The sequence below is a fragment of the Magnolia sinica genome, chromosome 13, assembly GCF_029962835.1.
Source record: "Magnolia sinica isolate HGM2019 chromosome 13, MsV1, whole genome shotgun sequence".
NCBI lineage: Eukaryota > Viridiplantae > Streptophyta > Magnoliopsida > Magnoliales > Magnoliaceae > Magnolia > Magnolia sinica.
The window spans coordinates 52626902-52771080 of record NC_080585.1 but is presented as its reverse complement, the minus strand read 5'-3'; positions in this window follow the sequence as shown (position 1 = coordinate 52771080).

The following is a 144179-nucleotide window of genomic DNA, read 5'->3' as shown; positions in this document are numbered from 1 at the left end:
TTCCAACGTGCTTTTGGGATATCGAACGGTCTCAGAATTAGCCAATTCTGGTCCCATTAGGATGGTTGTCGAGTTACCATTTCAATGAGCTCAAAATAGTCTAAATTCGACCACTGAAGGGAGAGTTATGAAGGTTACTATGGGATAAGGAGGTAAAGGAAATATTCAGGACCGAAAACTGCGATCCTACTTACGTATACAGAAATGTTCTCGGAATACGGCTATTCAAGTCAAGAGTGAAAGAGCACTAAAGTATCTTTCAGATGACTGTAAATTAACCCAATCCGACATCAAATGAGGGAGTTATGAGCATCTCCTTTGGATCGCACTATTTGGAAAGATTAACAATCCAAATTGCAAAATGACGATCGAAGAGTTCCAACGTGCTTTTGAGATATCGAACGGTCTCAGAATTAGACAATTCTAGCCTCATCAGGAAGCCACCAAGTTATCATTCCAATAAGCTCTTAATAGTATAAATTTAACCACAAAAGAGAGAGTTAAGAAGGTTACTACTGGAGAAGGAGATGAAGGAAAAATTCAGGTGCGACGACTGCAATCCCACTTACGGATGCGCAAATGGACTCAGAATATGACGATTGAAGTCAAGAATCAAAGCGCACTAAAGTACCTTTCAGATGACTAAAATTGTCCCAATCCGACATCAAACGAGGGTGTTATGTGCATCTCCATTAGAGTACACGATTTGGAAAGATTAACAATCCAAATTGCAAAATGACAATCGAAGAGTTCCAACATGCTTTTAGGATATCGAACGGTGTCAGAATTTGCCAATTCTGGACACATTAGGAAGGAGTTACCATTCCAATGTGCTTAAAATAGTCTAAATTCGACCACTGAAGAGAGAGTTATGAAGGTTACTATTGGACAAGGAGATGAATGAAAAATTCAGGACGATGACTGCGATCCCACTTATGGATGCGCAAATGGTCTTGGAATACGATGATTCAAGTCAGGAATGAAAGAGCACTAAAGTAGCATTCAGATGAGTGAAAATCGATCCAATCCGACATCAAATGAGAGAGTTATGTGCATCTTCGTTGGATTACGCAATTTGGAAAGATTAACAATCCAAATTGCAAAATGACGATCAAAGTGTTCCAACACACTTTCGGGATGTCGAACGGTCTCAGAATTAGACAATTCTGGTGTAATTAGGAACTTGTCGAGTTACCAGTCCAATGAGCTAAAAATAGTCTAAATTCGACCACTGAAAAGGGAGTTGTGACAGGTTACTAATGGACAAGGAGATGAAGGAAAAATTCAGGATTGACGACGGCGATCCCACTTACGAATGCTCAAATGGTCTCGGAAGTCGACTATTCAAGTCAGGAATGAAAAACCACTAAAAATTGACCCAATTCGACATTAAAGATGGGAGTTATGAGCATCTCCGTTGGATCACACGATTTAGAAAGATTAACAATCCAAATTGCAACATGACGATCAAAGAGTTCCAACGGGCTTTATGGATATCGAACGGTCTCATATTTAGCCAATTCTGGTCCCTTTAGGAAGCTTGTCGAGTTACCATTCCAATGAGCTCAAATAGTCTAAATTCGACCACTGAAGAGAGAGTGTGATGGTTACTATTGGACAAGGAGATGAAGGAAAAATTTAGGACCGACGACTACGATCCCACTTACGGATGCGGAAATGGTCATCGAATATGACGATTCAAGTTAGGATGAAAGAGCACTGAAGTACCTTTTAGATGACCAAAAATCGACCCAATTCGACGTCAAATGCGGGAGTTATGAGCTTCTCAATTGGATCGCGCAATTTCGAAAGATTAACAATTCAAATTGCAACATGACGATGGAAGAGTTCCAAAGTGCTTTCGGGATATCGAACGGTCTCAGAATTAGTGAATTCTGGTCCCATTAGGAAGCTTGTCGAGTTACCATACCAATGAACTCAAAATAGTCTCAATTTGACCACTAAAGAGAGAGTTATGAAGGTTACTATTGGATGAGAAGATGTAGTAAAAATTCAGGACAGACGACTGTGATCCCACTTACGGATGAGCAAATGGTCAGGGAATAGGATGATGAAAATCAAGAATGAGAGAACCCTAAAGTACCTTTCAGATGACCAAAAATCTACCCAATCCGACATCAAACGAGGGAGTTATGAGCATCTCCATTAGATCCCACAATTTGGAAAGATTAACAATCCAAATTGCAAAATGACGATCGAAGAGTTCCGACGTGCTTTTGGGATATCGAACGGTCTCTAAATTAGACAATTCTGATCTCATTAGGTAGTTGTCGAGTTACCATGCCAACGAGCTCAAAATTGTCTAAATTTAACCATTGAAGAGAGAGTTATGAAGGTTTCTATTGGACAAGGAGATGAAGGGAAAATTCAGGGCCGATGACTGCGATCCCACTTACAGATGCACAAATGGTCTCGGAAGATGACGATTCAAGACAGGAATGAAAGAGCACTAAATTACCTTTCAGATGACCAAAAATCAACCCAATCCGACATCAAATGAGGGAGTTTTGAGCATCTCCATTGGATCACATGATTTGGAAAGATTAACAATCCAAATTGCAAAATGACGATGGAAGAGTTCCTACGTGCTTTTGGGATATCGAATGGTCTCAGAATTAGCCAATACTGGTCCCATTTGGACGGTTGTCGAGTTACCATTTCGATGAGCTCAAAATAGTCTAAATTCGACCACTGAAGGGAGAGTGATGAAGGTTACTATGGGAAAAGGAGATAAAGGAAAAATTCAGGACTAAAAACTACAATCCCACTTACGTATACGCAAATGTTCTCAAAATACGTTGATTCAAGTCAAGAGTGAAAGAGTACTAAAGTACCTTTCAGATGACCGTAAATTGACCCAATCCGACATCAAATGAGGGAGTTATGAGCACCTCTATTGGATTGCACGATTTGGAAAGAATAACAATCCAAATTGCAAAATGATGATCGAAGAGTTCCAATGTGCTTTTGGGATATCGAACGGTCTCAGAAATAGACAATTCTGGTCTCCTCAGGAAGCCTATCAAGTTATCATTCCAATGAGCTCTTAATAGTATAAATTCGACCACTGAGGAGAGAGTTTTGAAGATTACTATTGGACAAGGAGATGAAGGAAAAATTCAGGAGCGACGACTGCGATCCCACATACGGATGCGCAAATGGTCTCGGAATACAACGATTGAAATCAAGAATCTAAGCACACTATAGTACCTTTCAGATGACCAAAAATTGACCCAATCCGACATCAAATGAGGATGTTATGTGCATCTCCCTTAGATTACATGATTTGGAAAGATTAACAATCCAAATTGCAAAATGATGATCGAAGAGTTCCAAAGGGCTTTTGGGATGTCGAATGGTCTCGAAATTAAACAATTCCAGTCTCATTATGAAGCTAATCGAGTTACCATTCCAATGAGCTCAAAATAGTCTGAATTCAACTACTGAAGAGAGAGTTATTAAGGTTACTATTGGACAAGGAGATGAAGGAAAAATTCAGGACCGACCACTACGATCCCACTTACGGATGCGCAAATGGTCTCGGAATACGATGATTCAAGTCAGAAATGAAAGGGCATTAAAGTACCTCTCAGATGACCATAAATCGACTGAATCCAACATCAAATGAGGGAGTTATGAGCATCTCCATTGGATCGCGCGATTTGGAAAGATTAATAATCCAAATTGCAAAATGACGATCGAAGAGTTCCAACGTGCTTTTAGGATATCGAACAGTGTCAGAATTTTAAAATTCTGGTTGCATTAGGAAGGAGTTACCATTCCAATGAGCTCAAAATAGTCTAAATTCGACCACTGAAGAGAGAGTTATGAAGGTTACTACTAGACAAGGAGATGAATGACAAATTCAGGACGTTGACTTTGAACCCACTTATGGATACGCAAATGGTCTGAGAATATGATGATTCAAGTCAGGAATGAAAGAACCCTAAAGTACCATTCATATGAGTGAAAATTGCCCCAATCCGACATCAAACGAGGGAGTTATGTGCATCTCCATTGGATTGCGCAATTTTGAAACCTTAACAATCCAAATTGCAAAATGACGATCGAAGAGTTCCAACGGGCTTTTGGGATGTCGAACCATCTCATAATTAGACAATTCTGCTCTAATTAGGAAGCTTGTCGAGTTACCATTCCAATGAGCTCAAAATAGTCTAAATTCGACCATTGATGTGTGAGTAATGAAGGTTACTATTGGAGAATGAAATGAAGGAAAAATTCAGGACCGACGACTACGATCCCACTTACGGATGTGGAAATGGTCTCGGAATACAACAATTCAAGTCAGGAATGAAAGAGCACTAAAATAACTTTCAGATGACCAAAAATTGACCGAATCCGACGTCAAATGAGGGAGTTATGAGGTTCTCTGTTGGATTGTGCGATTTTGAAAGCTTGACAATTCAAATTGCAAAATGACCATGGAAGAGTTCCAAAGTGCTTTTGGGATATCGAACGGTCTCAGAATTAGTGAATTCTAGTCCCATTAGGAAGCTTGTCGAGTTACCATTCCAATGAACTCAAAATAGTATCAATTCGACCCCAGAAGAGAGTGTTAAGAAGGTTACTATTGGACGAGGAGATGAAGGAAAAATTCAGGACACGCGACTGCGATCCCACTTATGGATGAGCAAATGGTCACGGAATAGGTTGATTCAAGTTAGGAGTGAAAGAGCCCTAAAGTACCTTTCAGATGACCAAAAATCTAAATGTGACATAAAACGAGGGAGTTATGAGCATCTCCATTGGATTGCGCAATTGGGAAACATTAACAATCCAAATAGCAAAATGACAATCGAAGAGTTCCAACGTGCTTTTGGAAAATCGAACGGTCTCAGAATTAGACAATTCTGGTCTCATTTGGAAGTTGTCGAGTTACCATTCCAATGAGCTCAAAATTGTCTAAATTTGACCAATGAAGAGAGAGTTATGAAGGTTACTATTGGACAAGGAGATGAAGGCAAAATTCAGGGCCGACGACTGCGATCCCACTTACGGTTGCGTAAATGGTCTTGGAATAAGACAATTCAAGTTCGGAATGAAAGAACACTAAATTACCTTTCAGATGACCAAAAATTGACCCAATCTGACATCAAATGAGGAAGTTATGAGCATCTCCATTGGATCACGCTATTTGGAAAGATTAACAATCCAAATTGCAAAATGACGATGGAAGAGTTCCAACGTGCTTTCGGGATATCAAACGGTCTCAGAATTAGACAATTCTGGTCTCATCAGGAAACCTACCAAGTTATCATTCCAATGAGCTCTTAATAGTATAAATTCGACCACTTAAGAGAGAGTTAAGAAGGTTACTAAGGGAGAAGGAGATGAAGGAAAAATTCAGGTGTGACGACTGCGATCCCACTTACGGATGCGCAAATGGTCTCGGAATACGACGATTGAAGTCAAGAATCAAAGCGCACTAAAGTACCTTTCAGATGACCAAAAATCGACCCAATCCAACATCAAACGAGGTTGTTATGTGCTTCGCCATTAGATTACACGATTTGGAAAGATTAACAATTGAAATTTCAAAATGACGATCGAAGAGTTCCAACATGCTTTTGGGATATCGAACGGTATTAAAATTTGCCAATTCTGGACCCATTAGGATGTAGTTACCATTCCAATGAGCTCAAAATAGTCTAAATTCGACCACTGAAGAGAGAGTTATGAAGGTTACTATTGGACAAGGAGATGAATGAAAAATTCAGGACGATGACTGTGATCCCACTTACGGATGCGCAAATGGTCTTGGAATATGATGATTCAAGTCAGGAATGAAAGAGCACTAAAGTAGCATTCAGATGAGTGAAAATCGATCCAATCCGACATCAAAAGAGGGAGTTATGTGCATCTCCATTGGATTGCGCAAGTTGGAAAGATTAACAATCCAAATTGCAAAATGACGATTGAAGAGTTCCAACGGGCATTTGGGATGTCGAACGGTCTCAGAATTAGATAATTCTGGTCTAATCAGGAAGCTTGTCGAGTTGTCATTCCAATGAGCTCAAAATAGTCTAAATTCGACCACTGATGTGTGAGTTATGAAGGTAACTATTGGACAAGGAGATGAAGGAAAAATTCACGACCGACGACTACGATCCCACTTACGGATGTGGAAATGGTCTCGGAATACGACGATTCAAGTCAAGAATGAAAGAGCACTAAAATAACTTTCAGATGACCAAAAATTGACCCAATCCAACGTCAATTGAGGGAGTTATGAGCTTCTCCATTGGATTGCGTGATTTGGAAAGCTTAACAATTCAAATTGTGAAATGACTATGGAAGAGTTCCAAAGTGCTTTTGGGATATCGAATGGTCTTAGAATTAGCGAATTCTGGTCCCATTAGGATGCTTGTCGAGTTACCATTCCAATGAACTCAAAATAGTATCAATTCGACCCCAGAAGAGAGAGTTATGAAGGTTACTATTAAACGAGGAGATGAAGGAAAAATTCAGGACAGACGACTGCGATCCCACTTACTCAAATGGTCACGAAATAGGTTGATTCAAGTTAGGAATGAAAGAGCCCTAAAGTACCTTTTTGATGACCAAAAATCTACCCAATCTGACATCAAACGAGGGAGTTATGAGCATCTCCATTGGATCGAGCAATTTGGAAACATTAACAATCCAAATTGCAAAATGACGATTGAAGAGTTCCGACGTGCTTTTGGGATATCGAACGGTCTCAAAATTAGACAATTCTGGTCTCATTAGGAAGTTGTCGAGTTACCATTCCAATGAGCTCAAAATTATCTAAATTCGACCAATGAAGAGAGGGTTATGAAGGTTACTATTGGACAAGGAGATGAAGGCAAAATTCAGGGTCGATGACTGCGATCCCACTTACGGATGCGCAAATGGTCTCGGAATATGATTATTCAAGTCAGGAATGAAAGAACACTAAATTACCTTTCAGATGACCAAAATTTGACCCAATCCGACCTCAAATGAGGGAGTTATGAGCATATCCATTGGATCACGTGATTTGGAAAGATTAACAATCCAAATTGCAAAATGACGATGAAAGAGTTCCTACGTGCTTTTGGGATATCGAACGGTTGCAGAATTTGCCAACTCTGATCCCATTAGGATGGTTGTCGAGTTACCATTACAATGAGCTCAAAATAGTCTAAATTCGACCACTAAAGGGAGAGTTATGAAGGTTACTATGGGACAAGGAGATGAAAGAAAAATTCAGGACCGAAAACTGCAATCCCACCTACGTATACGCAAATGTTCTCGGAATATGTCAATTCACGTCAAGAGTAGAAGAGCACTAAAGTATCTTTCAGAGGACCATAAATTAACCCAATCCAACATCAAATGAGGGAGTTATGAGCATCTCCGCTGGATCGCACGATTTGGAAAGATTAACAATCCAAATTGCAAAATGACGATCAAAGAGTTCCAACGTGCTTTTGGGAAATCGAACGGTCTCAGAATTAGACAATTCTGGTCTCATCAGGAAGCCTACCAAGTTATCATTCCAATGAGCTCTTAATGGTATAAATTCGACCACTTAAGAGAGAGTTAAGAAGGTTACTATTGGAGAAGGAGACGAAGGAAAAATTCAGGTGCAACGACTGCGATCCCACTTACGGATGTGTAAATGGTCTCGGAATACGACGATTGAAGTCAAGAATCAAAACACACTAAAGTACCTTTCAGATGACCAAAAATTGACCGAATTTGACATCAAACGGGGGTGTTATGTGCATCTCCATTAGAGTACATGATTTGGAAAGATTAACAATCCAAATTGCATAATGACAATCGAAGAGTTCCAATGTGCTTTTGGGATAACGAACGGTGTCAGAATTTGCCAATTCTGGACCAATTAGGAAGGAGTTCCCATTCCAATGAGCTCAAAATAGTCTAAATTCCACCACTGAAGAGAGAGTTATGAAGGTTACTATTGGACAAGGAGATGAATGAAAAATTCAGGACGATGACTGCGATCCCACTTACGGATGCGCAAATGGTCTTGGAATACGATGATTCAAGTCAGGAATGAAAGAGCACCACAGTACTATTCAGATGAGTGAAAATCGATATAATCCGACATCAAACGAGGGAGTTATGTGCATCTCCGTTGGATTGCACAATTTGGAAAGATTAACAATCTAAATTGTAAAATGAAGATCAAAGTGTTCCAACGGGCTTTTGGGATGTTGACCGGTCTTAGAATTAGACAATCTGGTGTAATTAGGAAGCTTGTCGAGTTGTCATTCCAATGAGCTCAAAATAGTCTAAATTCGACCACTAAGAAGGGAGTTATGACAGGTTACTATTGGACAAGGAGATGAAGGAAAAATTTAGGACCGACGACGGTGATCCCACTTATGGATGCTCAAATCGTCTCGGAATTCGACTATTCAAGTCAGGAATGAATGACCACTAAAGTACCCTTCAAATAACCAAAAATTGACCCAATCTGACGTGAAACATGGGAGTTATGAGCATCTACGTTGGATCACGCGATTTAGAAAGATTAACAATCCAAATTGCAAAATGACGATCAAAGAGTTCTAACAGGCTTTTGGGATATCGAACGGTCTCATAATTAGCCAATTCTGGCCCCATTAGGAAGCTTGTCGAGTTACTATTCCAATGACCTCAAAGTAGTCTGAATTCGACTACTGAAGAGAGAGTTATTAAGGTTACTATTAGACAAGGAGATGCAGGAAAAATTCAGGACCGATGACTACGATACCACTTACGGATGCGCAAATGATCTCAGAATACGATGATTCAAGTCAGAAATGAAAGGGCACTAAAGTCCCTTTCAGATGACCATAAATTGACCGAATCCGACATCAAATGAGGGAGTTATGAGCATCTCCATTGGATTGCGTGATTTGGAAAGATTAACAATCCAAATTGCAAAATGACGATCGAAGAGTTCCAATGTGCTTTTCGGATATCGAACGGTGTCAGAATTTGCCAATTCTGGTCCCATTAGGAAGGAGTTACCATTCCAATGAGCTCAAAATAGTCTAAATTGGATCACTGAAGAGAGAGTTATGAAGGTTACTATTGGACAAGGAGATGAATGAAAAATTTAGGACGATGACTACAATCCCACTTACGGATGCGCAAATGGTCTCGGAATATGTGATTCAAGTCCGGAATGAAAGAGCACTAAAGTACCATTCAGTTGAGTGAAAATCGACCCAATCCAGCATCAAACGAGGGAGTTATGTGCATCTTCATTGGATTGCGCAATTTAGAAAGATTAACAATCCAAATTGTAAAATGACGATCGAAGAGTTCCAACAGGCTTTTGGGATGTCGAACGGTCTTAGAATTAGACAATTCTGGTCTAATTAGGATGCTTGTCAAGTTACCATTCCAATGAGCTCAAAATAGTCTAAATTCGACCACACTAATGTGTGAGTTATGAAGGTTACTATTGGACAAGGAGATGAAGAAAAAATTCACGATCGACGACTACAATCCCACTTACGAATGTGGAAATGGTCTTAGAATACGACGATTCAAGTCAGGAATGAAAGAGCACTAAAATAACTTTCAGATGACTAAACATTGACCCAATCCGATGTCAAATGAGGGAGTTATGAGCTTCTCCATTGGATTGCACGATTTCGAAAGCTTAACAATTCAAATTGCAAAATGACCATGGAAGAGTTCCAAAGTGCTTTTGGGATATCGAACGGTCTCAGAATTAGCTAATTCTGGTCCCATTAGGAAGCTTGTCGAGTTACCATTCCAATGAACTCAAAATAGTCACAATTCGACCCCTGAAGAGAGAGTTATGAAGGTTACTATTAGAAGAGGAGATGATGGAAAAATTTAGGACAGATGACTATGATCCCACTTACAAATGAGCATATGGTCGCAGAATAGGTCGATTCAAGTTAGGAATAAAAGAGCCCTAAAGTACCTTTCAGATGACCAAAAATCCACCCAATCCGACATCAAACGAGGGAGTTATGAGCATCTCCATTGGTTCGCGCAATTTGGAAAGATTAACAATCCAAATTGCAAAATGACGATCGAAGAGTTCCAACGTGCTTTTGGGATATCGAACGGTGTCAGAATTTGCCAATTCTGGTCCCATGAGGAAGGAGTTACCATTCCAATGAGCCCAAAGTACTCTAAATTCGACCACTGAATCGAGAGTTATGAAGGTTACTATTGGACAAGGAGATGAAAGAAAAATTCAGGATGATGACTGCGATCCCACTTACGGATGCACAAATGATCTCGGAATACGATGATTCAAGTCAGGAATGAAAGAGCAGTAAAGTACCATTCAGATGAGTGAAAATTGACCCAATCCAACATCAAATGAGGGAACTATGTGCATCTCCGTTGGATTGCGCAATTTGGAAAGATTAACGATCCAAATTGTAAAATAACAATTGAAGAGTTCCAACGGGCTTTTGGGATGTCGAACGGTCTCAGAAATAGACAATTCTGGTTTAATCAGGAAGCTTGTCGAGTTACCATTCTAATGATCTCAAAATAGACTGACGACTGCAATCCTAGTTACAAATGCGCAATTGGTCTCGGAATACGATGATTCAAGTCAAGAATGAAAGAGCACTAAAGTACCTTTTAGATGACCAAAAATTGACCCAATCTGACATGAAAGGAGGGAGTTATGAATGCCTCCTTTGGATCGCGCTATTTGGAAAGATTAACAAACCAAATTGCAAAATGACTATCGAGGAGTTCCAACATGCTTTTGGTATATCAAACTGTCTCAGAATTAGCAAATTCTGGTCCCATTAGGAAGCTTGTCGAGTTACCAATCCAATTGGCTCAAAATAGTCTAAATTTGACCACTGATGTGAGAGTTATGAAAGTTACTATTGGACAAGTAGATGAAGGAAAAATTCAGGACCGACAACTGCGTCCCACTTATGAATGCGCAAATGGTCTTGGAATATGAAGATTCAAGTTAGGAATGAAACAACATTAAAGTACCTTTCTGTTGACCAAAAATTGACCCAATCCGACATCAAATGAGGTAATTATGAGCTTCTCTTTTGGATCGCACGATTTGGAAAGATTAACAATCTAAATTGCAAAATGAAGATTAAAGAGTTCCAACGGGCTTTTGTGATGTCGAACGGTCTCAGAATTAGACAATTCTGGTCTTATTACGAAGCTAGTCGAGTTACCATTCCAATGAGCTCAAAATAGTCTAAATTTGACCACGGAAGAGAGAGTTATGAAGGTTACAATTGGACAAGGAGATGAAGGAAAAATTCTAGACTTACGACTGCGATTCCACTTACGGAGGAGCAAATGGTCATGGAATATGAAGATTTAAGTCAGGAATGAAAGAGCACTAAAGTACCTTTCAGATGGCCAAAAATCAACCCAATCCAACATTCAACAAGGGAGTTATGAGCATCTCCGTTGGATCGCGCAATTTCGAAAGATTAACAATCCAAATTGAAAAATGACTATAGAAGAGCTCCAACGTGCTTTTGGGATATCGAGCGGTCTAAGAATTAGCCAATTCTAGTCCCATTAGGAAGCTTGTCGACCTACCAATTCAACGAGCTCAAAATAGTCTAAATTCGACCACTGATGTGAGAGTAATGAAGGTTCCGATTAGACAAGAGGATGAAGGAAAAATTCAGGACCAACGATTGTGATCCCACTTATGGATGTGCAAATGGTCTCAGAATACAATGATTCAAGTCTGGAATGAAAGAGCACTAAAGTACCTTTCAGATGATCAAAAATTGACCCAATCCGACATGAAATGAGGGAGTTATGTGCATCTCCATTGGATTGTACGATTTGGAAAGATTAACAATCCAAATTGCAAAATGACGATCAAAGAGTTCCAACGAGCTTTTGGGATGTCGAACGGTCTCAGAATTAGACAATTCTGGTCTCATTATGAAGCTAGTCGAGTTACCATTCCAATGAGCTCAAAATAGTCTAAATTCCACCATTGAAGATAGAGATATGAAAGTTAGTATTGGGCAAGGAGATGACGGAAAAATTCAGGACTGATGACTGCGATCCCACTTACGAATGCGCAAATGGTCTCGGAATACGAATATTCAATTCAGGAATGAAATAGCATGAAAGTACCTTTCAGATGACCAAAAATTGACCCAATTCGACGTCAGATGAGGGAGTTATGAGCATCTCTATTGGATCGCGTGATTTGGAAAGATTAACAATCCAAATTGCAAAATGAAGAACGAAGAGTTCCAACGGGATTTTGTGATGTCGAACGGTCACAGAATTAGACAATTCTAGTCTCATTACGAAGCTAGTCAAGTTACCATTCCAAGAGCTCAAAATAGTCTAAATTCCAGCACTAAAGAGAGAGTTATGAATGTTACAATTGGAGAAGGAGATGAATGAAAAATTTAGGACCGACGACTCTGATCTCACTTACGGATGCGCAAATGGTCTGGGAATACGACGATTCAAGTTAAGAATGAAAGGTCACTAAATTACCTTTCAGATGACCAAAAATTGACCCAATCCAACATCAAAGGGAGTTATGAGGTTCTCCTTTGGATCCCAGGATTTGAAAAGATAGATAATCCAAATAGCAAAATGACGATTGAGGAGTTCCAACATGCTTTTGAGATATCGAACAGTCTCAGAATTCACAATTTTGGTCCCATTAGGAAGCTTGTCAAGTTACCATTCCAATGAGCTTAAAATAGTCTAAATTAGACCATTGATGTGAGAGTTATGAAGGTTAATATTGGACAAGGGGATGAAGGAAAAATTCAGGACCAATGACTGCGATCCCAGTTACAGATGCACAAATGGTCTCGGAATATGATGATTCAAGTCAGGAATGAAAGAGCACTAAAGTACCTTTCAGATGACCAAAAATCAACCCAATCTGACATGAACGGTCTCAGATTAGCCAATTATGGTCCCATTAGGGAGCTTGTCGAGTTACCATTCCAATGAGCTCAAAATAGTCTAAATTTGACCACTGAAGATAGAGTTATGAAGGTTACTATTGGACAAGGAGATGAAGGAAAAATTCCAGGCTTACGACTGTGATTCCACTTACGGATCTGCAAATGGTCTCAGAATATGAAGATTTAAGTCAGGAATGAAAGAGCACTAAAGTACCTTTCAGATGGCCAAAAATTGACCCAATCCAAGATTCAAAAAGGGAGTTCTGAGCATCTCCGTTGGATCACACGATTTCTAAAGATTAACAATCCAGATTGAAAAATGATGATAGAAGAGTTCCAACGTGCTTTTAGGATATCGAACTGTCTTAGAATTAGACAATTCTGGTCTAATTAGGAAGCTTGTCGAGTTACCATTCCAATGAGCACCAAATTGTCTAAATTCGACCACAGAAGAGAGTGTTATGAAGGTTACTATTGGACAAGGAGATGAAGGAAAAATTCAGGACCGAAGACTGTGATCCCACTTACGGATGCGCAATTGGTCTCGGAATACGACGATCCAAGTCTGGAATGAAAGAGCATGAAAGTACATTTTAGATATCTAAAAATTGACCCAATCCAACATCAAAGGAGGGAGTTATGAGGGTCTCCTAAGGATCCCGGGATTTGGAAAGATTAACAATCGAAATTGTAAAATGACTATCGAGGAGTTCCAACGTGCTTTTGGGATATCGAATGGTCTAAGAATTAGCCAACTCTGGTCCCATTAGGAAGCTTGTGGAGTTACCATTCCAATGAGCTCAAAATATTCTAAATTAGACCACTGATGTGAGAGTTATGAAGGTTACTATTGGACAAGGGGATGAAGGAAAAATTCAGGACCAACGACTGAGATCATAGTTACAGATGCGTAAATGGTCTCAGAATATGATGATTCAAGTCAGGAATGAAAGAGTACTAAAATACCCTTCAAATGACCAAAAATCAACCAAATCTGACATCAAATGTGTGAGTTATATGCATCTCCATTGGATTGCATGATTTGGAAAGATTAACAATCCAAATTGTAAAATGACGATCGACGAGTTCCAACGAGCTTTTGGGATGTCGATCGGTATCAGAATTAGACAATTCTGGTCTCATTATGAAGCTAGTCGAGTTACCATTCCAATGAGCTCAAAATAGTCTAAATTCGGCCACTAAAGAGAGAGTTATGAAAGTTAGTATTTGACAAAGAGATGATGGAAAAATTCAGGACCGACGACTGCGATACCACTTATGAATGCGCAAATGGTCTCAGAATACGAATATTCAAGTCAGGAATGAAATAGTATGAAAGTACCTTTTAAATGACCAAAAATTGACCCAATTCGACATCAAATGAGGGAGTTATGAGCATCACTTTTGGATCGCATGATTTGGAAAGATTAACAATCCAAATTGCAAAATGAAGATTGAAGAGTTCCAACGGGATTTTGTGATGTCGAATGGTCACAGAATTAGACAATTCTAGTCTCATTATGCAGCTAGTCGAGTTACCATTCTAAGAGCTCAAAATAGTCTAAATTCAAGCACTGAAGAGAGAGTTATGAATGTTATAATTGGATAAGGAGATGAAGGAAAAATTCAGGACCGACGACTCCGATCTCACTTACGGATACGCAAATGGTCTGGGAATACGACGATTCAAGTCAAGAATGAAAGGTCACTAAATTACCTTTCAGATGACCAAAAATTGACTCAATCCGACATCAAATGAGGGAGTTATGAGGGTCACTTTTGGATCCTGCGATTTGAAAAGATAGACAATCCAAATAGCAAAATAACAATTGCGGAGTTCCAACATGCTTTTGAGATATCGAACAGTCTAAGAATTGGCAATTCTGGTCCCATTAGGAAGCTTGTTGAGTTACCATTCCAATGACCTCAAAATAGTCTAAATTAGACCACTGATGTGAGAGTTATGAAGGTTACGATTGGACAAGGGGATGAAGGAAAAATTCAGGACCAATGACTGCGATCCCAGTTACAGATGCACAAATGGTCTCGGAATATGATGATTCAAGTCAGGAATGAAAGAGTACTAAAATACTTTTCAGATGACTAAAAATCAACCCAATCTGATATCAAACGTGGGAATTATGTGTATCTCCATTGGATTGCATGATTTAGAACGATTAACAATCCAAATTGTAAAATGACGATTGAAGAGTTCCAACAAGCTTTTGGGATGTCAAACGGTTTCAGAATTAGACAATTCTGGTATCATTATGAAGCTAGTCGAGTTACCATTCCAATGAGCTCAAAATAGTCTAAATTCGGCCACTAAAGAGAGAGTTGTGAAAGTTTGTATTGGACAAGGAGATGATGGAAAAATTCAGGACCGACGACTGCGATCCCACTTACGAATGCGCAAATGGTCTCGGAATATGAATATTCAAGTCAGGAATGAAATAGTATGAAAGTACCTTTCAAATGACCAAAAATTGACCCAATTCGACATCAAATGAGGGAGTGATGAGCATCTCTGTTGGATCACGCGATTTGGAAAGATTAACAATCCAAATTGCAAAATGAAGAATGAAGAGTTCCAACGGGATTTTGTGATGTCGAACGGTCACAAAATTAGACAATACTAGTCTCATTATGAAGCTAGTCGAGTTACCATTCCAAGATCTCAAAATAGTCTAAATTCGAGCACTGAAGAGAGATTTATGAATGTTACAATTGGACAAGGAGATGAAGGAAAAATTCAGGACCAACGACTCCGATCTCACTTACGGATGCGCAAATGGTCTGGGAATATGATGATTCAAATCAAGAATGAAAGGTCACTAAATTACCTTTCAGATGACCAAAAATTGACCCAATCCGACATCAAATGAGGGAGTTATGAGGGTCTCCTTTGGATCCCGCGATTTGAAAAGATAGACAATCCAAATAGCAAAATGAGGATTGAGGAGTTCCAACATGCTTTTGAGATATTGAACAGTCTCAGAATTGGCAATTCTGGTCCCATTAGGAAGCTTGTCGAGTTACCATTCCAATGAGCTCAAAATAGTCTAAATTAGACCACTGATGTGAGAGTTATGAAGGTTACTATTGGACAAGGGGATGAAGGAAAAATTCACAACCAATGACTATGATCACAGTTACAGATGCGCAAATGGTCTCGGATATGATGATTCAAGTTAGGAATGAAAGAGTACTAAAATACCTTTCAGATGATCAAAAATCAACTCAATCTGACATCAAACGTGGGAGTTATGTGCATCTCCATTGGATTGAACGAATTGGAAAGATTAACAATCCAAATTGTAAAATGACGATCGAAGAGTTCCAACGAGCTTTTGGGATGTCGAACGGTCTCAGAATTAGACAATTCTGGTCTCATTATGAAGCTAGTTGAGTTACCATTCCAATGAGCTCAAAATAGTCTAAATTTGGCCATTGAAGAGATAGTTATGAAAGTTAGTATTGGACAAGGAGATGATGGAAAAATTCAGGACCGACGACTGCGATCCCACTTACGAATGTGCAAATGGTCTCGGAATACGAATATTCAAGTCGGGAATGAAATAGTATGAAAGTACCTTTCAAATGACCAAAAATCGACCCAATTCGACATCAAATGAGGGAGTTATGAGCCTGTTGGATCGCACGATTTGGAAAGATTAACAATCCAAATTGCAAAATAAAGATTGAAGAGTTCCAACAGGATTTTGTGACGTCGAACGGTCACAAAATTAGACAATTCTAGTCTCATTATGAAGCTAGTCAAGTTACCATTCCAAGAGCTCAAAATAGTCTAAATTCGAGCACTGAAGAGAGAGTTGTGAATGTTACAATTGGACAAGGAGATGAAGGAAAAATTCAGGACCGACGACTCCGATCTCACTTACGAATGCGCAAATGGTCTGGGAATACGTCGATTCAAGTTAAGAATGAAAGGTCACTAAATTACCTTTCAAATGACCAAAAATTAACCCAATCCGACATCGAATGAGGGATTTATGAGGGTCTCCTTTAGATCCCACGATTTGGAAAGATAGACAATCCAAATAGCTAAATGATGATTGAGGAGTTCTAACATGCTTTTGAGATATCGAATAGTCTCAGAATTGGCAATTTTGGTCCCATTAGGAAGCTTGTCGAGTAACCATTCCAATGAGCTCAAAATAGTCTAAATTAGACCACTGATGTGAGAGTTATGAAAGTTACTATTGGACAAGGGGATGAAGGAAAAATTTAGGACCAAGGACTGCAATACCAGTTACAGATGCGCATATGGTCTCGGAATATGATGATTCAAGTCAGGAATGAAAGAGTACCAAAATACCTTTTAGATGACCAAAAATCAACCCAATCTGACATCAAACATGGGAGTTATGTGCATCTCCATTGGATTGCACGATTTGGAAAGATTAACAATCCAAATTGCAAAATGACGATCGAAGAGTTCCAACGAGCTTTTGGGATGTCGAACAGTCTCAGAATTGGACAATTCTGGTCTCATTATGAAGCTAGTCGAGTTACCATTCCAATGAGCTCAAAATAGTCTAAATTCGGCCGCTGAAGAGAGAGTTATGAAAGTTAGTATTGGGCAAGGAGATGTTGAAAAAATTTAGGATCGACGACTGCGATCCCACTTACGAATGCGCAAATGGTCTCGGAATATGAATATTCAAGTCAGGAATGAAATAGTATGAAAGTACCTTTCAGATGACCAAAAATCGACCCAATTCGACAACAAATGAGGGAGTTATGAGCATCTCTGTTGGATCACACGATTTGGAAAGGTTAACAATCCAAATTGCAAAATGAGGATTGAAGAGTTCCAACGGGATTTTGTGATGTCGAACGGTCATAGAATTAGACAATTCTAGTCTCATTATGAAGCTAGTCAAGTTACCATTCCAATGAGCTCAAAATAGTCTAAATTCGGCCACTGAAGAGAGAGTTATGAAAGTTAGCATTGGACAAGGAGATGATGGGAAAATTCAGGACTGACGACTGCGATCCCACTTACGAATGCGCAAATGGTCTCGCAATACGACGATTCAAGTCAGGAATGAAAGAGCACTAAAGTACTTTTCAGTTGACCGAAAATCGACCCAATCCGACATCAAACGAGGGAGTTATGTGCATCTCTATTGGATCGGGCGATTTGGAAAGATTAACAATCCAAATTACAAAATGACGATCGAAGAGTTCCAACATGCATTTGGGATATCGAATGGTGCCAGAATTTGCCAATTCTGGTCCCATTAGGAAGCTTGTCGAGTTACCATTCCAATGAGCTCAAAATAATCTAAATTCGACCATTGAAGAGAGTGTTATAAAGGTTACTATTGGACAAGGAGATGAAAGGAAAATTCAATACCGATGACTGCGATCCCACTTAGGGATGCGCAAATGGTCCCGGAATACGACCATTCAAGTCAGGAATGAAAGAGAACTAAAGTACCTTTCAGAGGACCAAAAATTGACCCAATCCGACATCGAACGAGGGAGTTATGAGCATCTCCGTTGGATGGCACGATTTGGAAAGATTAATAATCCAAAATGCAAAATGACGATCAAGGAGTTCCATCGTGCTTTTGGGATATCAAACGGTTTCAGAAATAGACAATTCTGGTCTAATTAGGAAGCTTGTCGAGTTACCATTCAGATGAGCTCAAAAAAGTCTAAATTCGATCACTGATGTGAGAGTTATGAATGTTACTATTGGACAAGGAAATGAAGGAAAAATTTAGGACCAACGACTGCGAACCCACTTACGGATGAGCAAATGGTCTCGGAATATGAAGATTCAAGTTAGGAATGAAACGGCATTAAAGAACCTTTCAGATGACCAAAAATTGACCCAATCTAACATCAAATGAGGGAGTTATGAGCATCTCCATTGGATCGCGCGATTTTGAAAGATTAACAATCCAAATTGCAAAATGACGATCAAAGAGTTCCAATGTACTTTTGGGATATCGAACGGTCTCACACTTAGCCGATTCTGGTCCCATTAGGAAGCTTTATGAGTTACCATTCCAATGAGCTCAAAATAGTCTAAATTCGACCACTTAAGAGAGAGTTGTGAAGGATACAATTGGACAAGGAGATGAAGGAAAAAATCAGGACCGACGACTGCGATCCCACTTACGGATGTGCAAATGGTCTGGGAATACGATGATTCAAGTCAAGAATGAAAGAGCACTAAATTACCTTTCAGATGATCAGAAATCGACCCAATCCGACATCAAATGAGGGAGTTATGAGGGTCTCCTTTGGATCCCACGATTTGGAAAGATTGACATCCAAATTGCAAAAAGACGATTGAGGAGTTCCAACGTGCTTTTAGGAAATCGAACACTCTCAGAATTAACAATTCTGGTCCCATTAAGAAGCTTGTCATGTTACCATTTCAATGAGCTCAAAATAATCTAAATTCGACCACTGAAGAGAGAGTTATGAAGGTTACTATTGGACATGGACATGAATGAAAAATTCAGGACCGACGACTGCAATCCCACTTATGGATGCAAAAATGGTCTTGGAATACGATGATTCAAGTCATTAATGAAAGAGCACTAAAGTACCTTTCAGATGACCAAAAATTGACCCAATCCGACATCAAACAAGGCTGTTAAGAGCATCTCAGTTGGATCAAGTGATTTGGAAAGATTAACAATCCAAATTACAAAATGACGATCGAGTAGTTGCAACGTTCTTTTGGGAAATCGAACGGTCTTAGAATTAGACAATTCTAATCTAATTAGGAAGCTTGTCAAGTTAGCATTCCAATCAGCTCAAAATAGTCCAAATTCGACAACTGAAGAGAGAGTTATGAAGTTTACTATTAGACAAGGAGATGAAGGAAAAATTCAGGACCGACGACTGCGATCCCTCTGAAGGATGCATAAATGGTCTCGGAATACGACAATTGACGTCAGGAATGAAAGAGCACTAAAGTACCTTTCAGATGACAAAAAATTGACCCAATCCGACATTAAAGGAGGGAGTTACGAGAGTCTCCTTTGGATTGCGTGATTTAGAAAGATTAACTATCCAAATTTTAAAATGACGATCGAGGAGGGCCAACATGCTTTTGAGAGATCGAACAGTCTCAGAATTTGCAATTCAGGTCCCATTAGGAAGCTTGTCAAGTTACCATTCGAATGAGCTCAAAATAATCTAAATTCAACCACTGAAGAGAGAGTTATGAATGTTATAATTGAACAAGGAGATGAAGGAAAAATTCGTGACTGACGACTACGATCCCACTTACAGATGCAAAAATGGTCTTGGAATACGACGATTCAAGTAATTAATGAAAGAGCACTAAAGTACCTTTCAGATGACCAAAAATTAACCTAACCTGACTTCAAAAGAGGCTGTTAAGAGGATCTTCGTTGGATCACGCGATTTGGAAAGATTAACAATCCTAATTACAAAATGACGATCGAAGAGTTCCTACAATTCTAGTTTAATTAGGAAGCTTGTCGAGTTACCATTCCAATCAGGTCAAAATAATCTAAATTCGACAACTGAAGAGAGAGTTATGAAGGTTACTATTGGACATGGACATGAATGAAAAATTTAGGACCGACGACTGAAATCCCACTTATGGATGCAAAAATGGTCTTGGGATACGATGATTTGAGTCATTAATGAAAGAGGACTAAAGTACCTTTCATAGGACCAAAAATTGACCCAATCCTACATCAAACAAGGCTGTTAAGAGCATCTCCGTTGGATCAAGCGATTTGGAAAGATTAACAATCCAAATTACAAAATGACGATCGAATAGTTCCAACGTTCTTTTGGGAAATCGAACGTTCTTAGAATTAGACATTTCTAATCTAATTAGGAAGCTTGGCGAGTTAACATTCCAATCAACTCAAAATAGTCCAAATTCGAGAACTAAAGAGAGAGTTATGAAGGTTACTATTAGACAAGGAGATGAAGGAAAAATTCAGGACCGACGACTACGATCCCTCTGAAGGATGCATAAAAGGTCTCGGAATATGACAATTGAAGTCAGATATGAAAGAGCACTATAGTACCTTTCAGATGATAAAAAATTGACCCAATCCAACATCAAAGGAGGGAGTTACGAGAGTCTCCTTTGGATCGCGCGATTTGGAAAGATTAACTATCCAAATTTTAAAATGACGATCGAGGAGGTCCAACATGCTTTTGAGAGATCGAACAGTCTCAGAATTTACAATTCAGGTCCCATTAGGAAGCTTGTCGAGTTACCATTCGAATGAGCTCAAAATAATCTAAATTCGACCACTGAAGAGAGAGTTATGAATGTTACAATTGGACAAGGAGATGAAGGAAAAATTCAGGACTGACGACTACGATCCCACTTACGGATGCAAAAATGGTCTTGGAATACGACGATTCAAGTAATTAATGAAAGAGCACTGAAGTACCTTTCAGATGACCAAAAATCAACCCAATCTGACTTCAAATGAGGCTGTTAAGAGCATCTTCGTTGGATCGCGCGATTTGGAAAGATTAACAATCCTAATTACAAAATGACGATCGAAGAGTTCCTACAATTCTAGTCTAATTAGGAAGCTTGTCGAGTTACTATTCCAATCAGCTCAAAATAATCTAAATTCGACAACTGAAGAGAGAGTTATGAAGGTTAATATTAGACAAGGAGATGAAGGAAAAATTCAAGACCGACGACTGCGATCCCTTTGAAGGATGCATAAATGGTCTCGAAATACGACAATTGAAGTCATGAATGGAAGAGCACAAAAGTACCTTTCAGATGACCAAAAATTGACCCAATCCGACATCAAAGATGGGAGTTACGAGAGTCTCCTTTGGATCGCATGATTTGGAAAGATTAACAATCCAAATTTTAAAATGACGATCGAGGAGTTCCAACGTGCTTTTGGGATATCGAACGGTCTCAAAATTAGCAATTCTAGTCCCATTAGGAAGCTTGTCGAGTTACCATTCCAATGAGCTCAAAATAATCTAAATTCGACCACTGAAGAGAGACTTATGAAGGTTACTATTGGAGAAGGAGATGAAGGTAAAATTTAGGACCGATGACGGTGATCCCACTTACGGATGCGCAATTGGTCTCGGAATACGACGATTCAAGTCAGGAATGAAAGAGCACGAAAGTATCTTTTAGATGTCCAAAAATCGACCCAATCCAACATTAGAGGGAGTTATGAGGGTCTCCTAAGGATCTCGCGATTTGGAAAGATTAACAATCCAAATTGCAAAATGACTATCGAGGAGTTCCAACATGCTTTTGGGATATCGAACGGTCTAAGAATTAGCCAATTCTGGTCCCATTAGGAAGCTTGTCGAGTTACCATTCCGATGAGCTCAAAATCGTCTAAATTCAACCACAAACGTGAGAGTTATGAAAGTTACTATTGGACAAGAAGATGAAGGAAAAATTCACGACCAACGACTGTGATCCCACTTACGGATGCACAAATGGTCTCAGAATATGATGATTCAAGTCTAGAATGAAAGAGCACTAAAGTACCATTCAGATGATAAAAAATCGACCCAATCCGACATGAAACGAGGGAGTTATATGCATCTCCATTGGATTGCACGATTTGGAAAGATTAACAATCCAAATTGCAAAATGACGATCGAAGAGTTCCAACGAGCTTTTGGGATGTCGAACTGTCTCAGAATTAGACAATTCTGGTCTCATTATGAAGCTAGTCGAGTTACCATTCCAATGAGCTTAAAATAGTCTAAATTCGACCACTGAAGATAGAGATATGAAGGTTAGTATTGGACAAGGAGATGAAGGAAAAATTCAGGACCGACGACTACGATCCCACTTACGGATGCGCAAATGGTCTTGGATTACGAAGATTCAAGTCAGGAATGAAACAGCATTAAAGTACCTTTCAGATGACCAAAAATTGACCCATTCTGACATCAAATGAGGGAGTTATAAGCATCTCCGTTGGATCCCGCGGTTTGGAAAGATAAACAATCCAAATTACAAAACGACGATCGAGAAGTTCCATTGTGCTTTTGGGATATCGAACGGTCTCAGAATTAGCCAATTCTGGTCTCATTAGGAAGCTTGTCGAGTTACCATTCCAATGAGCTCAAAATAGTCTAAACTCGACCACTGGTGACAGAGTTATGAAGGATACTAATGGACAAGGGGATGATGGAAAAATTTAGGACCAATGATTGCGATCACACTTACGGATGCGCAAATGGTCTCGAAATTCAATGATTCTAGTCAGCAATGAAAGAGCACTAAAGTACCTTTCAGATGACGAAAAATCGACCCAGTCCGACATCAAACGAGGGAGTTATGTGCATCTCCATTGGATTGCACAATTTGGAACGATTAACAATCCAAATTGCAAAATGACGATCGAAGAGTTCCAACGAGCTTTTGTGATGTCGAACAATCTCAGAATTAGACAATTCTGGTCTCAATATGAAGCTAGTCAAGTTACCATTTCAATGAGCTCAAAATAGTCTAAATTCGACCACTAAAGAGAGAGATATGAAAGTTAGTATTGGACAAGGAGATGAAGGAAAAATTCAGGACCGACAACTACGATCCCACTTACGTATGCATAAATGGTTTCGGAATACGAAGATTCAAGTCAAGAATGAAACAGCATTAAAGTACCTTTCAGATGACCAAAAATCACCCCAATCTGACATCAAATGAGGGAGTTATAAGCATCTCCGTTGGATCACGCGATTTGGAAAGATTAACAATCCAACTTATAAACTGACGATCGAGGAGTTCCATTGTGCTTTTTGGGATATTGAACGGTCTCAGAATTAGCTAATTCTGGTCCCATTAGGATGCTTGTCGAGTTACCATTCCAATGAGCTCACAATAGTCTAAATTCGACCACTGATGTGAGCATTATGAAGGTTACTATTGGACAAGGGTATGAAGGAAAAATTCAGGACCGACGATTGCGATCCCACTTACGGATGCGCAGATGGTCTCGAAATACGATGATTCTAGTCAGCAATGAAAGAGCACTAAAGTATCTTTCTGATGACCAAAAATCGACCCAATCCGACATCAAACGAGGGAGTTATGTGCATCTCCACTGGATTGCACAATTTGGAAAGATTAACCATCCAAATTGTAAAATGACGATCGAAGAGTTCTAACGAGCTTTTGGGATGTCGAACGGTCACAGAATTAGACAATTCTGGTCTAATTATGAGGCTCGTCGAGTTACCAATCCAATGAGCTCAAAATAATCTAAATTCGACCACTGACGAGAGAGATATGAAAGTTAGTATTGGACAATGAGATGAAGGAAAAATTTCGGAGTGACGACTGTGATCCCAGTTACGGATGCAGAAATGGTCTTGGAATATGAAGATTCAAGTCAGGAATGAAAAAGCATTAAAGTACCTTTCAGATGACCAAAAATTGACCCAATCCGACATCTAAGGAAGGAGTTATGAGCCTCTCCGTTGTATCACACAATTTGGAAATATTAACAATCCAAATTGCAAAATGACGATCGAAGATTTCCAATGTGCTTTTCGGATATCGAACGGTGTCAGAATTTGCCAATTCTGGTCCCATTAGGATGCTTGTCGAGTTACCATTCAAATGAGCTCAAAATAATCTAAATTCGACCACTGAATAGACAGTTATGAAGGTTACTATTGGACAAGGAGATGAATGAAAAATTCAGGACCGATGACTGTGATCCCACTTATGAATACACAAATGGTCTCGGGATACGAAGATTCAAGTCAAGAATGAAAGAGCACTAAAGTACCATTTAGATGACCAAAAATTGACCAAATCTGACATCAAACAAGGTAATTTAGAGCATATCCGTTGGATCACGCGATGTGGAAAGATTAGCAATCCTAATTACCAAATGACGATCGAAGAGTTCCAACGTTCTTTTAGGATATCGAACGATCTCAGAATTAGACAATTCTAGTCTAATTAGCAAGCTTGTCGAGTTAACATTCGAATGAGCTCAAAATAGGCTAAATTTGACAATGGAAGAGAGAGTTATGAAGGTTACTACGGGACAAGGAGATGAAGGAAAAATTCAGGACCGACGACTGCGAGCCCACTTACAGATGTGCAAATGGTCTTAGAATACGAAGATTTAAGTCAGGAACGAAACAACATTAAAGTACCTTTCAGATGACCAAAAATTGACCCAATCTGACATCAAATGAGTGAGTTATGAGCATCTTCGTTGGATTGCATGATTTAGAAAGATTAACAATCCAAATTGCAAAATGACGATCGAAGAGTTCTAACGTGCTTTTGGGATATCGAACGGTCTTAGAATTTGCCAATTCTAGTCCCATTAGGAAGCTTGTCAAGTTACCATTCCAATGAGCTCAAAATAGTCTAAATTCGACCACTGAAGAGAGAGTTATGAAGGTTACTATTGGACAAGGTGATGAAGAAAAAATTCTGGACCCACGACTGCGATCCCACTTACGGATGCGCAAATGGTCTCGGAATACGACGATTCAAGTCAAGAATGAAATAACACTAAAGTACCTTTCAGATGACTAGAAATTGACCCAATCCGACATTAAATGAGGGAGTTATGAGGATCTCCGTTGGATCACGCGATTTCGAAAGATTAACAATCCAAATTGTAAAATGACGATCAAAGAGTTCAAACGTGCTTTTGGGATATCGAACGTTGTCAGAATTTACAAATTCTGATCCCATTAGGAAGCTTGTCGAGCTACCATTCCAATGAGCTCAACATAATCTAAATTCAACTACTGAAGAGAGAGTTATGAAGGTTACTATTGGACAAGGAGATGAGGAATAATTCAGGACCGATGACTGCGATCCCACTTATGGATGCGCAAATGGTCTGGGAATATGAAGATTCAAGTCAGGAATGATAGTGTACTAAAGTACATTTCAAATGGCCAAAAATTGACCCAATCCGACATTTAACGAGGGAGTCAGGAGCATCTCTGTTGGATCGCGCGATTTCGAAAGATTAACAATCCAAATTGAAAAATGATGATAGAAGTGTTCCAACGTGCTTTTGGGATATCGAACGGTCTCAGAATTGGACAATTATGGTCTAATTAGGAATCTTGTCGAGTCACCATTCCAATGAGCTCAAAATTGTCTAAATTCGACCACAGAAGAGAGTTATGAAGGTTACAATTGGACAAGGAGATGAAGGAAAATTTCAGGACCGATGACTGCGATACCACTTACAAATGTGCAAATGGTCTCGTAATACGACGATTCAAGTCAGGAATGAAAGAGCACTAAAGTACATATCAGATGACGAAAAATTGACCCAATCCGACATCAAATGAGGCAGTTAAGAGCATCTCCGTTGGATCGTGTGATTTGGAGAGATTAACAATCGAAAGTAGAAAATGGTGATCATGGAGTTCCATTGTGCTTTTGGGATATAGAACGGTCTCAGAATTACCCAATTCTTGTCCTATTAGGATGCTTGTCGAGTTACCACAGAAGAGACATATGAAAGTTAGTATTGGACAATGAGATGAAGGAAAAATTTAGGACCGACGACTGCGATCCCACTTACGGATACAGAAATGGTATCAGAATACAAAGATTCAAGTCAGGAATGAAAAAGCATTAAAGTACCTTTCAGATGACCAAAAATCGACCCAATTTGACATCAAATGATGGAGTTATGAGCATCTCCATTGGATCGCGCGATTTCGAAAGATTAACATTCCAAATTGCAAAATGACGATTGAAGAGTTCCAACGTGCTTTTTGGATACCGAACGGTCTCAGAATTAGTCAATTCTGGTCCCATTAGGAAGCTTGTCGAGTTACCATTCCAATGAGCTCTAAATAGAGTAAATTCAAGCACTGAAGAGAGAGTTATAATGGTTACTATTGGACAAGGAGATGAAGGGAAAATTCCGGAGTGACATTGCGATCCCACTTATGGATGTGCAAATGGTCTCGGAATACGACGATTCAAGTCAGGAATGAAGATCACTAAAGTACCTTTCTGATGACCAAAAATCGACCCAATCCGACATCAAACGAGGGAGTTATGAGCATCTCCGTTGTATCACACAATTTGGAAAGATTAATAATCCAAATTGCAAAATGACGATCGAAGATTTCCAATGTGCTTTTCGGATATCGAACGGTGTCAGAAATTTCCAATTCTGGTCCCATTAGGAAGCTTGTCAAGTTACCATTCAAATGAGCTCAAAATAATCTAAATTCGACAATTGAGGAGAGAGTTATAAAGGTTACTATTGGACAAGGAGATGAATGAAAAATTCAGGACCGACGATTGCGATCCCACTTATGAATACGCAAATGGTCTTGGGATACCAAGATTCAAGTCAAGAATGAAAGAGCACTAAAGTACCGTTCAGATGACCAAAAATCAACCAAATCTGACATCAAACGAGGCAATTTAGAGCAACTCCGTTGGATCACGTGATTTGGAAAGATTAACAATCCTAATTACCAAATGACGATCGAAGAGTTCCAATGTTCTTTTGGGATATCGAACGGTCTCAGAATTAGACAATTCTGGTCTAATTAGGAAGCTTGTCAGTTACCATTCCAATGAGCTCAAAATAGGCTAAATTCGAACACGAAAGAGAGAGTTATGAAGGTTATTACAGGACAAGGAGATGAAGGAAAAATTCAGGACTGACGACTGTGATCCCACTTACGGATGTGCAAATGGTCTCGGAATACGAAGATTCAAGTCAGGAATGAAACAACATTAAAGTACCTTTCAAATGACCAAAAATCGACCTAATCTGACATCAAATAAGTGAGTTATGAGCATCCCCGTTGGATCGCGTGATTTTGAAAGATTACAATCCAAATTGCAAAATTACGATCGTAGAGTTCCAACGTGCTTTTGGGATATCGAACGGTCTTAGAATTTGCCAATTCTAGTCCCATTAGGAAGCTTGTCAAGTTACATTCCAATGAACTAAAAATAGACTAAATTCTGGACCTACGACTGTGATCCCACTTACGGATACATAAATGGTCTGGGAATACGACGATTCAAGTTAAGAATGAAAGAGCTCTAAATTAGCTTTCAGATGACCAAAAATTGACCCAATCTGACATCAAATGAGGGAGTTATGAGGGTCTCCTTTGGATCACGCGATTTGGAAAGATTAACAATCCAAATTGCAAAATGACGATCGAGGAGTTCCAACGTGCTTTTGGGATATTGAACGGTGTCAAAATTTGACAATTCTAGTCTAATTAGGAAGCTTGTCGAGTTACCATTCCAATGAGCTCAACATAGTCTAAATTCGACAAATGAAGAGAGAGTTATGAAGGTTACTATTAGACAAGGAGATTAAGGAAAAATTTAGGACCGACGACTGCGATCCCACTTGTGGATGCGCAAATGGTCCAGGAATACAAAGATTCAAGTCAGGTATGAAACAGCATTAAAGTACCTTTCAGATGACCAAAAATTGACCCAATCTGACATCAAATGAGGGAGTTATGAGCACATCTGTTGGATTGCGCGATTTCGAAAGATTAAAAACCCAAATTGCCAAATGACGATTGAAGAGTTCTAACATGGTTTTGGGATATCGAACGGTGTCAAAATTTGCCAATTCTGGTCCCATTAGGAAGCTTGTCAAGTTACCATTCCAATGAGCTCAAAATAATCTAAATTCGACCACTAAAGAGATAGTTATGAAGGTTACTATTGGACAAGGAGCGGAAGGAAAAATTCAGGACCAACGACTGCAATCCCACTTATGGATATGCAAATGGTCTCGGAATATGAAGATTCAAGTCATGAATGAAAAAGCACTAAAGTACCTTTCAGATGACCAAAAATTGACCCAATCTGACATCAAACGAGGCAATTCAGAGCATCTCCTTCGGATCGCGCGATTTGGAAAGATTAACAATCCTAATTGCCAAATGACGATCGAAGAGTTCCAACGCTCTTTTCGGATATCGAACGGTCTCAGAATTAGGCAATTTTGGTCTGAGTAGGAAGCTTGTCGAGTTACCATTCTAATGAGCTCAAAATAGGCTAATTCGACAATGGAAGAGAGAGTTGTGAAGGTTACTATTGGACAAGGAGATGAAGGAAAAATTCAGGACCGACGACTGCGATCCCTCTGAAGGATGCATAAATGGTCTTTGAATACGATGATTCAAGTCAGGAAGGAAAGAGCATTAAAGTACCTTTCAGATGACCAAAAATCGACCCAATCTGACATCAAAGGAGGGAGTTACGAAAGTCTCCTTTGGATCCCGTGATTTGGAAAGATTAACAATCCAAATTTCAAAATGACGATCGAGGAGTTCCATTGTACTTTTGGGATAACGAACGGTCTCAGAATTAGCCAATTCTGGTCCCATTAGGAAGCTTGTCGAGTTACCATTCCAATGAGCTCAAAATAGTCTAAATTTGACCACTGATGTGAGGGTTATGAAGGATACTATTGGACAAGGGGATGAAGGTAAAATTCAGGACCAACGATTGCGATCCCACTAACGGATGGGAAATGGTCTCGGAATATGATGATTCTAGTCAGCAACGAAATAGCACTAAAGTACCTTTGAGATGACAAAATATCGACCCAATCCGACATCAAACGAGGGAGTTATGTGCATCTCAATGGATTGTACAATTTGGAAAGTTTAACAATCCAAATTGCAAAATGACGATCGAAGAGTTCCAACGAGCTTTTGGGATGTCAAATGATATCGGAATTAGACAATTCTGGTCTCATTATGAAGCTAGTCGAGTTACCATTCCAATGAGCTCAAAATACTCTAAATTCCACCACTGAAGAGAGAGATATGAAAGTTAGTATTGGGCAGGGAGATGAAGGAAAAATTGAGGACCGACGACTGCGATCCCACTTACGGATGCGGAAATGGTCACGGAATATGAAGATTCAAGTCAGGGATGAAACAACATTAAAGTACTTTCAGATGACCAAAAATTGACCCAATCTGACATCAAATGTGGGAGTTATGAGCATCTTCATTGGATCATGCGATTTATAAAGATTAACAATCCAAGTTGCAAAACGACGATCGAAGAGTTCCAACATGCTTTTGGGATATCAAACGGTCTTAGAATTAGACAATTCTAATCCCATTAAGAAGCTTATCGAGTTACCATTCCAATGAGCTCAAAATAGTCTAACTTCGACCACTGAAGAGAGGGTTATGAAGGTTACTATTGGGCAAGGTGATGAAGGAAAAATTCTAAACCTACGACTGCGATCCCACTTAGGGATGCGCAAATGGTCTCGGAATATGACGATTCAAGATGGGAATGAAAAAGCACTAAAGTACCTTTCGGATGACCAAAAATTGACCCAATCCGACATCAAATGAGGAAGTTATGAGCATCTCCATTGGATCGCTCGATTTGGAAAGATTAACAATCAAAATTGTAAAATGACGATCAAAGAGTTCCAACGTGTTTTTGGGATATCGAACGGTCTCAGGTTAGACAATTCTGGTCTAATTAGGAAGCTTGTCGAGTTACCATTCCAATGAGCTCAAAATTGTCTAAATTAGACCACAGAAGAGAGTGTTATGAAGGTTACTATTGGACAAGGAGATGAAGGAGAAATTCAGGACCGACAACTGCGATCCCACCTATGGATGCACAAATAGTCTCGCAAGACAACGATTCACGTTAGTAATGAAAGACCACGAAAGTACCTTTTAGATGACCAAAAATCGACCCAATCTGACATCAAATGTGGGAGTTATGAGCATCTCCATTGGATCACGCGATTTGGAAAGATTAACAATCCAAATTGCAAAATTACTATCGAGGAGTTCCAACGTGCTTTTGGGATATCAAAGAGTCTCAGAATTAACCAATTTTGGTCTCATTAGGAAGCTTGTCGAGTTACCATTCTATTGAGCTCAAAATTGTCTAAATTATAGTAAAGAAGAGAGTGTTATGAAGGTTACTAATGGACAAGGAGATGAAGGAAAAATTTAGGACCGATGACTGTGATCGCACTTACGAATGCGCAAATGGTCTCGGAATACGAAGATTCAAGTCAGGAATGAAACAGCATTAAAGTACCTTTCAGATGACCAAAAATTGACCCAATTCAACATCAAAAGAGGGACTTATGAGCATCTTTATTGGATCGCACAATTTGGAAAGATTAACAATCCAAAATGCAAAATGAAGATTGAAGAGTTCCAACGGGCTTTTGTGATGTCGAACGGTCTCAGAATTAGACAATTCTGGTCTCATTATGAAGCTAGTCAAGTTACCATTCCAATGAGGTCAAAATAGTCTAAATTCAACCACTGAAGAGAGAGTTATGAAGGTTACAATTAGGCAAGGAGATGAAGGAAAAATTCAGGACCGACGACTGCGATCCCACTTACGGATGCATAAATGGTCTGGGAATACGAGGATTCAAGTCAAGAATGAAAGAGCTCTAAATTAGCTTTCGGATGACCAAAAATTGACCCAATCTGACATCAAATGAGGGAGTTATGAGGGTCTCCTTTGGATCATGCGATTTGGAAAGATTAGCAAACCAAATTGCAAAACGACGATCGTGAAGTTCCAACGTGCTTTCTGGATATTGAACAGTGTCAGAATTTGCCAATTCTAATCCCATTAAGAAGCTTATCGAGTTAGCATTCCAACGAGCTCAAAATAATCTAAATTTAACCACAGAAGAGAGAGCTATGAAGGTTACTATTGGACAAGGAAATGAAGGAAAAATTCAGGACCGACGACTGCGATCCCACTTATAGATGCAAAAATGATATCGGAATATGACGATTAAAGTCATTAGTGAAAGAGGACTAAAGTATCTTTCAGATCACCAAAAATCAACCCAATCCGACATCAAACGACGGAGTTATGTGCATCCTCGTTGGATCGTGCGATTTGGAAAGATTAACAATTCAAATTACAAAATGATGATCAAAGAGTTCCAACGTGCTTTTAGGATATTGAACGGTCTTAGAATTAGCCAATTCTGGTCCCATTAGGAAGCTTGTCGAGTTACCATTCCAATGAGCTCAAAAAGTCTAAATTCGACCACTGATATGAGATTAATGAAGGTTACTATTGGATAAGGAGGTAAAGGAAAAATTCAAGACCGATGACTGCGATCCCAGTTACGGATGCACAAATGGTCACGGAATACGATGATTCAAGTCAGGAATGAAAGAGCACTAAAGTACCTTTCGGATGACCAAAAATCGACCCATTCCGACATCAAAAGAGGCTGTTAAGAGCATCTCCATTGGATCGCATGATTTGGAAAGATTAACAATCCTAATTACGAAATGACGATCGAAGAGTTCCAACATGCTTTTGGGATATCGAACGGTGTCAGAATTAGACAATTCTGGTCTAATTAGGAAGCTTGTCGAGTTACCATTCCAATGAGCTCAAAATAGTCTAAATTCGACAAAAGAAAAGAGAGTTATGAAGGTTAGTATTGGACAAGGAGATGAAGAAAAAATTCAGGACCAATGACGGCGATCCCACTTACGGATGCAAAAATGGTCTTGGAATACGATGATTCAACTAATTAATGAAAGAGCATTAAAGTACCATTCAGAAGAACAAATATCGACCCAATCCGACATCAAACAAGGGAGTTATGAGCATCTTTGTTGGATCACGCTATTTGGAAAGATTAACAATTCAAATTGCAAAATGATGATCAAAGAGTTCCAACATGCTTTTGGGATATCAAACGGTCTAAGAATTAGCCAATTCTGGTCCCATTAGGAAGCTTGTGAGTTACCATTCCGATGAGCTCAAAATAGTCTAAATTCGACCACAGATGTGCGAGTTATGAAAGTTAGTATTGGACAAGGAGATGAAGGAAAAATTTAGGACCGACGACTGTGATCCCACTTACGGATGCGCAAATGGTCTAGGAATACAAAGGTTCAAGTCAGGAATGAAACAACATTAAAGTACCTTTTAGATGACTAAAAATTGACCCAATCTGACATTAAATGGGGGAGTTATGAGCAAATCCGTTGGATTATGCGATTTCGAAAGATTAAAAACCCAAATTGCAAAATGATGATCGAAGAGTTCCAGCATGCTTTTGGGATATCGAACAGTGTCAGAATTTACCAATTCTTGTCCCATTAGGAAGCTGGTCAAGTTACTATTCCAATGAGCTCAAAATAATCTAAATTCGACCACTGAATAGATAATTATGAAGGTTACAATTGGACAAGGAGATGAAGGAAAAATTTAAGACCATCGACTGCGATCCCATTTATGGATATGCAAATGGTCTCGAAATATGAAGATTCAAGTCATGAATGCACGAGCACTAAATTACTTTTCAGATGACTAAAAATTGACCCAATCTGACATCAAACAAGGCGGTTCAGAGCATCTCCATTGGATCGCGTGATTTGGAAAGATTAACAATCCTAATTGCCAAATGACGATTGAAGAGTTCCAACGTTCTTTTCGGATATCGAACGGTCTCAGAATTAGATAATTCTGGTCTGATTAGGAAGCTTGTCGAGTTACCATTCCAATAGCTCAAAATAGGCTAAATTCGACAACGGAAGAGAGAGTTATGAAGGTTACTATTGGACAAGGAGATGAAGGAAAAATTCAGGACCAATGACTGCGATCCCTCTGAAGGATGCATAAATGGTCTCTGAATATGATGATTCAAGTCAGGAAGGAAAGAGCACTAAAGTACCCTTCAGATGACTAAAAATCGACCCAATTCAACATCAAAGGAGGGAGTTACGATAGTCTTCTTTGGATCCTGCGATTTGGAAAGGTTAACAATCCAAATTTTCAAAAGACGATGGAGGAGTTCCAACGTGCTTTTGGGATATCGAACGGTATCAGAATTAGCAATTCTAGTCCCATAAGGAAGCTTGTCGAGTTACTATTCCAATGAGCTCAAAATAATCTAAATTCGACCACTGAAGAGAGAGTAATGAAGGTTACTATTGGACAAGGAGATGAAGGTAACATTCAGGACCCACGACAGCGATCCCAGTTACGGATGTAAAAATGGTATCAGAATCCGACGATTCATGTCATTAATGAAAGAGCACTAAAGTACCTTTCAGATGACCAAAACTTGACCCAATCCGACATCAAACGAGGGAGTTATGAGCATCTCCGTTGGATCGCATAATTTGGATTGATTAACAAATCAAATTACAAAATGATGATCAAAGATTTCCAACGTGCTTTTGGGAGATCGAACGGTTTGAAAATTAGCCAATTCTGGTCCCATTAGGAAGCTTGTCGAGTTACCATTCCAATGAGCACAAAATAGTCTAAATTTGACCACTAATATGAGAGTTATAAAGGTTACTATTGGACAAGGAGATGAAGGACAAATTCAGGATGGACGACTGCAACCCACTTACGGATGCGCAAATGGTCTCGAAATATGACGATTCAAGTCAAGAATGAAAGAGCACTAAAGTACCTTTCAGATGACTAAAAATCGACCTAATCCGACATCATACGAGGTAGTTAAGAGCATCTCCATTGGATCGCGTGATTTGGAAAGATTAACAATCCAAATTACAAAATGACAATCGTAGAGTTCCATCGTGCTTTTGGGATATCGAACGGTCTCAGAATTAGCCAATTTGGGTCCCATTACGAAGCTTGTCAAGTTACCATTCCAATGAGCTCAAAATAGTCTAAATTTGACCACTGATGTGAGAGTTATGATGGTTACTATTAGACAAGGGGATGAAGGAAAAATTTAGGACCAACGACTGCGATCCCACTTACGGATGCGCAAATGGTCTTGGAATACGATGATTCTAGTCATTAATGAAAGAGCACTAAAGTACCTTTCAAATGACCAAAAATCGACCCAAGCCGACATTAAAGGAGGGAGTTTTGAGAGTCTCCTTTGGATCGTGCGATTTGGAAAGATTAAGAATCCAAATTGCAAAATGACTGTCGAGGAGTTCCAACATGCTTTTGGGATATTGAACGGTCTAAGAATTAGCCAATTCTGGTCCCATTAGGAAGCTTGTCGAGTTTCCATTCCATCGAGCTTAAAATATTCGAAATTCGACCACTGAAGAGATAGTTATGAAGGTTAGTATTGGACAAGGAGATGAAGGAAAAATTCGGGACCAAAGACTGCGATCCCACTTATGGATATGCAAATGATCTCGGAATATGAAGATTCAAGTCATGAATGAAAGAGCACTAAAGTACCTTTCAGATGACCAAAAATCGACCCAATCTGACATCAAACGAGGCAGTTCAGAGCATCTCCTTTGGATCGCGCGATTTGGAAAGATTAACAATCCTAATTGCCAAATGACGATCGAAGAGTTCCAACGCTCTTTTCGGATATCGAACGGTCTCAGAATTAGACGATTTTAGTCTAATTAGGAAGCTTGTCGAGTTACCATTCCAATGAGCTCAAAATAGGCTAAATTCGACAATGGAAGAGAGAGTTATGAAGGTTACTTTTGGACAAGGAGATGAAGGAAAAATTCAGGACGATGACTGCGATCCCTCTAAAGGATGCATAAATGGTCTCTGAATACGATGATTCAAGTCAGGAAGGAAAGAGCACTAAAGTACCTTTCAGATGACCAAAAATCGACCCAATCCGACATCAAAGGAGGGAGTTATGACAGTCTCCTTCGGATACCGCGATTTGGAAAGATTAACAATCCAAATTACAAAATGATGATCAAGGCTTTCCATTGTGCTTTTGGTATATCGAACGATCTCAAAATTAGCCAATTCTGGTCCCATTAGGAAGCTTGTCGAGTTACCATTCCAATGAGCGCAAAATAGTCTAAATTTGACCACTGATGTGAGAGTAATGAAGGATACTAATGGACAAGGGGATGAAGGAAAAATTCAGGACCAATGATGGCAATCCCACTTACGGATGCACAATGGTCTCGGAATATGATGATTCTAGTCAGCAACGAAATAACACTAAAGTACCTTTCAGATGACCAAAAATTGACCCAATCCGACATCAAACGAGGGAGTTATGTGCATCTCCAATGGATTATACAATTTGGAAAGTTTAACAATCCAAATTGCAAATTGGCGATCGAAGAGTTCCAACGAGCTTTTGGGATGACGAACGGTCTCAGAATTAGACAATTCTAGTCTCATTATGATGCTAGTCAAGTTACCATTCCAATGAGCTCAAAATACTCTAAATTCGACCACTGAAGAGAGTGATATGAAAGTTAGTATTGGCCAAGGAGATGAAGGAAAAATTCAGGACCGACGACTGCGATCCCACTTACGGATGCGCAAATGGTCTCGGAATATGAAGATTCAAGTCAGGGATGAAACAGCATTAAACTACTTTCAAATGACCAGAAATTGACCGAATCTGACATCAAATATGGGAGTTATGAGCATCTCCATTGGATCGCGCGATTTCGAAAGATTAACAATCCAAGTTGCAAAATGACGATCGAAGAGTTTCAATGTGCTTTTAGGATATCGAACGGTCTCAGAATTAGACAATTCTAATCCCATTAAGAAGCTTGTCGAGTTACCATTCCAATGAGTTCAAAATAGTCTAAATTCGACCACTGAAGAGAGGGTTATGAAGGTTACTATTGGGTAACGAGATGAAGGAAAAATTCTAGACCTATGACTGCGATCCCACTAAGAGATGCGCAAATGGTCTCGGAATTTGACGATTCAAGTCTGGAATGAAAAAGCACTAAAGTACCTTTCAGATGACCAAAAATTGACCCAATCCGACATCAAATGAGGAAGTTATGAGCATCTCCGTTGGACGTGCCATTTGGAAAGATTAACAATCAAAATTGCAAAATGACAATCAAAGAGTTCCAATGTGTTTTTAGGATATTGAACGGTCTCAGAGTTAGACAATTCTAGGCTAATTAGGAAGCTTGTCGAGTTACCATTCCAATGAGCTCAAAATTGTCTAAATTAGACCACGGAAGAGAGTGTTATGAAGGTTACTATTGGACAAGGAGATGAAGGATAATTTCAGGACCAATGATTGCGATCCAACTTATGGATGCACAAATAGTCTCGCAAGACGACGGTTCAAGTCAGGAATGAAAGACCACGAAAGTACCTTTTAGATGACCAAAAATTGATCCAATCTAACATCAAATAAGGGAGTTATGAGCATCTCCATTGGATCGCGCGATTTGGAAAGATTAACAATTCAAATTGCAAAACGATGATCAAAGTGTTCCAACGTGCTTTTGGGATATCGAACGGTCTTAGAATTAGCCAATTCTGGTCCCATTAGGAAGCTTGTCGAGTTACCATTCCAATGAGCTCAAAAAGTCTAAATTCAACCATTGATCTGAGAACTATGAAGGTTAATATTGGATAAGGACGTAAAGGAAAAATTCAAGACTGACGACTGTGATCCCAATTACGGATGCGCAAATGGTCACGGAATACGATGATTCAAGTCAGGAATGAAAGAGAACTAAAGTACCTTTCGGATGACCAAAAATCGACCCATTCTGACATCAAAACAGGCTATTAAGAGCATCTCCGTTGGATCGCGTGATTTGGAGAGTTTAACAATCCTAATTACGAAATGACGATCGAAGAGTTCCAACGTGCTTTTGGGATATCAAACAGTGTCAGAATTAGACAATTCTGGTCTAATTAGGAAGCTTGTCGAGTTACCATTCCAATGAGCTAAAAATAGTCTAAATTCGACAAAAGAAGAAAGAGTTATGAAGGTTACTATTGGACAAGGAGATGAAGGAAAAATTCAGGACCAATGACGGCGATCTCACTTACAGATGCAAAAATGGTCTTGGAATACGATGATTCAACTAATTAATGAAAGAGCATTAAAGTACCATTTAGAAGACCAAATATCGACCCAATCTGACATTAAACAAGGGAGTTATGAGCATCTCTGTTGGATTATGCAACTTGGAAAGATTAACAATTCAAATTGTAAAATGATGATCAAAGAGTTCCAACGTGCTTTTAGGATATGGAACGGTCTAAAAATTAGCCAATTCTGGTCCCATTAGGAAGCTTATGAGTTATCATTCCGATGAGCTCAAAATAGTCTAAAATCGACCACTGATGTTAGGGTTATGAAAGTTAGTATTGGATAAGGAGATGACGGAAAAATTCAGGACCAACGACTATGATCCCACTTACGGATGCGCAAATGGTCTAGGAATACAAAGATTCAAGTCAGGAATGAAACAACATTAAAGTACCTTTCAGATGACCAAAAATTGACCCAATCTAACATCAAATGGGGGAGTTATGAGCAAAACCGTTGGATTACGAGTTTTCGAAAGATTAAAAACTGAAATTACAAAATGACGATCGAAGAGTTGCAACATGCTTTTGGGATTTCGAATGGTGTCAGAATTTAACAATTCTTGTCCCATTAGGAAGCTTGTCAACTTACCATTCCAATGAGCTCAAAATAATCTAAATTCGACCACTGAAGAGATAGTTATGAAGGTTACTATTGGACAAGGAGATGAAGGAAAAATTCAAGACCGACGACTGCAATCCCACTTGTGGATATGCAAATGGTCTCGGAATATGAAGATTCAAGTCATGAATGCAAGAGCACTAAAGTACCTTTCAGATGACTAAAAATTGACCCAATCTGACATCAAACAAGGCAGTTCAGAGCATCTCCATTGGATCGTGCAATTTGGAAATATTAACAATCCTAATTGCCAAATGACGATTGAAGAGTTCCAACGTTCTTTTCGGATATCAAACGGTCTCAGAATTAGACAATTCTGGTCTGATTAGGAAGCTTGTCGAGTTACCATTCCAATAGCTCAAAATAGGCTAAATTTGACAATGGAAGAGAGAGTTGTGAAGGTTACTACTGGATAAGGAGATGTAGGAAAAATTCAGGACCAACGACTGCGATCCCTCTGAAGGATGCATAAATGGTCTCTGAATATGATGATTCAAGTCAGGAAGGAAAGAGCACTAAAGTACCTTCCAGATGACCAAAAATTGACCCAATTCGACATCAAAGGAGTGAGTTATGATAGTCTCCTTAGGATCCCACGATTTTGAAAGGTTAACAATCCAAATTTTAAAAAGACGATCGAGGAGTTCTAACGTGCTTTTGGGATATCGAACGGTCTCAGAATTAGCAATTCTGGTCCCATAAGGAAGCTTGTCGAGTTACCATTCCAATGAGCTCAAAATAATCTAAATTCGACCACTAAAGAGAGAGTAATGAAGGTTACTATTGGACCAGGAGATGAAGGTAACATTCAAGACTCGCGATGGTGATCCCACTTACGGATGCAAAAATGGCATCGGAATACGACGATTCCTGTCATTAATGAAAGAGCACTAAAGTACCTTTCAAATGACCAAAAATTGCCCCAATCCGACATCAAACGAGCGAGTTATGACCATCTCCATTGGATTGCACGATTTTGAATCTAAATTGTAAAATGATGATCGAAGAGTTCCAACAAGCTTTTGGGATGTCAAACGGTCTCAGAATTAGGCAATTCTGGTCTCATTATGAAGCTAGTCGAGTTACCACTCCAATGATCTCAAAATAGTCTAAACTTGACCACTTAAGAGTGAGATATGAAAGTCAGTATTGGACAAGGAGATGAAGGAATAATTCAGGACCCACAACTGCGATCCCACTTAAGTATGCACAAATGGTCTCGGAATATGAAGATTCAAGTCAGGAATGAAACAGCATTAAAGTACCTTTCAGATGACCAAAAATTGACCCAATCTGACATCAAATGAGGGAGTTATAAGCATCTCCGTTGGATCACGTGATTTGGAAAGATTAACAATCCAAATTACAAAATGACGATCGAGGAGTTCCATTGTGCTTTTGGGATATCGAATGCCCTCAGAATTAGCCAATTCTAGTCCCATTAGGAAGCTTGTCGAGTTACCATTCCAATGAGCTCAAAATAGTCTAAATTTGATCACTGATGTGAGAGTTATGAAGGATACTATTGGACAAGGGGATGAAGGAAAAATTCAGGACCAACGATTACGATCCCACTTACGGATGCGCAAATGGACTCGGAATATGATGATTCTAGTCAGCAATGAAATAGTACTAAAGTACCCTTCAGATGACTAAAAATTGACCCAATCCGACATCAAACGAGGGAGTTATGTGCATCTCCTTTGGATTGCACAATTTGGAAAGTTTAACAATCCAAATTGCAAAATGACGATCAAAGAGTTCCAACGAGCTTTTGGGATGTCGAACGGTCTCAAAATTAGACAATTCTGGTCTCATTATGAAGCTAGTCGAGTTACCATTCCAATGAGCTCAAAATACTCTAAATTTGACCACTGAAGAAAGAGATAGGAAAGTTAGTATTGGACAAGGAGATGATGGCAAAATTTAGGACCAACGACTACGATCCCATGTACGGATGCGCAAATGGTATTGGGATATGAAGATTCAAGTCAGGAATGAAACAGCAATAAAGTACTTTCAGATGACCAAAAATTGCCCAATCTGACATCAAATGTGGGAGTTATGAGCATCTCCATTGGATCGCACGATTTTGAAATATTAAAAATCCAAGTTGCAAAATGATGATCGAAGAGTTCCAACATGCTTTTGGGATATCAAACGGTCTCAGAATTAGACAATTCTGGTCCCATTACGAAGCTTGTCGAGTTACCATTCCAATGAGCTCAAAATAGTCTAAATTCGACAAATAAAGAGAGTGTTATGAAGGTTACTATTGGACAAGGAGATGATGGAAAAATTCAGGACCAATGACAGTGATCCCACTTACGGATGCAAAAATGGTCTTGGAATACGATGATTCAACTAATTAATGAAAGAGCATTAAAGTACCTTTCAGAAGACCAAATATCGACCCAATCCGACATCAAACGATTAAGTTATGAGCATCTCTGTTGGATCACACGATTTGGAAAGATTAACAATTCAAATTGCAAAATGATGATAAAAGAGTTCCAACGTGCTTTTTAGATATCGAACGGTCTCAGAATTAGTCAATTCTGGTCCCATTAGGAAGCTTGTCGAGTTACCATTCCAGTGAGCTCAAAATAGTCTAAATTTGACCACTGATGTGAGAGTTATGAAAGTTAGTATTGGACAAGGAGAGAGGAAAAATTCAGGACCGAGGACTACGATCCCACTTATGGATGCGCAAATGGTATAGGAATACAAAGATTGTCAGGAATGAAACAACATTAAAGTACCTTTCAGATGACCAAAAATTGACCCAATTCGACATTAAAGGAGGGAGTTATGACAGTCTCCTTTGGATCCCGCGATTTGGAAAGATTAACAATCCAAATTACAAAATGACGATCGAGGAGTTCCATTGTGCTTTTGGGATATCAAATGGTCTCAGAATTAGCCAATTTTGGTCCCATTAGGAAGCTTGTTGAGTTACCATTCCAATGAGCTCAAAATAGTCTAAATTTGACCACTAATGTGAGAGTTATGAAGGATACTATTGGACAAGGGGATGAAGGAAAAATTCAGGACCAATGATTGCGATCCCACTTATGGATGTGCAAATGGTCTCGGAATATGATGATTCTAGTCAGCAACGAAATAGGACTAAAGTACCTTTCAGATGACCAAAAATTGACCCAACCCGACATCAAACAAGGGAGTTATTTGCATCTCCATTGGATTACACAATTTAGAAAGTTTAACAATCCAAATTGCAAAATGATGATTGAAGTGTTCCAACGAGATTTTGGGATGTCGAACGGTCTCAGAATTAGACAATTCTGGTCTAATTATGAAGCTAGTCGAGTTACCATTCCAATGAGCTCAAAATAGTCTAAATTCCACCACTGAAGAGAGAGATATGAAAGTTAGTATTGGACAAGGAGATGAAGGAAAAATTCAGGACCGACGACTGCGATCCCACTTACGGATGCGCAAATGGTCTCGGAATATGAAGATTTAAGTCAAGAATGAAACATCATTAAAGTACTTTCAGATGACCAAAAATTAACCCAATCTGACAACAAATGTGGGAGTTATGAGCATCTCCGTTGGATAGCGCGATTTTGAAAGATTAACAATCCTAATTACAAAATGATGATTGAAGAGTTCCAACGTGCTTTTGGGATATCGAACGGTCTTAGAATTAAACAATTCTGGTCTAATTAGGAAGCTTGTCGAGTTACCATTCTAATGAGCTCAAAATAGTCTAAATATGACAATGAAGAGAGAGTTATGAAGGTTACTATTGGACAAGGAGATGATGGAAAAATTCAGGACCAATGACAGCGATCCCACTTACGGATGCAAAAATGGTCTTAGAATACGACAATTCAACTAATTAATGAAAGAGCATTAAAGTACCTTTCAGAAGACCAAATATCGACCCAATCCGACATTAAACAAGTGAGTTATGAGCATCTCTGTTGGATCACACGATTTGGAAAGATTAACAATTCAAATTGCAAAATGACGATCAAAGAGTTCCAACATGCTTTTCGGATAACGAACGATCTCAGAATTAGCCAATTCTGGTCCCATTAGGAAGCTTGTCGAGTTACCCTTCCGGTGAGCTCAAAATAGTCTAATTCGACTACTGATGTGAGAGTTATTAAAGTTAGTACTAGACTAGGAGATAAAGGAAAAATTCAGGACCGACGACTGCAATCCCACTTACGGATGTGCAAATGGTCTAGGAATACAAAGATTGTCAGGTATGAAACAGCATTAAAGTTGCTTTCAGATGACCAAAAATTGACCCACTCTGACATCAAATGGGGGAGTTATGAGCAAATCCGTTGGATTATGTGATTTCGAAAGATTAAAAACCCAAATTGTAAAATGATGATCGAAGAGTTCCAACATGCTTTTGGGATATCGAACAGTGTCAGAATTTGCCAATTCTTATCCCATTAGGAAGCTTGTCAAGTTACCATTCTAATGAGATCAAAATAATCTAAATTTGACCACTGAAGAGATAGTTATGCAGGTTACTATTGGACAAGGAGATGAAGGAAAAATTCAGGACCAACGACTGCGATCTCACTTATGGATATGCAAATGGTCTCAGAATATGAAGATTCAAGTCATGAATGAAAGAGCACTAAAGGACCTTTCAGATGACCAAAAATCGACCCAATCTGACATCAAACGAGGCAGTTCAGAGCATCTCCATTGGATCGCGCGATTTGGAAAGATTAACAATCCTAACTACCAAATGACGTTCGAAGAGTTCCAACGTTCTTTTCAGAAATTAAACGGTCTCAGAATTAGAGAAATCTGGTCTGATTACGAAGCTTGTCCAGTTACCATTCCAATGAGCTCAAAATAGGCTAAATTCGACAATGGAAGAGAGTTATTTAGGTTACTATTTGACAAGGAGATGAAGGAAAAATTCAGGACCAACGACTGTGATCCCTCAGAAGGATGCATAAAAGGTCTCTAAATACGATGATTCAAGTTAGGAAGGGAAGAGCACTAAAGTACCTTTCAGATGACCAAAAATTGACCCAATCTGACATCAAAGGAGGGAGTTCCAACAGTCTCCTTTGGATCCCGCGATTTGGAAAGGTTAACAATCCAAATTTTAAATAGACGATTGAGGATTTCCAATGTGCTTTTGGGATATCGAACTATCTCAAAATTAGCAATTCTAGTCCCATAAGGAAGCTTGTCGAGTTACCATTCCAATGAGTTCAAAATAATCTAAATTCGACCACTGAAGAGAGAGTTATGAAGGTTACTATTAGACAAGGAGATGAAGGTAACATTCAGGACCCACGACGGTGATCCCACTTACGGATGCAAAAATGGTATCAGAATATGACGATTCAAGTCATTAATGAAAGAGCACTAAAGTACCTTTCAGATGACCAAAAATCGACCCAATCCGACATTAAATGAGGGAGTTATGACAATCTCCATTGGATCGCGTGATTTGGATTGATTAACAATTCAAATTACAAAATGACGATCAAAGAGTTCCAATGTCCTTTTAGGAGATCTAACGGTCTTAGAATTAGACAATTCTGGTCCCATTAGGAAGCTTGTCAAGTTACCATTCCAATGAGCTCAAAATAGTCTAAATTTGACCACTGATGTGAGAGTTATGAAGGTTACTATTGGACAAGGAGATGAAGGAAATATTCAGAATCGACAACTGCAACCCACTTACGGATGCGCAAATGGTCTCGGAATACGACGATTCAAGTCAAGAATGAGAGAGCACTAAAGTATCTTTTAGATGACCAAAAATCGACCTAATCCGACATCAAACAAGGCAGTTAAGAGTATCTTCATTGGATCGCGTGATTTGGAAAGATTAACAATCCAAATTACAAAATGATGATCGTGGAGTTGCATCGGGCTTTGGGGATATCGAACGGTCTCAGAATTAGCCAATTCTGGTCCCATTAGGAAGATTGTCGAGTTACCATTCCAATGAGCTCAAAATAGTCTAAATTTGACCACTGATGTGAGAGTTATGAAGGTTACTATTGGACAAGAGGATGAAGGAAAAATTCAGGACCAACAATTGCGATCCCACTTACGGATGAGCAAATGGTCTTGGAATACGATGATTCTAGTCATTAATGAAAGAGCACTATAGCACCTTTCAGATGACCAAAAATTAACCCAAGCCGACATCAAACGAGGGAGTAATGTGCATTTCCATTGGATTGCACGATTTGGAAAGATTAACTATCCAAATTGCAAAATGGTGATCGAAGAGTTGCAACGAGCTTTTGGGATGACGAACAGTCTCAGAATTAGACAATTCTGGTCTCATTATGAAGCTAGTCGAGTTACCATTCCAATGAGCTCAAAATAGTCTAAATTCGACCACTAAAGAGAGAGATATGAAAGTTAGTATTGGACAAGGAGATGAGGGAAAAATTCAGGACCGACGACTGTGATCCCACTTATGGATGTGCAAATGGTCTCAACAGGAATGAAACAGCATTAAAGTGCCTTTCAGATGACCAAAAATTGACCCAATCTGACATCAAATGGGAGAGTTTTGAGCATCTCTGTTGGATCACGCGATTTCAAAAGATTAACAATCCAAATTGCAAAATGACGATCGAAGAGTTCGAACATGCTTTTGGGATATCGAACGGTCTCAGAATTTGCCAATTCTAGTCCCATTAGGAAGCTTTTCGAGTTACCATTCTAATGAGGTCAAAATAGTCTAAATTCAACCACTAAAGAGAGAGTTATGAAGGTTACTATTGGACAAGGAGATGAAGGAAAAATTCTGGACCTACGACTGCGATCCCACTTACGGATGCGCAAATGGGCTCGGAATACGACGATTCAAGTCAGGAATGAAAGAGCACAAAAGTACCTTTCAGATAACCAAAAATTGACCCCAATCCGACTTCAAATGAAGGAGTTATAAGCATCTCCGTTAGATCACGCAATTTTGAAAGATTAACAATCCAAATTGCAAAATGACGAACGAATAGTTCCAACGTGCTTTTGGGATATCGAACTATGTCAGAATTTGCCAATTCTGATCTCATTAGGAAGCTTGTCTAGCTACCATTCTAATGAGCTCAAAATAATCTAAATTCGACCACTGAAGAGAGAGTTATGAAGGTTACTATTAAACAAGGAGATGAAGGAAAAATTCAGGATCGACGACTGCCCACTAACCGATGCACAAATGGTCTGGGAATATGAAGATTCAAGTAAGGAATGATAGTGTACTAAAGTACCTTTCAGATGGCCAAAAATTGACCCAATCCGACATTCAACGAGGGAGTTATGAGCATCTCCATTGGATTGCGCAATTTTGAAATATTAACAATCTAAATTGAAAAATGACGATAGAAGAGTTCCAACGTGCTTTTGGGATATCGAACGGTCTCAGAATTAGACAATTTTGGTCTAATTAGGAAGCTTGTCGAGTTACCATTCCGATGAGCACAAAATTGTCTAAATTCGACCACAGAAGAGAGTGTTATGAAGGTTACTATTGGACAAGGAGATGAAGGAAAAATTCAGGGCCGACGACTGCGATCCCACTTACGGATGCCCAAATGGTCTCAGAATACAATGATTCTAGTAACAAATGAAAGAGCACGAAAGTACCTTTTAGATGACCAAAAATTGACCCAATCCGACATCAAAGGAGGGAGTTATGAGAGTCTCCTTTAGATCACGCTATTTGGAAAGATTAAGATTCTAAATTGAAAAATGACTGTCGAGGAGTTCCAACATGCTTTTGAGATATTGAACGGTCTAAGAATTAGCCAATTCTGTTCCCATTAGGAAGCTTGTTGAGTTTCCATTCCGATGAGCTCAAAATAGTCTAAATTCGACCACTGATGTGAGAGTTATGAAAGTTACTATTGGAGAAGGAGATGAAGAAGAAATTCAGGACCGACGACTGCGATCCCACTTACGAATGCGCAAATGGTCTGGTAATATGACGATTCAAGTCAAGAATGAAAGAGCATTAAATTACCTTTTAGATGACCAAAAATTGACCCAATCTGACATCAAATGAGGGAGTTATGAGGGACTCCTTTGGAACGCGTGATTTGGAAAGATTAATAAACCAAATTGCAAAATGGTGATCGAGGAGTTCCAACGTGCTTTTGGGATATTGAACAGTGTCAGAATTTGTAAATTCCGATCCCATTAGGAAGCTTATCGAGTTAACATTCCAATGTGCTAAAAAAGTCTTAATTCGACCGCTGATGTGAGAGTTATGAAGGTTACTGCGATCCCACTTACGAATGCGCAAATGGTCTTGTAATACGACGATTCAAGTCCGGAATGAAAGAGCACTAAAGTACCTTTCAGATGACCAAAAATTGACTTAATCCGAAATCAAATGAGGTAGTTAAGAGCATCTCCATTGGATTGCATGATTTGGATCGATTAACAATCCAAATTACCAAATGACGATCGTGGAGTTCCATCGTGCTTTTGGGATATTGAACGGTCTCAGAATTAGCCAATTCTGGTCCCATTAGGAAGCTTGTTGAGTTACCATTCCAATGAGCTCAAAATAGTCTAAATTAGACCACTAATGTGAGAGTTATGAAGGTTACTATTGGACAAGGGGATGAAAGAAAAAATTCAGGACCAACGATTGCGATCACACTTACGGATGCACAAATGGTCTCGGAATACGAAGATTCAAGACAGGAATGAAACAGCATTAAAGTACCTTTTAGATGATTAAAAATCGACCCAATCTGACATCAAATGAGGGAGTTATGAGCATCTCCGTTGGATCACGCGATTTCGAAAGATTAACAATCCAAATTACAAAATGATGATAGAAGAGTTCCAACGAGCTTTTGGGATGTCGAACGGTCTCAGAATTAGGCAATTCTAGTCTCATTACGAAGCTAGTCGAGTTACCATTCCAATGAGCTCAAAATAGTCTAAATTCGACCACTGAAGTGAGAGATATGAAAGTTAGTATTGGACAAGGAGATGAAGGAAAAATTCAGGACTGATGACTGCGATCCCACTTGCGTATGCACAAATGGTCTCAGAATATGAAGATTCAAGTCAGGAATGAAACAGCATTAAAGTATCTCTCAGTTGACCAAAAATCAACCCAATCTGACATCAAATGAGGGAATTATAAGCATCTCCGTTGGATCACACAATTTGGAAAGATTAACAATCCAAATTACAAAATGACGATCGAGGAGTTCCATTGTGCTTTTGGGATATCGAACGGTCTTAGAATTTGCCAATTCTGGTCCCATTAGGAAGCTTGTCGACTAACCATTCCAATGAGCTCAAATTAGTCTAAATTTGACCATTGATTTGAGAGTTATGAAGGATACTATTGGACAAGGGGATGAAGGAAAAATTCAGGACCAACGATTACGATCCCACTTACGGATGTGCAAATGGTCTCGGAATACGATGATTCTAGTCAGCAATGAAAGAGCACTAAAGTACCTTTTAGATGACCAAAAATCGACCCAATCCGACATCAAATGAGGGAGTTATGTGCATCTCCATTGGATTGCACAATTTGGAAAGTTTAATAATCCAAATTGCAAAATGACAATCAAAGAGTTCCAACAAGCTTTTGGGATGTCGAACAATCTCAAAATTAGACAATTTTGGTCTCATTATGAAGCTAGTCGAGTTACCATTCCAATGAGCTCAAAATAGTTTAAATTCGGCCACTGAAGAGAGAGATATGAAAGTTAGTATTGGGCAAGGTGATGAAGGAAAAATTCGGGACTGACGACTACGATCCCACTTACGGATGCGCAAATGGTCTTGGAATATGAAGATTCAGGTCAGGAATAAAATAGCATTAAAGTACCTTTCAGATGACCAAAAATCGACCCAATCTGACTTCAAATGTGGGAGTTATGAGCATCTCTGTTGGATCACGCAATTTCGAAAGATTAACAATCCAAGTTGCAAAATGACGATTGAAGAGTTCCAATGTGCTTTTGGGATATGAACGGTCTTAGAATTTGACAATTCAAATCCCATTAAGAAGCTTGTCTAGTTACCATTCCAATGAGCTCAAAATAGTCTAAATTCGACCACTGATGAGAGGGTTATGAAGGTTACTATTGGACAAGGAGAGGAAGGAAAAATTTAGGACCAACGACTATGATCTCACTTACAGATGCGGAAATGGTCTCGGAATATGATGATTCAAGCTAGGAATGAAAGAGCACTAAAGTACTTTTCAGATGGCCAAAAATTGACCCAATCCGATAGCCAATGAGGGAGTTATGAGGAGCTCCATTGGATGGCGCGATTTGGAAAGAATAACAATCCAAATTGAAAAATGATGATTGAAGAGTTCCAACGTGTTTTTAAGATATCGAACGGTCTTAGAGTTAGACAATTATGTTCTAAGTAGGAAGCTTGTCGAGTTACCATTCTAATGAGCTCAAAATTGTCTAAATTAGACCACAGAAGAGAGTGTTATGAAGGTTACTATTGGACAAGGAGATGAAAGAAAAATTCAGGACCGACGACTACGATCCTACTTACGGATGCACAAATGGTCTCGCATTACGACGGTTCAAGTCAGGAATGAAAGACCACGAAAGTACCTTTTAGATGACCAAAAATCGACCCAATCCGACATCAAATGAGGGAGTTATGAGCATCTCCGTTGGATCGCGCGATTTGGAAAGATTAACAATCCAAATTGCAAAATGACTATCGAGGAGTTCCAGCGTGCTTTTGGGTCATCGAACGGTCTTAGAATTAGCCAATTTTGGTCCCATTAGGAAGCTTGTCAAGTTACCATTCCGATGAGCTCAAAATTGTCTAAATTAGACCACAGAAGAGATTGTTATGAAGGTTACTATTGGACAAGGAGATGAAGGAAAAATTCAGGACTGACGACTGCGATCCCACTTACGAATGCACAAATGGTCTCGAAATATGAAGATTCATGTCAGGAATGAAACGGCATTAAAGTACCTTTCAAATGACTAAAAATTGACCCAATTCGACATTAAATGAGGGAGTTATGAGCATCTTAGTTGGAACGCGCAATTTGGAAAGATTAACAATTCAAATTGCAAAATGAAGATTGAAGAGTTCCAACTGGCTTTTGTGATCTCGAACGGTCTCAGAATTAGACAATTCTAGTCTCATTATGAAGCTAGTCGAGTTACCATTCCAATGAGCTCAAAATAGTCTAAATTCGACCACTGAAGAGAGAGTTATGAAGGTTACTACTGGACAAGGAGAAGAAGAAAAAATTCTGGACCTACGACTGCGATCCCACTTACTGATGCGCCAAAGGTCTCGAAATACGATGATTCACGTCAGGAATGAAAGAGTAGTAAAGTACCTTTTAGATGACCAAAAATCCACCCTAATCCGACATCAAACGAGGGAGTTATGAGCATCTCCGTTGGATTGCGCGATTTCGAAAGATTAACAGTCCAAATTGCAAAATGACGATCGAATAGTTCCAACGTGCTTTTGGGATATTGAATGGTGTCAGAATTTGCCAATTCTGATCCCATTTGGAAGCTTGTCGAGCTACCATTCCAACGATCTCAAAATAATCTAAATTTGACCACTGAAGAGAGAGTTATGAAGGTTACTATTGGACAAGGAAATGAAGTAAAAATTCAAGACCGACGACTGCGATCCCACTTACAGATGCAAAAATGATCTCGAAATATGATGATTCAAGTCATTAATGAAAGAGCACTAAAGTACCCTTCAAATGACCATTGCAATGAGCATCTCCGTTGGAGGGCACGATTTGGAAAGATTAACAATTCAAATTGCAAAATGACGTTCAAAGAGTTCCAAGTGCTTTTGGGATATCGAACGGTCTCAGAATTAGCCAATTCTGTTCCCATTAGGAAGCTTGTCGAGTTACCATTGCAATGAGCTCAAAAAGTCAAAATTCGACAACTGATCAGAGAATTATGAAGGTTACTATTCGACAAGGAGTTAAAGGAAAAATTCAAGACCAACGACTGCGATCCCAGTTACGGATGCGCAAATAGTCTCAGAATACGATGATTCAAGTCAAGAATGAAAGAGCACTAAAGTACTTTTCAAATGACCAAAAATAGACCCATTCCGACATCAAAAGAGGCCATTAAGAGCATCTCCGTTGGATCGCATGATTTGAAAACATTAACAATCCTAATTACAAAATGATGATTGAAGAGTTCCAGCGTGCTTTTGGGATATTGAACGGTCTCAGAATTAGACAATTCTAGTCTACTTAGGAAGCTTGTCGAGTTACCATTCCAATGAGCTCAAAATAGTCTAAATTCGACCACTAAAGAGAGATATATGAAAGTTAGTATTGGACAAGGAGATGAAGGAAAAATTCAGGACCGACGACTGCGATCGCAGTTACGGATGCGCAAACGGTCTCGGAATACGAAGATTCAAGATAGGAATGAAACATCGTTAAAGTACCTTTCAGATGACCAAAAATTGACCCAATCTGACATCAAATGAGGGAGTTATGAGCATCTCCGTTGGATTGCCCGATTTCAAAAGATTAACAATCCAAATTGCAAATGACGATCGAAGAGTTTCAACGTGCATTTGGGATATCGAACGATCTCAGAATTTGTCAATTCTAGTCCCATTAGTAAGCTTGTCGTGTTACCATTCCAATGACCTTAAAATAGTCTAAATGCGACCATTGAAGAGAGAGTTATGAAGGTTACAATTGGATAAGGATATGAAGGAAAACTTCTGGACCTACGACTGTGATCCCACTTATGGATGCGCAAATGGTCTCAGAATACGAAGATTCAAGTCAGGATTGAAAGAGCACTAAAGTACCTTTCAAATTACCCAAAATCGACCCCAATCCGACATCAAACGAGGGAGTTATGAGCATCTTCGTTGGATCGTGCGATTTTGAAAGATTAACAATCCAAATTGCAAAATGACGATTAAATAGTTCCAACGTGCTTTGGGATATCGAACGGTGTTAGAATTTGCCAATTCGGATCCCATTAGGAAGCTTGTCGAGCTACCATTCCAATGAACTCAAAATAATCTAAATTTGACCACTAAAGAGAGAGTTATGAAGGTTACTATTGGAGAAGGAGATGAAGGAAAAATTCAGGACCGACGACTGCGATCCCACTTATGGATGCGCAAATGGTCTAGGAATTTGAAGATTCAAGTTAGGAATGATATTGTACTAAAGTACCTTTCAGATGGCCAAAAATTGACCAATCTGACATTCAATATGGGAGTTATGAGCATCTCCGTTGGATTGCATGATTTCGAAAGATTAACAATCCAAATTAAAAAATGACGATAGAAGAGTTCCAACGTGCTTTTGTGAAATCAAACGGTCTCAGAATTAGACAATTTTGGTCTAATTAGGAAGCTTGTCTAGTTACCATTCCAATGAGCTAAAAATTGTCTAAATTCGACCACAGAAGAGAGTGTTATGAAGGTTACTATTGGACAAGGAGATGAAGGAAAAATTCAGGTCCGACGATTGTGGTCCCACTTACAAATACACAAATGGTCTCGCAATACGACGATTCAAGTTAGGATTGAAAGAGCACGAAAGTACCTTTTAGATGACCAAAAATCGACCCAATCCGACATCAAAGGATGGAGTTATGAGAGTCTCCTTTGGATCACGTGATTTGAAAAGATTTAGAATCCAAATTGTAAAATGACCCTCGAGGAGTTCCAACATGCTTTTAAGATATCAAACGGTCTAAGAATTAGCCAATTCTGGTCCCATTAGGAAGCTTGTTGAGTTTCCATTCGGATGAGCTCAAAATAGTCTAAATTCGACCACTGATGTGAGAGTTACTATTGGAAAACGAGATGAAGAAAAAATTCAAGACCGGCGACTGCGATCCCACTTACAAATGCGCAAATGGTCTCGGAATATGAACATTCAAGTCAAGAATGAAAAAACATTAAAGTACCTTTTACATTACCAAAAATTGACCCAATTCGACATCAAATGAGGGCGTTATGAGCATCTCTGTTGGATCACGTGATTTGGAAAGATTAACTATCCAAATTGTAAAATGAAGATTGAAGAGTTCCAACGTGCTTTTGTGAAGTCGAACGGCTTCAGAATTAGACAATTCTGGTCTCATTATGAAGCTAGTCAAGTTACCATTCCAATGAGCTCAAAACAGTCTAAATTCGACCACTGAAGAGAGAGTTATGAAAGTTACAATTAGACAAGGAGATGAAGGAAAAATTCAGGACCGACGACTGCGATCCCATTTATGGATGCGTAAATGGTTTGGGAATAGGACGATTCAAGTCAAGAATGAAAGAGCATTAAATTACCTTTCAGATGACCAAAAATTGACCCAATCTGACATCAAATGAGGGAGTTATGAGGGTCTCCTTTGGATCACGCGATTTGGAAAGAGTAACAAACCAAATTGTAAAATGACGATCGAGGAGTTCCAATGTGCTTTCGGGATATCGAACGGTGTCAGAATTTGCCAATTCTAATCCCATTAGGAAGCTTATCGAGTTAACATTCCAATGAGCTCAAAATAATCTACATTTGACAACTGAAGAGAGAGTTATGAAGGTTACTATTGGACAAGGAAATGAAGGAAAAATTCAAGACTGACGAGTGCGATCCCACTTACGGATGTAAAAATGGTCTCGGAATACGACGATTAAGTCATTATGAAAGAGCACTAATGTACCTTTCAGATGACTAAAAATTGACCCAATCCGACATCAAACGAGGGAGTTATGAGCATCTCCGTTGGATTGCGCGATTTGGAAAGATTAACAATTCAAATTGCAAAACGATGATCAAAGTGTTCCAACATGCTTTTGGGATATCGAACGGTCTCAGAATTAGCCAATTCTGGTCCCATTAGGAAGCTTGTCGAGTTACCATTCCAATGAGCTCTAAATAGAGTAAATTCAACCACTGAAGAGAGAGTTATAAAGGTTACTATTGGACAAGGAGATGAAGGAAAAATTCCAGAGCGACGATTGCGATCCCACTTATGGATGTGCAAATGGTCTCGAAATACGACGATTCAAGTCAGGAATGAAAGATCACTAATGTACCTTTCAGATGACCAAAAATCGACCCAATCCGACATCAAACGAGGGCATTATGAGCATCTCTGTTGGATCACGCAATTTGGAAAGATTAACAATCCAAATTGCAAAATGACGGTTGAAGATTTCCAAAGTGCTTTTCGGATATCGGACGATGTTAGAATTTGCCAATTCTAGTCCCATTAGGAAGCTTGTCGAGTTACCATTCCAATGACCTCAAAATAATCTAAATTCGACCACTAATGAGAGAGTTATGAAGGTTACGATTAGACAAGGAGATGAAGGAAAAATTCAGGACCGACGATTGTGATCCAACTTATCGATGCACAAATGGTCTGGGATTATGAAGATTCAAGTCAGGAGATGAAGGAAAAATTCAGGACCGACGACTGCGATCCCACTGAAGGATGCATAAATGGTCTCTAAATACGATGATTCAAGTCAGGAAGGAAAGAGCCCTAAAGTACCTTTCAGATGACCAAAAATCGACCCAATCTGACATCAAAGGAGGGAGTTACGACAGTCTCTTTTGGATCCCATGATTTAGAAAGGTTAACAATTCAAAATTTAAAAAGACGATTGAGGAGTTCCAAAGTACTTTTGGGACATCAAACAGTCTCAGAATTAGCAATTTTGGTCCCATAAGGAAGCTTGTCGAGTTACCATTCCAATGAGGTCAAAATAATCTAAATTCGACCACTGAAGAGAGAGTTATGAAGGTTACTATCGGACAAGGAGATGAAGGTAACATTCAGGACCCAAGACGACAATCCCACTTACTGATGCAAAAATGGTCTCGGAATACGACGATTCAAGTCATTAATGAAAGAGCACTAAAGTACCTTTCAGATGACCAAAAATTGACCCAATCTGACATCAAACGAGGTAGTTAAGAGCATCGCCATTGGATCGCGTGATTTGGAAAGATTAACAATCCAAATTACAAAATGACGATCGTGGAGTTCCATCGTGCTTTTTGGATATCGAACGGTCTCAAATTAGCCAATTCTGGTCCCATTAGGATGATTGTCGAGTTACCATTCCAATGAGCTCAAAATAGTGTAAATTCGACCACTGATGTGAGAGTTATGAAGGTTACTATTGGACAAGGGGATGAAGGAAAAATTCAGGACCAACGACCATGATCCCACTTACAGATGAGCAAATGGTCTCGGAATACAATGATTCAAGTCAGGAATGAAAGAGCACTAAAGTACCTTTCAGATGACCAAAAATTGACCCCATCCAACATCAAACAAGGGAGTTATGAGCATCTCCATTGGATTGCACGATTTGGAATCCAAATTGCAAAATGACGAACAAAGAGTTCCAATGAGCTTTTGGGAGTCGAACGGTCTCAAAATTAGGCAATTCTGGTCTCATTATGAAGCTAGTTGAGTTACCATTCCAATGAGCTCAAAATAGTCTAAATTCGACCACTGAAGAGAGAGATATGAAAGTCAGTATTGGACAAGGAGATGAAGGAAAAGTTCAATACCGACGACTGCGATCGCATTTACGTATGCATAAATGGTCTCGGAATACAAAGATTCAAGACAGGAATAAAACAACATTAAAGTACCTTTCAGATGACCAAAAATCGATGCAATCTGACATCAAATGAGGGAGTTATGAGCATCTCCATTGGATCACGCAATTTCGAAAGATTAATAATCTAAATTGTAAAATGATGATCGAAGAGTTCCAACGTGCCTTTGGGATATCGAACGGTGTCAGAATTTGGCAATTCTATTCCCATTAGGAAGCTTGTCGAGCTACCATTCCAATGAGCTCAAAATAATCTAAATTCGACCACTGAAGAGAGAGTTATGAAGGTTCCTATTGGACATGGAGATGAAGGAAAAATTCAGGACCGACGATTGTGATCCCATTTATCGATGCACAAATGGTCTGGGATTATTAAGATTCAAGTCAGGAATGATAGTGTACTAAAGTACCTTTCAGATGGCCAAAAATTGACCCAATCCGACATTCAACGAGGGAGTTATGAGCATCTCCATTGGATTGCGTAATTTCGAAAGATTAACAATCCAAATTGAAAAATGACGATAGAAGAGTTCCAACGTGCTTTTGGGATATCGAGCGATCTCAAAATTAGACAATTTTGGTCTAATTAGGAAGCTTGTCAAGTTACCATTCCAATGAGCTTAAAATTATCTAAATTCAACCACAGAAGAGAGTGTTATGAAGGTTACTATTGGACAAGGAGATGAAGGAAAATTTTAGGACCAACGACTGCGATCCCACTTATGGATACACAAATGATCTTGTAATACGACGATTCAAGTTAGGAATGAAAGAGCACGAAAGTACCTTTTAGATGACCAAAAATCGACCCAATCCGACATCAAAGGAGGGAGTTATGAGAGTCTCCTTCGAATCGCGCGATTTTAAAGGATTAAGAATCCAAATTGTAAAATGATTGTCGAGGACTTCCAACGTGCTTTTGAGATATTGAACGGTCTAAGAATTAGCCAATTCTGGTCCCATTTGGAAGCTTGTTGAGTTTCCATTCCGATGAGCTCAAAATAATCTAAATTCGACCACTGATGTGAGAGTTATGAAAGTTACTATTGGACAAGGAGATGAAGAAAAAATTTAGGACTGACGACTGCAATCCCACTTACAAATGCGCAAATGGTCTAGGAATACGAAGATTTAAGTTAAGAATGAAACAGCATTAAAGTACCTTTCAGATGACCAAAAATTGACCCAATTCGACATTAAATGAGGGATTATGAGCATCTCTGTGGGATCACACAATTTCGAAAGATTAACTATCCAAATTGGAAAATGAAGATTGAAGAGTTCTAACTTGCTTTTATGATGTCGAACGGTCTCAAAATTAGACAATTCTGGTCTCATTATGAAGCTAGTCGAGTTACTATTCCAATGAGCTCAAAACAGTCTAAATTCGACCACTGAAGAGAGAGCTATGAAGGTTACTATTGGACAAGGAAATGAAGGAAAAATTCAGGACCGACGATTGCGATCCCACTTACAGATGCAAAAATGGTCTCGGAATACGACGATTCAAGTCATTAATGAAAGTGCACTAATGTACCTTTCAGATGACCAAAAATTGACCCAATCTGACATCAAACGAGGGAGTTATGAGCATCTCCGTTGGATTGCAAAGATTAACAATTCAAATTGTAAAATGATGATCAAAGAGTTCGAACGTGCTTTTGGGATATCGAACGGTCTTAGAATTAGCCAATTCTGGTCCCACTAGGAAGCTTGTCGAGTTACCATTCCAATAAGCTCAAAAGTCTAAATTTGGCCACTGAAGTGAGAATTATGAAGGTTGCTATTGGATAAGGAGATGAAGGAAAAATTTAGGACCGACGACTACGATTCCAGTTACGGATGCACAAATGGTCTCGGAATACGACGATTCAAGTCAGGAATGAAAGAGCACTAAAGTTCCTTTCAGATGACCAAAAATTGACCCAATCTGACATCAAACGAGGCAGTTAAGTGCATCTCTGTTGGATCGTGCGATTTGGAAAGATTAACAATCCTAATAACAAAATGACAATCGTAGAGTTCTAACGTGCTTTTAGGATATCGAACAGTCTCAGAATTAGATAATTCTGGTCTAATTAGCAAGCCTGTCGAGTTACCATTCCAATGGGCTCAAATAGTCTAAATTCAACAACTGAAGAGAGAGTTATGAAGGTTATTATTGGACAAGGAAATGAAGGAAAAATTCAGGACTGACGACTGCAATCCCTCTAAAGGATGTGTAAATGGTCTCGGAATACGATGATTCAAGTTAGGAATGAAAGAGCACTAAAGTACCTTTTAGATGACCAAAAATCAACCCAATCCGACATCAAAGGAGGGAGTTACGAGAGTCTCCTTTGGTTCCCGCGATTTGGAAAGATTAATAATCCAAATTTTAAAGTGATGATTAACGAGTTCTAACGTGCTTTTAGGATATCGAACGGTCTCAGAATTAGCAATTTTGGTCCCATTAGGAAGCTTGTCGAGTTACCATTCCAATGAGCTCGAAATAATCTAAATTCGACTACTGAAGAGAGGGTTATGAAGGTTACTATGGGACAAGGAGATGAAGGTAACATTTAGTACCCACGATGGCTATCCCAATAATGGATGTAAAAAGGTCTCGAAATACGATGATTCAAGTCATTAATGAAAGAGCACTAAAGTACCTTACAGATGACTAAAAATCAACCCAATCTGACATCAAACGAGGGAGTTATGAGCATCTCCATTGGATGGCGTGAATTGGAAAGATTAACAATTTAATTTGCAAAATTACGATCAAAGAGTTCCAACGTGCTTTTGTGATATCGAACAGTCTCAGAATTAGCCAATTCTGGTCCCATTACGAAGCTTGTCGAGTTACCATTCCAATGTGCTAAAAAAGTCTAAATTCGATTGCTGATGAGAGAGTTATGAAGGTTACTATGATCCCACTTACAAATGCGCAAATGGTCTCGTAATACGACGATTCAAGTCAGGAATGAAAGAGCACAAAGTACCTTTCAGATGACCAAAAATCGACCCAATCCGACATCAAATGAGGCAGTTAAGAGCATCTCAGTTGGATCCCATGATTTCGAGAGATTAACAATCCAAATTACAAAATGATGATCGTGGAGTTCCATCGTGCTTTTGGGATATTGAACGGTCTCAGAATTAGCCAATTTTGGTCCCATTAGGAAGCTTGTCGAGTTACCATTCCAATGAGCTCAAAATAATCTAAATTCGACCATTAATGTGAGAGTTATGAAGGTTACTATTGGCCAAGGGGATGAAGGAAAAATTCAGGACCAATGACCACGATCCCAGTTATAGATGCGTAAAAGGTCTCAAAATACGATGATTCAAGTCAGGAGTGAAAGAGCACTAAAGTACCTTTCAGATGACCAAAAATTGATCCAATCCGACATCGAATGAGTTATGAGCATCTCCGTTGGATTGCACGATTTGGAATCCAAATTGCAAAATGATGATTGAAGAGTTCCAATAAGATTTTAGGATGTCGAACGGTCTTAGAATTTGGCAATTCCGGTCTCATTATGAAGCTAGTCGAGTTACCATCCCAATGAGCTCAAAATAGTCTAAATTCGGCCACTGAAGAGAGAGATATGAAAGTTAGTATTGGACAAGGAGATGAAGAAAAAATTCAGGACTGACGACTGCGATCCCACTTATGTATACACAAATGGTCTCGGAATACGAAGATTCAAGTCAGGAATGAAACAGCATTAAAGTACCTTTCAGATGACCAAAAATCGACCCACTCTGCCATCAAATGAGTGAGTTATAAGCATCTCCATTGGATCACTCGATTTGGAAAGATTAACAATCCAAATTACAAAATGATCATCGAGGAGTTCCATTGTGCTTTTGGGATATTGAACGATCTCAGAATTAGCCAATTTTGGTCCCATTAGGAAGCTTGTCGAGTTACCATTCCAATGAGCTCAAAATAGTCTAAATTTGACCACTGATGTGAGAGTTATGAAGGTTACTATTGGACAAGGGGATGAAGGAAAAATTTAGGACCAACGATTGCAATCCCACTTACGAATGCGCAAATGGTCTCGGATTACGATGATTCTAGTCAGCAATGAAAGAGCACTAAAGTACCTTTTAGATGACCAAAAATTGACCCAATCCAACATCAATTGAGGGAGTTATGTGCATCTCCATTAGATTGCACAATTTGGAAAGATTAACCATCCAAATTACAAAATGACAATTGAAGAGGTCCAATGAGCTTTTGAGATATCGAACGGTCTCAGGATTAGACAATTCTGGTCTCATTATGAAACTAGTCAAGTTACCATTCCAATGAGCTCAAAATAGTCTAAATTTGACCACTGAAGAGGGAGATATGAAAGTTAGTATTGGATAAGGAGTGAAGGAAAAATTCAAGACCGACGAATGCGATCCCACTTACGGATGCGCAAATGGTCTTGGAATATGAAGATTCAATCAGGAATGAAACAGCATTAAAGTACCTTTCAGATGACCAAAAATTGACCCAATCTGACATCAAATGTGGGAGTTATGAGCATCTCCATTGGATTGCGCAATTTTGAAATATTAACAATCCAAATTGTAAAATGACGATCGAAGAGTTCCAATGTGCTTTTGGGATATCGAACGATCTCAGAATTTGCCAATTCTAATCCCATTAAGAAGCTTGTCGAGTTACCATTCCAATGAGCTCAAAATAATCTAAATTCGCCCACTGAAGAGAGGGTTATGAAGGTTACTATTGGACAAGGAAATGAAGGAAAAATTCTGGACCTACGACTACGATCCCACTTAGGGATGCGCAAATGGTCTCGGAATACGACGATTCAAGTCTGGAATGAAAAAGCACTAAAGAACTTTTCAGATGACTAGAAATTGACCCCATCCAACATTAAATGAGGGAGTTATGAGGATCTCTGTTGGATTGCGCGATTTGGAAAGATTAACAATCCAAATTGTAAAATGATGATCGAAGAGTTCCAATGTGCTTATGGGATATCGAACGGTGTTAGAATTTGCTAATTCTGGTCCCATTTGGAAGCTTGTCGCATTACCATTCCGATGAGCTCAAAATAATCTAAATTCAACCAATGAAGTGGGAGTTATGAAGGTTACTATTGGACAAGGAGATGAAGGAAAAATTCAGGACCGACGATTGCGATCCCACTTACGGATGCACAAATGTTCTCGTAATACGACGGTTCAAGTTAGGAATGAAAGAGCACGAAAGTACCTTTTAGATGACCAAAAATTGACCCAATCCTACATTAAAGGAGGGAGTTATGAGTGTCTCCTTTGGATAGCATGATTTGGAAAGATTAACGATCCAAATTGCAAAATGACTATCGAGGAGTTCCAACGTGCTTTTGGGATATCGAACGGTCTCTGAATTTGCCAATTCTGGTCCCATTAGGAAGCTTGTCGAGTTACCATTCCATTGTGCTCAAAATAGTCTAAATTCGACCACTGATGTGAGAGTTATGAAAGTTACTATTGGACAAGGAGATGAAGGAAAAATTCAGGACTGACGACTGCGATCCCACTTACGAATGCTTAAATGGTCTCAGAATATGAAGATTCAAGTCAGGAATGAAACAGCATTAAAGTACCTTTCAAATGACAAAAAATTAACCCAATTTAACATCAAATGAGGGAGTTATGAGCATCATTGTTGGATAGCACAAGAAAGATTAACAATTCAAATTGCAAAATGAAGATTGAAGAGTTCGAACGGATGTTTGTGATGTCGAACGGTCTCAAAATTAGATAATTTTGGTCTCATTATGAAGCTAGTCGAGTTACCGTTCCAATGAGCTCAAAATAGTCTAAATTCGACTACTGAAGAGAGAGTTATGAACGTTACAATTGGACAAGGAGATGAAGGAAAAATTTTGGACCGACGACTGTGAACCCACTTACAGATGCAAAAATGATCTTGGAATATGATGATTCAAGTCATTAATGAAAGAGCACTAAAGTACCTTTCAGATGACCAAAAATCAACCCAATCAGACCTCAAATGAGGGGGTTATGAGCATCCTCGTTGGATCGCACAATTTGGAAAGATTAACAATTCAAATTGTAACATGACGATCAAAGAATTCCAACGTGCTTTTGGGATATGGAACGGTCTCAGAATTAGGCAATTCTGGTCCCATTAGGAAGCTTGTCGAGTTACCATTCCGATGAGCTCAAAATATTTTAAATTCGACAACTGATGTGAGAGTTATGAAAGTTACTATTGGACAAGGAGATGGAAGAAAAATTCAGGACTAACGACTGTGATCCTAGTTACGAATGCGTAAATGGTCTCGGAATATGAAGATTCAAGTCAGGATTGAAACAGCATTAAAGTACCTTTCAGATGACCAAAAATTGATCCAATTCGACATCAAATGAGGGAGCTATGAGCATCTCTGTCGGATCGCGCGATTTGGAAAGATTAACAATTCAAATTGTAAAATGATGATCGAAGAGTTCCAACGTGCTTTTGGGATATCGAATGGTGTCAGAATTTGCCAATTCTGATCTCATTAGGAAGCTTGTCAAGCTACCAATCCAATGAGACCACTGAAGAGAGAGTTATGAAGGTTACTATTGGACAAGGAGATGAAGGAAAAATTCAGGACTGATGATTGTGATCCCACTTACGGATGGGCAAATGGTCTGGGATTATGAAGATTCAAGTCAGAAATGATAGTGTACTAAAGTACCTTTCAGATGGCCAAAAATTGACCCAATCCAACATTCAACGAGGGAGTTATGAGCATCTCCATTGGATTACACAATTTCGATAGATTAACAATCCAAAATGAAAAATGACAATAGAAGAGTTCTAACGTTCTTTTGGGTTATCGAACGGTCTCAGAATTAGACAATTTTGGTCTAATTAGGAAGCTTGTCGAGTTCCATTCCAATGAGCTCAAAATTGTCTAAATTCGACCACAGAAGAGAGTGTTATGAAGGTTACTATTGGATAAGGAGATGAAGGAAAAATTCAAGACCGACGACTGCGATCCCACTTACGGATACACATATGGTCTCGCAATACGACGATTCAAGTTAGGAATGAAAAAGCATGAAAGTACCTTCTAGATGACCAAAAATTGACCCAATCCGACATCAAAGGAGGGAGTTATGAGAGTCTCCTTCGGATCGCGCGATTTGGAAAGATTAAGAATCAAAATTGTAAAATGACTGTTGAGGAGTTCCAACGTGCTTTTGAGATATTGAGCCGTCTAAGAATTGCCAATTCTGGTCCCATTTGGAAGCTTGTTGTGTTTCCATTCCGATGAGCTCAAAATAATCTAAATTCGACCACTGATGTGAGAGTTATGAAAGTTACTATTGGACAAGGAGATGAAGAAAAAATTCAGGACCGACGACTGCGATCCCACTTACAAATGCACAAATGGTCTAGGAATACGAAGATTTAAGTTAGGAATGAAACAGCATTAAAGGACCTTTCAGATGACCAAAAATCGACCCAATTCGACATCAAATGAGGGAGTTATGAGCATCTCTGTTGGATCACGCGATTTGGAACGATTAACTATCCAAATTACAAAATGAAGATTGAAGAGTTCCAACGTGCTTTTGTGATGTCGAACGGTCTCAGAATTTGTCAATTCTGGTCTCATTATGAAGCTAGTCGAGTTACCATTCCAATGAGCTCAAAACAGTCTAAATTTGACCACTGAAGAGAGAGTTATGAAGGTTACAATTGGACAAGGAGATAAAGGAAAAATTCAGGACCGACGGCTGCGATCCCACTTACGGATGCACAAATGGTCTGGGAATACAATGATTCAAGTTAAGAATGAAAGAGCATTAAATTACCTTTCAGATGACCAAAAATTGGCCCAATCTGACATCAAATGAGGGAGTTATGAGGGTCTCCTTTCGATCGCACGATTTGGAAAGGTTAACAAACCAAATTTCAAAATGACAATCGAGGAGTTCCAACGTGCTTTCGGGATATTGAACGGTGTTAGAATTTGCCAATTCTGATCCCATTAAGAATCTTATCGAGTTAACATTCCAATGAGCTCAAAATAATCTAAATTTGACCATTGAAGAGAGAGTTAAGAAGGTTACTATTGGACAAGGAAATGAAGGAAAAATTCAAACCAACGGTTGCGATCCCACTTACAAATGCAAAAATGGTCTCGAAATACGACGATTCAAGTCAGGAATGAAACAGCATTAAAATACCTTTCAGCTGACCAAAAATCGACCCAATCTGACATCATATGAGGGAGTTATAAGCATCTCCGTTGGATCGCTCGATTTGGAAAGATTAACAATCCAAATTACAAAATGACGATCGAGGAGTTCCATTGTGCTTTTCGGATATCGAACGGACTTAGAATTAGCCAATTCCGGTCCCATTAAGAAGCTTGTCGAGTTACCATTCCAATGAGCTCAAAATAGTCTAAATTTGACCACTAATGTGAGAGTTATAAAGGTTACTATTGGACAAGGGGATGAAGGAAAAATTCAGGACCAACAATTGCGGTCCCAATTACGGATGCACAAGTGGTCTCGGAATACGATGATTCTAGTCAGCAATGAAATAGCACTAACGTACCTTTCAGATGACCAAAAATTGACCCAATCCGACATCAAATGAGGGATTTATGTGCATCTCCATTGGATTGCACAATTTGGAAAGTTTAACAATCCAAATTGCAAAATGATGATCGAAGAGTTCAAATGAGCTTTTGGGATGTCAAATGGCCTCAGAATTAGACAATTCTGGTCTCATTATGAAGCTAGTCGAGTTACCATTCCAATGAGCTCAAAATTGTCTAAATTTGACCACTGAAGAGACGGTTATGAAGGTTACTATTGGACAAGGAGGTGAAGGGAAAATTCAGGACCTACGACTGCGATCCCACTTAGGGATGCGCAAATGGTCTCGGAATATGACAATTCAAGTCAGGAATGAAAAAGCACTAAAGTACCTTTTAGATGACCAAAAATTGACCCAATCCGACATCAAATGAGGGAGTTATGAGCATCTCCGTTGGATTGAGCGATTTGGAAAGATGAACAATCCAAATTGCAAAATGACGATCGAAGAGTTCCAACGTGCTTATGGGATATCGAACGGTGTCAGAATTTTCTAATTCTGGTCCCATTTGGAAGCTTGTCAGATTACCATTCCAATGAGCTCAAAATAATCTAAATTCAACCAATGAAGTGGGAGTTATGAAGGTTACAATTGGACAAGGAGATGAAGGAAAAATTCAAGACCGATGACTGCGATCCCACTGAGGGATGCACAAATGGTCTCGGAATATGAAGATTCAAGTCAGGTATGAAAGAGCACTAAAGTACCATTCAGAAGGCAAAAAATTGACCCAATCCGACAGTCAACAAGAGAGTTATGAGCATCTCGGTTGGATCACACAATTTGGAAAGAATAACAATCCAAATTGAAAAATGACGATTGAAGAGTTCCAACGTGTTTTTGGGATATCGAACGGTCTCAAAGTTAGACAATTCTGGTTTAATTAGGAAGCTTGTCGACTTACCATTCCAATGAGCTCAAAATTGTCTAAATTAGACCATAGAAGAGAGTGTTATGAAGGTTACTATTGGACAAGGAGATGAAGGAAAAATTCAGGACCGACGACTGCGATCCCACTTATGGATGCACAAATGATCTTAGAATATGACGATTCAAGTCATTAATGAAAGTGCACTAAAGTACCATTCTGATGACCGAAAATCAACCCAATCCGACCTCAAACGAGAGAGTAATGGGCATCCTCGTTGGATTGCGCGATTTGGAAAGATAAACAATTCAAATTGCAAAATAACGATCAAAGAGTTCCAACATGCTTTTGGGATATCGAACGGTCTCAAAATTAGCCAATTCTGGTCCTATTAGGAAGCTTGTCGAGTTACCATTTCAATGAGCTCAAAAAGTCTAAATTCGACCACTGATCTGAAAATTATGAAGGTTACTACTGGACAAGGAGGTAAAGGAAAAATTCAAGACCAACGACTGCGATCCCAGTTACGGATGCGCAAATGGTCTCGGAATACGATGATTCAAGACAGGAATGAAAGAGCACTAAAGTACCTTTTGGATGACCAAAAATCAACCCATTCCAACATCAAAAGAATCTGTTAAGAGCATCTCCGTTGGATCGTGTGATTTGGAAAGATTAACAATCCTAATTACAAAATGACGATCGAAGAGTTCCAACGTGCTTTTGGGTTATCGAACGGTCTCAGAATTAGACAATTCTAGTCTAATTAGGAAGCTTATCGAGTTACCATTCCAATGAGCTCAAAATAGTCTAAATTTGACAAAATGAAGAGAGAGTTATAAAGGTTTCTATTGGACAAGGAGATGAAGGAAAAATTCAGGACCGATGACGGCGATCCCACTTACGGATGCAAAAATGGTCTTGGAATATGACGATTCGACTAATTAATGAAAGAGCATTAAAGTACCTTTCAAATGACCAAATATCGACCCAATTCGACATCAAATGAGGGAGTTATGAGCATCTCTATTGGATCGCGCGATTTGAAAAGATTAACAATTCAAATTGCAAAATGATGATCAAAGAGTACTAATGTGCTTTTGGTTTTGAGATATCGAACGGTCTCAGAATTAGCCAATTCTGGTCCCATTAGGAAGCGTGTCGAGTTACTATTCCAATGAGCTCAAAATAGTCTAAATTTGACCACTGATGTGAGAGTTATGAAAGTTAGTATTGGACAAGGAGATGAAGGAAAAATTCAGGACCGACGACTGCGATCCCACTTACGAATGCGCAAATGGTCTAGGAATACAAAGATTCAAGTCAGGAATGAAACAACATTAAAGTACCTTTCAGATGACCAAAAATTGACCCAATCTGACATCAAATGGGCGAGTTATGAGCAAATCCATTGGATTGCGCGATTTCGAAAGATTAACAACCCAAATTGCAAAATGATGATCGAAGTGTTCCAACATGCTTTTGGGATATCAAATGGTGTCAGAATTTGCTAATTCTGGTCCCATTAGGAAGCTTGTTAAGTTACCATTCCATTGAGCTCAAAATAATCTAAATTTGACCACTGAAGAGAGAGTTACGAAGGTTACTATTGAACAAGGAGATCAAGGAAAAATTCAGGAGCGACAACTACGATCCCACTTACAGATGCGCAAATGTCTAAGAATATGAAGATTCAAGACAGGAATAAAACAACATTAAAGTACCTTTCAGATGACCAAAAATTGACCCAATCTGACATCAAATGAGGGAGTTATGAGTATCTTCGTTGGATCGCACAATTTTGAAAGATTAACAATCCAAATTGCAAAATGACGAATGAAGAGTTCTAACGTACTTTTGGGATATCGAATGGTGTCAGAATTTGCCAATTCTGATCCCATTAGGAAGCTTGTCGAGCTACCATTCCAATGAGCTCAAAATAATCTAAATTCAACCACTGAAGACAGAGTTATGAAGGTTACTATTGGACAAGGAGATGAAGGAAAAATTCAGGACCGACAACTGTGATCACACTTACGGATGCGCAAATGGTACGGGATTATGAAAATTCAAGTTAGGAATGATAGTGAACTAAAGTACCTTTCAGATGGCCAAAAATTGACCCAATCTGACATTCAACAATGGAGTTATGAGCATCTCCTTTGGATTGCGCAATTTCGAAAGATTAACAATCCAAATTGAAAAATGACGATAGAAGAGCTCCAACGTGCTTTTGGGATATCGAATGGTCTCAGAATTAGACAATTTTGGTCTAATTAGGAAGCTTGTCGAGTTAACATTCCAATGAGCTCAAAATTGTCTAAATTCGACCACAGAAGAGAGTGTTATGAAGGTTACTATTGTATAAGGAGATGAAGGAAAAATTCAGGACCGACGACTGCGATTCCACTTACGGATACACAAATGGTCTCGTAATACAACGATTCAAGTTAGGAATGAAAGAGCACGAAAGTACCTTCTAGATGACCAAAAATTGACCCAATCCGACATCAAAGGAGGGAGTTATGAGAGTCTCCTTCAGATCGCACGATTTGGAAAGATTAAGAATCCAAATTGTAAAATGACTATCGAGGAGTTCCAATGTGCTTTTGAGATATTGAACGGTCTAAGAATTAACCAATTCTGGTCCCATTTAGAAGCTTGTTGAGTTTCCATTCCGATGAGCTCAAAATAATCTAAATTCGACCACTGATGTGAGAGTTATGAAAGTTACTATTGGACAAGGAGATGAAGAAAAAATTCAGGACCGACGATTGTGATCCCACTTACAAATGGGCAAATGGTCTAGGAATATGAAGATTCAAGTCAGGAATGAAATAGCATTAAAGTACCTTTCAAATGACCAAAAATTGACCCAATTCGACATCAAATGAGGGAGTTATGAGCATCTCTATTGGATCACGCGATTTGGAAAGATTAAATATCCAAATTGCAAAATGAAGATTGAAGAGTTCCAACGGGTTTTTGTGATGTCGAACGGTCTCAAAATTAGACAATTCTGGTCTCATTATGAAGCTTGTGAGTTACCATTCCAATGAGCTCAAAACAGTCAAAATTCGACCACTGAAGAGAGAGTTATGAAGGTTACAAATGGACAAGGAGATGAAGGAAAAATTCAGGACCAACGACTGCGATCCCACTTTCGGATGCGTAAATGGTCTGGGAATACAACGATTCAAGTTAAGAATGAAAGAGCATTAAATTACCTTTCAGATGACCAAAAATTGACCCAATCTGACATCAAATGAGGGAGTTGTAAGGGTCTCCTTTCGATCGCACGATTTGGAAAGATTAACAAACCAAATTGCAAAATGACGATCGAGGAGTTCCAACGTGCTTTCGGGATATTGAACGGTGTCAGAATTTGCCAATTCTGATCCCATTAGGAATCTTATCGAGTTAGCATTCCAATGAGCTTAAAATAATCTAAATTTGACCACTGAAGAGAGAGTTATGAAGGTTACTATTGGACAAGGAAATGAAAGAAAAATTCAGGACCGTTGACTGTGATCCCACTTACAGATGCAAAAATGGTCTTGGAATATGACGATTCTAGTCATTGAAAGTGCACTAATGTACCTTTCAGATGACCAAAAATCGACCCAATCCGACATCAAACGAGGGAGTTATGAGCATCTCCGTTGAATCGTGCGATTTGGAAAGATTAACAATTCAAATTGCAAAATGATGATCAAAGAGTTCCAACGTGCTTTTGGGATATCGAACGGTCTCAGAATTAGCCAATTCTGATCCCATTAGGAAGCTTGTCGAGTTACCATTCCAATGAGCTGAAAAGTTTAAATTCGACCACTGATGTGAGAATTATGAAGGTTACTATTGGACAAGGAGATAAAGGAAAAATTTAAGACCGATGACTACGATTCCAGTTACGGATGCGCAAATGGTCTCGGAATACGACGATTCTAGTCAGGAATGAAAGAGCACTAAAGTTCCTTTCGGATGACTAAAAATTGACCCAATCTGACATCAAACGAGGCAGTTAAGCACATCTCTGTTGGATCGCACGATTTGGAAAGATTAACAATCCTAATAACAAAATGACGATCGAAGAGTTCCAACGTGCTTTTGGGATATCGAACAGTCTCAGAATTAGACAATTCTGGTCTAATTAGGAAGCTTGTCGAGTTACCATTCCAACGGGCTCAAATAGTCTAAATTCGACAACTGAAGAGAGAGTTATGAAGGTTACTATTGGACAAGGAGATGAAGGAAAATTTCAGGATCGACGACTGCGATCCCTCTAAAGGATGCATAAATGGTCTCGGAATACGATGATTCAAGTTAGGAATGAAAGAGCACGAAAGTACCTTTTAGATGACCAAAAGTCGACCCAATCTGACATCAAAGGAGGGAGTTATGAGAGTCTCCTTTGGATCACGCGATTTGGAAAGATTAAGAATCCAAATTGCAAAATGACTGTCGAGGAGTTCCAACGTGCTTTTGGGATATCAAACGGTCTCAGAATTAGCAATTCGGGTCCCATTAGGAAGCTTGTCGAGTTACCATTCCAATGAGCTCAAAATAATCTTAATTCGACCACGGAAGAGAGAGTTATGAAGGTTACTATGTGACAAGGAGATGAAGGTAACATTACTACCCACGACGGTTATCCCAATTACGGATACAAAAATGGTCTTGGAATACGACGATTCAAGTCATTAATGAAAGTGCACTAAAGTACCTTTCAGATGACTAAAAATCGACCCAATCTGACATCAAACGAGGGAGTTATGAGCATCTCCGTTGGATGGCGTGAATTGGAAAGATTAACAATTCAATTTGCAAAATGACGATCAAAGAGTTCCAACATGCTTTTGGGATATCGAACAGTCTCAGAATTAGCCAATTCTGGTCCCATTACGAAGCTTGTCGAGTTACCATTCCAATGTGCTCAAAAAGTCTAAATTCGATTGCTGTTGTGAGAGTTATGAAGGTTACTGCGAACCCACTTACGGATGCGCAAATGGTCTCGTAACACGACGATTCAAGTCAGGAATGAAAGAGCACTAAAGTACCTTTCAGATGACCAAAAATCGACCCAATCCGACATCAAATGAGGCAGTTAAGAGCATCTCCAGTGGATCATACGATTTGGAGAGATTAACAATCCAAATTACAAAATGACGATTGTGGAGTTCCATCATGCTTTTGGGATATTGAACGGTCTCAGAATTAGCCAATTCTGGTCCTATTAGGATGCTTGTCGAGTTACCATTCCAATGAGCTCAAAATAGTCTAAATTCGACCATTGATGTGAGAGTTATGAAGGTTACTATTAGCCGAGGGGAAGAAGGAAAAATTCAGGACCAACGACTACAATCCCAGTTACGGATGCGTAAATGGTCTCGGAATATGATGATTCAAGTCAAGAGTGAAAGAGCACTAAAGTACGTTTCAGATGACCAAAAATTGACCCAATCCGACGTTAAACGAGTTATGAGCATCTCCGTTGGATTGCACGATTTGGAATCCAAATTGCAAAATGATGATCGAAGAGTTCCAACGAGATTTTAGGATGTCGAATGGTCTCAGAAATAGGCAATTCTGGTCTCATTATGAAGCTAGTCGAGTTTCCATTCCAATGAGCTCAAAATAGTCTAAATTCGGCCACTGAAGAGAGAGATATGAAAGTTAGTATTGGACAAGGAGATGAAGGAAAAATTCAGGACTGATGACTACGATTCCACTTACATATACACAAATGGTCTCGGAATACGAAGATTCAAGTCAGAAATGAAACAACATTAAAGTACCTTTCAGATGACCAAAACTTGGCCCAATCTGACATCAAATGAGTGAGTTATAAGCATCTCCGTTGGATCACTCGATTTGGGAAGATTAACAATCCAAATTACAAAATGACAATCGAGGAGTTCCATTGTGCTCTTAGGATATCGAACGGTCTCAAAATTAACCAATTCTGGTCCCAATAGGAAGCTTATCGAGTTACCATTCCAATGAGCTCAAAATAGTCTAAATTTGACCACTGACGTGAGAGTTATGAAGGTTACTATTGGACAAGGGGATGAAGGAAAAATTTAGGACCAACGATTGCGATCCCACTTACGGATGCGCAAATGGTCTCGGAATACGATGATTCTAGTCAGGAGTGAAAGAGCACTAAAGTACCTTTTAGATGACCAAAATTTGACCCAATCCAACATCAAATGAGGGAGTTATGTGCATCTCCATTGGATTGCACAATTTTGAACGATTAACAATCCAAATTGCAAAATGACGATCGAAGAGTTCCAGTGAGCTTTTGGAATGTTGAACGGTCTCAGAATTAGACAATTCTGGTCTCATTATGAAGCTAGTCGAGTTACCATTCTAATGAGCTCAAAATAGTCTAAATTTGACCACTGAAGAGAGAGATATGAAAGTTAGTATTGGCCAAGGAGATTAAGGAAAAATTCAGGACCGACAACTATGATCTCACTTATGGTTGCGCAAATGGTCTTGGAATATGAAGATTCAATCAGAAATGAAACAGCATTAAAGTACCTTTCAGATGACTAAAAATTGACCCAATCTGACATCAAATGTGGGAGTTATGAGCATCTCTGTTGGATCGCGCGATTTTGAAATATTAACAATCCAAATTGCAAAATGGCGATTGAAGAGTTCCAACGTGCTTTTGGGATATCGAATGGTCTCAGAATTTGCCAATTCTAATTCCATTAAGAAGCTTGTCGAGTTACCATTCCAATGACCTCAAAATATTCTAAATTCGACCACTGAAGAGAGGGTTATGAAGGTTACTATTGGACAAGGAGATGAAGGAAAAATTTTGGACCTATGACTGCGATCCCACGTAGGGATGCGTAAATGGTCTCGGAATACGACGATTCAAGTTAGAATGAAAAAGCACTAAAGAACCTTTCAGATGACCAAAACTTGACCCCATCCGACATAAAATGAGGGTGTTATGAGCATCTCCATTGGACGGCGCGATTTGGAAAGATTAACAATCCAAATTGTAAAATGATGATCGAAGAGTTCCAATGTGCTTATGGGATATCGAACGGTGTCAGAATTGGCTAATTCTAGTCCCATTTGGAAGCTTGTCGCATTACCATTCCAATGAGCTCAAAATAATCTAAATTCAACTAATGAAGTGGGAGTTATGAAGGTTACTATTGGACAAGGAGATGAAGGAAAAATTTAGGACCAACAACTCTGATCCCACTTACGGATGTGCAAATGGTCTCGAAATATGAAGATTCAAGTCAAGAATGAAAGAGAACTAAAGTACCTTTCAGATGGCCAAAAATTGACCCAATCCGAGAGTCAACGAGGGAGTTATGAGCTGCTCCGTTGGATCACGCGATTTAGAAAGATTAACAATCGAAATTGAAAAATGACGATTGAAGAGTTCCAATGTGCTTTTGGGATATCGAACGGTCTCAGAGTTAGACAATTATGGTCTAACTAGGAAGCTTGTCGAGTTACCATTCCAATGAGCTCAAAATTGTCTAAATTGGATCACAAAAGAGAGTGTTATGATGGTTACTATTGGACAAGGAGATGAAGGAAAAATTCAGGACCGATGACTGCGATACCACTTACAGATGCACAAATGGTCTCGCAATACGACGATTCAAGTCAGGAATGAAAGTGCACAAAAGTAACTTTTAGATGACCAAAAATTGACCCAATCTGACATCAAAGGAGGGAGTTATGAGTGTCTCCTTTGGATCATGCGATTTGGAAAGATTAACAATCCAAATTGCAAAATGACTATCAAGGAGTTCGAACGTGCTTTTGCGATATCGAACGGTCTCAGAATTAGCAAATTCTAGTCCCATTAGGAATCTTGTAGAGTTACCATTCCGATGAGCTCAAAATATTTTAAATTCGACCACTGATGTGAGAGTTATGAAAGTTAGTATTGGAAAAGGAGATGAAGGAAAAATTTAGGATCGACGACTACGATCCCACTTACGAATGCGCAAATGGTCTCCGAATACGAAGATTCAAGTCAGGATTGAAACTGCATTAGAGTACCTTTCAGATGACTAAAAATTGATCCAATTCGACATCAAATGAGGGAGTTATGAGCATCTCTGTTGGATCATGTGATTTGGAAAGATTAACAATCCAAATTGCAAAATGATGATCGAAGAGTTCTAATGAGCTATGGGATATCGGACGGTGTCAGAATTTGCTAATTCTATTCCCATTTCGAAGCTTGTCGCATTACCATTCCAATGAGCTCAAAATAATCTAGATTCGACCAATGAAGTGGGAGTTATGAAGGTTACTATTGGACAAGGAAATGAAGGAAAGATTCAGGACCAACGACTGCGATCCTACTTACGGATGCACAAATGTTCTCGGAATATGAAGATTCAAGTCAGGAATGAAAGAGAACTAAAGTACCTTTCAGAAGGCCAGAAATTGACCCAATCCGACAGTCAACGAGGGAGTTATGAGGAGCTCCATTGGATCGCGCGATTTAGAAAGATTAACAATCCAAATTGAAAATTGACGATTGATGAGTTCCAACGTGCTTTTGGGATATCGAACGATCTTAGAGTTAGACAATTCTGGTCTAATTAGGAAGCTTGTCAAGTTTCCATTCCAATGAGCTCAAAATTGTCTAAATTAGGCCACAGAAGAGTGTTATGAAGGTTACTATTGGACAATCAGATGAAGGAAAAATTCAGGACCGACGACTGCGATCCCACTTAAGGAAGCACAAATGGTCTCGCAATACGACGGTTGAAGTCAGGAATGAAAGAGCACGAAAGTACCTTTTAGATGACCAAAAATCGACCCAATCCTACATTAAAGGAGGGAGTTATGAGTGTCTCCTTTGGATCACGTGATTTGAAAAGATTAACAATCCAAATTGCAAAATGACTATCGAGGAGTTCCAACGTGCTTTTGGGATATTGAACAGTCTCGGAATTTGCCAATTCTGGTCCCATTAGCAAGCTTGTTGAGTTACCATTCCAATGTGCTCAAAATAGTCTAAATTCGACCACTGATGTGAGATTTATGAAAGTTACTATTGGACAAGGAGATAAAGGAAAAATTCAGGACCGATGACTGCGATCCCACTTATGAATGTGCAAATGGTCTCAGAATATGAAGATTCAAGTCAGGAATGAAACAGCATTAAAGTACCTTTCAGATGACCAAAAATTGACCCAATTCGACATCAAATGAGGGAGTTATGAGCATCTTTGTTGGATAACACAATATGGAAAGATTAACAATCCAAAATGCAAAATGAAGATTGAAGAGTTCCAACGGGCTTTTGTGATGTCGAACGGTCTCAAAATTAGACAATTCTGGTCTCATTATGAAGCTAGTTGAGTTACCATCCCAATGAGCTCAAAATAGTCTAAATTCGACCACTAAAGAGAGAGTTATGAAGGTTACAATTGGACAAGGAGATGAAGGAAAAATTCAGGACCGACGACTGTGATCCCACTTATGGATGCGCAAATGGTTTGGGAATACGACGATTCAAGTGAGGAATGAAAGAGCACTAAAGTACCTTTCAGATGGCCAAAAATTAACCCAATCCGACATTAAATGAGGGAGTTATGAGCATCTCCGTTGGATCACTCGATTTCGAAATATTAACAATCCAAATTGCAAAATGGCAATCTAAGAGTTCCATCGTGCTTTTGGGATATCGAACGGTCTCAGAATTTTCCAATTCTAATCCCATTAAGAAGCTTGTCGAGTTACCATTCTAATGAGCTCAAAATAGTCTAAATTCGACCACTGAAGAGGGAGTTATGTAGGTTACCATTGGATAAGGAGATGAAGGAAAAATTCTGGACCGATGACTGCGATCCCACTTACAGATGCGCAATAGGTCCGGAATACGACGATTCAAGTCAGGGATGAAAGAATACTAAAGTACCTTTCAGATGACCAAAAATTGATCCAATCCGACATCAAAAAAAGGAGTTATGAGAGTCTCCTTTGGATCACGCAATTTGAAAAGATTAACAATCCAAATTGCAAAATGATGATCGAGGAGTTCCAACGTGCTTTTGGGATATCAAACGGTCTCAGAATTAGACAATTCTGGGCCCATTAGGAAGCTTGTCGAGTTACCATTCCGATTAACTCAAAATAGTCAAAATTTGACGACTGATGTGAGAGTTATGAAGGTTACTATTGGCTAAGGAGATGAAGGAAAAATTCAGGACCAACGACTACGATCCCATTTACGGATATGCAAATGGTCTCGGAATACGACGATTCAAGTCAGGAATGAAAGAGCACTAAAGTACCATTCAGATGACCAAAAATCGACCCAATTCGACATCAAACGAGGGTGTTATGTGCATCTCCATTGGATTACATGATTTGGAAAGATTAATAATCCAAATTGCAAAATGACGATTGAAAGTTCCGAAGGGCTTTTGGGATGTCGAACGGTCTCAAAATTAGACAATTCTAGTCCCATTAGGAAGCTTGTTGAGTTACCATTCCAATGAGCTCAAAATAGTCTAAATTCGACCACTGAAGAGAGAATTATGAAGGTTACAATTGGATACGGAGGTGAAGGAAAAATTCATGACCGACAACTGCGATCCCACTTACGGATGTGCAAATGGTCTGGGAATATAATGATTCAAGTCAAGAATGAAAGAGCACTAAATTATCTTTCAGATGACCAAAAATCGACCCAATCTGACATCAAATGAGGGAGTTATGAGGGTCTCCTTTGGATCACGTGATTTAGAAAGATTTACAATCCAAATTGCAAAATGACGTTCGAGGAGTTACAACATGCTTCTGGGATATCGTATAGTGTCGAAATTTGACAATTCTAATCCCATTATGAAGCCTATTGAGTTACCATTACAATGAGCTCAAAATAATCTAAATTCGACCACTGAAGAGAGAGTTATGAAGGTTACTATTGGACAAGGAGATGATGGAAAAATTCAGGACCGACGACTGCGATCCCACGTACGGATGCAAAAATGGTCTCGGAATACGATGAGTCAAGTCATTAATGAAAGAGCACTAATGTACCTTTCAAATGACCAAAAATTTACCCAATCTAACATCAAACGATGGAGTTATGATCATCTCTGTTGGATCGCGCGATTTGGAAGGATTAACAATTCAAATTGCAAAATGACGTTTAAAGAGTTCCAACGTGCTTTTGGGATACCAAACGGTCTTGCAATTAGACAATTGTGGTCTAGTTAGGAAGCTTGTCTAGTTACCATTCCAATGAGCTCAAAATAGTCTAAATTCAACCCCTGAAGAGAGAGTAATGAAGGTTAGTATTGGACAAGAGGATGAAGGAAAAATTCAAGACCGAAGACTGCGATCCCTCTGAAGGATATGCAAATGGTCTCATAATATGACAATTCAAGTCAGGAATGAAAGATTACTAAAGTACCTTTCAGATGACCAAAAATTGACCCAATCCAACATTAAAGGAGGGAGTTACGAGAGTTTCCTTTGGATCGCGCAATTTGGTAAGATAAACAATCCAAATTTTGAAATGATGATCGAGGAGTTCCAATGTGATTTTGGGATATCGAACAGTCTCAGAATTAGCCAATTTTAGTCCCATTAGGAAGCTTGTCGAGTTATCATTCTAATGAGCTAAAAATTGTCTAAATTTGACCACTAATGTGAGAGTTATGAAGGTTACTATTGGACAAGGAGAGGAAGGAAAAATTCAGGGCCGATGACTTGGAGCCCACTTACGGATGCAAAAATGGTCTCAAAATACAATGATTTAGCTCATTAATGAAAGAGCACAAAAGTACCTTTCAGATGACCAAAAATTGACCCAATCTGACATCAAATGAGGGAGTTATTAGCATCTCTGTTAGATCACGCAATTTGGAAAGATTAACAATCTAAATTGCAAAATGATGATCGAAGAGTTCCAATGTGCTTTTGAGATATCGAATGGTCTTAGAATTAGCCAATTCTAGTCCCATTAGGAACCTTGTCGAGTTACCATTCCAATAAGCTTAAAATAGTCTAAATTCAACCACTATAGAGAGAGTGATGACGGTTACTATTGGACAAGGAGATGAAGGAAAAATTTAGGATCAATGACTGTAATCCAATTTACGGATGCGCAAATGGTCTCGGAATACGACGATTCAAGTCAGGAATAAAAGAGCGCTAAAGTACCTTTCAGATGACCAAAAAATGACCCAATATGATATCAAACAAGGGAGTTACGTGAGTCTCCATTAGATTGCGCGATTTGGAAAGATCAACAATTCAAATTGTAAAATGACGATCAAAGAGTTCCAATGTGCTTTTGGGATATCGAACGGTCTCCGAATTAGCCAATTCTAGTCCCATTAAGAAGCTTGTCGAGTTACCATTCCAATGAGCTCAAAATAGTCTAAATTCGACGACTAAGGATAGAGTTATTAAGGTTACTATTGGACAAGGAGATGAAGGAAAAAATTCAAGACCGACGACTGCGATCCCACCTACGGATGCAAAAATGGTTTCGGTATACGACGATTCAAGTCAGGAAAGAAAGAGCACTAAATTAACTTTCAGATGACCAAAAATCAACCCAATCCGACATCAAATGAGGGACTTATGAGCATCTCCATTAGATTGCACGATTTGGAAAGATTAACAATCCAAATTGTGAAATGACGATAGAAGGGTTCCAACGGGCTTTTGGGATGTCGAACGGTCTCAAAATTAGACTCATTATGAAGCTAGTCGTGTTACCATTCCAATAAGCTCAAAATAGTCTAAATTCGACCACTGAAGAGAGAGTTATGAAGGTTACCATTGGACAAGGAGATAAAGGAAAAATTCAGGACCGACGACTGTGATCCCATTTATGGATGCGCAAATGGTCTCGTAATACAAAGATTCAAGTCAAGAATGAAACTGCATTAAAGTACCTTTCAGATGACCAAATATCGACCCAATCCAACACCAATGAGGGAGTTATGAGCATCTCCGTTGGATTGCGCGATTTGGAAAGATTGACAATCCAAATTGCAAAATGATGATTTAGGAGTTCCAACGTGCTTTTAGGATATTGAATGGTCTCAGAATTACCCATTTCTAGTCCCATTAGGAAGCTATTCGAGTTACCATTCCAATGAGCTCAAAATAGTCTAAATTCACCACTGATGTGAGAGTTATGAAGGTTACTATTGGACAAGGGGAAGAAGGAAAAATTCAGGACCAACGACTGCGATCCCACTTATGGATGTGCAAATGGTCTCGGAATACGATGATTCAAGTCAGGAATGAAAGAGCACAAAAGTACCTTTCAAATGACCAAAAATCGACCCAATTCGACATCAAACGAGGGAGATAAGTGCATCTCCATTGGGTTACACGATTTGGAAAGATTCACAATCCAAATTGTAAAATGAGGATCGAAGAGTTCCATTTAGCTTTTGGGATGTCCAAAGGTCTCAGAATTAGACAATTCGGGTCTCATTATGAAGCTAGTTGAGTTACCATTCTAATGAGCTCAAAATAGTCTAAATTCACCACTAAAGAGAGAGTTATAAAAGTTACCATTGGACAAGGAGATGAAGGAAAAATTCAGGACCGACGACTCCGATACCAATTACGGACGTGCAAATGGTCTCGGAATACGAAGATTCAAGTTAGGAATGAAACAGCATAAAAGTACCTTTCAGATGACCGAAAATCAACCCAATCCGACATCATATGAGGGAGTTATGAGGGTCTCCTTTGGATCGCGCGTTTAGAAAGATTAACAATCCAAATTGTAAAATGATGATCGAGGAGTGACAAGATGCTTTTGGGATATCGTACGGTGTCAGACTTTGCCAATTCTGATCCCATTAGGAAGCTTCTCGAGTTACCATTCCAATGAGCTCAAAATAATCAAATCTGACCACTGAAGAGAGAGTTATGAAAGTTACTATTGGACAAGGAGATGAAGGAAAAATTCAGGATTGACGACTACGATCCCACGTACGGATGCAAAAATGGTCTCGAAATATGACAATCCAAGTCATTAATGAAAGAGCACTAAAGCACCTTTCAGATGACTAAAAATCGACCCAATCCGACATCAAATAAGGGAGTTATGGGCATCTCCATTGGATCACGTGATTTGGAAAGATGAACAATCCAAATTGTAAAATGACAATCGAGGAGTTCCAATGTTCTTTTGGATATCGAACGGTCTCAGAATTAGACAATTCTAATCTAATTAGGAAGCTTGTCGAGTTACCATTCCAATGAGCTCAAAATAGTCTAAATTTGACCACTAAAGAGAGAGTTATGAAAGTTACTATTGCACAAGGAGATGAAAGAAAAATTTAGGACCGACGACTGCGATCCCAATTACGGATGTGCAATGGTCTCGGAATATGAAGATTCAAGTCTGGAATAAGCAACATTAAAGTTCCTTTTAGATGACCAAAAATTGACCCAATCCGACATCAAATGAGCGAGTTATGAGAGACTCCTTTGGATCACGCGATTTCGAAAGATTAACAATACAAATTGCAAAATGACGATCGAGGAGTTCCAACATGCTTTTGGGATATTGAACGGTCTTAGAATTAGCCAATTCTAATCCCATTAGGAAGCTTGTCGAGTTACCCTCCGATGAGCTCAAAATAGTCTAAATTCGACCACTGATGTGAGAGTTATGAATGTTACTATTGGATAAGGAGATGAAGGAAAAATTTTCGACCGACGACTCCGATCTCACTTATGGAATGGCAAATGGTCTCGGAATATGACGATTGAAGTCAGAAATGAAATAGCAATAAAGTACCTTTCAGATGACCAAATATCAACCTAACTGGACATCAAATGAGGGAGTTATGAGCATCACCGTTAGATCGCGCGATTTGAAAAGATTAACAGTCCAAATTGTAAAATGACAATCGAAGAGTTCCAATGTGCTTTTGGGATATCGAACAGTCTCAGAATTAGCCAATTCTGGTCCCATTAGAAAGCTTGTTGAGTTACCATTCCAAGAGCTTAAAATAGTCTAAATACGACCACTAATGTGAGAGTTATGACGGTTACTATTGGACAAAGAGAGGAAGGAAAAATTCAGGACCGATGACTTGGAGCCCACTTACGGATGCAAAAATGGTCTCGGAATACGACGATTCAGGTCATTAATGAAAGGGCACTAAAGTACCTTTCAGATGACTAAAAATCAACCCAATCCGACATCAAACGAGGGAGTTATTAGCAACTCTGTTGGATCACGCGATTTGGAAAGATTAACAATCCAAATTGCAAAATGATGATCAAAGAGTTCCAATGTGCTTTTGGGATATCGAATGGTCTCAGAATTAGCCAATTCTAGTGCCATTAGGAACCTTGTCGAGTTACCATTCCAATGAGCTTAAAATAGTCTAAATTCAACCACTATAGAGAGAGTCATGGCAGTTACTAATGGACAAGTAGATGAAGGAAAAATTCAGGACCAACAACTGTAATACCACGTACAGATGCAAAAATGCTCTCGAAATACGACGATTCAAGTCATTAATAAAGGAGCACTAAAGTACCATTCAGATGACCTAAAATCCACCCAATCTGACATCAAATACGAGAGTTATGAGCATCTCCGTTGGATCACGCGATTTGGATAGATTAATAATCCAAATTGCAAAATGACGATCAAAGAGTTCCAACATGCATTTGGGATATCGACCGGTCTCAGGATTGGCCAATTCTAGTCCCATTAGGAAGCTTGTCGAGTTACCATTCCAATGAGCTCAAAATAGTCTATATTCGACCATCGAGGAGAGAGTTATTAAGGTTACTATTGGACAAGGAGATGAAGGAAAAATTCAAGACCGACGACTGCGATCCCATCAACGGATGCACAAATGGTCTCGGTATACGACAATTCAAGTTAGGAAAGAAAGAGCACTAAATTACCTTTCAGATGACCAAAAATCGACCCAATCCAACATCAAATGAGGGATTTTTGAGCATCTCCATTGGATTGCCCAATTTGGAAAGATTAACAATCCAAATTGCAAAATGACGATCAAAGAGTTCCAACATGCTTTTGGGATATTGAACGGTCATAGAATTTGCCAATTCTAGTCCCACTAGGAAGCATGTTGAGTTACCATTCTAATGAGCTCAAAATAGTCTAAATTCGACCACTGAAGAGAGAGTTATGAAGGTTACAATTGGACAAGTAGATGAAGGAAAAATTTAAGACCGACGACTACGATCCCACCTACTGATGCACAAATGGTCATGGACTACGACGATTCAAGTCAGGAAAGAAAGAGCACTAAATTACCTTTCAGATGACCAAAAATCGACCCTATCCGACATCAAGTGAGGGAGTTATGAGGGTCTCCTTTGGATCGTGCGATTTGGAAAGATTTACAATCCAAATTATAAAATGATGATCGGGGAGTGACAACAAACTTTTGGGATATTGTACGGTGTCAGAATTAGCCAATTCTGATCCCATTAGGAAGCTTCTCGAGTTACCATTCCAATGAGCTCAAAATAATCCCTTTAGGAAGCTTGTCTAGTTACCATTCCAATGAGCTCAAAATAGTCTAAATACGACTACTGAAGAGAAAGTTATGAAGGTTACAATTGGACAAGGAGATGAAGGAAAAATTCAGGACCGACGACTGCAATCCCACCTACAGATGCTCAAATGGTCTCAAAATACGACGATTCAAGTCAAGAATGAAAGTGCACTAAAGTACCTTTCAAATGACAAAAATAGGCCCAATCTGACATCAAATCAGGGAGTAATGAGCTTCTCTGTTAGATCGCGTGATTTGGAAAGATTCACCAACCAAATTGTAAAATGATGATCGATGATTTCCTACATGCATTTGGGATATTGAACGGTCTCAGAATTAGCCAATTCAGATCCCATTAGGAAGCTTGTCGAGTTACTATTTCACTAAGCTTAAAATAGTGTAAATTCGATGACTAAAGAGAGAGTTATGAAGGTTACTATTGGACAAGGAGATGAAGGAGAAATTCAGGACTGACGAATGCGATCCCACCTAGGGATGCGCAAATGGTCTCCGAATATAACGATTTAATTCAGGAATGAAAGAGCACTAAAGTACCTTTCAAATGCCAAAAAATTGACCCAATCCGACATCAAATGAGGGAGTAATGAGCTTCTGCGTTAGATCGCGCGATTTGGAAAGATTCACAATCCAATTTGCAAACTGATGATCGAAGATTTCCAACAAGCTTTTGGGATATCGAACGATCTCAGAATTAGCCAATTCGGATCCCATTAGGAAGCTTGTCGAGTTACCATTCTAATGGCTCAAAATAGTCTAAATTGGACCACTGAAGAGAGAGTTATGATGGTTACTATTTGACAAGGAGATGAAGGAAAAATTCAGGACCAACGACTGCGATCCCACCTACGGATGCGCAAATGGTCTCGGAATACGATGATTTAAGTCAGGAAGGAAAGAGCACTAAAGTACCTTTCAGTTGACCAAACATCGACCCAATCCACCATCAAATGAGAGAGTTATGAGCACCTCCATTGGATCGACCGATTTGGAAAGATTAACAATCCAAATTGCAAAATGATAATCGAAGAGCTCCAGCGTGCTTTTGGGATATCGAACGGTCTCAGAATTAACCAATTCTTGTCCCATTAGGAAGATTGTCGAGTTACCATTCCAAGGAGCTCAAAATAGACTAAATTCGACCACTGAAGAGAGAGTTATGAAGGTTACTATTGGACAAGGAGATGAAGGAAAAGTTCAAGGCCGACGACTGCAATCCCACCTACGGATGCGTAAATGGTCTCAGAATACGACGATTCAAGTTAATAATGAAAGAGCACTAAAGTACCTTTCGGATGACCAAAAGTAGGCCCAATCTGACATCAAATGAGGGAGTAATGAGCTTCTTTGTTAGATCGCGCGATTTGGAAAGATTCATCATCTAAATTGCAAAATGATGATCGATGATTCCCAACGTGCATTTGGGATATCGAACGGTCCAAGAATTAGCCAATTTAGATCCCATTAGGAAGCTTGTCAAGTTACTATTTCACTGAGCTTAAAATAATGTAAATTCGGCCACTGGTCAAATTGGAAAATGACGATCGAGGAGTTCCAATGTGCTTTTGGGATATCAAATGGTCTCAGAATTTTCCAATCTGGTCACATTAAGATGCTTGTCGAGTTACCATTCCAATGAGCTCAAAATAGTCTCAATTCGACCACTGATGTGAGAGTTATGAAGGTCACTATTGGACAAGGAGATGAAGGAAAAATTCAGGACTGATGACTGCGATCCCACCTACGGATGTGCAAATGGTCTCAGAATACGATGATTCATGGCGGGAATGAAAGAGCACTAAAGTACCTTTTAGAAGACCAAACATCAACCCAATCCGCCATCAAATAAGGGAGTTATGAGCACCCCCATTGGATCGCCTAATTTGGAAAGATTAATAATCCAAATTGCAAAATGATGATCGAAGAGCTCCAACGTGCTTTTGGGATATCGAACGGTCTCAGAATTAGCCAATTCTCGTCTCATTAGAAAGATTGTCGAGTTACGATTCCAATGAGCTTAAAATACTCTAAATTCGACCACTGAAGAGCGAGTTATGAAGGTTACTATTGGACAAGGAGATGAAGGAAAAATTTAGGACCGGCGACTGCGATCCCACCTATAGATGCGCAGATGGTCTCGGAATATAACAATTCAAGTCAGGAATGAAAAAGAACTAAAGTACCTTTAGATGACCAAAAATTGACCCAATCTAACATCAAGTGATGAAGTAATGAGCTTCTCCATTAGATTGTGCGATTTGGAAAGATTCACAATCCAAATTGCAAAATGATGATCGAAGATTTCCAACGTGCTTTTGGGATATCGAACGGTCTCAGAATTAGGCAATTTGGATCCCATTAGGAAGCTTGTCGAGTTACCATTCCAATGAGCTCAAAATAGTCTAAATTGGACCATTGCAGAGAGTTATGATGGTTACTATTGGACAAGGAGATGAAGAAAAATTCAGAATTGATGACTACGATCACACCTACGGATGCGCAAATGGTCTCAGAATATGACGATTCAAGTTAGGAATGAAAGAACACTAAAGTACCTTTCAGATGACCAAACATCGACCCAATCTGCCATCAAATGAGGGAGTTATGAGCACCTCCATTGGATCGCCCGATTTGGAAAGATTAACAATCCAAATTGCAAAATGACAATCGAAGAGCTCCAACATGCTTTTGGGATGTGGAACAGTCTCAGAATTCGCCAATTCTCATCCCATTAGGAACATTGTCGAGTTACCATTCCAATGAGCTCAAAATAGTCTAAATTCGACCACTGAGGAGGGAGTTATGAAGGTTACTATTGGAAAGGAGATGAAGGAAAAATTAAGGACCAGCAATTGCAATCCCACCTACAGATGCACAAATGGTCTCAAAATACGACGATTCAAATCAGGAATGAAAGAGCACTAAAGTACCTTCCAGATGACCATACATCGACACAATCTGACATTAAATGAGGGAGTAATGAGCTTCTGTGTTAGATTGTGCGATTTGGAAAGATTCACAATCCAAATTGTAAAATGACGATCGAAGATTTCCAACGTGCTTTTGGGATATCGAACGGTATCGGAATTAGCTAATTCCGATCCCATTAAGAAGCTTGTCGAGTTACCATTCCAATGAACTCAAAATAGTCTAAATTGGACCGCTGAAGAGAGAGTTATGATGGTTACTATTGGACAAGGAGATGAAGGAAAAATTTAGGACCGACGACTGCGATCTCAACTACGGATGCACAAATGGTCTCGGAATACGACAATTCAAGCCAGGAATGAAAGAGCACAAAAGTACCTTTCAGATGACCAAACATCCACGCAATCCGCCATCAAATGAGGGAGTTATGAGCACCTCTAATGGATAGCACGATTTGGAAAGATTAACAATCCAAATTGCAAAATGATGATTGAAGAGCTCCAACGTGCGTTCGGGATATCGAACGGTCTCAGAATTAGCCAATTCTTGTCCCATTAGGAAGCTTGTCGAGTTACCATTCCAATGAGCTCAAAATAGTCTAAATGTGACCACTGGAGAGATAGTTATGCAGGATACTATTGGACAAGGAGATGGAGGAAAAATTCAGGACTGACGGCTACGATCCCACCTACGGATGCGCAAATGGCCTCGAAAAATGACGATTCAAGTCAGGAATGAAAGAGCACAAAAGTAGCTTTCAGATGACTAAAAATTAACCCAATCTGACATCCAATGAGGTAGTTACGAGCATCTCCGTTGGATTGTGCCATTTGGAAAGATTAACAATCCAAATTGTAAAATGATGATCGAAGTGTTCCAACGAGCTTTTGCGACATCTAACAGTCTTAGAATTGGCCAATTCGGATCCCATAAGGAAGCATGTCTAGTTACCATTTCACTGAGCTCAAAATAATGTAAATTGGACCACTTAAGAGAGTGTTATGACGGTTACTATTGGACAAGAAGATGAAGGAAAAATTCAGGACCGATGGCTGCGATCCCACCTACGGATGCGCATATGATCTCGGAATATAACGATTCAAGTCAGGAATGAAAGAGCACTAAAGTACCTTTTAGATGACCAAAAATTGACCAATCTGACATCAAATGAGGGAGTAATGAGCTTATGCGTTAGATCGTGCGATTTGGAAAGATTCACAATCCAAATTGCAAAATGATGATCGAAGATTTCCAATGTGCTTTTGGGATATCGAATGGTCTCAAAATTAGCCAATTCGGATCCCATTATGAAGCTTGTCGAGTTACCATTGCAATGAGCTCAAAATAGAGTAAATTGGACCACTGAAGAGAGAGTTATGAAGGTTACTATTGGACAAGGAGATGAAGGAAAAATTCAGGACCGACGACTGTAATCCCACCTACGAATGCACAAATGGTCTCAGAATACGACGATTCAAGTCAAGAATGAAAGAGCACTAAAGTACCTTTCAGATGACCAAAAATAGGCCCAATCTGACTTCAAATGAGGGTGTGATGAGCTTCTCTGTTAGATCACACGATTTGGAAAGATTCACCATCCAAATTGCAAAATGACGATCGATGATTTCCAACGTGCATTTGGGATATCGAACGGTCTCAGAATTAGCCAATTCAGATCCCATTAGGAAGCTTGTCAAGTTACCATTTCACCGAGTTTTAAATAGTGTAAATTTGACCACTGAAGAGAGTATGAAAGTTACTATTAGACAAGGAGATGAAAGGAAAAATTTAGGACCAATGACTGCGATCCCACCTAACGATGCGCAAATGGTCTCGGAATACGATGATTCAAGGCTGGAATGAAAGAGCACTAAAGTACCTTTCAGATGACGAAAAATCCACCCAATCTGACATCAAATGAGGGAGTAATGAGCTTCTGCGATTTGGAAAGATTCACAATCCAAATTGTAAAATGACGATCGAAGATTTCTAACGTGCTTTTGGGATATCGAACGGCTCAGAATTAGCCAATTCGGATCCCATTAGGAAGCTTGTCGAGTTACCATTCCAATGAGCTCAAAATAGTCTAAATTGGACCACTGAAGAGAGAGTTATGATGGTTACTATTGGACAAGGAGATGAAGGATAAATTTAGGACCGACGACTGCAATCCCAGCTATAGATGCACAAATGGTCTCGGAATACAGCGATTCAAGCCAGGAATGAAAGAGCACAAAAGTACCTTTCAGATGACCAAACATCCACGCAATCCGCCATCAAATGAGGGAGTTATGAGCACCTCTAATGGATCGCGCGATTTGGAAAGATTAACAATCCAAATTGCAAAATGATGATTAAAGAGCTCCAACGTGCTTTCGGGATATCGAACGGTCTCAGAATTAGCCAATTCTTGTCCCATTAGGAAGCTTGTCGAGTTACCATTCCAATGAGCTCAAAATAGTCTAAATGTGACCACTGGAGAGATAGTTATGCAGGATACTATTGGACAAGGAGATGGAGGAAAAATTCAGGACCGACGGCTACGATCCCACCTACGGATGCGCAAATGGCCTCGAAAAATGACGATTCAAGTCAAGAATAAAAGAGCAAAAAGTAGCTTTCAGATGACCAAAAATCAACCCAATCCGACATCCAATGAGGTAGTTACGAGCATCTCCGTTGGATCGTGCCATTTGGAAAGATTAACAATCCAAATTGTAAAATGATGATCAAAGTGTTCCAACGAGCTTTTGCGATATCGAACAGTCTTAGAATTGGCCAATTCGGATCCCATAGGGAAGCATGTCTAGTTACCATTTCACTGAGCTCAAAATAGTGTAAATTGGACCACTGAAGAGAGTGTTATGACGGTTACTATTGGACAAGAAGATGAAGGAAAAATTTAGGACCGACAACTGCGAATCCACCTACGGATGCGCATATGGTCTCAGAATATAACGATTCAAGTCAGGAATGAAAGAGCACTAAGGTACCTTTCAGATGACAAAAAATTGACCAATCTGACATCAAATGAGGGAGTAGTGAGCTTCTGCATTAGATCGTGCGATTTGGAAAGATTCACAATCCAAATTGCAAAATGATGATCGAAGATTTCCAACGTGCTTTTGGGATATCGAATGGTCTCAGAATTAGCCAATTCAGATCCCATTAGGAAGCTTGTCGAGTTACCATTGCAATGAGCTTAAAATAGACTAAATTGGACCACTGAAGAGAGAGTTATGAAGGTTACTATTGGACAAGGATATGAAGGAAAAATTCAGGATAGACGACTGTAATCCCACCTACGAATATGCAAGTGGTCTCAAAATACGACGATTCAAGTCAAGAATGAAAGAGCACTAAAGTACATTTCAGATGACCAAAAATAGGCTCAATCTGACTTCAAATGAGGGAGTGATGAGCTTCTCTGTTAGATCACACGATTTGGAAAGATTCACCATCCAAATTGCAAAATGACGATCGATGATTTCCAACGTACATTTGGGATATCGAACGGTCTCAGAATTAGCCAATTCAGATCCCATTAGGAAGCTTGTCAAGTTACCATTTCACCAAGTTTAAAATAGTGTAAATTCGACCACTGAAGAGAGTATGAAGGTTACTATTGGACAAGGAGATGAAAGGAAAAATTCAGGACCGATGACTGCGATCCAACCTACCAATGCGCAAATGGTCTCGGAATACGATGATTCAAGGTAGGAATGAAAGAGCACTAAAGTTCCTTTTAGTTGACCAAACATCGACCCAACCCACCATCAAATAAGGGAGTTATAAGCACCTCCATTGGATCACCCGATTTGGAAAGATTAAAAATCCAAATTGTAAAATGATGATCGAAGAGCTCCAACGTGCTTTTGGGATATCGAACGGTCTAAGAATTAGCCAATTCTCGTCTCATTAGGAAGACTGTAGAGTTACAATTCCAATGAGCTCAGAAAATACTATAAATTTGACCACTGAAGAGCGAGTTATGAAGGTTACTATTGGACAAGGAGATGAAGGAAAAATTTAGGACCGACGACAGCAATCCCACCTACGGATGCGCAAATGGCCTCAGAATATGGCGATTCAAATCAGGAATGAAAGAGCACTAAAGTACCATTCAGTAGACCAAACATCGACCCAATCTTACATCAAATGAGGGGGTAATGAGCTTCTCCATTAGATCGCGCGATTTGGAAAGATTCACCATCCAAATTGTAAAATGACAATCGATGATTTCTAACATGCATTTGGGATATCGAATGGTCTCAAAATTGGCAAATTCAGATCCCATTAGGAAGCTTGTCGAGTTACCGTTTCACTGAGCTCAAAATAGTGTGAATTTGACCACTGAAGAGAGTGTTATGAAAGTTACAATTGGACAAGGACATGAAGGAAAAATTCAGGGCCAACGACTGTGATCCCACCTATAGATGCACAAATGGTCTCGGAATATAATGATTCAAGTCAGGAATGAAAGAGCACTAAAGTACCTCTCAGATGACCAAAAATTGACCCAATCTGACATCAAATAAGGAAGTAATGAGCTTCTGCGTTAGATCGCACGATTTGGAAAGATTCACAATCCAAATTACAAAATGACGATCGAAGATTTCCAACTTGCTTTCGGGATATCGAACGGTCTCAGAATTAGCCAATTCGGATCCCATTAGGAAGCTTGTCAAGTTACCATTCCAATGAGCTCAAAAAAGTCTAAATTGGACCACTAAAGAGAGAGTTATGATGGTTACTATTGGACAATGAGATGAAGGAAAAATTCAGAACCGATGACTGCGATCCCACCTACGGATGCGCAAATGGTCTCGGAATACGACGATTCAAGTTAGGAATGATAGAGCACTAAAGTACCTTTCAGATGGCCAAACATCGACCCAATCCGCCATCAAATGAGGGAGTTATGAGCACCTCCATTGGATCGTCCGATTTGGAAAGCTTAATAATCCAAATTGCAAAATGACGATCGAAGAGCTCCAACGTGCTTTTGGGATATCGAACGGTCTCAGAATTAGCCAATTCTCGTCCCAATAGGAAGATTGTCGAGTTACCATTCCAATGAGCTCAAAATAGTCTAAATTCGACCACTGAAGAGAGAGTTATGAAGGTTACTATTGGAAAAGGAGATGAAGGAAAATTTTAGGACCGACGATTGCAATCCCACTACGGATGCACAAATGGTCTCAGAATACGACGATTTAAGCCAGGAATGAAAGAGCACTAAAGTACCTTTCAGATGACCAAAATTGACCGAATCTGACATCGAATGAGGGAGTATTGAGCTTCTCCATTAGATCGCGTGATTTGGAAAGATTCACAATCTAAATTACAAAATGACGATCGATGATTTCCAACGTGCTTTTGGGATATCGAACGGTTTCAGAATTAGCCAATTCGGATCCCATTAAGAAGCTTATCGAGTTACCATTCCAATGAACTCAAAATAGTGTAAATTTGACAACTGAAGAGAGAGTTATGAAGGTTACTATATGACATGGAGATGAAGGAAAAATTTAGGACCGACGACAGCGATCCCACCTACGGATGCGCAAATGGTCTCGGAATATAACGATTCAAGTTTGGAATAATAGAGCACTAAAGTACCTTTCGGATGACTAAAAATTGACCCAATCCAACATCAAATGAGGGAGTAATGAGCTTCTGCGTTAGATCGCGCAATTTGGAAAGATTCACAATCCAAATTGCAAAATGACGATCAAAGATTTCCAACATGCTTTTGGGATATCGAACGGTCTCAGAATTAGCCAATTTAGATCCCATTAGGAAGCTTGTCGAGTTACCATTCCAATGAGCTCAAAATAGTCTAAATTGGACCACTGAAGAGAGAGTTATGAAGGTTACTATTGGACAAGGTGATGGAGGAAAAATTCAAGACCGACGACTGCGATTCCACCTACGGGTGCACAATTGGTCTAGGAATACGATGATTCAAGTCAAGAATGAAAGAGCACTAAAGTACCTTTCAGATGACCAAACATCCACCCAACTCGCCATCAAATGAGGGCGTTATGGGCACCTTCAATGGATTGCGCAATTTGGAAAGATTAACAATCCAAATTGTAAAATGACAATCGAAGAGCTACAACGTACTTTTGGGATATCGAACGGTCTCAGAAATAGCCAATTCTCATCCCATTAGGAAGCTTGTCGAGTTACCATTTTAATGATCTCAAAATAGTCTAAATGCGAACACTGAAGAGAGAGTTATGAAGGTTACTATTGGACAAGGAGATGAAGGAAAAATTCAGGACCGACGACTGCGATCCCACCAGCGGATGCGCAAATGGTCTCGAAATACGACGCTTTAAGTCAGGAATGGAAGAGCACTAAAGTAGCTTTCAGATGACCAAAAATTAACCCAATCCAACATCAAATGAGGTAGTTATGAGCATCTCCGTTGGATCGCGCCATTTGGAAAGATTAACAATCCAAATTGCAAAATGACGATCGAAGAGTTCCAACGTGCTTTTGGGATATCGAACGGTCTCAGAATTGGCCAATTTAGAATTTATTAGGAAGCATGTCAAGTTACCATTTCACTGAGCTCAAAATAGTGTAAATTGGACTATTGAAGAGAGTGTTATGAAGGTTACTATTGGACAAGGAGATGAAGGAAAAATTCAGGACCGACGACTGCGATCCCATGTATAGATGCGCATATGGTCTCGGAATATAACGATTCAAGTCAGGAACGAAAGAGCTCTAAAGTACCTTTCAAATGACCAAAAATTGACCCAATCCGAAATCAAATGAGGGAGTAATGAGCTTCTGCGTTAGATTGCCCGATTTGGAAAGATTAACAATCCAAATTGCAAAATGACGATCGATGATTTCCAGCATGCTTTTGGGATATCGAACGGTGTTAGAATTAGCCAATTCGGATCCCATTAGGAAGCTTGTCGAGTTACCATTCCAATGAGCTCAAAATAGTGTAAATTCGGCCACAGAAGAGAGAGTTATGAAGGTTACTATATGACAAGGAGAGGAAGGAAAAATTTAGGACCAACGACAGCGATCCCAGCTACGGATGCGCAAATGGTCTCGAAATATAACGATTCAAGTCAGGAATGAAATAGCACTAAAGTACCTTTCAGATGACCAAAAATCGACCCAATCTGACATCAAATGAGGGAGTAATGAGCTTTTGCATTAGATCCTGTGATTTGGAAAGATTAATAATCCAAATTGCACAATGATGATCGAAGATTTCCAACGTGCTTTTGGGATTTCGAATGGTCTTAGAATTATCCAATTCAGATCCCATTAGGAAGCTTGTCGAGTTACCATTCCAATGAGCTCAAAATAGAATAATTGGACCACTGAAGAGAGAGTTATGAAGGTTACTATTGGACAAGGAGATGGAGGAAAAATTCAGGACCAACGACTGCGATCCCACCTATGGATGCACAAATGGTCTCGTAGTATAATGATTTAAGTCAGGAATGAAAGAGCACTAAAGTACCTTTCAGATGACCAAAAATCGACCCAATTTGACATCAAATGAGGGGGTAATGAGCTTCTGCATTAGATCACGCGATTTGGAAAGATTTACAATCCAAATTGCATAATAAAGATCGAAGCGCTCCAACGTGCTTTTGGGATATCAAACGGTCTCAGAATTAGCCAATTCTTGTCCCAACAGGAAGATTGTCGAGTTAACATTCCAATGAGCTCAAAATAGTCTAAATTCAACAACTGAAGACAGAGTTATGAATGTTACTATTGGACAAGGAGATGAAGGCAAAATTCAGGACCGACGACTGCAATCCCACCTACGGATGCGCAAATGGTCTCAGAATACGACGATTCAAGTCAAGAATGAAAGAGCACTAAATTACCTTTCAGATGACCAAAAATCAGCCCAATCTGACTTCAAATGAGGGAGTAATGAGCTTCGTTAGATCGCATGATTTTGAAAGATTCACCATCCAAATTGCCAAATGACGATTGGTGATTTCCAACGTGCATTTGGGATATCAAACGGTCTCAGAAATAGTGAATTCAGATCCCAATAGGAAGCTTGTTGAGTTACCATTTCACCGAGCTTAAAATTGTGTAAATTCGACTACTAAAGAGAGAGTTTTGAAGGTTACTATTGGAAAAGGAGATGAAGGAAAAATTCAGGACCGACGACTGCAATCCCACCTACGGATGCGCAAATCATCTCGGAATATAATGATTCAAGTCAGGAATGAAAGAGCACTAAGGTACCTTTCAGTTGGCCAAACATCGACCCAATCCGGCATCAAATGAGGGAGTTATGAGCACCTCCATTGGATCATCCGATTTGGAATGGTTAACAATCCAAATTGCAAAATGACGATCAAAGAGCTCCAACGTGCTTTTGGGATACTGAATAGTCTCAGAATTAGCTAATTCTCATCCCATTAGGAAGCTTGTCGAGTTACCAATCTAATGCTCTTAAAATAGTCTAAATTGGACCACTGAAGAGAGAGTTATGAAGGTTACTATTGGACAAGGAGATGAAGGGAAATTTCCGGACTGACGTTTGCAATCCCACCTACGGATGCTCAAATGGTCTTAGAATACGACGATTCAAATCAGGAATGAAAGAGCACTAAAGTACCTTTCAGATGACCAAAATTGACCCAATCTGACATCAAATGAGGGAGTAATGAGCTTCTCCATTATATCATGCGATTTGAAAAGATTCACCATCCAAATTGCAAAATGATGATCGATGATTTCCAACGTGCTTTTGGGATATCAACCGGTCTAAGAATTAGCCAATTCGGATCGTATTAGGAAGCTCGTTGAGCTACCATTCCAATTACCTCAAAATAGCATAAATTCGACCACTGAAGAGAGAGTTATAAAGGTTACTATTGGAAAAGGAGATGAAGAAGAAATTCAGGACTAATGACAGTGATCCCACCTATGGATGTGCAAATGGTCTCGGAATATAACGATTCAAGTCACGAATGAAAGAGCACTAAAGTACCTTTTAGATGACCAAAAATCGACCCATTCCGACATCAAATGAGGGAGTAATGAGCTTCTGCGTTAGATGGCGTGATTTGGAAAGTTCACAATCTAAATTGTAAAATGACAATTAAAGATTTCCAACGTGCTTTTGGGATATCGAACTGTCTCAGAATTAGCAAATTCAGATCCATTAGGAAGCTTGTCGAGTTACCATTCTAATGAGCTCAAAATAGTCTAAATTGGACCACTGAAGAGAGAGTTATGAAGGTTACTATTGGACAAGGAGATGAAGGAAAAATTTAGGACCGACGACTGCGATCCCACCTACGGATGTGCAAATGATCTCAGAATACGACGATTGAAGTCAGAATGAAAGAGCACTAAAGTACGTTTCAGATGACCAAACATCTACCCAATCCGCCACCAAATAAGGGAGTTATGACCATCTCCATTGGATCGCCCAATTTTGAAAGATTAACAATCCAAATTGTAAAATGAAGATCAAAGAGCTCCAACGTGCTTTTGGGATATCGAACGGTCTCAGAATTAGCCAATTCTCATCCCATTAGGAAGCTTGTCGAGTTACCATTCCAATGATCTCAAAATAGTCTAAATGCGACCATTAAAGAGAGAGTTATGAAGGTTACTATTGGATAAGGAGATGAAGGAAAAATTCAGCACCGACGATTGCAATCCCACCTACGGATGCGCAAATCTTCTCAGAATACGTCGATTCATCTCAGGAATGAAAGAGCACTAAAGTACCTTTCAGATGACCAAAATTGACCCAATATGACATCAAATGAGGGAGTAATGAGCTTCTGCATTAGATCGTGTGATTTGGAAAGATTCACAATCCAAATTGCAAAATGATGATCGAAGATTTTCAATGTGCATTTGGGATATCAAACGGTCTTAGAATTAACCAATTCAAATCCCATTAGGAAGCTTGTCGAGTTACAATTCCAATGAGCTCAAAATAGTCTAAATTGGACCACTAAAGAGAGAGTTATGATGGTTACTATTAGACAAGGAGATGAAGGAAAAATTCAGGACCGACGACTGCGATCCCTCCTACGGATGTGTAAATGGTCTCAGAATATGACGATTCAAGTCAGGAATGAAAGAGCACTAAAGTACCTTTCAGATGACCAAACATCCACCCAATTTGTCCTCAAATGAGGGAGTTATGAGCACCTCCAATGGATTGCGCGATTTGGAAAGATTAACAATCCAAATTGTAAAATGACAATCGAAGGGCTCCAACGTGCTTTTGGGATATCAAACAGTCTCAGAATTAGCCAATTCTCGTCCCATTAGGAAGCTTGTCGACTTACCATTCCAATGAGCTCAAGATAGTCTAAATGCGACCACTGAAAAGAGAGTTATGAAGGTTAGAACTAGACAAGGAGCTGAAGGAAAAATTCAAGACTGACGACTGCCATCCCACGTACGGATGCGCAAATGGTCTCAGAATACGACGATTCAAGTCAGGAATGAAAGAACACTAAAGTACCTTTCAGATGACCAAAAATTGACCCAATCTGACATCAAATGAGGGAGTAATGAGCTTCTCCGTTAGATCACGCGATTTGGAAAGATTCACCAACCAAATTGCAAAATGAAAATTAAAGATTTCCAACATGCTTTTGGGATATCAAACGGTCTCAGAATTAGCCAATTCGGATCCCATTAGGAAGCTTGTCGTGTTTCCATTCCAATGAGCTCAAAATAGTCTAATTAGACCTCTAAAGAGAGAGTTATGAAGGTTACTATTGGACCAGGAGATGAAGGAAAAATTTAGGACCGACGACTACGATACCACCTATGGATGCGCAAATGGTCTTGGAATACATTGATTCAAGTCAGGAATGAAAGAGCACTAAAGTACCTTTTAGATGACCAAACATCCACCCAATCCGCCATCAAATGAGGTAGTTATGATCACCTCCATCAGGATCACGTGCTTTGGAAAGATTAACAATCCAAATTGCAAAATGACGATCGAAGAGCTCCAACGTGCTTTTGGGATATCGAACGGTCTCAGAATTAGCCAATTCTTGTCCCATTACGAAGCTTGTCGAGTTACCATTCCAATGACCTCAAAATAGTCTAAATGCGACCACTGAAGGGAGAGTTATGAAGGTTACTATTGGACAAGGAGATGAAGGAAAAATTCAGGACTGACGATTGCAATCCCACCTACAGATGTGCAAATGGTCTCAAAATACATCGATTCAAGTCAGGAATGAAAGAGCACTAAAGTACCTTTCAGATGACCAAAATTGATTCAATATGACATCAAATGAGGGAGTAATGAGCTTCTCCGTTAGATTGCGTGATTTGGAAAGATTCACCATCAAAATTGCAAAATGACGATCGATGATTTCCAACGTGCTTTTGGGATAAAGAACGGTCTCAGAATTAGCCAATTTGACCAGAAATTGTGTAAATTTGACCACTGACGAGAGAGTTATGAAGGTTTTTATTGGACAAGGAGATGAAGGAAAAATTCAGGACCGACGAGTGCGATACCACCTACGGATGTGCAAATGGTCTTGGAATATGACGATTCAAGTCAGGAATGAAAGAGCGCTAAAGTAGGTTTCAGATGACCAAAATTGATTCAATATGACATCAAATGAGGGAGTAATGAGCTTCTCCGTTAGATTGCGTGATTTGGAAAGATTCACCATCAAAATTGCAAAATGACGATCGATGATTTCCAACGTGCTTTTGGGATAAAGAACGGTCTCAGAATTAGCCAATTTGACCAGAAATTGTGTAAATTTGACCACTGACGAGAGAGTTATGAAGGTTTTTATTGGACAAGGAGATGAAGGAAAAATTCAGGACCGACGAGTGCGATACCACCTACGGATGTGCAAATGGTCTTGGAATATGACGATTCAAGTCAGGAATGAAAGAGCGCTAAAGTAGGTTTCAGATGACCAAAAATCAACCCAATCCGACATCAAATGAGGGAGTTATGAGCATCTCTGTTGGATCGTGCGATTTAGAAAGATTAACAATCCAAATTTCAAAATGACGATCGAAGAGTTCCAACAGGCTTTTGGGATATCGAACGGTCTCAGAATTACACAATTATGGTCCCATTTGGAAGCTTGTGAGTTACCATTCGAATGATCAGAAAATTGTTGAAATTCGACCACTGAAGAGAGAGTTATGAACATTACTATTGGACAAGGAGATGAATGAAAAAATCAGGACTGGCGACTGCGATCCCACTTATGGAGGCACAAATGGTCTCGGAATATGACGATTCAAGTCAGGAATGAAAGAGCACAGAGTCCCTTTCAGAAGACTAAAAATTGACCCAATCTGACATTAAACGAGGGATTTATGAGCATCTCCGTTGGATCGCTCGCTTTGAAAAGATTAACAATCCAAATTGCAAGATGATGATCGAAGAGTTCCTACGTGCTTTTAGGATATCAAACGGTGTCAGAATTAGCCAATTTTGATCCCATTAGGAGGCTCGTCGAGAAACCATTCCAATGAGCACAAAATATTGTAAATTCAACCACTGAAGAGTGAGTTATGATGGTTACTATTGGTAAAGGAGATGAAGGTAAAATTCAGGACAGACGACTGCAATCCCACTTACGGATGCGCAAATGGTCTCGGAATACGACGATTCAAGTCAGGAATGAAAGACCACTAAACTACCTTTTACATGACAAAAAATTGAACCAATCCGACATCAAATGAGGGAGTTATGAGCACCTCCATTGGATCCGCGATTTGAAAAGATTAACATTCCAAATTGTAAAATGATGATCGAATAGCTCCAACATGCTTTTGGGATATCGAACGGTCTCAGAATTAGACAATTATGGTCCCACTAGGAAGCTTGCCAAGTGACCATTCCAATGAGTTCAAATTAGTCTAAATTCGACCACTGAAGAGAGAGTGATGAAGTTTACTATTGGACAAGGAGATGAAGGAAAAATTCAGGACCCACGACGGCAATCTCACCTACGGATGCGCAAATGGTCTCAGAATATGATGATTTAAGTCAGGAATGAAAGAGCACTAAAGTACCTTTTAGATGAACAAAAATCGACCCAATCTAACATCCAATGAGGGAGTAATGAGCTTATCCATTAGATTGCGTGATTTGGAAAGATTCACCATCCAAATTGCAAAATGACGATTGATGATTTCCAACGTGCTTTTGGGATATCGAACGGTCTAAGAATTAGCCAATTTGGATCCCATAAGGAAGCTTGTCGAGTTACCTTTCCAATAAGCTTAAAATAGTCTAAATTGGACCACTGAAGAGAGAGTTATGAAGGTTACTATTGGATAAGGAGAGGAAGGAAAAATTTAGGACTGACGACTGCGATCCCACTTACGGATGCGCAAATGTATCGGAATACGACGATAAAGGTCAGGAATGAAAGAGCACTAATGTGCCTTTTGGATGACCAAAAGTTAACCCAATTTGACATCAAAAGAAGGAGTTTTGAGCAACTCCATTGGATCGCGCGATTTGGAAATAGTAATAATCCAAATTGCAAAATGACGATAGAAGAGTTTGAACGTGCTTTTGGGATATCGAACGGTCTCAGAATTAGCCAATTCTGTTTCCATTAGGAAGTTTGTAGAGTTACCATTCCAATGAGCTCAATATAGTCTAAATTTGACCACTGAAGAGAGAGTTATGAAGGTTACTATTGGACAAGGAGATGAAGGAAAAATTTGGGACCGACGACTGCGATCCCACCTACGGATGCGTAAAAGGTCTCGAAATACGATGATTCAAGTAAGGAATGAAAGAGCACTAAAGTAGCTTTCAGATGACCAAAAATCAACCCAATCTGACATCAAATGAGGGAGTTATGAGCATCTCCACTGGATTGCGCCATTCGGAAAGATTAATAATCCAAATTGTAAAATGACGATCGAAGAGTTCCAACATTCTTTAGGGATATCGAACGGGCTCAATAGGAAGCTTGTCGAGTTACCATTCCACTGAGCTTAAAATAGTGTGAATTCGACCACTGAATAAGAGAGTTATGAGGGTTACTATTAGACAAGGAGATGAATAAAAAATTCAAGACGGAAGACTAGGATCCCACCTTCAGATGCACAAATGGTCTCGAAATATGACGACTCAAGTCAAGAATGAAGGAACACTAAAGTACCTTTTCGATAACCAAAAATCTACCCAATCCGACATCAAACGACGGTGTTATGAGCATCTCTATTGGATCATGCGATTTGCAAAGATTAACAATCCAAATTGCAAAATGACAATTGAAGAGTTCCAACATGCTTTTGGGATATCGAATAGTCTCAGAATTAGACAATTTTGGTCCCATTAGGAAGCTTGTCGAGTTACCATTCCAATGAGCTCAAAATAGTCTAAATTTGACCACTGAAGAGAGAGTTACGAAGGTTACTATTAGGCAAGGAGATGAAGGAAGAATTCAGGACGGATGACTACGATCCCATATATGGATGCGTAAATTGTATCGAAATACGACGATTCAAGTCAGGAATGAAAGAGCACTAAAGTACCTTCCAGATGACTAAAAATTGACCCAATCTGACATTAAACGAGGGAGTTATGAGCATCTCAGTTGGATCTCACGATTTGGAAAGATTAACAATCCAAATTGCATGATGACGATCGAAGAGTTCCGACATGCTTTTGGGATATCGAACGGTCTCAGAATTAGCCAATTCTGGTCTTATTAGGAAGCTTGTCGAGTTACCATTCCAATGAGCTCAAAATATTGTAAATTCAACCACTTAGGAGAGAGTTATGAAGGTTAGTATTGGTCCAGGAGATGAAGGAAAAATTCAGGACCGATGACTGCTATCCCACCTACGGACGTGCAAATGGTCTCAGAATACGACGATTCAAGTCAAGAATGAAAGAGCACCTAAGTACCTTTTAGACGACCAAAAATTGATCCAATCCGACATCAAATGAGGGAGTTATGAGCAACTTCATTGGATCATGCGATTTGGAAAGATTAATAATCCAAATTGTAAAATAACGATCGAAGAGCTCCAACGTGCTTTTGGGATATCGAACGGTCTCAGAATTAGCCAATTCTTGTCCCATTAGGAAGCTTGTCGAGTTACTATTCAATTGAGCTCAAAATTGTTTAAATTCGACCACTAAAGAGAGAGTTATGAAGGTAACTATTGGACAAGGAGATGAAGGAAAAATTTAGGACCCACGACTGCAATCCCACCTATGGATGAACAAATGGTCTCAGAATACGACGATTCAAGTCAGGAATGAAAGAGCACTAAAGTAGCTTTCAGATAACCAAAAATTAACCCAATCTGACATCAAGTGCTGGAGTATTGAGCTTCTCCTTTAGATCACGCGATTTGGAAAGATTCACAATCCAAATTGCAAAATGACGATCGAAGATTTCCAACGTGCTTTTGGGATATCGAACGGTCTCAGAATTAGCCAATTCTGATCAAGCTTGTTGAGTTACCATTCCAATGAGCTCAAAATAGTCTAAATTGGACAACTGAAGAGAGAGTTATGAAGGTCACTATTGGATAAGGAGATGAAGGAAAAATTTAGGACCGACGACTGCGATCCCACTTACGGATGCGCAAATGCTCTCGGAATACAACAATAAAAATCAAGAATGAAAGAGCACTAAAGTACCTTTCAGATGACCAAAAGTCGACCCAATTCGACATCAAACGAAGGAGTTATGAGCAACTCCGTTGGATCGCGCGATTTGGAAATATTAACAATCCAAATTGCAAAATGACGATAGAAGAGTTACAACATGCTTTTGGGATATCGAACGGTCTCAGAATTAGCCAATTCTGGTCCCATTAAGAAGCTTGTTGAGTTACCATTCCAATAAGCTCAAAAATTTGACCACTGAAGAGAAAGTTCTGAAGGTTATTATTGGATAAGGAGATGAAGGAAAAATTCAGGACCGACGAAAATGATCACACCTACGGATGCGCAAATGGTCTCGAAATATGACGATTCAAGTCAAGAATGAAAGAGCACTAAAGTAGCTTTCAAATGACCAAAAATCAACCCGATCCAACATCAAATGAGGGACTTATAAGCATCTCTGTTGGTTCACGCCATTCAGAAAGATTAACAATCCAAATTGCAAAATGACGATCGAAGAGTTCCAATGTGCTTTTGGGATATCGAACGAGCTCAGAATTAGCCAATTCTGGTCCCATGAGGAAGCTTGTCGAGTTACCATTCCACCGAGCTCAAAATAGTCTAAATTGGACCACTGAAGAGAGAGTTATGAGTTTACCATTGGACAAGGAGATGAAGGAAAAATTCAGGACCGACGAATGAGATCCCACTTACGAATGCGCAAATGGTATCGGAATACGATGATAAAAGTCAGGAACGAAAGAGCACTAATGTACATTTCGGATGACCAAAACTTGACCCAATTCGACATCAAACGAAGGAGTTTTGAGCAACTCGATTGGATCGCGCGATTTAGAACTAGAAACAATCCAAATTGCAAAATGACGATAGAAGAGTTCGAATGTGCTTTTGGGATATTGAACGGTCTCAGAATTAGCCAATTCTGGTCCCATTAGGAAGCTTGTCGTGTTATCATTCCAATGAGCTCAAAATAGTCTAAATTTGACCACTGAAGAGAAAGTTATGAAGGTTACTATTAGACAAGGAGATGAAGGAAAAATTCAGGACCGACGACTGTGATACGAGCTACAGATGCGCAAATGGTCTTGGAATTCGACGATTCTAGTCAAGAAAGAAAGAGCACTAAAGTAGCTTTCAGATGACTAAAAATCAACCCAATCCGACATCAAATGAGGGAGTTATGAGCATCTTCATTGGATTGTGCGATTTGGAAAGATTAACAATCCAAATTGCAAAATGACATCGAAGAGTTCCAACAGGCTTTTGGGATATCGAACGGTCTCAAAATTAGACAATTCTGGTTCCATTTGGAAGCTTGTCGAGTTACCATTTGAATGAGCACAAAATTGTCGAAATTCGACCACTAAAGAGAGAGTTATGAACATTACTATTGGATAAGGAGATGAAGGAAAAATTCAGGACTGACGACTATGATCCCACTTACGGAGGCGCAAATGTTCTCGGAATATGACGATTCAAGTCAGGAATGAAAGATCACAAAGTCCCTTTTAGAAGACTAAAAATCGACCCAATCGGACATTAAACGAGGGAGTTATGAGCATCTCCGTTGGATCATTCGCTTTGGAAAGATTAATAATCCAAATTGCAAGATGACGATTAAAGAGTTCCAACGTGCTTTTGGGATATCGAACGGTCTCAAAATTAGACAATTCTGGTTCCATTTGGAAGCTTGTCGAGTTACCATTTGAATGAGCACAAAATTGTCGAAATTCGACCACTAAAGAGAGAGTTATGAACATTACTATTGGATAAGGAGATGAAGGAAAAATTCAGGACTGACGACTATGATCCCACTTACGGAGGCGCAAATGTTCTCGGAATATGACGATTCAAGTCAGGAATGAAAGATCACAAAGTCCCTTTTAGAAGACTAAAAATCGACCCAATCGGACATTAAACGAGGGAGTTATGAGCATCTCCGTTGGATCATTCGCTTTGGAAAGATTAATAATCCAAATTGCAAGATGACGATTAAAGAGTTCCAACGTGCTTTTGGGATATCAAACGGTCTCAGAATTAGCCAATTCTGGTCCCATTAGGAAGCTTGTCGAGAAACCATTCCAGTGAGCTCAAAATACTGTAAATTCGACCACTGAAGAGTGAGTTATGAAGGTTACAATTAGTGAAGGAGATGAAGGAAAAATTCAGGACAAATGACTGCGATCCCACTTACGGATGGGCAAATGGTCTCGGAATATGACGATTCAAGTTAGGAATGAAAGAGCACTAAAGTACCATTTAGATGACCAAAAATTGAACCAATCCGACATCCAATGAAGGAGTCATGAGCACCTCCATTGGATCGCATGATTTAGAAAGATTAACAATCCAGATTGCAAAATGAAGATCGAAGAGCTCCAACGTGCTTTTGGGATATCGAACGGTCTCAGAATTAGTCAATTCTGGTCCCATTAGGAAGCTTGTCGAGATGAAATTCCAATGAGTTCAAATTACTCTAAATTCGACCACTGAAGAGAGAGTTATGAAGGTTACTATTGGATGAGGAGATGATGGAAAAATTCAGGACCCACGACGACAATCCCACCTACGGATGCGCAAATGGTCTCAAAATACAACGATTTAAGTCTGGAATGAAAGAGCACTAAAGTACCTTTCAGATGAATAAAAATTGACCCAATCTGACATCCAATGAGGGAGTAATGAGCTTATCCATTAGATCACGCTATTTGGAAAGATTTACCATCCAAATTGCAAAATGACGATCGATGATTTCCAACGTGCTTTTGGGATATCGAACGGTCTCAGAATTAGCCAATTCGGATCCCACTAGGAAGCTTGTCGAGTTACCACTCCAATGAGCTCACAATAGTCTGAATTGGACCACTGAACAGAGACTTACGAAGGTTACTATTGGACAAGGAGATGAAGGAAAAATTTAGGACCGACGAATGCGATCCCACTTACGGATGGGCAAATGGTATCGGAATACGACATTAAAAGTTAGGAATAAAAGAGCACTAATGTACCTTTCGGATGACCAAGAGTCGACCCAATTCGACATCAAACGAAAGAGTTTTGAGCAACTCCGTTGGATCGTGTGATTTGGAAATACTAACAATCCAAATTACAAAATGACGATAGAAGAGTTCCAATGTGCTTTTAGGATATCGAACGGTCTCAGAATTAGCCAATTCTGGTCCCATTAGGAAGCTTGTCCTGTTACCATTCCAATGAGTTCAAAATAGTCTAAATTCGACCACTAAATAGAGAGTTATGAAGGTTACTATTGGACAAGGAGATGAAGGAAAAATTCAGGACTGACAACTGGGATCCCACCTTCGGATGCCTAAATGGTCTAGGAATACGATGATTCAAGTCAGGAATGAAAGAGCACTAAAGTAGCTTTCAGATGACGAAAAATCAACCCGATCCGACATCAAATGAGGGCGTTATGAGCATCTCCGCTAGATTGCACCATTCAGAAAGATTAACAATCCAAATTGCGAAATGACGATCGAAGAGTTCCAATGTTCTTTAAGGATATCGAATGTGCTCAATAGGAAGCTTGTCGAGTTACCATTCCACTGAGCTCAAAATAGTGTGAATTCGACCACTGAATAGAGAGTTATGAGGGTTACTATTGGACAAGTAGATGAAGGAAAAATTCCAGACCGACGACTAGGATCCCACCTTCGGATGTGCAAATGGTCTCGAAATACGACGATTCAAGTCAGGAATGAAAGAACACTAAACCACCTTTCAGATAACCAAAAATCAAGCCAATCCGACATCAAACGACGGTGTTATGAGCATCTCTGTTTGATCATGCGATTTGGAAAGATTAATGATCCAAATTGTAAAATAACAATCGAAGAGTTCCAACGTGCTTTTGGGATATGGAACAGTCTCAGAATTAGACAATTCTGGTCCCATTAGGAAGCTTGTCGAGTTACCATTCCAATGAGCTCAAAATTGTCTAAATTTAACCACTGAAGAGAGAGTTACGAAGGTTACTATTAGACAAGGAGATGAAGGAAAAATTTAGGACGGATGACTGCGATCCCACTTACGGATGTGCAAATTGTTTTGGAATATGACGATGCAAGTCAGGAATGAAAGAGCACTAAAGTACCTTCCAGATGACTAAAAATTGACCCAATCCGACATTAAACGAGGGAGTTATGAGCATCTCTATTGGATCAAATGATTTGGAAAGATTAACAATCCAAATTGCATGATGACGATCAAAGAGTTCCAACGTGCTTTTGGGATATCGAACGGTCTCAGAATTAGCCAATTCTGGTCCCATTAGGAAGCTTGTTGAGTTACCATTCCAATGAGCTCAACATATTGTAAATTCAACCACTAAAGAGAGAGTTATGAAGGTTACTATTGGTCAAGGAGATGAAGGAAAAATTTTGGACCGATGACTACGATCCCACCTACGGATGTGCAAATGGCCTTGGAATATGACGATTCAATCAGGAATGAAAGATCACCTAAGTACCTTTTAGATGACCAAAAATTGACCTAATCCGACATCAAATGAGGGAGTTATGAGCAACTTAATTGGTTCATGCGATTTGGAAAGATCAATCCAAATTGCAAAATAACGATCGAAGAGCTCCAATGTGCTTTTGAGATATCAAACGGTCTCAGAATTAGCCAATTCTTATCCCATTAGGAAGCTTGTCGAGTTACCATTCCATTGAGCTCAAAATAGTTTAAATTCGACCACTAAAGAGAGAGTTATGAAGGTTACTATTGGACAAGGAGATGAAGGAAAAATTCAGGACCCACGACTGCCATCCCACCTTTGGATGCGCAAATGGTCTCAGAATACGACGATTCAAGTCAGGAATGAAAGAGCACTAAAGTACCTTTCGAATGATCAAAAATCGAGCCAATCTGACATCAGGTGCTGGAGTATTGAGCTTCTCCTTTAGATCACGCGATTTGGAAAGATTCATAATCTAAATTGCAAAATCACGATCGAAGATTTCCAACGTGCTTTTGGGATATCGAACGGTCTCAGAATTAGCCAATTCTGATCCCATTAGGAAGCTTGTCGAGTTACCATTCCAAGGAGCTCAAAATAGTCTCAATTGGATAACTAAAGAGAGAGTTATGAAGGTCACTATTGGACAAGGAGCTGAAGTAAAAATTTAGGACCAACGACTGCGATCCCACTTACGGATGCGCAAATGGTATCAGAATATGACGATAAAAGTTAGGAAAGAAAGAGCACTAATGTACCTTTTGGATGACCAAAATTTAACCTAATTCGACATCAAACGAAGTAGTTTTGAGCAACTCCGTTGGATCACGTGATTTGAAAATAGAAACAATCCAAATTGCAAAATGACGATAGAACAGTTCCAACCTGCTTTTGGGATATTGAACGGTCTCAGAATTAGCCAATTCTTGTCCCATTAGGAAGCTTGTCATGTTACCATTCCAATGAGCTCAAAATAGTCTAAATTTGATCACTGAAGAGAGAGTTATGAAGGTTAGTATTAGACAAGGAGATGAAGGAAAAATTTAGGACCGACGATTGCGATACCACCTACGGATGCGCAAATGGTCTCGGAATACAATGATTCAAGTCAGGAATGAAAGAGCACTAAAGTAGCTTTCTGATGACCAAAAATCAACCCAATTCGACATCAAATGAGGGAGTTATGAGCATCTCTGTTGGATCATACGATTTGGAAAGATTAATAATCCAAATTGCAAAATGACGATCGAAGAGTTCCAACAAGCTTTTGGGATATCGAACAGTCTCAGAATTAGACAATTCGGGTCCCATTTGGAAGCTTGTCGAGTTACCATTCGAATGAGCACAAAATTGTGAAAATTCGACCATTAAAGAGAGAGTTATGAACATTACTATTGGATAAGGAGATGAAGGAAAAATTCAGGACCGACGACTGCTATCCGACCTACGGATGTGCAAATGGTCTCGGAATGCGATGATTCAAGTCAGGAATGAAAGAGCACTAAAGTACCTTTTAGATGACCAAAAATTTACCCAATCTGACATCAAATAAGGGAGTTTTGAGCATCTCCATTAGATCACGCAATTTGGAAAGATTAACAATCCAAATTGCAAAATGATGATTGAAGAGTTCCAACATGCTTTTGGAATATCGAATGGTCTCAGAATTAGCCAATTTTGGTCCCATTAGGAAGCTTGTCGAGAAACCATTCCAATGAGCTCAAAATACTATAAATTCGACCACTGAAGAGTGAGTTATGAAGGTTACTATTGCTCAAGGAGATGATGGAAAAATTCAGGACAGACGACTGCGATCCCACTTATGGATGCACAAACGGCCTCAGAATACGACGATTCAAGTCAAGAATGAAAGAGCACTAAAGTACCTTTTCGATGACCAAAAATTGAACCAATCCGACATCAAATGAGGGAGTTATGAGCACCTCTATTGGATCGCACGATTTGGAAAGATTAATAATCCAAATTGCAAAATGACGATCGAAGAGCTCCAACGTGCTTTTGGGATATCGAATGGTCTCAGAATTAGACAATTCTGGTCTCATTAGCAAGCTTGTCTAGTTACCATTCCAATGAGTTCAAATTAGTCTAAATTCAACCACTGAAGAGAGAGTTATGAAGGAAACTGTTGGACAAGGAGACAAAGGAAAAATTCAGGACCCACGACGACAATTGCACCTACGGATGCGCAAATGGTCTCAGAATGCGATGATTTAAGTCAGGAACAAAAGAGCACTAAAGTACCTTTCAGATGAATAAAAATTGACCCAATCTGACTTCCAATGAGGGAGTAATGAGCTTTTCTATTAGATCGCGCGATTTAGAAAGATTCACCATCCAAATTGCAAAATGAAGATCGATGATTTACAACGTACTTTTGGGATATCGAACGGTCTTAGAATTAGCCAATTCGGATCTCATTAGGAAGCTTGTCGAGTTACCATTCCAATGAGTTCAAAATAGTTTAAATTGGACCACTGAAGAGAGATTTATAAAGGTTACTATTGGACAAGGAGATGAAGGAAAAATTCAGGACTGACGACTGTGATCCCTCTTGCGGATGCGCAACTGGCATCGGAAGACGACGATAAAAGTCAGGAATGAAAGAGCACTAATGTACCTTTCGGATGACCAAAAGTCGACCCAATTCGACATCAAACGAAGGAGTTTTGAGCAACGCCGTTGGATCTCACAATTTGGAAATAGTAATAATCTAAATTGTAAAATGACAATAGAAGAGTTCCAACGTGCTTTTGGGATATCGAATGGTCTCAGAATTAGCCAATTATGTTCCCATTAGGAAGTTTGTCGTGTTACCATTCCAATGAGCCCAAAATAGTCTAAATTTGACCACTGAAGAGAGAGTTATGAAGGTTACTATTGGACAAGGAGATGAAGGAAAAATTTGGGACCAACGACTGCGATCCCACCTACGGATGCGTAAATGGTCTCGAAATACGACGATTCAAGTAAGGAATGAAAGAGCACAAAAGTAGCTTTCAGATTACCAAAAATCAACCCAATCCAACATCAAATAAGGGATTTATGAGCATCTCCGTTATATCACGCCATTTGGAAAGATTAACAATCCAAATTGCAAAATGACGATTAAAGAGTTACAAATGCTTTTGGGATATCGAACGGGCTCAGAATTAGCCAATTCTAGACTGATTAGGAAGCTTGTCAAGTTACCATTCCACTGAGCTCAAAATAGTGTAAATTTGACCACTAAATAGAGAGTTATGAAGGTTATTATTGGACAAGGAGATGAAGGAAAAATTTAGGACCGACAACTAGTATCCCTCCTTCGGATGCGTAAATAATCTCGTAATACGACGATTCAAGTCAGGAATGAAAGAGCACTAAAGTAGCTTTCAGATGACCAAAAATCAACCCGATCCGAAATCAAATGAGGGAGTTATGAGCATCTTCGATAGATCGTGCCATTCAGAAAGATCAACAATCCAAATTACAAAATGACGATCGAAGAGGTCCAACGTTCTTTAGGGATATCAAACGGGCTCAATAGGAAGTTTGTCGAGTTACCATTCCGCTGAGCTCAAAATAGTGTGAATTCGACAACAGAATAAAGAGTTATGAGGGTTACTATTGGACAAGGAGATGAATCAAAAGTCAAGACCGACGACTAGGATCCCACCTTTGGATGTGCAAATGGTCTCAAAATACGACGATTCAAATTAGGAATGAAAGAACATTAAAGTACCTTTCAGATAACCAAAAATCAAGCCAATCTGACATCAAATGACGGTGTTATGAGCATCTCTGTTGGATTATGTGATTTGGAAAGATTAATAATCCAAATTGTAAAATGACAAACGAAGAGTTCCAACGTGCTTTTGGGATATCGAACAGTCTCAAAATTAGACAATTCTAGTCCAATTAGGAAGCTTGTCGAGTTACCATTCCAATGAGCTCAAAATTGTCTAAATTTGACCATTGAAGAGAGAGTTACGAAGGTTACTATTGGACAAGGAGATGAAGGAAAAATTCAGGACCGATGATTGCGATCCCACTTACGGATGCGCAAATGGTATTAGAATACGACGATTCAATTCAGGAATGAAAGAGCGCTAAAGTACCTTCCAGATGACTAAAAATTGACCCAATCCGACATTAAATGAGGGAGTTAAGAGCATCTATGTTGGATCACACAATTTGGAAAGATTAACAATCCAAATTGCATGATGACGATTAAAGAGTTCCAACGTGCTTTTGGGATATCGAACGGTCTCAGAATTAGCTAATTCTGGTCCCATTAGGAAGCTTGTCGAGTTACCATTCCAATGAGCTCAAAATATTGTAAATTCAACCACTGGAGAGAGAGTTATGAAGGTTACTATTGGTCAAGCAGATGAATAAAAAATTCAGGACTGACAACTGCGATCCCACCTATGGATGTGCAAATGGTCTTAGAATACAATGATTCAAGTCAGGAATGAAAGAGCACCTACGTACCTTTTAGATGACCAAAAATTGGCCCAATCTGACATCAAATGAGGGAGTTATGACCAACTTCATTAGATCAGGCGATTTGGAAAGATTAACATTCCAAAATGCAAAATAACAATCGAAGAGCTCCAACGTGCTTTTGGGATATCGAACGATCTCAGAATTAGCCAATTCTCGTCTCATTAGGAAGCTTGTCGAGTTACGATTCCATTGAGCTCAAAATAGTTTAAATTCGACCACTGAAGAGAGAGTTATGAAGGTTACTATTGGACATGGAGATGAAGGAAAAATTCAGGACCCACGACTGCAATCCCACCTATGGATGCTCAAATGGTCTTATAATATGATGATTCAAGTCAGGAATGAAAGAGCACTAAAGTACCTTTCAGATGACCAAAAATCGACCCAATCTGACATCAAGTACGGGAGTATATCATGCGATTTGGAAAGATTCACAATCCAAATTGCAAAAAGACGATCGAAGATATCCAACTTGCTTTTAGGATATCGAACGATCTCAGAATTAGCCAATTCTGATCCCATTAGGAAGCTTGTCGAGTTACCATTCCAATGAGCTCAAAATAGTCTAAAATGGACAACTGAGGAGAGAGTTATGAAGGTCACTATTGGACAAGGAGATGAAGGAAAAATTTAGGACCGACGACTGCGATCCCACTTACGGATGCGCAAATGGTCTCGGAATACGACGATAAAAAATAAGAATGAAAGAGCACTAAAGCACCTTCTAGATGACCAAAAATTGATGCAATTGTACATCAAACGAAGGAGTTATGAGCAATTCCGTTGGATCGCGTGATTTAGAAATATTAACAATCCAAATTGTAAAATGACGATAGAAGAGTTCCACCGTGCTTTTGGGATATCAAACAGTCTCAGAATTAGACAATTTTGGTCCCATTAGGAAGCTTGTCGAGTTACCATTCCAATGAGCTCAAAATAGTCTAAATTCGACCACTGAAGAGAGAGTTACGAAGGTTACTATTGGACAAGGCGATGAAGGAAAAATTCAGGACCGAATACTGTAATCCCACTTACGGATGCGCAAATGGTATCGGAATACGACGATTTAAGTCAGGAATGAAAGAGCACTAAAGTAGCTTCCAATGACTAAAAATCGACCCAATTTGACATTAAACGCGGGAGTTATGAGCATCTCTGTTGGATCGCACGATTTGAAAAGATTTACAATCCAAATTGCATGATGACGATCGAAGAGTTCCGACGTGCTTTTAGGATATCAAACGGTCTCAGAATTAGCCAATTCTGGCCCCATTAGGATGCTTGTCGAGTTACCATTCCAATGAGCTCAAAATATTGTAAATTCGACCACTGAAGGGAGAGTTATGAAGGTTACTATTAGTCAAGGAGATGAAGGAAAAATTCAGGACCGACGATTGTGATCCCACCTATGGATGCGCAAATGGTCTCGAAATACGACGATTCAAGTCAAGAATTAAAGTGCACTAAAGTACCTTTCAGATGACCAAACATCTAGCCACTTTGACATCAAATGAGGGAGTTATGAGCATTGTTGAGGCATAAAAATATTCCATTGCAGTGGTCAAAGAATTCCATGGTGCAGATCTTGTCTAGGGTTATGCACTTCGTATTTTGGTAAAAATCAGCTTCAGGGGTATTTTGGTAAAAATCTATGCCCGGGAGTATTTTAGGTATTTTGGTAAAAATCCATGTACAGGGGTATTTTAGGTATTTTGGTAAAAAATTAGCTTTGGGGGTATTTTAGTGAAAATCACGCCTGGGGGTAGTTTAGGTATTTTGGTAAAAATTCATGTCCGGGGGGTAGTTTAGGTATTTTGGTGAAAATCAATCTCTGGGGGTAGTTTAGGTATTTTGGTAAAATTCCATGTCTAAGGGTAGTTTAGGTATTTTTGTAAAAGGGATTGAAAAGGGTAGTTTAGTAAAAATGGGTGCATAGGTGTGGTTTTAAGGGAGAGAGGTTGTACACCACCATTTAAGAGGGAGCTTGGTGGACACCATGGTTTAAGAAAAGAAGATGTCCATATGTAAAGGGATAAGTGGTGGTGATCACCACTTTGTAAGAGTAGTGGGGCCTATAAATACCCTTCCCCTGCTTCAGTTGAAGGGTTGGATCATTTTAGTGGGCCAGGAAATGAAGAAAAAGAAGAGAGGAAGAGCGAGAAGTCACTGTTGCGTGACCCATGCAATGGAAGTCACTGTTGCGTGACCCGGGCAATGAAAACTGCAATTCTACCGCCCGCGCAACAGAAGCGGGAATTCGTCTAAGTGATGATTCCTACAAGCCATATAGTAACGTTATACTATCTGAGGGAAGAATTTCGTTGCACGAACCACGCAACTCACCGGACTTTTAGTCGGGCGTAAACAGAGGATTCCATTGCCTTTCACTGTGTTGTTAATGATGCATAGTATAGCTATCTTTTGAGGAATCCACACCATTCACTGGATTCCTCTCAAGATTTTAACCATGAATGGTGAACTTTGATCATCCGGTGATGTGGCCTATGAGATAATCAAACTGAAACAGTAGCCAAACGGTCTCTTTGTGATCGATGTAACAATCATAAGGAAGATGGCCATGAAAGCTCAACATGGTTTTGATGGGTTTTCCCCCCTCTACCTGATGAACGGTTCAGATCCATCTTTCACTACATGATGGTGGCCCACAGCAAAAAGACGGAACAACTGTTTTGCAACAGAGTCGGCGTACGTCGACTCTGTGAGGTTTGGTGGTTCATTTACTGAAGTTGTTTGGAGTTTTTGAGTTTGAGAAGAAGACATCGGTCAGCAGGCACTGACCGACTTTGGGAAATCTCATGCATGGCTTGTGCAATACATGATGTACATGCGACGTGTATGTGGGCTTCAGCATGATGTTCGTGAGGAATCTGCTCCGCCTATCCGCATTGTCAGCTTATTTAACATGTTAAGACCGAGTTTAAAGCATATCCAGATATCAGGCGGGCCCCAAATCAGGATTTCAGGGGTTAATCTATTTTTGGCCATTTCCATTGAGATCTAGGCGCTGAAATTTGATGTGTACGGCTAGTTTGTGGTCCCAAGGCCACGTGTAAAGTTTCAAGCTGATCAGATGGTGGTAACCCTGTAATTTTACACTCTGGGCAAGTTCTCAAGCCTGTTTAACAAAACCCCTTCCCATTTCAAGGAGGGTTCAAGGAACAATGACTAGAAGGATGCTCAGGACTGATTTTAAGCCTAAGACTGGTTGATCAGATGACATTCCTCTTAAGTACTAGGAGATGACTGAAACAAGCATCGGAATGCTGCCGAAATTTTTATCGGACTGTCTTCTCTTTCATCATTAAATTGCATTAATTGTACTTTGTTTTTAAAATTAAGGGAATCCGAGGATGTAAATGAACTCAGATAAATGTGATCATTGTTCTCCCGTTCTTTCTTAGTTACCATTGAATAAATCCCCCAAATCAAAAGTATTAGTTTTCTTGTCGAAACAAGCACCTCCATTGGATTACGCGATTTGGAAAGATTCACAATCCAAATTGTAAAATGACGATCGAAGAGCTCCAATGTGCTTTTGGGATATCGAACGGTCTCATAATTGGCCAATTCGGATCTCATTAAGAAAATTGTCGAGTTACCATTCCAATGAGCTCAAAATAGTCTAAATTGGACCACTGAAGAAAGAGGTATGAAGGTTACTATTGGACAAGGAGATGAAGGAAAAATTCAGGACCGACAACTACGATCCCACTTATGGATACACAAATGGTCTCAAAATACGATAATTAAAGTTAGGAATGAAAGAGCACTGAAGTACCTTTCAGACGACTAAAAGTTGACCCAATTCGACATCAAACGAGGGAGTTATGAGCAACTTCGTTGGATCGCGGGATTTGGAAATATTAACAATCCAAATTGTAAAATGATGATAGAAGATATCCAACGTGCTTTTGGGATTCAAACGGTCTCAGAATTAGCCAATCCTGGTCCCATTAGGAAGCTTGTCCAGGTACCATTCCAATGAGCTCAAAATAGTATAAATTTGACCACTGAAGAGAGAGTTATGAAGGTTACTATTAGACAATGAGATAAAGGAAAAATTCAGGACCGACGACTGCGATCCCACCTATTGATGGACAAATGGTCTCGAAATACGACGATACAAGTCAGGAATGAAAGAGCACAAAAGTAGCTTTCAGATGACCAAAAATCAACCCAGTCCGACATCAAATGAGGGAGTTATGAGCATTTCCATTGGATCGTGCCATATGGAAAGATTAATAATCCAAATTGCAAAATGACGATCAAAGAGTTCCAACATGCTTTTGGGATATTGAACGGGCTCAGAATTAGCCAATTCTGGTCTCATTATGAAGCTTGTCGAGTTACTATTCTATTGAGCTCAAAATAGTGTAAATTCAACCACTGAAGAGAGAGTTATGAAGGTTACTATTGGACAAGGAGATGAAGGAAAAATTCCAAACTGACGACCGCAATTCCACCTACGGATGCGCAAATGGTCTCGGAATTTGACGATTCAATTTAGAAATGAAAGAGCACTGAAGTACCTTTCAGATGACTAAAAATCGACCCAATCCGACATCAAATGAGGGAGTAATGAGCTTCTCCTTTAGACCGCGCAATTTGTAAAGATTCACAATCCAAATTGCAAAATGACGATGAAAGATTTCCAACGTGCTGTTGGGATATTGAACGGTCTCAGAATTAGCCAATTCTGATCTCAATAGGAAGCTGGTTGAGTTACCTTTCCAATGAGCTCAAAATAGTCTACATTGGACCAGTGAAGAGAGAGTTATGAAGGTTACTATTGGACAAGGAGATGAAGGAAAAATTCAGGACCGACGACTGCGATCCAATTACGGATGCACAAATGGTCTCGAAATACGACGATTCAAGTCAAGAATGAAAGAGCACTAAAGTAGCTTTCAGATGACCAAAAATTAACCCAATCCGACATCAAATGATAGAGTTATTCGCATCTCTGTTAGATCGTGCGATTTAGAAAGGATTGCAATCCAAATTGCAAAATGACAATAAAAGAGTTGCAACATGCTTTTGGGGTATCGAACGGTCTCAGAATTAGACAATTATGGTCCCATTAGGAAGCTTGTCGAGTTACCATTCCAATGAGCTCAAAATAGTCTAAGTTCGACCACTGAAGAGAGAGTTCTGAAAGTTACTATTAGACAAGGAGATGAAGGAAAAATTCAGGACTGACGATTGCGATCCGACTTACGGATGCATAAATGTTCTTGAAATATGACGATTCAAGTCAGGAATGAAAGAGCACTAAAGTAACTTTCAGATGACTAAAAATAGACCCAATCCAACATCGAATGAGGGAGTTATGAGTATCTCTGTTGGATCACGTGATTTTGAAAGAATAATAACCCAAATTGCAAGATGACAATCTCAGAATTAGCTAATTCTGGTCCCATTAGGAAGCTTGTTGAGTTAACATTCCAATGAGCTCAAAGTATTGTAAATTCGACCACTGAAGAGAGAGTTATGACAGTTACTATTGGATAAGGAGATGAAGAAAAAATTCAGGAACGACGACTGTAATCCCACCTACGGATGTGCAAATGGTCTCGGAACACGACGACTCAAGTCACGAATGAAAGAGCACTAAAGTACCTCTTAGATGACCAAAAATAGACCCAATCTGACATCAAATGAAGGAGTAATGAGCTTCTTCATTAGATCGGGTGATTTGGAAAGATTCACAATCCCAATTGCAAAATGATGATCGAAGATTTCCAACATGCTTTTAGGATATCGATTGGTCTCAGAATTAGCCAATTCTGATCCCATTAGGAAGCTTGCCGAGTTACCATTCTAATGAGCTCAAAATAGTCTAAATTAGACCACTGAAGAGAGAGAGAGTTATGAAGGTTACTATTGGACAAGGAGATGAAGGAAAAATTCAGGACCAGCGACTGCGATCCCACTTACGGATGCGCAAATGGTCTCAAAATATGACGATTAAAGTCAGGAATGAAAGAGAACTAAAGTACCTTTCAGACGACTAAAAGTTGACCCAATACGACATCAAACGAGGGATTTATGAGCAACTCCGTTTGATCACGCCATTTGGAAAGATTAACAATCCAAATTGCAAAATGACGATCGAAGAGTTCCAACATGCTTTGGGGATATTGAACAGTCTCAGAATTAGCCAATTCTGGTCCCATTAGGAAGCTTGTCGAGTTAACATTCCAATGAGCTCAAAATATAGTAAATTCGACCACTGAAGAGAGAGTTAAGAAGGTTACTATTGGATAAGGAGATGAAGAAAAAATTCAGGACCGACAACTGCAATCCCACCTACGGATGTGCAAATAGTCTCGGAACACGATGATTCAAGTCAGGAATGAAAGAGCACTAAAGTACCTTTTAGATGACCAAAAATCAACCCAATTTGACATCAAATGAGGGAGTTATTAGTAACTCCATTGGATCACGCCATTTTGGAAAGATTAACAATCCAAATTGCAAAATGATGATCGAAGAGTTCCAACGTGCTTTTGGGATATCGAACGGTCTAAGAATTGGCCAATTCTGGTCCCATTAGGAAGCTTGTCGAGTTACCATTCCAATGAGCTCAAAATAGTCTAAATTCGACCACTGAAGAGAGAGTAATGAAGGTTACTATTGGACTTGGAGTTGAAGAAAAAATTCAGGACCGACGACTGCGATCCCACATATGGATGCATAAATGTTCTCGAAATACAACGATTCAAGTCTGGAATGAAAGAGCACTAAAGTAGCTTTCAGATGACTAAAAATAGATCCAATCCAACATCAAATGAGGGAGTTATGAGCATCTCCATTGGATCGCACCATTTGGGACGATGAACAATCCAAATTGTAAAATGACGATCGAAGAGTTCCAACGTGCTTTTGGGATATCGAACAGTCTCGGAATTGGCCAATGCTGGTCCCATTAGGAAGTTTGTCGAGGAACAATTCCAATGAGCTCAAAATAGTCTAAATTGGACCACTAAAGAGAGAGTTATGAAGGTTACAATTGGACAAGGAGATGAAGGAAAAATTCAGGACCGATGACTGCGATCCCACTTACGGAAGCGCAAATGGTCTCGAAATACGATGATTCAAGTCAGGAATGAAAGAGCACTAAAGTAGCTTTTAGATGACCAAAAATCAACCCAATCCGACATCAAATGAGGGAGTTATGAGCATCTCCGTTGGATCACGCGATTTGGAAAGATTAACAATCCAAATTGCAAAATGACAATCGAAGAGTTCCAACGTGCTTTTGGGATATCGAACGGTCTCAGAATTAGCCAATTCTGGTCCCATTAGGAAGCTTGTCGACTTACCATTCCAATGAGCTCAAAATAGTCTAATTCCAACCCCTGAAGAGAGAGTTACGAAGGTTACTATTGGACAAGGAGATGAAGGAAATATTCAGGACCAACGACTGCGATCCCACCTACAGATGTGCAAATGGTCTGGAAATACGACGATTCAATTCAGGAATGAAAGTTCACTAAAGTACCTTTCAGATGACTAAAAGTTGACCCAATTCGACATCAAACGAGGGATTTATGAGCAACTCCATTTGATCACGCCATTTGGAAAGATTAACAATCCAAATTGTACAATGACGATCGAAGAGTTCCAACATGCTTTTGGGATATTGAACAGTCTTAGAATTAGCCAATTCTGGTCCCATTAGGAAGCTTGTCGAGTTAACATTCCAATGAGCTCAAAATATTCTAAATTTGTCCACTGAAGGGAGAGTTATGAAGGTTGCTATTGGACAAGGAGATAAAGGAAGAATTCAGGACCGATGACTGCGATCCCACCGACGGATGTGCAAATGGTCACGAAATAGGACGATTCAAGTCAGGAATGATAGAACACTAAAGTAGCTTTCAGATGACCAAAAATCAACCCAATCCGACATCACATGAGGTAGTTATGAGCATCTCCGTTGGATCGCGCCATTTGGAAAGATAAACAATCCAAATTGCAAAATGACAATCGAAGAGTTCCAAAGTGCTTTTGGGATATCGAACGGTCTTAGAATTGGCCAATTCTTGTCCCATTCGGAAGCTTGTCGAGTTACCATTTCAATGAGCCCAAAATAGTCTAAATTTGACCACTGAAGAGAGAGAGTTATGAAGGTTACTATTGGACAAGGAGATGAAGGAAAAATTCAGGACCGACGACTGCGATCCCACTTACGGATGCGCAAATGGTTTCAAAATACGACGATTAAAGTCAGGAATGAAAGAGAACTAAGGTACCTTTCAGACGACAAAAAGTTGACCCAATTCGACATCAAACGAGGGATTTATGAGCAACTCCGTTTGATTGCGCCATTTGGAAAGATTAATAATCTAAATTGTAAAATGACGATCAAAGAGTTCCAACGTGCTTTTGGGATATTGAACAGTCTCAGAATTAGCCAATTCTGGTCCCATTAGGAAGCTTGTCGAGTTAACATTCCAATGAGCTCAAAATATTGTAAATTCAACCACTGAAGAGGGAGTTATGAAGGTTACTATTGGATAAGGAGATGAAGAAAAAATTAGGGACCGACAACTGCAATCCCACCTACGGATATGCAAATGGTCTTGGAACACAACGATTCAAGTCAGGAATGAAAGAGCACTAAAGTACCTTTTAGATGACAAAAAATCGACCCAATCTGACATCAAATGAGGGAGCATTGAGCTTCTTCGTTAGATCGGGTGATTTGGAAAGATTCACAATCCCAATTGCAAAATGATGATCGAAGATTTCCAACGTGCTTTTGGGATATCGATTGGTCTCAAAATTAGCCAATTCTAATCCCATTAGGAAGCTTGTCGAGTTACCATTCTAATGAGCTCAAAATAGTCTAAATTAGACCACTGAAGAGAGAGTTATGAAGGTTACTATTGGACAAGGAGATGAAGGAAAAATTCAGGACCAACGACTGCGATCCCACTTACGGATGCGCAAATGGTCTTAAAATATGACGATTAAAGTCAGGAATGAAAGAGAACTAAAGTACCTTTCAAGTGACTAAAAGTTGACCCAATACGACATCAAACGAGGGATTTATGAGCAACTCCATTTGATCGCGCCATTTAGAAAGATTAACAATCCAAATTGCAAAATGACGATCGAAGAGTTCCAACATGCTTTAGGAATATTGAACAGACTCAGAATTAGCCAATTCTGGTACCAGTAGGAAGCTTGTCGAGTTAACATTCCAATGAGCTCAAAATATTGTAAATTCGACCACTGAAGAGAGAGTTATGAAGGTTACTATTGGATAAGGAGATGAAGAAAAAATTCAGGACCAACAACTGCAATCCCACCTACGGATGTGCAAATGGTCTCGGAACACGACGATTCAAGTCAGGAATGAAAGAGCACTAAAGTACCTTTTAGATGACCAAAAATTGACCCAATTTGATATCAAACGAGGGAGTTATTAGCAACTCCTTTGGATCACGCCATTTTGGAAAGATTAACAATCCAAATTGCAAAATGATGATCGAAGAGTTCCAACGTGCTTTTGGGATATCGAACGATCTCAGAATTGGCCAATTCTGGTCCCATTAGGAAGCTTGTCGAGTTATCATTCCAATGAGCTCAAAATAGTCTAAATTTGACCACTGAAGAGAGAGTAATGAAGGTTACTATTGGACTTGGAGTTGAAGAAAAAATTCAGGACCGACGACTACGATCCCACATACGGATGCATAAATGTTCTCGAAATATGACGATTCAAGTCTGGAATGAAAGAGCACTAAAGTAGCTTTCAGATGACTAAAAATAGATCCAATCCAACATCAAATGAGGGAGTTATGAGCATCTCCGTTGGATCACGCCATTTGGGACGATGAACATTCCAAATTGTAAAATGAAGATCGAAGAGTTCCAACTCACTTTTGGGATATCGAACGGTCTCGGAATTGGCCAATGCTGGTCCCATTAGGAAGCTTGTCGAGGAACAATTCCAATGAGCTCAAAATAGTCTAAATTTGACCACTGAAGGGAGAGTTATGAAGGTTGCTATTGGACAAGGAGATGAAGGAAGAATTTAGGACCGATGACTACGATCTCACCGACGGATGTGCAAATGGTCACGAAATAGGACGATTCAAGTCAGGAATGATAGAGCACTAAAGTAGTTTTCAGATAACCAAAAATCAACCCAATCCGACATCACATGAGGTAGTTATGAGCATCTCCGTTGGATCGCGCCATTTGGAAAGATAAACAATCCAAATTGCAAAATGACAATCGAACAGTTCCAACGTGCTTTTGGGATATCGAACGGTCTTAGAATTGGCCAATTCTCATCCCATTAGGAAGCTTGTCGAGTTACCATTTCAATGATCTCAAAATAGTCTAAATTTGACCACTGAAGAGAGAGAGAGTTATGAAGGTTACTATTAGAAAAGGAGATGAAGGAAAAATTCAGGACCGACGACTGCGATCCCACTTACGGATGCGCAAATGGTTTCAAAATACGATGATTAAAGTCAGGAATGAAAGAGAACTAAAGTACCTTTCAGACGACTAAAAGTTGACCCTATTCGACATCAAACGAGGGATTTATGAGCAACTCCATTTGATCACGCCATTTGGAAAGATTAACAATCCAAATTGTAAAATGACGATCGAAGAGTTCCAACATGCTTTTGGGATATTGAACAGTCTCAGAATTAGCCAATTCTGGTCCCATTAGGAAGCTTGTCGAGTTAACATTCCAATGAGCTCAAAATATTCTAAATTTGACCACTGAAGGGAGAGTTATGAAGGTTGTTAGTCGACAAGGAGATGAAGGAAGAATTCAGGACCGATGACTGTGATCCCACCGACGGATGTGCAAATGGTCACGAAATAGGACGATTCAAGTCAGGAATGATAGAGCACTAAAGTAGCTTTCAGATGACCAAAAATCAACCCAATCCGACATCACATGAGGTAGTTATGAGCATCTCCATTGGATCGCGCCATTTGGAAAGATATACAATCCAAATTGCAAAATGACAATCGAAGAGTTCCAACGTGCTTTTGGGATATCAAACGGTCTTAGAATTGGCTAATTCTCATCCCATTAGGAAGCTTGTCGAGTTACCATTTCAATGAGCTCAAAATAGTCTAAATTTGACCACTGAAGAGAGAGAGAGTTATGAAGGTTACTATTGGACAAGGAGATGAAGGAAAAATTCAGGACCGACGACTGCGATCCCACTTACGGATGCGCAAATGGTTTCAAAATATGACGATTAAAGTCAGGAATGAAAGAGAACTAAAGTACCTTTCAGACGACAAAAAGTTGACCCAATTCGACATCAAACGAGGGATTTATGAGCAACTCCGTTTGATCGCGCCATTTGGAAAGATTAACAATCCAAATTGTAAAATGACGATCGAAGAGTTCCAACGTGCTTTTGGGATATTGAACAGTCTCAGAATTAGCCAATTCTGGTCCCATTAGGAAGCTTGTCGAGTTAACATTCCAATGAGCTTAAAATATTGTAAATTCGACCACTGAAGAGAGAGTTATGAAGGTTACTACTGAATAAGGAGATGAAGAAAAAATTCAGGACCGACAACTGCAATCCCACCTATGGATGTGCAAATGGTCTCGGAACACGACGATTCAAGTCAGGAATGAAAGAGCACTAAAGTACCTTTTAGATGACCAAAACTCGACCCAATTTGACATCAAACGAGGGAGTTATTAGCAACTCCATTGGATCACACCATTTTGGAAAGATTAACAATCCAAATTGCAAAATGATGATCGAAGAGTTCCAACGTGCTTTTGGGATATCGAACGGTCTCAGAATTGGCCAATTCTGGTCCCATTAGGAAGCTTGTCGAGTTACCATTCCAATGAGCTCAAAATAGTCTAAATTCAACCACTGAAGAGAGAGTAATGAAGGTTACTATTGGACTTGGAGTTGAAGAAAAAATTCCGGACTGACGACTGCGATCCCACATACGGATGCATAAATGTTCTCGAAATACGACGATTCAAGTCTGGAATGAAAGAGCACTAAAGTAGCTTTCAGATGACTAAAAATAGATCCAATCCAACATCAAATGAGGGAGTTATGAGCATCTCCGTTGGATCGTGCCATTTGGGATGATGAACAATCCAAATTGTAAAATGACGATCGAAGAGTTCCAACATGCTTTTGGGATATCGAACGGTCTCGGAATTGGCCAATGCTGGTCCCATTAGGAAGCTTGTCGAGGAACAATTCCAATGAGCTCAAAATAGTCTAAATTTGACCACTGAAGGGAGAGTTATGAAGGTTGCTATTGGACAAGGAGATGAAGGAAGAATTCAGGACCGATGACTGCAATCCCACCGACGGATGTGCAAATGGTCACGAAATAGGACGATTCAAGTCAGGAATGATAGAGCACTAAAGTAGCTTTCAGATGACCAAAAATCAACCCAATCCGACATCACATGAGGTAGTTATGAGCATCTCCGTTGGATCGCGTCATTTGGAAAGATAAACAATCCAAATTGCAAAATGACAATCAAAGAGTTCCAAAGTGCTTTTGGGATATCGAACGGTCTTAGAATTGGCCAATTCTCGTCCCATTAGGAAGCTTATTGAATTACCATTTCAATGAGCTCAAAATAGTCTAAATTTAACCACTGAAGAGAGAGAGTTATGAAGGTTACTATTGGACAAGGAGATGAAGGAAAAATTCAAGACCGACGACTGTGATCCCACTTATGGATGCACAAATGGTTTCAAAATACGATGATTAAAGTGAGGAATGAAAGAGAACTAAGGTACCTTTCAGACGACAAAAAGTTGACCCAATTCGACATCAAACGAGGGATTTATGAGCAACTCTGTTTAATCACGCCATTTGGAAAGATTAACAATCCAAATTGTAAAATGACGATCGAAGAGTTCCAACGTGCTTTTGGGATATTGAACAGTCTCAGAATTAGCCAATTCTGGTCCCATTAGGAAGCTTGTCGAGTTAACATTCCAATGAGCTCAAAATATTGTAAATTCGACCACTAAAGAGAGAGTTATGAAGGTTACTATTCGATAAGGAGATGAAGAAAAAATTAGGACCGACAATTGCAATCCCACCTACGGATGTGCAAATGGTCTCGGAACACAACGATTCAAGTCAGGAATGAAAGAGCACTAAAGTACCTTTTAGATGACCAAAAATCGACCCAATTTGACATCAACCGAGGGAGTTATGAGCAACTCTGTTGGATCACGCCATTTTGGAAAGATTAACAATCTAAATTGCAAAATGATGATCGAAGAGTTCCAACGTGCTTTTGGGATATCGAACGGTCTCAGAATTGGCCAATTCTGGTCCCATTAGGAAGCTTGTCGAGTTACCATTCCAATGAGCTCAAAATAGTCTAAATTTGACCACTAAAGAGAGAGTAATGAAGGTTACTATTAGACAATGAGTTGAAGAAAAAATTCAGGACCGACGACTGCGATCCCACATACGGAAGTATAAATGTTCTCGAAATATGACGATTCACGTCTGGAATGAAAGAGCACTAAAGTAGCTTTCAGATGACTAAAAATAGACCCAATCAACCATCAAATGAGGGAGTTATGAGCATGTCCGTTGGATCGCGCCATTTAGAACGATGAACGATCCAAACTGTAAAATGACGATCGAAGAGTTCCAACGTGCTTTTGGGATATCGAACGGTCTCGGAATTGGCCAATTCTGGTCCCATTAGGAAGCTTGTCGAGGAACAATTCCAATGAGCTCAAAATAGTCTAAATTTGACCACTGAAGGGAGAGTTATGAAGGTTACTATTGGACAAGGAGATGAAGGAAAAATTCAGGACCGATGACTGCGATCCCACCTACGGACGTGTAAATGGTCACGAAATACGACGATTCAAGTCAGGTATGATAGAGCACTAAAGTAGCTTTCAGATGACCAAAAATTAACCCAATCCGACATCACATGAGGTAGTTATGAGCATCTCCGTTAGATCGCGCCATTTAGAAAGATAAACAATCCAAATTGCAAAATGACAATCGAAGAGTTCCAACGTACTTTTGGGATATCGAACGGTCTTAGAATTGGCCAATTCTCGTCCCATTAGGAAGCTTGCCGAGTTACCATTCCAATGAGCTCAAAATAGTCTAAATTTGACCACTGAAGAGAGAGAGTTATGAAGGTTACTATTAGACAAGGAGATGAAGGAAAAATTCAGGACCGACGACTGCGATCCCACCTACCAATGTGCGAATCGTCTCAAAATATGACAATTCGAGTCAGGAATGAAAAGCACTAAAGTAGCTTTCAGATGACTAAAAATAAACCCAATCCACAATCAAATGAGGGAGTTATGGGCATCTCCGTTGGATCGCGCCATTTGGAAAGATGAACAATCCAAATAGCAAAATGACGATCGAAGAGTTCCAACGTGCTTTTGGGCTATCGAGCGGGATCAGAATTAGCCAATTCTGATCCCATTAGGAAACCTGTCCAGTTACCCTTCCACTGAGCTCAAAATTGTGTAAATTCGACCACTGAAGAGAGAGTTATGAAGGTTACTATTGGATAAGGAAATGAATGAAAAATTCAGGACCGACGACAGCGATCCCACTTATGGATGCGCCAACGGTCTCGGAATATGACCATTAAAGTTGGAATTGAAAGAGCACTGAAGTACCTTTCTGATGACCAAAAGTCGACCCAATTTGACATCAAATGAGGGAGTTATAGGCATCTCCATTGGATCGTGCCAATTGGAAAGATTAACAATCCAAATTACAAAATGATGATCGAAGAGTTCCTACGTGCTTTTGGGATGTGGAATAGGCTCAGAATTAGCCAATTCTGATCCCATTAGGAAGCTTGTCGAGTTACCATTCCAATGAGCTCAAAATAATCTAAATTCGACCACTAAAGAGAGAGTTATGATGGTTATTATTGGAAAATTCAAGACTAGCGACTGCGTTCCCACTTATTGGATGTCAAAATGGTCTTGGAATACAACGATTAAAGTGGAATGAAAGACACTAAAGTACCTTTTAATGACCAAAATTACCCAATTTGACATCAAAAAGGGAGTTATGACATCCCGTTGGATCACCATTTGGAAAATTAAAATAAATTGAAAAAAAAGATTAAAGAGTTCCAAGTGCTTTTGGGATTTTAAATGGAATTAGCTAATTCGGTCCCATTAGGAAGCTTGTCAGTTAACCATTCCAATGAGCTCAAAATAGTCTAATTTTGACCCCGAAGAGAGAGTTATAAAGGTTACTATTGGACAAGGAGAGAAGAAAAAATTCAGGACCGACGCATCCCACCTACGGTTACAAAAATGGTCTTGAAATACGACGATTCAAGTCAGGAATGAAAGAGCACTAAAGTAGCTTTTAGATGACCAAAAATCAACCCAATCCGACATCAAATGAGGGAGTTATGACCATCTCCGTGAGTGCCATTTGGAAATATTAACAATCCAAATTCAAAATGACGATGAAGAGTTCCAACTGCTTTTGGGATATAAACGGTCTTTATAGGCAATTCTAGTGTCATTAGGAAGCTTGTCAAGTTACCATTCCAATGAGCTCAAAATAGTGTAAATTCGACCACTAAATATAGAGTTATGAATATTACTATTGGACAAGGAGATGAAGGAAAAATTTAGGACCAACGGTTGCAATCCCACTTATGGATGCGCAAATGGTCTCAGAATACGAAGATTAAAGTTATGAAAGAGAGCACTAAAGTACCTTTCTGATGACCAAAAGTCGACCCAATTTGACATCATTCGAGGGAGTTATGAGCATCTCCGTTGGATCGTGCGATTTGGAAATATTAACAATCCAAATTATAAAATGATGATTGAAGAGTTCCTACGTGCTTTTGGGATGTGGAATGGTCTCAGAATTAGCCAATTCTGGTCCCATTAGGAAGCTTGTCGAGTTACCATTCCAATGAGCTGAAAATAGTCTAAATATGACCACTGAAGAGAGAGTTATGAAGGTTACTATTGGACAAGGAGATGAAGGAAAAATTTAGGACCAACGAGTGCGATCCCACCTGTGGATGAGCAAATGGTCTCGAAATACGACGATTCAAGTCAGGAATGAAAGAGTACTAAAGTAGCTTTTAGATGTCCAAAAATCAACCCAATCTGACATCAAATGAGAGAGTTATGAGCATCTTTGTTGGATCACACCATTTGGAAAGATTAATAATCCAAATTGTAAAATGAAAATTGAAGAGTTCCAACGTGCTTTTGGGATATCGAATGGGCTCAGAATTTGCCAATTCTAGTCCCATTAGGAAACCTGTCGAGTTACCCTTCCACTGAGATGAAAATAGTGTAAATTCAACCACTGAAGAGAGAGTTATGAAGGGTTACTATTGGACAAGGAGATGAAGGAAAAATTCCAGACCGACGACTGCGATCCCACCTACAGGTTCGCAATCGATTTCGGAATACAATGAATCAAGTCAAGAATGAAAGAGCACTAAAGTACCTTTCAGATGACCAAAGATCGACACAAGTAATGAGCTTCCAGATCACACGATTTGGAAAGATTCACAATCCAAATTGCAAAATGACGATCAAAGATTTCCAACGTGCTTTTGGGATATCGAACGGTCTCAGAATTAGCCAATTCTGGTCCCATTAGGAAGCTTGTCTAGTTACCATTCCAATGAGATTAAAATAGTCTAAATTAGACCTGTGAAGAGAGAGTTACAAAGATTACTATTGGACAAGGAGATGAAGGAAAAATTCAGGACTGACGACGGGGATCCTAGCTTTGGATGCACAAATGGTCTCGGAATACAACGATTAAAGTTAGCAATGAAAGAGCACTAAAGTACCTTTCTAATGACCAAAAGTCGACCTAATTTGTCATCAAACAAGGGAGTTATGAGCATCTCCGTTGGATCACGCGATTTGGAAATATTAACAATCCAAATTGTAAAATGATGATCGAGGAGTTCTTACGTGCTTTTGGGATGTGGAACAGTCTCAGAATTGGCCAATTCAGGTCCCATTAGGAAGCTTGTCGAGCTACCATTCCAAGGAGCTCAAAATAATCTAAATTTGACCACTGAAGAGAGAGTTATGAAGGTTACTATTGGACAAGGAGATGAAGCAAAAATTCAGGACCGACAACTGTGATCCCACCTACGGATGCTCAAATGGTCTTGAAATACGATGATTCAAGTCAGGAATGAAAGAGCGCTAAAGTAGCTTTCAGATGACCAAAAATCAGCCCGATCCGACATCAAATGAGGGAGTTATGAGCATCTCCGTTGGATCATGCCATTTGGAAATATTAACAATCCAAATTGCAAAATGACGATTGAAGAGTTCCAACGTGCTTTTGGGATATCAAACGGGCTCAGAATTAGCCAATTCTAGTGTCATTAGGAAGCTTGTCAAGTTACCATTCCAATGAGCTCAAAATAGTGTAAATTCGACCACTGAATATAGAGTTATGAAGGTTACTATTGGACAAGGAGATGAAGGAAAAATTCAGGACCGACGGTTGCTATCCCACTTACGGATGCGCAAATGGTCTCGGAATACGAAGATTAAAGTTAGGAAAGAAAGAGCACTAAAGTACCTTTCTGATGACCAAAGTCGACCCAATTTGACATCAATTGAGGGAGTTATGAGCATCTCCGTTGGATTGCGCGATTTAGAAATATTAACAATCCAAATTGTAAAATGACAATCGAAGAGTTCCTACGTGCTTTTGGGATGTGGAAGGGTCTCAGAATTAGCCAATTCTGATCCCATTAGGAAGCTTGTTGAGTTACTATTCCAATGAGCTGATAATAGTCTAAATTCGACCACCGAAGAGAGAGTTATGAAGGTTACTGCTACACAAGGAGATGAAGGAAAAATTTAGGACCAACAAGTGCGATCCCACCTCGGGATGAGCAAATGGTCTCAAAATATGACAATTCAAGTCAGGAATGAAAGAGCGCTAAAGTAGCTTTTAGATGACAAAAATCAACCCAATCTGACATCAAATGAGAGAGTTATGAGCATCTCTGTTGGATCACACCATTTGGAAAGATTAATAATCCAAATTGTAAAATGATGATCGAAGAGTTCCAACGTGCCTTTAGGATATCGAACGGGCTCAGAATTTGCCAATTCTAGTCCCATTAAGAAACCTATCGAGTTACCCTTCCACTGAGATGAAAATAGTATAAATTTGACCACTGAAGAGAGAGTTATGAAGGTTACTATTAGACAAGGAGATGAAGGAAAAATTCCAGACCAACGACTGCGATCCCACCTACAGATGCGCAGATGATTTCGGAATACAACGAATCAAGTCAGGAATGAAAGAGCACTAAGGTAGAATTCAGATGACCAAAGATCGACACAATTTGGCATCAAATGAGGGAGTAATGAGCTTGTCCGTTAGATCGCACGATTTGGAAAGATTCACAATCCAAATTGTAAAATGACGATCAAAGATTTCCAACGTGCTTTTGGGATATCGAACGGTCTCAGAATTAGCCAATTCTGATCCCATTAGGAAGCGTGTCTAGTTACCATTCCAATGAGTTCAAAATAGTCGATATTGGACCAATGAAGAGAGAGTTACGAAGATTACTATTGGACAAGGAGATGAAGGAAAAATTCAGGACCGACGACTGGGATCCCACCTTCGGATGCGCAAATGGTCTTGGAATACAACGATTAAAGTTAGCAATGAAAGAGCACTAAAGTACCTTTCTAATGACCAAAAGTCGACCCAATTTGACATCAAACAAGGGGGTTATGAGCATCTCCATTGGATCACGCAATTTGAAAATATTAACAATCTAAATTGTAAAATGACGATCGAAGAGTTCCTACATGCTTTTGGGATGTGGAACGGTCTCAGAATTGGCCAATTCTGGTCCCATTAGGAAGCTTGTCGAGTCACCATTCCAATGAGCTCAAAATAATCTAAATTTGACCACTGAAGAGAGAGTTATGAAGGTTATTATTGGACAAGGAGATGAAGTAAAACTTCAGGACTGACGACTACAATCCCACCTGCAGATGCGGAAATGGTCTTGAAATACGACGATTCAAGTCAGGAATGAAAGAGCGCTAAAGTAGCTTTCAGATGATCAAAATTCAGCCCGATCCGACATCAAATGAGGGAGTTATGAGCATCTCTGTTGGATCATGCCATTTGTAAGATTAACAATCCAAATTGAAAATTGACGATCAAAGAGTTCCAACATGCTTTTGGGATATCAAACGGGCTCAGAATTAACCAATTCTAGTCTCATTAGGAAGCTTGTCAAGTTTCCATTCCAGTGAGCTCAAAATAGTGTAAATTCAACCACTGAATATCGAGTTATGAAGGTTACTATTGGACAAAGAGATGAAGGAAAAATTCAGGACCAACGATTTCGATCCCACTTACGGTCACACAAATGGTCTTGGAATATGATGATTCAAGTTAGGAATAAAAGAGCACTAAAGTAACTTTTAAATGGCTAAAAATCAACCCATTCCGACTTCAAACAAGGAAGTTATGAGCATCTCCGTTAGATTGTGCGATTTGGAAAGATTGACAATCCAAATTACAAAATGACAATCGAAGAGTTCCAACGTACTTTTGGGATATTGAACAGTCTCAGAATTATCCAACTCTTGTCCCATTAGGAGGCCTGTGAGTTACCATTCCAATGACCTCAAAAAATTCTAAATTTGACCACTGAAGAGAGAGTTATGAAGGTTACTATTGGATAAGGAGATGAAAGAAACATTCCAGACTGACGACTGCAATCCCACCTACGGATGCGAAAATGGTCTCGGAACACGACGATTCAAGTCCGGAATGAAAGAGCGCTAAAGTACCTTTCAGATGACCGAAAATCAAACCAATCTGACATCAAATGAGGGAGTATTGAGCTTCTACGTTAGATCGCGTGATTTGGATAGATTCACAATCACAATTGCAAAATGATGATCGAAGATTTCCAACATGCTTTTGGGATATCGAGTGGTCTCAGAATTAGCCAATTTTGATCCCTTTACGAAGCTTGTCGAGTTACCATTCTAATGAGCTCAAAATAGTCTAAATTGGTCCTCAAAATTCAGGACTGAAGATTGCGATCCCACTTGCGGATGGGAAAATGGCCTCAGAATATGACGATTAAAGTTAGGAATGAAAGAGCACTAAAGTACCTTTCAGATGACTAAAAGTTGATTCAATTCGACATCAAACGAGGGAGTTATGAGCATCTTCATTGGATCACACGATTTGGAAATATTAACAATCCAAATTGTAAAATGACCATCGAAGAGTTCCTACATGCTTTTGGGATGTGGAACAGTCTCAGAATTGGCCAATTCTGGTCACATTAGGAAGCTTGTCGAGATACCATTCCAATGAGCTCAAAATAGTCTAAATTCGACCACTGAAGAGAGAGTAATGAAGGTTACTATTGGACAAGGAGATGAAGGAAAAATTCAGGACCGACGATTGCGATCCCACCTATGGTTACCCAAATGGTCTCGAAATATGACGATTCAAGTCAGGAATGAAAGAGCACTAAAGTAACTTTCAGATGACCAAAAATCAGCTCAATTTGACATCAAATGAGGTAGTTATGAGCATCTCCGCTGGATCGCGCCATTTGGAAAGATTAACAATCCAAATTGTAAAATGACGATCGAAGAGTTCCAACATGCTTTTGGGATATCGAATGGTCTCAGAATTGGCCAATTCTGGTCCCGTTAGGAAGCTTGTCGAGTTACCAGTCCAATGAGCTCAAAATAGTCTAAATTTGACCACTAAAGAGAGAGTTATGAAGGTTACTATTGGACAAGGAGATGATGAAAAAATTCAGGACCAACGACTGCGATCCCACCTACGGATGCGCAAATGGTCTCGAAATATGATGATTCAAGTTAGGAATAAAAGAGCACTAAAGTACCTTTTTGATGACCAAAAGTCGACCCAATTTGACATCAAATGAGGGAGTTATGAGCATCTCTGTTGGATCACGTGATTTGGAAATATTAACAATCCAAATTCTAAAATGACGATCGAAGAGTTCCTACGTGCTTTTGGGATGTGGAAAGGTCTCAGAATTAGCCAATTCTGATCCCATTAGGAAGCTTGTCTAGTTACCATTCCAATGAGCTCAAAATAGTCTAAATTTGACCACTGAAGAGAGAGTTATGAAGGTTACTATTGGACAAGGAGATGATGAAAAAATTCAGGATCGACGACTGCGATCCCACCTACGGATGCACAAATGGTCTCGAAATATGATGATTCAAGTTAGGATTGAAAGAGCACTAAAGTAGCTTTCAGATGACCAAAAATCAACCCAATCTGACATGAAATGAGGGAGTTATGAGCATCTCTGTTAGATCACTCCATTTGGAAAGAATAACAATCGAAATTGGAAAATGATGATCGAAGAGTTCTAACGTGCTTTTGGGATAACGAACGGGCTCAGAATTAGCTAATTCTGGTCCCATTAGGAAACCTGTCGAGTTACCCTTCCACTGAGCTCAAAATAGTGTAAATTCGACCACTAGAGAGAGAGTTATAAAGGTTACTATTGGACAAGGAGATGAAGGAAAAATTCCAGACTGACAACTGCGATCCCACCGACGGATGTGCAAATGGTTTTGGAATACGACGATTCAAGTTAGGAATAAAAGAGTACTAAAGTACCTTTCAGATGACCAAAAATCAACACAATCCGACATCAAATGAGGGAGTAATGACCTTCTCCGTTAGATCACACGATTTAGAAAGATTCACAATCCAAATTACAAAATAACGAATGAAGATTTCCAACGTGCTTTTGGGATTTCAAATGGTCTGAGAATTAGCCAATTCTGATCCCATTAGGAAGCTTGTCTAGTTAACATTCCAATTAGCTCAAAATAGTCTGAATTGGACCAGTGAAGAGAGAGTTATGAAGAATACTATTGGACAAGGAGATGAAGGAAAAATTCAGGACCGACGACTGCGATCCCACTTACCGATGCGCAAATGGTCTCGGAATACGACGATTAAAGTTAGGAATAAAAGAGCACTAAGTACCTTTCTGATGACCAAAAGTCGACCCAATTTAACATCAAATGAGGGAGTTATGAGCATCTCTATTGGATCACGCGATTTGGAAATATTAACAATCTAAATTCTAAAATGACAATCGAAGAGTTCCTATATGCTTTTGAGATGTGGAAAGGTATCAGAATTAGCCAATTCTGGTCCCATTAGGAAGCTTGTCGAGTTACCATTCCAATGAGCTCAAAATAGTCTAAATTTGACCACTGAAGAGAGTTATGAAGGTTACTATTGGACAAGGAGATGAAGGAAAAATTCAAGGTCGACGACTGCTATCCCACCTACGGATGCGCAAATGGTCTCAAAATACGACGATTCAAGTCAGGAATGAAAGAGCACTAAAGTAGCTTTCAGATGACCAAAAATCAACCCAATCTGACATCAAATGAGGGAGTTATGTGTATCTCCGTTGGATCACACCATTTGGAAAGATTAACAATCCAAATTGTAAAATGACGATCGAAGAGTTCCAACGTGCTATTGGGATATCAAACAGGCTCAAAATTAGCCAATTTTGGTCCCATTAGGAAACATGTCGAGTTACCCTTCCATTAAGCTCAAAATAGTGTAAATTCGATCACTGAAGAGTGAGTTATGAAGGTTACTATTGGACAAGGAGATGAAGGAAAAATTTAAGATCAACAACAGCGATCCCACCTACGGATGCGCAAATGGTTTCGGAATACGACGATTCAAGTCAGGAATGAAAGAGCACTAAAGTACCTTTCAGTTAACCAAAAATCGACACAATCCGACCTCAAATGACGGAGTAATGAGCTTCTCCGTTAGATCACACGATTTGGAAAGATTTACAATCCAAATTGCAAAATGACGATTGAAGATTTCAAACGTGCTTTTAGGATATCAAACGGTCTGAGAATTAGCTAATTCCGATCCCATTAGGAAGCTTGTCTAGTTAACATTCCAATGAGCTCAAAATAGTCTAAATTATACCAGTGAAGAGTAAGTTATGAAGATTACTATTGGAGAAGGAGAAGAAGGAAAAATTCAGGACCAATGATTGCGATCCCACTTACAGATGCGCAAATGGTCTCGGAATACGACGATTAAAGTTAGGTAAGAAAGAGCACTAAAGTACCTTTCTGATAACCAAATGTCGACCCAATTTGACATTAACCGAGGGTGTTATGAGCATCTCTGTTAGATCATGTGATTTGGAAATACTAACAATCCAAATTGTAAAATGACGATCGAAGAGTTCCTACGTGCTTTTGGGATGTGGAACGGTCCCAGAATTAGCCAGTTCTGGTCCCATTAGGAAGCTTGTTGAGTTACCATTCCAATGACCTCAAAATAATCTAAATTCGACCACTAAAGAGAGAGTTATGAAGGTTACTAAGATGAAGGAAAAATTCAGGACCGACGACTGCGATCCTACCTACGGATGCACAAATGGTCTCGATATATGATGATTCAAGTCAGGAATGAAAGAGCATTAAAGTAGCCTTCAGATGACCAAAAATCATCCCAATCTGACATCAAATGCGGGAGTTATGAGCATCTCTATTGGATCGCACCATTTGGAAAGATTAACAATCCAAATTGCAAAATGACGATCGAAGAGTTCCAACGTGCTTTTGGGATATCGAACGGGCTCAGAATTTGCCAATTCTAGTCCCATTAGGAAACCTATTGAGTTACCCTTCCACTGAACTCAACATAGTGTAAATTCGACCACTGAAGAGAGAGTTATAAAGGTTACTATTGGACAAGGAGATGAAGGAAAAATTCCAAATTGATGACTGCGATCCCACTTACGGATGCACAAATGGTTTCAGAATACAACGATTCAAGTTAGGAATGAAAGAGCACTACAGTACCGTTCAGGTGACCAAAACTTGACACAATCCGACATCAAATGAGGGAGTAATGAGCTTCTCCGTTAGATCGCACGATTTGGAAAGATTCAAATCTAAGTAGCAAAATGATGATCGAAGATTTGCAACGTGCTTTTGGGTTATCGAACGGTCTCAGAATTAGCCAATTTTGATCCCTTTAGGAAGCTTGTCTAGTTACCATTACAATGAGCTCAAAATAGTCTAAATTGGACTGGTGAAGAGACAGTTATGAAGATTACTATTGGACAAGGAAATGAATGAAAAATTCAGGACCGACGGCTATGATCCCACATACGGATGCATAAATGGTCTTGGAATATGTCAATTAAAGTTAGGAATGAAAGAGCACGAAAGTACCTTTCTAATGACCAAAAGTCGACCCAATTTGAAATCAAACGAGGGGGTTATGAGCATCTCTGTTAGATGACGCGATTTGGAAATATTAACAATCCAAATTTTAAAATGACAATCGAAGAGTTCCTACATGCTTTTAGGATGTGGAACGGTCTCAGAATTAGCCAATTCTGGTCCCAATAGGAAGCTTGTCGAGTTTCCATTCCAATGAGCTTAAAATAATCTAAATTTAACCACTGAAGAGAGAGTTATGAAGGTTACTATTGGACAAGGAGATGAAGGAAAAATTCAGGACCGATGATTGTGATCCCACCTGCGGATTCGCAAATGGTCTCGAAATACGACGATTCAAGTCAGGAATGAAAGAGCAATAAAGTAGCTTTCAGATGACCAAAAATCAACCCAATCCGACATCAAGTGAGGGAGTTATGAGCATCTCCGTTGGATCACACCATTTGGAAAGATTAACAATCCAAATTGTAAAATGACGATCGAAGAGTTCCAACATGCTATTGGGATATTGAACAGGCTTAGAATTAGCCATTTTTGGTCCCATTAGGAAACATGTCGAGTTACCCTTCCACTGAGCTCAAAATAGTGTAAATTCGACCACTGAAGAGAGAGTTATGAAGGTTACAATTGGACAAGGAGATGAAGGAAAAATTTCATACTAATGACTGCGATCCCACCTACAGATGAACAAATGGTTTCGGAATACAACGATTCAAGTTAGGAATGAAAGAGCACTAAAGTACCTTTCAGATGACCAAAACTCGACACAATCCGACATCAAATGAGAGATTAATGAGCTTCTCCGTTAGATTGCACGATTTGGAAAGATTCAAAATCTAAATAGCAAAATGATGATCGAAGATTTCCAACGTGCTTTTGGGTTATCGAACGGTCTCAGAATTAGCTAATTTTGATCCCATTAGGAAGTTTGTCGAGATACCATTCCAATGAGCTCAAAATAGTCTAAATTGGATTGGTGAAGAGAGAGTTATGAAGATTACTATTGGACAAGGAGATGAAGGAAAAATTTAGGACAGACGGCTGCGATCTCACTTACAGATGCGCAAATGGTCTTAGAATACGTCAATTAAAGTTAGGAATGAAAGAGCACTAAAGTACCTTTCTAATGACCAAAAGTCGACCCAATTTGACATCAAACGAGGGAGTTATGAGCATCTCCATTAGATCACGCGATTTGGAAATATTAACAATCCAAATTTTAAAATGACGATCGAAGAGTTCCTACGTGCTTTTACGATGTGGAATGGTCTCAGAATTAGCCAATTCTGGTCCCAATAGGAAGCTTGTCGAGTTTCCATTCCAATGAGCTCAAAATAATCTAAATTCGACCACTGCAGAGAGAGTTATGAAGGTTACTATTGGACAAGGAGATGATGGAAAAATTCAAGACCGATGACTGCGATCCCACCTCCGGATACGCAAATGGTCTCGTAATACGACGATTCAAGTCAGGAATGAAAGAGCAATAAAGTAGCTTTCAGATGACCAAAAATCAACCCAATCCGACATCAAATGAGGGAGTTATGAGCATCTCCATTAGATCCTTTTCCGCGCATGATGCTGTGGTATAAGGACAATCGCAGCCATACGCGCATGTTTTCTGATCTCGCATGGAGGTCGAATGTCGATGCCCTCGTCCCTGATGATGTGAGTAATTGCCCGGTGTTGCCTTGTGTTATCTGCTTCTTGCTTGTCCTTTATCCCTGATTTCTTTGTTATTTGCAGTTCCGTCCTAGGCCGTACCTTCGGTCGAATGCGGCTCTTACTCTTATGGCTCAGGAGGCTTTTTAGGCTTCGCGATGGCATCGCATCTTGGAAGATCCTCGCATAACGTAGTGGTATCTTGGAGAGAGGCTCTTCTGACAGTTGACTGGCAACCCGCTGGTTCCGCTTAGTCCACCATCTAGTCCATCTGATTGGAGGTCGGTGCCCGAGAGGGAGTTAAATGCTGCTTTGGAAGGTTTTGACGCCAGTGCCTTCGTCGATCCAGTGAGAGAGTACAGCTCATGGTGTGAGCAGTATGGTATCAGCCCTATCTTGCAACCTGCGTATGCTCCAGGTGACGGTGCTCGTTTTACCGGAGGACTTCTGGGGCCGCATGTTCGTCAGAAGGATTCGTATGAATATATACCCAATGATAATTAGCTCTATCGTATCCTGTGACCATGTACCTTTGGCAGTATAAATTTTTGCATATATTAGCCACCTGTTGTCACTTTTTGAGTTGACTTTTGGTTGACTTTTGAGCATTTTTTTGTTTGTGATCCCAAATGAGCTTTTCGGAGGTGGCCCATGTTCCATGGTTTTTACAGCAGGTTCCACCCTTGATTTTGCAGCGATGTGGGCCTGGGCGGTAGTCGGACTATCGCCCGTTGACTCTTTTTTTTCGTTCTATCCTGCCAGATGCGGCAGTGCTGCAGAGATGTCAGAACTTATGGCGGTACTCGGACTACCGCTAGCGGTAATCCGATTATCGCCCTCATTCGTCTTTTCTTCCAGCAAACTCCCTTCTTCTCTGTTCATTTTTCCAGTCCCTTTCTGGTTATTCCTTCTTCGCCCAGACCTTTGATCATTCTCCTTCATCTCCTTTCTTCCTCCTTTTTGTCCCCCTCCTTTGTCTCCTCTTCCTTGTCATTTTCTCCTCTTGTCCTTATTATGGTTGGCCATGGTGAAAATGTTGGTGGGTTCAACACCAATGATGGGGAGGTGGGTAGTGATCCCTTATTTATGGTGGTGAGGGCTCACTTATAGGTGGATTGATGGGGGTTGGTGGTGGTGTAATGAGCTCCTTTGGAGAGGTTAATACCATTTATGGCATAGCTCTTACCACCATTAATGAAGATGACGAAAAATTGACACAATCCGACCTCAAATGAGGGTGTAATGAGCTTCTCCGTTAGATCACACGATTTGGAAAGATTCACAATCCAAATTGCAAAATGACGATCGAAGATTCCCAACATACTTTTGGGATATCGAACGGTCTTAGAATTACCCAATTCTATTCCCATTAGGAAGCTTGTCTAGTTACCATTCCAATGAGCTCAAAATAGTGTAAATTGGACCAGTGAAGAGAGAGTTATGATGATTACTATTGGACAAGGAGATGAAGGAAAAATTTAGGACCGACGACTGCGATCCCACTTTCGGATGCCCAAATGGTCTTACAATACGACGATTAAAGTTAGGAATCAAAGAGCACTAAAGTACCTTTCTGATGACCAAAAGTCGACCCAATTTGACATCAAACGAGGGAGTTATGAGCATCTCCGTTGGATCACGTGATTAGGAAATATTAAAAATCCAAATTGGAAAATGATGATGGAAGAGTTCCTACGTGCTTTTAGGATGTGGAACGGTCTCAGAATTAGCCAATTATGTTCCCATTATGAAGCTTGTTGAGTTACCATTCTAATGAGCTCAAAATAGTCTAAATTTGACCACTGAAGAGAGAGTTATGATGGTTACTATTGGACAGGGAGATGAAGGAAAAATTCAGGACCGACGACTGTGATCCCACCTACGGATGCGCAAATGGTCTCGAAATACGATGATTCATGTCAGGAATGAAAGAACACTAAAGTAGCTTTCAGATGACCAAAATTCAACCCAATCCGACATCAAATGAGGTAGTTATAAGCAACTCAGTTGGATCGCGCCATTTGGAAAGATTAACAATCCAAATTGCAAAATGAGGATCGAAGAGTTCCAACATGCTTTTGGGATTTCGTACGGTCTTATAATTACCCTATTCTGGTCCCATTAGGAAGCTTATTGAGTTCCCATTCCACTGAGCTCAATTGTGTAAATTCGACCACTGAATATAGAGTTATGAAGGTTACTATTGGACAAGGAGATGTAGAAAAAATTGAGGACAACGATTGCGATCCCACTTACGGTCACGCAAATGGTCTTGGAATATGACGATTCAAGTTAGGAATGAAAGAGCCCTGAAGTACCTTTCAGATGATTGAAAATCGGCCCAATCCCACATCAAATGAGGAAGTTATGAGCATCTCTGTTGGATTGTGCGATTTGGAAAGATTTACAATCCAAATTGTAAAATGATGATCGAAGAGTTCCGATGTGCTTTTGGGATATTGAACGGTCTCTGAATTATCTAGTTCTGGTCCCATTAGGAAGCCTGTGAGTTACCATTCCAATGACCTGAAAAAAATTAAAATTTGACCACTGAAGAGAGAGTTAGGAAGGTTACTATAGGATAAGGAGACGAAGGAAACATTCAGGACCGACGATTGCAATCCCACCTATGGATGCGTAAATGGTCTCGGAACATGACGATTCAAGTCAGGAATTAAAGAGCACTAAAGTACCTTTCAGATGACCAAAATCGAACCTATCTGACATCAAATGAGGTAGTAATGAGCTTCTCCATTAGATCGTGTGATTTGGATAAATTCACAATCCCAACTACAAAATGATTGTCGATGATTTCCTACGTGCTTTTGGGATATCGAATGGTCTCAGAATTGGCCAATTCTGATCCCATTAGGAAGCTTGTCGAGTTACCATTCCAATGAGCTCAAAATAGTCTAAATTGGACCACTAAAGAGAGAGTTATGAAGGTTATTATTTGAGAAGAAGATGAAGGAAAAATTTAAGACCGACGACTACGATCCCAATTACGGATAAGCAAATGGTCTCGGAATACGGTGATTAAAGTCAGGAATGAACGAGCACTAAAGTACCTTTCGACATCAAACAAGGGAGTTATGAGCATCTCCATTGGATCACGCGATTTGGAAATATTAACAATCCAAAGTGTAAAATGACGATCGAAGAGTTCATACGTGCTTTGGGATGTAGAACGGTCTTAGAATTCGCCAATTCTGGTCCCATTAGGAAGCTTGCCGAGTTACCATTCCAATGAGCGCAAAATAGTCTAAATTCGACCACTTAAGAGAGAGTAATGATGGTTACTAAGGGACAAGGAGTTGAAGAAAAAATTCAGGACCGACGACTACGAACCCACCTACGGATGCGCAAATGGTCTCGAAATATGACGATTCAAGTCAGGAATGGAAGAGCACAAAGTAGCTTTCAGATGACCAAAACTCAACCCAATCCGACATCAAATGAGGGAGTTATGAGCAACTCCGTTGGATCGCACCATTTGGAATGATTAACAATCCAAATTGGAAAATGATGATCGAAGAGTTCCAATGTGCTTTTGGGATATCGAATGAGCTCGGAATTAGCCAATTCTGGTCCCATTAAGAAACCTGTTCAGTTACCCTTCCACTGAGCTCAAAATAGTGTAAATTCGACCACTGAAGAGACAGTTATGAAGGTTACTATTGGACAAGGAGATGAAGGAAAAATTCCAGATCGACGACTGTGATCCCACCGACGGATCCGCAAATGGTTTCGAAATACGACGATTCAAGTTAGGAATGAAATAGCATTAAAGAACCTTTCAAATGACCAAAAATCGACACGATCCAACATCAAATGAGGGAGTAATGAGCTTCTCCGTTAGATCACACGATTTGGAAAGATTCACAATCCAAATTGTAAAATGACGATCAAAGATTTCCAACGTGCTTTTGGGATATCAAACGGTCTCAGAATTAGCCAATTCTGATCCCATTAGGAAGCTTCTCTAGTTACCATTCCAATGAGAGCAAAATAGTCTAAATCGGACCGGTGAAGAGAGAGTTTTGAAGATTACTATTGGACAAGGAGATGAAGGAAAAATTTAGGATCGACAACTGCGATCCCACTTACGGATGCGCAAATGGTCTCGGAATACGACGATTAAAGTTAGGAATGAAAGGGCACTAAAGTACCTTTCCAATGACCAAAAGTCGACCCAATTTGACATTGAACTAGGGAGTTATGAGCATCTCCGTTAGATCACATGATTTGGAAATATTAACAATCCCAATTGTAAAATAACAATCGAAGAGTTCTTACGGGCGTTTGGGATGTGGAACGGTCTCAGAATTAGCCAATTCTGGTCCCATTAGGAAGCTTGTTGGTTACCACTCTAATGAGCTCAAAATAATCTAAATTCGACCACTGAAGAGAGAGTTATGAAGGTTACTATTGGAGAAGGAGATGAAGGAAAAACAAAGGACCAACGACTGCGATCCCACCTATGGATGCGTAAATGGTCTCAAAATACGACGATTCAATTCAGGAATGAAAGTGCACTAAAGTAGCTTTCAGATGACCAAAAATCGACCCAATCCGACATTGAATGAGGGAGTTATGAGCATCTCCGTTAGATCACACCATTTGGAAAAATTAACAATCCAAATTGGAAAATGATGATCGAAGAGTTCCAACGTGCTTTTGGGATATTGAACGGGCTCAGAATTAGCCAATTTTGGTCCCATTAGGAAACCTGTCGAGTTACCCTTCCACTGAGCTCAAAATAGTGTAAATTCCACCACTGAAGAGAGAGTTATGAAGGTTACTATAGGACAAGGAGATGAAGGAAAAATTTCAAACCAACGACTACGATCCCACCCACGAATGCGCAAATGGCCTCGGAATACGACGATTCAAGTTATGAATGAAAGAGCACTATAGTACCTTTCAAATGACCAAAAATTGACACAATCCGACATCAAATGAGGGAGTAATGAGCTTCTCCGTTAGATCGCGCGATTTGGAAAGATTGACAATCCAAGTTGCAAAATGACGATCAAAGATTTCCAACGTGCTTTTGGGATATTTAAGGGTCTCAGAATTAGCCAATTATGATTCCATTAAGAAGCTTGTCGATTTACTGTTCCAATGAGCTCGAAATAATCTATATTGGACCAGTGAAGAGAGAGTTATGAAGGTTACTATTGCACAAGGAGATGAAGGAAAAATTCCGGACTGACGACTGCGATCTCACTTACGGATTCACAAATGGTCTCAAAATACGACTATTCAAGGCAAGAATGAAAGAGCACTAAAGTAGCTTAAAGAAGGCCAAAAATCAACCCAATCGGACATCAAATGAGGGAGGTATGAGCATCTCCGTTGGATCGCACCATTTAGAAAGATTAACAATCCAAATTGCAAAATGACGATCGAAGAGTTTCAACGTGCTTTTAGGATATCTAACGGGCTCAGAATTAGCCAATTATGGTCCCATTAGGAAGCTCGTCGAGTTACCATTCCAATGATTTTAACATAGTGTAAATTCGACCACTAAATAGAGAGTTATGAAGGTTACTATTGGACAAGAAGATGAAGGAAAAATTCAGGACCGATGACTGGGATCCCATCTTCAGATGCGCAAATGGTCTGAAATATGACGATTCAAGTTAGGAATGAAAGAGTACTAAAGTGCCTTTCAGATGACCAAAAATCGACCCAATCTGACATCAAACCACGGAGTTATGAGCATCTCTGTTAGATCATGCGATTTAGAAAGATTTAGAATTCAAATTGTAAAATAACAATCGAAGACTTCCAATGTGCTTTTGGGATATCGAACGGTCTCAGAATTAGACAATTATGGTCCCATTAGGAAGCTTGCAGAGTTACCATTCCAATGAGCTCAAAATATCTAAATTCGACCCCTGAAGAGAGAGTTACGAAGGTTACTATTGGACAAGGAGATGAAGGAAAAATTCAGGATCGACGACTACGATCCCATTTATGGATGCGTAAATGGTCTCGAAATACGACGATTCAAGTCAGGAATAAAAGAGCACTAAAGTACCTTTCAGATGACCAAAAGTCAGCCCAATCTGACATCAAATGAGGGAGTAATAAGCTTCTCCGTTAGATCGCGTGATTTGGAAAGATTCACAATCCCAATTGCAAAATGATGATCAAAGATTTTCAACGTGCTTTTGGGATATTGAATGGTCTCAGAATTAGCCAATTCTGATCCCATTAGGAATCTTGTCGAGTTACCATTCCAATGAGCTCAAAATAGTTTAAATTGGACCACTGAAGAGAGAGTTATGAAGGTTACAATTGGACAAGGAGATGAAGGAAAAATTCAGGACCAACGACTGCGATCCCACTTAAGGAAGCGCAAATGGTCTCAAAATATGATAATTCAAGTTAGGAATGAAAGAGCACTAAAGTAGCTTTAAGTCGGCTAAAAGTTGACCCAATTCGACATCAAATGAGGGAGTTATAAGCAACTCCATTGGATAGTGCCATTTGGAAAGATGAACAATCCAAATTGCAAAATGACGATCGAAGAGTTCCAACGTGCTTTTGGGATATCCAATGGTCTCAGAACTAGCCAATTTTGGTCCCATTAGGAAACCTGTCTAGTTACCCTTCCACTGAGCTCAAAATAGTGTAAATTCGACCACTGAAGAGAGAGTTATGAAGGTTACTATTGGAAAAGGAGATGAAGGAAAAATTCTAGACCGATGACTTCGATCTCACCTATGGATGCACAAATGGTTTTGGAATACGACGATTCGAGTCAGGAATTAAAGAGCACTAAAGTACCTTTTAGATGACTAAAAATTGACACAATTCAACCTCAAATGAGGGAGTAATGAGCTTCTTTGTTAGATCACACGATTTGGAAAGATTCACAATCCAAATTGCAAAATAACGATTGAAGATTCCCAACAAACTTTTGGAATATCAAACGGTCTTAGAATTACCTAATTCTGATCCCAATAGGAAGCTTGTCTAGTTACCAATCCAATGAGCTCAAAATAGTCTAAATTGGACCAGGGAAGAGAGAGTTATGAAGATTACTCTTAGACAAGGAGATGACGGAAAAATTCAGTACCGACGACTGCGATCCCACTTACGGATGCCCAAATGGTCTCGCAATATGATAATTAAAGTTAGGAATGAAAGAGCACTAAAGTACCTTTCTAATGACCAAAAGTCGACCCAATTTGACATCAAACAAGGGAGTTATGAGCATCTCCAATGGATCACGTGATTTGAAAATATTAACAATCCAAATTGGAAAATGACGAAGGAAGAGTTCCTACATGCTTTTAAGATGTGGAACAGTCTCAGAATTAGCCAATTCTGTTCCACTAGGAAGCTTGTCGAGTTTCCAATCCAATGAGCTCAAAACAGTCTAAATTTGACCACTGAAGAGAGAGTTATGAAGGTTACTATTGGACAAGGAGATGAAGGAAATATTCAGGACCGATGACTGCGATCCCACCTATAGATGCGCAAATGGTTTCGGAATACGACAATTCAAGTCAAGAATGAAAGAGCACTAAAGTACCTTTCAGATGACCAAAAATCGACACAATCCGACATCAAATGAGGGAGTAATGAACTTCCCTGTTAGATCGGATGATTTGGATAGATTAACAATCCAAATTGCAAAATGACGATCGAAGATTTCAACGTGCTTTTGGGATATCGAACGGTCTCTGAATTAGGCAATTCTAATCCCATTAGGAAGCTTGTCTACTTACCATTCCTTTGAACGTAAAATAGTCCAAATAGGACCAGTGAAGAGAGAGTTATGAAGATTACTATTGGACAAGGATATGAAGGAAAAATTTAGGACCGACAACTGCGATCCCACTTACAGATGCGCAAATGGTCTCGGAATACGACGATTAAAGTTAGGAATGAAAGAGCACTAAAGTACCGTTCTAATACCAAAAGTCGACCCAATTTGACCTCAAACAAGGGAGTTATGAGGATCTCCATTGGATCACGCGATTTGGAAATATTATCAATCCAAATTGTAAAAGGGGGATTGAAGAGTTCCTATGTGCTTTTGAGATGTGGAACGGTCTCAGAATTAGCCAATTCTAGTCCCATTAGGAAGCTTGTTGAGTTACCACTCCAATGAGTGCAAAATAATCTAAATTCGACCACTGAAGAGAGAGTTATGAAGGTTACTATTGGACAAGGAGATGAAGGAAAAATTCAGGACCGACGACTGCGATCCTACCTACGGATGCACAAATGGTCTCGAAATATGATGATTCAAGTCAGGAATGAAAGAGCACTAAAGTAGCCTTTAGATGACCAAAAATCAACCCAATCTGACATCAAATGAGGGAGTTATGAGCATCTCTGTTGGATCGCACCATTTGGAAAGACTAACAATCTAAATTGCAAAATGACGATCGAAGAGTTCTAACGTGCTTTTAGGATATCAAACGTGCTCAGAATTAGCCAATTCTGGTCCCATTAGGAAACCTGTCGAGTTAGCCTTCCTCTGAGCTCAAAATAGTGTAAATTCGACCACTGAAGAGAGAGTTATAAACGTTACTATTGGTCAAGGAAATGAAGGAAAAATTCCAGACCGACGACTACGATCCCACCTACAGATGAACAAATGGTTTCGGAATACGACGATTCAAGTCAAGAATGAAAGAGCACTATAGTACCGTTTAGATGACCAAAAATTGACACAATCAGACATCAAATGAGGGAGTAATGAGCTTCTCTGTTAGATCACATGATTTAGAAAGATTCACAATCCAAATTGCAAAATGACGAACGAAGATTTCCAACGCGCTTTTGGGATATCGAACGGTCTGAGAATTAGCCAATTCTGATCCCATTAGGAAGCTTGTCTAGTTGACATTCCAATGAGCTCACAATAGTCTAAATTGGACTAGTGAAGAGGAAGTTATGAAGATTACTATTGGACAAGGAGATGAAGGAAAAATACAGGACCAGTGACTGCGATCCCACTTACAGATGCGCAAATGGTCTCGAAATACGACGATTCAACACAGGAATGAAAGTGCACTAAAGTACCTTTCTGATGACCAAAAGATGACCCAATTAGACATCAAACGAGGGAGTTATAAGCATCCCCGTTGGATCACGTGATTTGGAAATATTAACAATCCACATTGTAAAATGACGATCGAAGAGTTCCTACATGATTTTGGGATTTGGAACGGCCTCGGAATTAGCCAATTCTGGTCCCATTAGGAAGCGTGTCATGTTACCATTCCAATGAGCTCAAAATAGTCAAAATTTGACCACTGAAGAGAGAGTTATGAAGGTTACTATTGGACAAGGAGATGAAGGAAAAATTCAGGACCGACGACTGCGATCCCACCTACGGATGCGCAAATGGTCTCGAAATACGATAATTCAAGTCAGGAATGAGATAGCACTAAAGTAGCTTTTAGATGACCAAAAATCAACCCCATCTGATATCAAATGAGGGAGTTATGAGCATCTCTGTTGGATCACACCATTTGGAAAGACAAACAATCATAATTGCAAAATGACGATTGAAGAGTTCCAACGTTCTTTTGGGATATCGAACGGGCTCAGAATTAACCAATTCTGGTCCCATTGGGAAACCTGTCGAGTTACCC